Source organism: Dendropsophus ebraccatus, chromosome 9 (assembly GCF_027789765.1).
Source record: "Dendropsophus ebraccatus isolate aDenEbr1 chromosome 9, aDenEbr1.pat, whole genome shotgun sequence".
Taxonomy (NCBI): domain Eukaryota; kingdom Metazoa; phylum Chordata; class Amphibia; order Anura; family Hylidae; genus Dendropsophus; species Dendropsophus ebraccatus.
The window spans coordinates 24,412,000-24,556,178 of NC_091462.1; the positions used below are offsets into that span (position 1 = coordinate 24,412,000).

A 144,179-nucleotide genomic window follows, 5' to 3' on the forward strand; every position below is an offset into this window, starting at 1 on the left:
GGAAGTTGGGCTAGTGAGAACAGAGCGGACAGTTTACAAAACTAATAATGACTTGCCCAACAAAAGGAGTCCGGCCACCTTAAACTTTTCACATGTTGCTGCCCATGGGGATAAAAAAAACAAAAAACAAAACAATAATCTTACCTTTTCACGTTCCCCCCCCCCCCCCCCCCCTATGTCGTTGTACATGATCCTCAAAATCCTGGCTGAAAGACCCCGCCTTCAGGGACAGACTGGTCTGGGGATGACAGCCCACTCAGCTAATCACTGGCCATGGCACTGCCCTGTTTCAGCCAGTGATTGGCCACGCAGGCTGTCACTGCCAGACGAGTCCATCTCAGAAGTGACGGAAACTCTCAGCCCAAGACCCAAAGATGACGTAGGATGACACGAAGGGTAAGGTAAGAATATGCTGTTCATTATGCCACATTTAGTTTTATTTGGAATGACTCTTTAAAAAGGTCATGGCTTAAGATGCCCCACCATGTGCCCAAAAAACACTAGCCTTTTCACCAGAAACTTCTGACACAAATCAAGTTAAAGTGGTATTCTGCTCAAACATGTTTCTGACCACATTGAGACTAAATTCATTCCATAATTATCTATTCAGTCTCCTTCCCTCAGTTCTGATCCTACTGTTTTGAGCCAAAGACAAAGAAATCTGTCCGAGCTGTTCTTTACATCTCTGAATCCACACCCCCCCCCCCCCCCCCCCCGAGACAGCTGATGTAAACAAGTCCCTTTAACTTAGTTATGAACTCTGTTATTAACCCTATGCACATTACAGACTTATAAGAAACTTGACCTCTGACCCTCTTGGCATTACAAAGTTGCAAATACTTGTTTCCATAAGCCCTCTCAGAAGGAAGAGGGTAGGAGGGGGTTCTGAGCCAAGACAAAGAGAACAGCTCAGACACAGATTTATTTGTCTTCAGCACAAAGCAGCAGGATCAGAACCGTGGGAAGGACACTGAACAGATAAGTATGAAATAATTAGTCTCACCATGGGCCGAAACATATGAAAAAGTTATATTTAACCAGAATACCTCTTTGACTAATAGTTGGTTTAAACCAAAGATCCTTTCACATGGGCCAATCGAGAGGATTACTCACTGCTAATAATCCATGAAAAGGGGCCAGTAATCAGCCTGAAGGAGAATTCTTTAGTTTTGTCAACTGAAAACGAGTGCCCATAACCGATTGGCACTCGTTATTACGGCTGTGTCTAGTCTAAATATTTATAATGTACAAATTATAGTTTCAGAAAATTCTATCCAATTTTATTAATTCTTAAAAGGCACTGTTTCGGCTGTACTTTTTTTATAATAATAATAATAATAATAGAGATAATAATAATAATAGAGATAATAATAATAATAATAATAATAGAGATAATAATAATAATGATAATAATAATAATAATAATAGAGATAATAATAATAATAATAATAATAATAATAATAATAATAGAGATAATAATAATAATAATAATAATAATAATAATAGAGATAATAATAATAATAATAATAATAATAATAATAATAGAGATAATAATAATAATAATAATAATAATAGAGATAATAATAATAATAATAATAATAGAGATAATAATAATAATAATAATAATAATAATAATAATAGAGATAATAATAATAATAATAGAGATAATAATAATAATAATAGAGATAATAATAATAATAATAATAGAGATAATAATAATAATAATAATAGAAATAATAATAATAATAATAATAGAAATAATAATAATAGAAATAATAATAATAGAAATAATAATAATAGAAATAATAATAATAGAAATAATAATAATAGAAATAATAATAAATAAAAATATTAAAAATAATATTAATAATAATAATAATATAGTTCTAACTATGTAAGTATCAGGAGATACAGCTGGGAAGTGGATCACGTAGCTGCCTCACTCACCTGATCATAATGGGGCTCAACAGTGAGACCCGCTGTGATCAAAGACTTTTGACATGACTGATGTCAAATTATTATTATTTTTTTAAAGACCGTGATTTTTTTAAGAGGCTCTGCTAATATGAACCTAAACTAAACTTTTCAGAAACTGCAAAATGTGAAAAAAAAAAAAAAACCACAACACATAACTTACACTGCAGTGACACAAAGCAGAAAAAGGATTTATAATAATCTTATTTAATACAGCAAATAAAAAAAAAAAAAAAAAAAAATTTAGTCTTCAAAACATTCTATTTAATTTATACAAATAACTACTAAATACAAAAAGTAGATTAAAACAAAATAGTTATTTTCTGGCAGAGTTTACAATGCAACATATTATATCGCTTAAAAGAAAGGCATCTCCCCACACTCCTCCCTCCCCTCATTCCCACCTCCAGAATTGCGCTATGGAAATTTAAACTATGTTGCTGAATTTCCTATGTCAGTAAAATACGAGCGGGAAGGAGGAGTGTAACAGCAGATTACGAATAGAGTTCTAAACTCAAGACCACACACACTTCTCAGGATGGAGAAGAAATAATAACGTGAAATTGCAATGTGATCATACAGAAAACAGTCTATTCCTCATCATCATGTGATAGAAAATGAGTTGTGAAGAGATGGAAGAAAACAAAACAAAAAAAAAGTAAAAAGTAAAAAATATATATATAGCGGTAGCCATTCGCACTGTTTGTTTGGAAACTTAAGTGCACCAATAATAAATAAATTTGAATTTTAGTTTTTTATAGATTACAAAAACAACAAAAAAAATTCTTATGTTCAGCATTATTGTAAACATCAGTACACGTGTAAAATCCAGCCAATGCTGACGACTTGTATTTCAGGCTTATTTAGATCATTCCCCCTAACTGAATTGGTGTAAATTCCTAACACAGATCCATACACGGCCGACCATATATTTGGCATCTGTCGTAAAATAAACCATTACAGTGCAAGCAAGGAATGCAAAGGATTTCTAGTGCAATAGAAAGACGACGCACAGGAAATATTGCTAATTAAAATCCGCTAAGATCCATGTGAATTCCAAGGGAGGGGGGGGGGGGGGGGTGTCACGATGAAAACCGTTTCTTCTTCCAAATACTCAACTTAATGCCCGGAGGTGTCTAACAACATTCACCCCCTTCATACTCGGCCGTATGGGTCTAAATCTTTGTGATCCGTAACTGTTGTAGTAGCCAAAAACTGGAAAGCCAAGATCCTATTCAGACATCGCTACAGGGAATTGTAGGCCATCGGTGAGGTCCTATAGCAAGATTGTCCTCGGGAGGCGGGTATGTATTAAGAAGTTCAGCTTTTTCAATAACAGTTTGGAAGAAAAAAGAAAAAAAAAAAGTCTACACCTCGGCAAGCAAGCACTGTATCTGAATCCATTGTCTTTCCTTTATGTAATATTCATGGATGTTCACGTTTAAGAAAATCCACCAAACTCAACGTGCAGCAACATGCAACTGTATTCCGACAAAGTGGAAATGGACTGAAAGCAGCGATCGATTTGATAGACGAAGGATCTTTATTAATAGATTCTGCAGATGACGCGAGTATGCTGGCGGACTAATATACAAGACAGAGCAGCTCCATGTACAAGTCTATCGGACAGTATGTAGTGTGTGTGTATTTACATGTACAGTGGGGGTGCACTATGCAGTCACAAATATAGAAATCGAGTAAAGGAGATCATACAAGTGGCAACAGTGTCAATTCAATAAAAGACCATTAGATAAACAAGAATAACAAACATGAAACAGAATGGCAACTACACGAAAGGAACCTGTGTGCGCATGTTGAAGACGTGGATCCAACGTGCCTCTCTTCCTCCATCCATCAAAGAGAGGACAACTGAACTCGCCTACTAATTGAAAGGTATATTGGATCTACATCTTGCCGACAATGGAATCGGTTGGGTTAAACCATGACTGTAAAGTTGTTCTATCACCATCACTTCTCCGAAACCAAACGCTCCTCATTTAACTCCGTGTCTGGAGAAAGTGGAGGCAGTAGAAGACTGCCTGGAAAACATGGATATAGCCTGGGGCTGTATCCAGGCTTCCCGAGACTCCCTAGAGCGATATCCTCCTTCTCCTGATACAGGGAGCTAGATGGCGAGTGTTCAGGTTCGGAGAAGTTGCCTTACCGGACACTTTCATGAAGTTCACAACACTACTCAAGGATATTAGAGACAGGCCAAGTATGACTCCTACACCAGTCTCTGATCCAGGACTATATTGGGGCCCATATTGGCAATAGGTTTTGATTAGCGTGCATGAGTATTACTACTGCCCCGGTTCAACTCTAGTCATCATGTAGCAACAAAGACGTTGATACCATTAAACTCTACAAACACCAATGATTTCATTACTGACACAGGTAGATAGAGGCAGAGTTGGACATAGGTTCACAATTGCTTCCTTGTCATTGCCATTTTGTTTCTTGTTTGTTATGCTTTGTGTCTTTACGACTTGTATATTGAGCGGCACGGTCTTGTATATATTGATGCTGTCTTTTGTGATGGCTTTTTTCTAGAATATATTCAGTCGCTTCATGTCTGATCTGTAGATCGTTTTGATAAAAGATCTGTTGTTGACCGAAACATTGACCGCTATTTTCTATCCACGTCCATCTTGTCGGAATAAATCTGCAGGTCGCAGCATTAGTTCTCCTAGCTGGATGCAGCAGATTTTCTTGAGCGTGTATTGGGGTTGTTGTCCCTTCCACGTAGCACTAACAATATTGCAGTTGTGCAGACTTGGTAGAAACAGGATACGCTGATGTTCAGCAGTCCGATTTCAATTTATCTAAGGAATTGTCAATTTTGGTTAAAGTCTTTTTGATGCGCAAGGCTGTGAGTCTTGCCGACGGGTTTTGATACCAGCATTCCTTCATCAGTTTAGCGAGTGATGTTAGCGTCTGATGGGGGAGAAACAAAAAACAAACAATGAGAATGCTGAAAACCATTAATATTCAAATGATGATATAACATTGAGGTTTCATATAAAGGTTAACATATAACACATATAACATGTATAAGGTTAACATATAAAATATGTTAACATAACATATAAGGTTTCAGGTGGTGGGACCAGAGCTGAAGGAACTCTTTTCCCTTCTCTGACCAATCAAAGCACACACACTACTCAGACCATGACCAGTCCCCTCCCGGCTCTGTGTCACGTGAAGAAAAGGCTGTCAAATGGAAGTCTATGGGGCATGTCTACTAAATACAGAGTGGGGGAGGATCTTGCGGCAGGGTCTGAACACTCAAGCCTTGACTGATAAAAACTTTTGACATGTCAAAAGTTTGTTTTCCTTGAAAGGTACACTTATTATATGAATATGGTAGCAATGACACTGTAGTTACCTAAAACAGTGACCAAAGTTGCAATATACTCAATTCTTTTGTTTTCTATGTTTAACCGCTTAACGACCGTGGGCGTACATTTACACCGCCACTGCCTGTGTCTTAACGCAGGAGGGCCGGGGTCCCGGGCTATAGAGCGGGCTAACGAGCTGACCTCGCTCCATAGCTGGTGAGAACCGGCTGCTATCTGCAGCCAGGCCCTCACCCTCAATGGCGGGCCGCCGCGATCGCCTGCCATTAACTCCTTAAACGCTGTGATCGCTGCGTCTAAGTATAAGTGACTGGAGCATCTCCAGTCACTTAGCGACTGGAAACCCCGCAGCGTATCTGCGGGGGTCCCGATCGCACTGTATGACTGCCGGGGAGGTCTGCTGCTTACCTCCGTGCAGTCCGATCTTCTTGTGGAGTCTGCCACAGGCAGGCTCTATCAAAAGATCGCCGATAACACTGATCCCCGCTATGCTATGGCATAGCAATGATGAGTGTTAGCAATCTAATTTGTAATAATGTTAAAGTGTAAAAAAAAAAATAATATTAAAAGTTTTAAAAATGCCCTATAGCCTCTCCCCTAATAGAAGTGAAAATCACCCCCCTTCCCATTTCATACATAAAAGACATAAAAATAATAAAGCTAGTTGACATATAATATACCGTAGCACGCGTAATCGTCCGATCTATTAAAATAATTATTCCCGCACGGTGAACCGTGTGAACAAAAACGGTGAAAAAAACCCTCCGCAGAGATTGCGCTTTAAGTCATATATTAATATATTTATTATATATATATATATATATATATATATATATATATATATATATATATATATTGATCAATATGTTTAATCTAGAAAAAATTACTAATAAAAACTAGAGATCATGACGCAAAAAATAATGCCCCCTATGACCCTGTAGGTGAAAAAATAAATTTGCTATAGAATTTACAATAGGGCCAGTTTAAATATGCCTATTTGCAAGAAAAAGTTTTACTGCTAATAATCGCTGTGTTCAGATTGACCTAGAATAAAGAGAAAATGTCAGTTTTTCCATAGAAGGACATTACTTAAACATGGAAGCCCCCCAAAAATTTGCGGAATCTAATTTTTTTGACCCAAGTTCACCCCATAAATGGTATTTTAGGAGTTCCGTCATTCCTTTTATGGCAGATTGAAAGAGGTCATTACACCTGCTCCTCAAAATAACAAGCCCTCACATGGTCCTGTAGGTGAAAAAATTAAAGTTGTGTCTTAGAAGGTGAGGAGGAAAAAACAAAAACGCAAAATTGACAATTGGCCCGGTGCTTAAGGGGTTAAATCAACGTTACACACATCGCCACTGGGGGGACATTTACTATGGAGTCTAAAACGTGCCATACCTCGTTTTCTTACCCAGTGTTTCACCCGAACAGGACGAATTCCCCGAACTTTTCATAAACTTGTGAATAGAATATGCACAAAAAATTGTGAATATTGTAATCTGTCAGCATTATGCTAGCAGCCAAACTGCCAAGCCCCTACTATACACATTGGGTGATGTGGTATTCATCCATACTGGAGCGCTTGCTTCTGGTGTAGATACTTACTGGGTCTGAAAACCATCTATTGGGAATGTTTGGTCTTTGTTGATCCACACAGACAACCTTCTTCATATCCTCAAAACTAGGATCATTGGGAACAACGTCATAAAACGGAGGTTTGTAGTCTTCAACGATACCTGAAAATAAAGGAGAAATTTCTGATAAGTCAAAGTCATTACAGGTTGAATAAAACACACGCCAAGCTGGCCTTCATGTTCTGGCACCAATATATTGGGTCATTAAATAAAGTTACAGTAACAGGACTCTTCACTTTCGAGGCTTCATGACTTGGTCTACCTAGAATATGTACCAGATACAACCATAGCTTATCATGTTGGGAGCATTGCGCCAATCACTTTGCACACAAGTCATGTCCAGGTCATACATTGTTTACTTCACCTGTCACAGTAAACGTCTCCTTTAACTCTAATGTTAAATATAACCTTCCCAAGGACATCCATAATGTGAGGCAGATAAGTCAGGGCTATTATCTAGTGGTATGGATGATTCTCATGTATTATATAGGTTTGGGATTGCACAGTGTGGACTTACTGTTACTTATTAGCCGAAGTTCTTTGAAGTGGCAAAAAAAAAAAAACACTTAAAACTGTACACTACTAGATAAAATCCCCCCAAAGTGTAGCCCCCCCCCCCCCAATCTACATACAGAGGCCTCATGCGGGAGCCATGAGCTGTATGACTGGGTTGTTTTCACCTAGAAGCAATGGTTATGGAGGTACACTACAGCTATACACGTGTATGAGGCCTATTGAATAGGGAGACCTTTGCAGGTCAATTGCTATACGGAAACGTGTCACACACATTAGTGCCATATAGTAAAATCTGTTTTCTCTAACATGCTTCTATTTTCTGACTTTAAAATTTGTTTTAGGTCATAATTTTTTTTTCATTACTATGGAGGCAGCTGTGTTACTCGAGTTTCTTCTCTGCTCTGACAACAGTATTAGAAAAAACATTTTAAAGTACGTTTACACGTACAGGATCTGCAGCAGATTTGATGGCGCTGATTCGAAGCTGCAGATTTGCTTTGAATCTGAAGCTCCAAATCTGCTGCAGATCCTGTACGTGTGAACGCACTCTTATAGCAGATACACGGACCCAGCAAACAATAGTCTGATTGAGTTCTATAGGAGAGGTTTCTAGGCATGCTCTGAGACCTCTGCAGACATCAGGAAGGGTATATTTGACCATCACCTATTATAAATGGCTGATCCTATGTAATAAATATACTGGTGTCACCTTTAATAGTAACCCTCTGGCATTATAAGAAAGAATCTCTCTACAGAACAGGAAATGTCCCATTACTATCAAGTTTAGTGGCCAGACTGAAATCTGCAAGATTTAAAGGGAATGTGTCAGTACGCGACACGAGCTAGAACAAATGGGGAGATGACCAAGTTCCAGCACACTCCTTTTCCTGCTCTGTCTCTACGAAATCTGGACAGCCCAATAGACTTGCAGTGAGAGTCGGTCCAGGTCACGACACAATACGCTAGACGTAAGCTTATTCCAGCTTGTTCTGATCGGTTGCAGTCTGAACACTCAGACCCTAACCCGTCAGACCTTTTGATGTATTTATTAGAGACTAACGAGACTCGAGCATGCTCAAGTTGGATTGTTTGGCAATTGAATACCGGAGGCTGAAGAAGTTGGATGCAGCCCTAGTTAGTTTGGGAAAACATAAATATGCCTATGGCTGTATCCATGTTTTCGTCAGCCACTGGTATTCAAATGCAGAACGATTGGACTCTAGCATGCTTATCTCCAGCCCCTATATGACATTTGTGTAGTGGTATTGGGAGAGAATGGGAGACTTTTTTTTTCTCTCTCTTTTTTTGCTCTGCACCTAGATGCAGTGACCCATGGTAGTCTCAGAGATGACAGACCTCTGTTCTGGAAACAGATACAGGTCTTGTCAATATTTCCTGTGAATTTAAAGCCTACAATGGATTTCTTTTTAATACTTTAGAGGTGTGTTACTGCAAACTTATTTAAATAAGGTTTTTAATTTATTTTTATATAATCTTTAATTTTATATAGCCATTTTAAAATTAACCAGAAATTTGCCAGTTTTTGATCTGAGCACTAAATCGAATAAGCAGACGCTTCCTGCATTCTCCTTTTCATACAGTAAAGGGTGACAGCAGTATATAAACTGGGATCAGGCCATTCACAATAGGTCACAGCTCTCCCTTTTTATATAATAAGCTCTGCACAGGACATCCCTAGAAATCTATATAGCATGGGGAAGATTTATCAAACATGGTGTAAAGTGAAACTGGCTCAGTTGCCCCTAGCAACCAATCAGATTCCACCTTTCATTCCTCACAGACTATTTGGAAAATGAAAGATGGAATCTGATTGGTTGCTAGGGGCAACTGAGCCAGTTTCACTTTACACCATGTTTGATAAATCTCCCCCATGATGATTTTCTCCACTAAACGGTGCATGTCGGATTTATGGACACTAATAATTTAGTGCCAACGTCTACAAGTTGGCAGAACTGACGCGGCAGACAAACACAGCAAAACAAAAACAGTAACACAATCCTTAAAACTGGGTGATAGTTCGACCCTGAATAAAACACAAGGAAAATTTAAAAGTTCAAAATAGCTGTGTGAGCCAACGCTTCTGAGAATGTCTGAGCCAGCAGAGGGAGGGAAGAGAAAAAAAAAGTGTTAACACGTGGTCTGAGGCTGGAAACACAAACAGCTTACCGTTGCTAACCATGCGTCTGGCAACCTCCCAGAGGACCAGGCCAAAAGCATAAATATCAACTCTTTTGTAAGAGTCAAAGCAATCCACTTGGATCGTCTCATCTAGGACTTCAGGAGCCATGTATCGCTTGGTTCCTACACGGGGGTTATTCCCGACATCGAGCTGGTTGGTTGATTGTGAGTGCATCACAGCCAATCCTGAAGAAGGAGAAGAGTCTGTAGTTAGGGATAGAATATTAAGAAAAAACAACAAACATACTCATATTATGTAGTTGAAGGAGGAGGAAAGAAAGGAGGGAACTAAGGGCCCTATTACATGGAGCGATAATCGTCTGAATCAGGCCAATTATCGCTCCGTGTAATAGAGAGCACAAGCAGGGAATGACAACGATCTGCTGATCGTCTCTTTTTAACCTGACCTAAAATCATTTGCACCGACCACACATCACTGTGTGGCTGATTGTGTTAAAAAAAAAAAAAAAAAAAAAAAATTGCATATATTACCTATCCATGGTCCCAGTGTTCTTCCGCCCCCTGCAGCTTCGGAGTCGGTCTATGAACCAACGGGCCGCACAGCCAATCACTGGCCCCTGTGGTCCCATCCAGTGACTGGCTGAGTGGCCTGTCAGTTCAGACACCCACTCCGAAGCTACAGCTGTGGCACTGGAAGTGAGCAGAGGACAGAACACCACCGGGAGCATGGAGCATCCACATAACCCTTGCTAAAAACTATTATACAGCCGTGTAATAGGCTCGGAAAGTGAGCGCCGATCTAGCATACAGCTCAGTATGGTGTAGCTGTGCTAGGACCCAGGGAATTATAGGTCCCACGCCATGTTAACAAAATAAAAGCATTTTCATGAAAATAAGTTTAAAAAAATAAATAAAATACAAGTAGGTAACAAAAAGGTATGTCCTGAATGCTCTTACTGAGACCTACGCAGCGGTGCCATCAGCTCACTTTAAGGTGGCCATACATATTAGACATCAGAATGCCAAATATTTGTTTGTCCAACAACCTTAAGGTCTTGATCCAAAGAACGGCATTATCAGGCATGTTAAAAAAAAAAAAACACAGCATGCTAGACCTTACTCTTCCGTGATGATTGATGAGTAAGATGGATAGATAATATTATAAATATATATATTATAAATATATAATTATATATTATAATATATATATATATACACATACACACACACATATACATACACACACACACACACACACACACACACCTTCATGACATTACAAAAAACAACTTTGCATTTCTTAGTCTTTTGTATACCAAAAAGCTAACTAAACAACATCATAAGAACAAGCACTGCCATCTGGTGGCCATTTTATGTATTACAAAGAAAATTACAAAAAATAAATAAAATACTTGTTCCTGTTACTTGAGGTAACATAATATAGCAAAATGCATAGTACCCATTCCAAATACATCTGGAATGTCTATTTTAACCCAGATTCCTGAACTGGCACATATGACTGACAACGTTACCTAGATCAGCTATGCAGCACTGTCCATTCTTCTTAACTAGAATGTTCTTGCTCTTTAAATCCCGGTGAGCAATTGCAGGTTTTCCCTGTGTACCGAATATCTCGACATGTAAATGCGCCAATCCACTGGCTATGGAGAGGACGATTCTGAGGCAGGTCACAGTGTCCAGCGTGGTTACTTGTAAGTAATCGTAGAGCGATCCCATTTCATGGTAGTGCGTGATTAACCACAACTGCGTGCTGGAGTTTCTGGAAGTCATATCGGAGGCAATGAAACCTGGTAAAGACAGAGAAATCTGATCTGAGCAGTGAGAAGACGAATAGATCATATATAACAGTTGCATATGCATCAAGGCTTCACTTCCTGGATAACATGGTGATATCACTTCCTGGATAACATGTTGATGTCACTTCCTGGATAACATGGTGATGTCACGCCCCAACTCCCAAAGCTGTGCAGCCTGTGGCTGCTGGAGAGGATGATGGCAGAGGGACGCTCAGTGTCCCCCTGCCTCACCATGTTATCCAGGAAGTGACATCACCATGTTATCCAGGAAGTGAAGCCTTGATGCAGTAGTAAGTGCAGGAAAAAAAAGCACTTTATGTGCATTTCCCATAATAAGTGTATATTGGGGATTTGTATAACTTTTGGGGGGCAATACAATACTTTAAAGGGGAACTCCGGATAAGAAAAACTTGTTTTCTATTAACCTCTTAAGGACGGAGCCAATTTTCATTTTTGCATTTTTGTTTTTTCCTCCTTGTGTTTAAAAGGCCACAGCAGTTGCATTTTTCCACCTAGAGACCCACATGAGCCCTTATTTATTGCGTCACTAATTGTACCTTGCAATGACAGGCTGAATTTGTGCATAAAGTACACTGCAAAAGCAGAAAAAAATTCAATGTGTGGTGAAATTGAACAAAAAAAACGCATTTTGTTTATTTGGGGGTTATTTGTTTTTACGCCATTACGCCATGGCCTGTAAAAAATTCAAACAAAAAACAAAAGGTGCAACAGCAACCCACAGGTGCAAGGGCTTACCGTATATACTCCTCCCAGCGTACACACGCTGCACCTGCTCTGTAGATATTAAAAATTTAAATATAAAAAAATATATTTATTTTTTTGTTGAAAAGTGAGGATCTTAGCAAACTATTTGATCAAACAGGGTGTACCGTGTTGCCACGTTAAGGCGTCCTCAGAGACATGGTCCCTACTCTAGCATTTTCACACTAGCAATGGCCTCTCCTGGGCTGAATAAGCCTACAACTGGGCAGATTGGCTCAGGAGCCAAATGATCTCTTTTATAGCAGCCTTGGGACATGGGTGGAGTGCAAGCCAACAGGAGGTAGCCACACCCCCCACATTCAACAGAAAAGGGAAATTTTGGCAGCACATCTACGACTCTGTTCACACTGCAGGCTGCACGCTATATTTTTTTTCCAGCCCAGGAGAGGCCATTGCTAGTGTGAAAATGCTAGAGTAGGGACAGTGTCTCTGAGGACGCCTTAATGTGGCGACATGGTACACCGTTTGATCAAATAGTTTGCTAAGATCCTCACTTTACAACAAAAATATATATATATTTTTATATTTTAATTTTTAATATCTACAGAGCAGGTGTTAGCTGTGTGTACGCTGGGAGGAGTATATACGGTAAGCCCTTGCACCTGCGGGTTGCAGTTGCACCTTTTGTTTTTTGTCTGTACTAAACCCACAAGCAGCGTGCAACCTGCAGAGTCATAGATGTGCTGCCAAAATTTCCCTTTCTTTCAGTAAAAAATTCAAACCATTGTTAACAAATATAAGTTCCTTAAAAATCGCTCCATTACCATGCTTATAGCGCTTTTATCCTTTGGTCTATGAGGCTGTGTCAGGCGTCATTTTTTGCACAATGATGTTTACTTTCTATCGGTACCTTGATTGCGCATATACAACTTTTAGATCGCTTTTTATTAAAAAAATTTCTGCGCAAAAATGCGCAATTTTGCACTTTGGGATTTCTTTGGCGCTTACGCCATTTACCGTGCGAGATCAGGAATGTGATTAATTAATTCATAGTTCGGGCGATTATGCACGCGGCGATACCAAATATGTTTATTTATAAATTTTTTATTTATAACATGGGGAAAGGGAGGCGATTCAAACTTTTATTACGGGAGGGGGCTTTTTATTAATACCACCTTTTCTTTTTTTACACATATACTAGAAGCCCCCCTGGGGTTAGGGATATTCCCCCTGGGGGACTTCTAGTATATGCACTCTGATCTCTCATTGATCTATGCTGTATATAGTTAAACAGCATAGATCGATGAGATAGGCACTTGATTGCTTTCGGCTACTGCAGCCGAAAGCAACCAAGTGCCGAGCCGGGATCAGCGCCATTTTTGCGGATACCCCGGCAGGTAATAGACACGGAGATCTCTCCTCCGGGACAACGTCCCGGGGTGGGCGCTCTGCCACTAGACACCAGGGACGGCTGCATACAAGTGATTGGATGCAGGTCAACTTTGACAGCCACCTCCGATTACTTAATTAGCGGGCACGGCGATCAGATCGTGCCCGCTAATAGCCGCAGTCCCGGGCTACACGCGGCACCCGGGATCGCGGCGGTTCAGAGCGGGGTCGCCGCTCTCAACACCTCTTGTGGACGCATGACAAAAGTACATTAAAAGTTATATAGATGTGTCTATACAATCTATTACCGTATCTGTGCGGTTCTGCCACAATGGTAGCTGATAGAAATCCAGGAAGTGAAAAAAATGGCCTCTGTGCCAATCCACATTGTCTCCTGCTCCTGCTGCTATCCCCCTTAGGAGACAAATCTTCCATGCCTCTGTCTTACATTGTGTGTGTTTGCTGAGATCAGGCTGATGATGCAGACAGGGGGCAGGGCGGGATTCAGAATCTCAGACTGGCCAGAAGCAGGTGTTCAGCTTCACTGATTGTGCGAAAGTCTACAGAGAAATTAGGGCTGTGTTCACACATGTTGGAGTGTCATTGCAGTACTGCAGCATCTGCACAAAAATGATGCAGTAACACAAATAGATAATGCTAAACAGCAGAGAGGATAAGAGCCGACACTGCCAATCCCACCTGCACAAAAAACAAGGCATAAACAGTATATCCCATGTAAGATAATAATCGGATAAAGTCCTTTTTGTGGGAATCAACTTCAAAGATAAAAGATGCTTGATCATAATATGTACGTGGAGACGGAAAAAAAAATTTACTTAAAAAAGTTCTTTGCTTTATTCCAATATCAGCGTTACAGGTAGAGAATACAGCGTGCTGTGTGGTGTTACAGGTAGAGAATACAGCGTGCTGTGTGGTGTTACAGGTAGAGAATACAGCGCTGTGTGGTGTTACAGGTAGAGAATACAGTGTGCTGTGTGGTGTTACAGGTAGAGAATACAGTGTGCTGTGTGGTGTTACAGGTGGAGAATACAGTGTGCTGTGTGGTGTTACAGGTGGAGAATACAGTGTGCTGTGTGGTGTTACAGGTAGAGAATACAGTGTGCTGGGTGGTGTTACAGGTAGAGAATACAGCGTGCTGTGTGGCGTTACAGGTAGAGAATACAGCGTGCTGTGCGGCGTTACAGGTAGAGAATACAGCGTGCTGTGCGGGTGGGACCACAATTAAATTATAAATTACTGCAAATAATTCCGTAACACAATGAAACTGCAATCTGTGAACACAGCCTAGATGTTCTGCAACAGATTTGGGCGGGGAATAGGCAGGGTGGGGGACTGTGATGAACAGCTGAGGGAAAGCATTGCATTCTGGAACATGTAGTACTGAGTACATTTGCTCAACCAGAAAATACAGAAACACAAAACAGAACAAAAACCCCCAAAACAAATGGATTTTTGGTAGTTTCAAAACTGGAATAGATGGGTAAGTATTGTTATATGCTTCTGCAGAAGCTTCATTTTTTTTTACCTCTACCCGGATTTCCCCTTTAATAAAACTTTTTGCCTGACTTCTCCTTTAAATACAATATACAATAGCAAGCAAAATGTTAGGGTCCAGTAATCCACAAAACAGAGGGAGCCAGGTTAGAGGCCCTGTATACAGATACTCAGACTGCTTCCACTATATGTACTATATGGGCCAATATGTGCATATAAAAAAACTCGTGGGCCTAAACAGAACACACAATACCCAAAAAAGCAAAAGTAATAAAAATAAGGGGGACAATTTTTTTTTTTTTTTACAAAAAACAAAGCACAGAAAGCATTATATTCTACAGACAGCTAATCCAAGGACTAATCCCTATAACAGAGTGTGACACATTTCAGAGACTTGTGTGATGTATCTCAAGTAGAGACTCATTCTGCACCTCACCTTCTGTTTACTGGTATGTGCAGTGTTAAATCTTAATCCCGCTATTTAAAAAAGTGAGAACCAGCAGCAATGAGGAGCCTGCCCAGACAGTACGAACCTGCTTGTAAAACAGGCCAACAAAGTGGAGCCGAGGTTATACGAAATGCTAGAACTAAGCCCAGGGCGCTGGAGGATGCACACACACACACAATTGAACATATTTTCCAAAATGGGAAGAGCAGGGGGGGGGGGGGGGGCGTCTGCGTCTCCAGGACCTAAGTCCAGGCAACAATTTCTTGCTTTGCTGCACTGCTGTCTGAACATGCATGGATATTTATGAAGGAAAGGCAAATCTAATGAGAAGGCAAAGAAAACAAAATGTCTGGAATGCAGGGTCTTTAAAACAGAACGGTGATTGGAAACAGTGGGAGCGAGGCTGTTCAGCAAGCAGCCAGGAGAGGGCGCGGAGAGCACAGGGGCACCAACGGCAAGCGGAGAGGGCGCAGGGGGGCGCCAACCGGAGAGAGTGCAAGGGGGCGCCAACAGCAAGCGGAGAGAGCGCAGAGGGGGGGGGGCAACGTCAAGCGGAGAGGGCGCAGGGGGGGCGCCAACCGGAGAGAGTGCAAGGGGGCGCCAACAGCAAGCAGAGAGAGCGCAGGGGGGGGCAACGTCAAGCGGAGAGCAGAGCCGGCAACAGCAATTGAACTCTTAAGGAGGAGGCAATGCATGGAGGAAACTGGTTTTGCCTTCTCCTTGAACTGGAGCTATGTTTTATTAGGCTTATAAATGTAATCGTAATAACTAATATTATAGGATTCAAATCCTTTTATTGTTCCAATACATGTTATATGAAAAATTAAGCAATGTTGCTCGATTAACCCCTTAAGGAGGCAGCCAAATCTTGTTACATTCTTTTTTTTCCTTTTCCTAGTTGAATGTTTTAACAAACAGTTGTACAGTGGATTAGCAAATGAGGCGGCAAATGAGGTTTTTTGTTGAGTTTAAATTTTATGGTATTAGTTTTCGTTTTAATACTTTTAGGCTGTTTACACAACTTTTTTTGTCCATTTCGCTGCCATTTTTTTGGACAGCCTTCATTTTGGCACCAAAACGTGTCCCGTTTATGCAATTAATGTCCCTCATTTGCATAAAATGGCCACATTTTGGCGCCAAAGTGACAGCTGTCAAAAAAAAAACCGGCCGGAAAAAAATTAAGTTGTGTAAACATAGCCTTAAAGAGAAACCCATGACCTTCCTTATGGGGAGTAAACTGAATCCAGTACCTGCCTGACAGCCTCTGTCAATTACAAAAAAAAAAAAAATCATCTTCAATGCTTGGACCCACCTCATAGTAACTAGGCATGAGGACAAGCCACAGTAGCACACAGACTGCCTCTGCCCTCTTCCCAGCCGCTCACACTTAAAGGGGTTATCCAGAGCTAGAAAAACATGGCCACTTACTTTCAGAGACAGCACCACTTGTCTCCAGTCCAAGTGTGGTTTGCTATTAAGCTCCATTCACTTCAATGGAACTGAGCTGTAATACCATACCCAAACTGGACACAAGAGTGGTGTTGTTTCCAGACGAAAGCGGCCATGTTTTTTCAAGCCTATATAACCCTATTAGAGTACCAGCGCCACTCCAGCTCCAAATAGCTACAGACTTTTAGTGCATGAGTTCGTTTTAAGAACGGTGGCTCCTATGAAGACCTATAGTTTTTTGGATTAGGTTTGCATATTCTCCTTCCCAGAATTCCCACAGGAGCATAAATAGCCTATAGGTCTCCACTCATCTCCTCAAGCAGAAGCCATACCCCTTTAGTTCCTGGACCTCAAACCACCACAGGAGAAGTGTGTGGTCTCAGCCCAGACCTAAGTCCAACAATCTCTTAGATTACATCGATTTTACTCTCGTCAGAAATCTATTTAAAGAAATGCGAGTTGTACAGTTGGCAGCGGCCATGCATATCAATTATAAAGAAGTGTTACGCACACCAGATTGACACCGGCAAGACCCGGGGAACTGTAGATTGGTACTTTTCCATTGACAGTAGTTGCTATTAAACAGTTACTAAAACAAGTAGCTGTCTCGCATTCCCATCAGCTATAACCATCTGGTGAGAAGGCAGGACAGGCTTCTGCTAATTAAATCCTCACTCTCCCAAACCCGGCGCTCGTCTCTGCTGTTCCCAAAAGGCAGGCCAAGAATTCTGCAACACTCGCAATAGCCCAGGCCCCGTTCCATCTACAGTCAGCGGTGGGATACGGCCATCATTCCGGATGTCAGACTTAATGCAGCAAAGCCTTTATAGTCTGCAGCCGACGAGGAACTTGTATACAGGCCATCGTGTTTCCTGTAATTGCTCACCTAGAATGTTTTCATGTCTTAACAGCACCGTGTTGTATAATTCAGTCTCCCTGAACCAGGACTTCTCATCTCGTGACGAAAAGATCTTTACAGCAACGCTCTCTCCCTGCCAGTGACCACGCCATACTTCTCCATAGCGGCCCTTACCTAGAAAAAAAAAACAAAAAAAACAAATATAAACATTAAATTTAAGTTGTTAGAATAGTAAAGAAACCCATCCCAATGAATTCAGATTTTATAAATAAAACTTTATGTACAGTATCTTTTTTGCATTTATAACATTTTTTACCATCTACCCTTTCAAGGGGTAATTATAGCACATACAAATTATTATCTGCTGAAACAGATGGTAATCGGCCAAGTACAACTGATAATCGTTCGGTATAATAGGGCCCTTAAAGCAACCATATATCTTGGTTATTAGCTATTTCGCACATTCCCATACACTTAGTTTGGCCAAGCGGGTTTATTTTCCTCTTCCCATTGGAAGTACAAACAACTACCATACACCTCTAGTGGCAGCTTGCCTCCCTGAAATGGTTACCCCATTGACAGTTTTCCACTAGAGAGGGGATAAGTATATGATCAGAGGGGTTGAACCACAATCTCAAATGGAGGCCCAAGTCTCCCTTTGTAATGGAGTGGTGGTCACCCTTGCTTATTGCCATTCTAATGTCTATGGGAGCAGCTGAAGATAGGCAAGTAAATCACTTGCATCCTTACGATCAGACACTAACGCCCTGTCCTGTGCACAAAGAATAATTGTTAATGCCTGGAATACCCAATACCTGTTTAGGGTGCGTTCACACCTACAGGATCTGCAGCAGATTTGATGCTGTGTTCAGTTATTTAAATGAAATCTGCTGCAGAAAATCAGCTGCAGATCCTGTAGGTGTGAACGCACCATTAAGAAAGAAATGGGCATTGAAAGTCTACATTCCGAATGCTTCTTTCCACCATGAAAACATACAGGTCCTTCTCAAAAAATTAGCATATAGTGCTACAGTTCATTATTTTCCATAATGTAATGATAAAAATTAAACTTACATATAGTTTAGAATCATTGCACACCAACTGAAATATTTCAGGTCTTTTATTGTTTTAATACTGATGATTTTGGCATACAGCTCATGAAAACTCAAAATCTCAAACAATTAGCATATTTCATCCGACCAATAAAAGAAAAGTGTTTTTAATAATAAAAAAAAAAAGTCAACCTTCAAATAATTAATGTTCAGTTATGCACTTAATACTTGGTCGGGAACCCTTTTGCAGAAATGACTGCTTTAATGCGGCGTGGCATGGAGGCAATCAGCCTGTGGCACTGCTCAGGTGTTATGGAGGCCCAGGATGCTTTGATAGCGGCCTTAAGCTTATCCAGAGTGTTGGGTCTTGCGTCTCTCAACTTTCTCTTCACAATATCCCACAGATTCTCTATGGGGTTTAGGTCAGGAGAGTTGGCAGGCCAATTGAGCACCCTAACACCATGGTCAGTAAACCATTTACCAGTGGTTTTGGCACTGTGAGCAGGTGCCAGGTCATGCTGAAAAAATGAAATCATCTCCATAAAGTTTTTCAGCCGATGGAAGCATGAAGTTCTCCAAAATCTCCTGATAGCTAGCTGCATTGACCCTGCCCTTGATAAAACACAGTGGACCAACACCTGCAGCTGACATGGCACCCCAGACCATCACTGACTGTGGGTACTTGACACTGGACTTCAGGCATTTTGGCATTTCCTTCTCCCCAGTCTTCCTCCAGACTCTGGCACCTTGATTTCCGAATGACATGCAAAATTTGCTTTCATCAGAAAAAAGTACTTGGGACCACTGAGCAACAGTCCAGTGCTGCTTCTGTAGCCCAGATCAGGCGCTTCTGCCGCTGTTTCTGGTTCAAAAGTGGCTTGACCTGGGGAATGCGGCACCTGTAGCCCATTTCCTGCACACGCCTGTGCACAGTGGCTCTGGAGGTTTCTACTCCAGACTCAGTCCACTGCTTCCGCAGGTCCATCAAGGTCTGGAATCGGTCCTTCTCCACAATCTTCCTCAGGGTCCGGTCACCTCTTCTCGTTGTGCAGCTTTTTCTGCCCCATTTTTTCCTTCCCACAGACTTCCCGTTGAGGTGCCTTGATACAGCACTCTGGGAACAGCCTATTTGTTCAGAAATTTATTTCTGGGTCTTACCCTCTTGCTTGAAGGTGTCAATGATGGCCTTCTGGACAGCAGTCAGGTCGGCAGTCTTACCCATGATGGCTGTTTGGAGTAATGAACCAGGCTGGACGTTTTTAAAAGCCTCAGGTATCTTTTGCAGGTGTTTAGAGTTAATTAGTTGATCCAGATGATTAGGTTAATAGCTCGTTTAGGGAACCTTTTCATGATATCCTAATTTTTTGAGATAGGATTTTTGGGTTTTCATGAGCTGTATGTCAAAATCATCAGGATTAAAACAATAAAAGACCTGAAATACTTCAGTTGGTGTGCAATGATTCTAAAATATATGAAAGTTTAATTTTTATCATAACATTATGGAAAATAATGAACATGAACTTTAGCACTATATGCAAATTTTTTGAGAAGGACCTGTATCTAGGAACAGCAGTCTCAACCCCGTCCATAGAATAGCCCACCAGTCATTGGCAGACTGGGTTTACTCTATCCGTAAAGGGGTTTCCCAACCTATTACGCTCAGACTAAAGTAACTTATCAAGCTAAACTAATTGTGTATCATTGTATCAAGTATTTTGGCAGTAAAGAAAAGTTTATTTATTTTAACGGGACTCTGTGATTCTTATCCAAGCACCTTTTTCTGTGGGTGGCAGTACCAATAGTCCGGGTGGGTCGCAGCTCCACTCTGGACCACCGTGATAAGTACCCAAGGGACCCCTAAACAGCCTGGCAGGGTACTGACCACAGGGGAAAGGGTATAACCAGCCCACTTAAAATAAAAGCAGGTGTGCCATCATACATGTGTGCCCAACCGGCACTGGCCTCACGACAGCATAACACATGGCTGGGATATATCTCGACCGCCCACTACACTAGTGGCAAGTGACCGGTTGTGCCACCCAGCAGAGCTGGGGCACCACACCATTCTTGGTGGCCTATTATCAGGAATAAGTATAATGTAACAGTCTATATTTCAAAGGGGCTGTCTGTGAAGCAGAGAAGGTCCTACCTCGTTTGGTCCCTGGTCCACCTCAGTATACCTTCCAAAACAAGAGGCGGTAGGGAACAAGTCGTGATCCTGTCCAGGAGAAACCACTCCAGCACACAATGCCCAATAGCTGCATGACATCAATCCCCACCTTCAGCTTGGTACCCAACCCCCTCTTGTCTTGGATAGTAAACAAAGGTGGAAGTGGAGAGCAGGGAAGCAGAAAAGAACCTACCTGGACAACCCCTTTAAAACAACTCCCCCATAAACATGCACACTCAAGTAGGGATTTTGAATTTATTGGGGAAAGAAATGTAAACAGAGGATTGGGCATATTGAAATGAGAAATCCCTGATCCTTCTTCCCCGACATCTGGAGAGGATGGTGTTAAGGATAGATCGCTGTATGGCTCTACAGTGGCAAGGCTGGAGGATAGAATTAAGGGCCCAGCCATTTAGTCTCCTTTTCGTGAAATATGTGATACTACAACAAAGCGTATATCTGCCATGATCCACAGAGGACGCATGAAATAAAACCTCAGCTTAATATGAACTGTTGAAACCCAATCTCCACTAATGGGGCTCCAGCATTGTAATCCGAGTCTCCTGGCACTGCCCCACATTTCTAAAGACACTGAACGGTAATACGTCTTACATTATCACTCCATGTCCGTAAACCCTGAACCCCTTTGCCAAGAATTTTATAAACCGACACTCATTAAAACGTTGGGACTTTGCACAATAGGAAAATCCTTGCAGGTATACAGTAGTGAAAGAAATCGGGACCATGCCAGTGCTTTGTTCCAGGACTTGGCTGCTCAGCGTGCCCTTCACAAGGCGGTGGAATATAATGCAGCTTTTGTCAGCGGTTCTGACTTTAACAGTCTAGCAGATATATCCTCTCCAGATAGGCTAAATTTATCTGCTTAAAACTAGGACCTGCGTCATGAATTTTTAGGTGTTGCTGCAGAAATCCAGAAAGCAAGTGAAGTTCTCCTATTAACATTTACTGTTACTGAAAGTTTTTTTTACCCTAAGTAGTTTATATAATATTTCAATAAATCCCATTCCCCACTATTTAGAAAGACTCGAGGCACCAGTCCAATGGCGCCATCTACGTGCAACAATGGAAATGTGTGGTAGCCCTGCAGTTCCTTTAAATCACTAAGAAACTGTACTCCCACTGGAAGTAAATGAAGCAACGACAAGCATATACTACCAATGCTCCATTAACACTGGGGAACAAAGGACCCCCAATTCTTGCGGTTCGTGAGGGCTCCAGCAGTCAGACCCCCACTGATCAAATAAAATCACTTATCCAGTGGAATTACTCCTTTAAAGGGGTTATCCAGCGCTACAGAAACATGACCACTTTCTTCCAGAAACAGCACCAATCTTGTCTCCAGTTGCAGTGGGGGTTGCAGCTTGGTTCCATTGAAGTTAATGGAGCTTAATTGCGAATTGCACCTGCAGACAAGAGTGGTGCTGTCACTGGAAGAAAGTGGCCATGTTTTTGTAGCGTTGGATAACTCCTTTAATAACTGCAAGCAAAAAACTAGAATAATAAAATAAAAAAAATTATATTATATATATTATATATATATTATATATATATATATATATATATATATATATATATATATATATATATATATATATATATATGCGAAGAAAACATGCATCAGTACAAACCAACACATTCAGCAAGGGTAATCTGGCGAGCCACTGTTCTCTGCACCAGGAAAGGAAGCCCTGAGCCGCTGCCAGATGTACACGAGTGATCCAACAGATCCTGAATAAATATGGAGGAAAGACAACATTTTACTTTCTACATTTGATAAGTTTTGAAAGTGCAATAAAGGCAGCAGAAAATTAAACAGACGCTTTAGGAAACTGAACTACACCCATCTAGCGGATTGAAATAAAATCAGTGTTATCACCAGGTGGCACAACTGCACATTCTAACATTTTACCAAAAAAAGAAAAAAAACAAAAAAAAAACAGAAAAAGGTTTAAACTGCGTAGATATGTACACCAATGGAAAGGGTGATGAATTAAACGGATACCATCTCTTTATTACATTACGGTAGTATCGATCATCAATCGACATCAGGTGTAGTGACCCCCTTGCTCACTGGCACATTCTCCATACGCCCTAATTGACTGACAGATGCATTGCAGTGTATGATGGGTGCTAAAGTAGAGTATGGAGCTTCACACTCTAAGGATAGGGCAAAAATGTGTTAGAGTCTCTAAGTTGCGATCGCTGCGTGACACTGAGAAGCTGCTAGTCATCGCATGAGTGAATTTAACCCACACGTGATGAGCGCAGGTTAGACCCACCTCTTCACGACTTGGGATAAGATGTGGAATCTCAGGAAGGGAGCAGAACACTTTAGCAGTGTTCTGCTCCACGGCCAACCCGTTTAAAGGGATAACCAATATAGTTGCAAATTCCCTTCCCGTTGTTGACAGCTCATCATCTACGCTACCAACTCTAAATGCAATGAGAAGCCCTATCTATATTAGTTTCGTTGGGGATGTCCCTTGAAAATAGGTTTGTCATGATAAGTGCCTTTTTAACATTGTGCAGTGCCCACTACGGGGACAAAAAAAAAAGAAAAAACACATACTTTGCTTCAATGAAGCTCCCCTTGTGATGTCTTCCAGTTCCCTCATCTCAGTGGAGACAGCCCGCTCAGCCAATCCCTGACCGTGGCGGGACACCGCTGCAGTCAGATTGGCTGAGCAAGCTCTCACACAAGTAGGAAGAAAAGCTACGTGTGGGGAGCCCAAAGGAGTGAGGTAGGGGAGTATTTTCTCTCCATCCTTTCAGTTTTACAATTCCAGCACAATATAACGAGAGACATGTGGAATAACTAACAAAATTAAAAATATTAGACAGTCAACAGGCACGGGTAACAGGGTTGGGCAAAGTGACAACCACAACCAGGAAACTGTACCCTGCACAAGCGCCTTACACGGTGATGAAAATAAACTTTGCGCTTCACCTTGACGGTTAAAATACAGAATTTAGGCAAAACAAAAAATAAAAATTACTTACTGCAAGTGTGCTGTCCCCCACATTGGATGCTATTAGCCCGTCTATAGTCCCATACTCTGCATCTCGCGTGCTCAGTCGTTCCATGTGACGTTGCTGAATTTTTCGGAAGACCAGCAGGGCCACAACAGAAAGCACAATGAGTACAATCACTGGAGCCAGGACAAATATTGCTAGGGTTTCCACACTGTAATTTAACGCCTCGCCATGCGGCGACTTCCCTAGATGAAAAAAAGAACAGAATACTCAATAACCATTGCATAACAGAGCCATGTGGAGGAGAACACTATCACTTATTACACGTGTCTATATGGAAGCAAAGAGTCCTTGAAAGAACGCGCTTTCACCTCGGCTACATTACTGCAATTATCCAGTAAATTGCTGTGTCGAAGGATTTTTACGGCTAAATCAAATATTTAATGGCTCGGCAATGCTAATCCTACAGAGAAACAAGGATCACACAGCCACACATCAGGGCATCTACCTCAGAAAAAGCAAAAAGCTTGAAAAGGAAACACTATCATGCTGCCTGAACAATGTCATTGGAGCAGACCCGGCGGTTTCTTCCCACCCCACAAGCCTTGACAGATACAACTTTCATTTAGTTTGGGTATAAGGAAACATCTATTAATCAAGGCAACTGGGGTGGGGAAAAGCCACTGGGAACCACCCTTATGACTCCTGGTTTCTTTAAAGGAGTCTTAGCAATCCTCTCTAATTTAATGGATGTTAACATTATAAAGTGGGACAACTCCTATGAGCCAGAGTGGAGAGACACTATTAAGTAGCTGCAATCTCTCTGGAACACTTGGGAAAATTTATCATGTCGGTGGTCACATGTACTATATTTGCCCAGTAGTGGCCACTGTGGGGTACATAAGCAATAAATGGATTCTACCTCCCGCGATATCAGCTCTTTTTTTGCACTGGGTCGATACTTTGAAGGAGTCGCCCACTTGTGCAAGAGAGACGTGATCTCAGTGCTGAGCTGGTAATTGTTAGGCTCTTTAATAAAAATTCAAACACCCAGTATTGAGTAACTGCAAGAATAGCAATTCCATACTAGGTTATTAAAGTCGCCCTTTGTTATGACAACAGTTAAATAACAGAGATTTCCACTTCTTTTGGTTTAAACTGGAGACTAGAGATGAATGAACCTCAACCTCATTTGATTACCGATGGCGGAAGTTGGATGCAGCGCGGAAAACATTGACACAGCCATAACCTGTACCCATTATTTCCAGGATTCCCTTAGGCTGCATTCAACTTTTTCAGCCACTGCTAATCAAATGCAGAGCATTTTGGTTAGGACAAACCCAAGCGTTCACTCATCTCTATTGGAGACCCATAAGGGTATTCCCCGGTCCTGATTTTGCAATTACCCCTTCCGTAGGACTAAAGATAGACATCCACTTTCAGTAAAGGTCAGCCTGTAAATTCCCTCCCCCATACACACGCCCAAATGTTCAAGTGTTCTCAATTGGCAAGGGTAAGGGTAAGGGTATACTGCAGCCAGACAGCTCTTCCACCTGCTTATTGTTCCCTGGATTGGTGGGGATCTACGCCCCCCTAAAGAACAAAAAAAAAAATGGACACGAGCTATTGGAGCTGTAATGGAAACCATATTGTTAGTCATCCATTGCCAACCAAAAATGTTACAAAATGCACCAATTCGGGAATGGGTGGTGTAACACTCCATATCTGAGCAGCCCAAAGATGTGTAAGGTCTAACTCACTGCGTATAAATCTAGTAAAAGGTGGTTAATGGTGATGGCCATACTGGTGGTAACCCAGTCTTCCCAGAACAGATTCGCATCACGAGAGTAGTATCTAGTCTATCCAAACCTTTCTGAAGATAAAGGACTTGTTCACTGGTGATTAATTATGCCATTTTAGATCAGAGAAGACAGGCCCCTTTAAGGCTTTCTTTGTGGATGTTTTTGAAGCGGCAATTTACGAACAGAACTAATACTCAACAGCTACAAATCTAAGTTATTGGCTTATTATAGGATTTTTCCCACTTTGTCGCACAGTATAATCTACGTAACAAGAACTGACAGTTTTATATTGAAGAGTAATTGAAGAATGTTTTATTCTTCGGAGTAGATTATATATTTGTGCTACCTCCCGGGCTGACAAGTCAGACAGCGAATTATGGAAATATTTTAGCGCTGAAGAATGCAAATAACTATAATCAGATTACTAACAAAAATATATAGACATCAGAAACCGGAGGATTGTAATAGATCAGCGACCAATTGAATGGTTAACGCAAAAATGTCGCCATGTGTAGAAAATCACCACTTGCGACATGGCTTAGCAGGCTTTAGCCCTATGCCAAGATTTCTATTACACGAAAAATCGTTATATGGTTCGAATGATAATCGAAGTGATAATCTTATTGTGTGTGTATGCAGGCAATGATCAAACGACTAACGAAAATGTGTTCGTAAGTTGTTGATCACATCTTTTGAGTAGACAATAAAATATTTTTTTTGTATGTACACAGTTTGTTCGTAATTACTAACATTTATATACTAAAGTAAGTAACGACTATCGTTTTCTGTGTTACGGGGAGTTTGCAATCATTTATCGGAGAAAACTAAAGATCGCTTAGGACCCCAAGACTAGACTGGAGCTGACTTCTACAGTCTACTCAAATCATGAAACTCAAATCATGAAACACAAACTAAGGTTCCCTTTACCACCCAACAACCCTAAAGCAGCATACAGCCTACCGTTAAAGAATCTGCCATTTTTAAGATCTGGCAGTTGGAATTTGATCAGGAGTACGAACTTACCTCTCCCTGTGCCCGTGGTGATCGGCTGAACCGGCCTCGGGACCCCCGCCGGAAGGCATTTTTCCCCCCAAGTTGTGATGATGTCACGACTTTGAGAAAAATGCATGTCCTGGCTGATGACTGGTCGCTCAGTCAATCACTGACTGGCTCAGCGGCCAGGCCATCAGCCAGGTTGTGACGTGTCAGCGCTGGAGCTCCCGGAGGCCAGCAGGGGTCCCGATACCAGTCCTGCTACTCACAGCGGGCATGGGGAGTGGTGAGATCATACTCCTGATCAAATTACCCCAGCTGCAAGTCTTAAAAAATGCGGACTTCTCCTTTAAACATAAGCACCATCTTAGGACCTATCAATATGGGCCAAGCGGGTCCCAATAACAAAGTATGATCTTGTTGATTGGTGCTTTTTTTATTCTTTACACGGCTCGATTATGTAGACTGTATGCAAACTGATATTTATCAAAGAAACATTTCCTTTGTTGGCCTCTGTTATTACACATGTATATATGTAGGTTGTATTGCACTCTGTAAATAAGGTCATATTTATTGGAATACATTGGCACACCTGCAGAACAGTATGCCAAAGTAGCCACAGACCATTTGTCACCAGTTTGTTTACTGGGTGTAATACGTTGGGTGGAATGGTGTCGGCCAAGACGCTCAATGACGGTAGAGAGGCAGCCATATTACTACACAGGAGGAAAAATGGTGGACGGATATAAGGCTGGGTTCTTGGCAACACTGGGGTGTATAGTTTACCTGTGTGGGTGGGCCTAAGAACAATGTACTATAAGTAGGCCTCAGTCTCTGCACTCTGAGATTAGAGTGGCAAAGTTGTAATAAAGACATTGAGGGAGATTTATCAAACTGGTGTAAAGTGAAACTGGCTCAGTTGCCTCTAGCAACCAATCAGATTCCACCTTTCTTTCCTCACAGACTCTTTGGGAAATGAAAGGTGGAATCTGATTGGTTGCTATGGGCAACTGAGCCAGTTTCCCTTTACACCAGTTTGATAAACTAGTAATATATATAGTAATGAGAGGAAATATAACCTTTACTTGGCAAGTACGCTGTAATGTTCATGTTGCAGAGATCACTCTGACAGCACTCCACGGCCTGGTCAGGAGATGGCGGAGTCTTGCAGGTCATTCTGCCTTGCTCGTAGACTTGAAAGCAGCCTTTCTGAGAAACCAAGAGGCCATCGTTTATACTGAGGGAGGCGAAGCACTGCTGTCCGTAACAGTGGTCTCCGCTGCCGCATGACATCCCCTCGCACACACATTTATATTGGCCGGAATTCACTTTGACCTCCTCATCTGTAGGCAGAGAACAATAGTATTAGTGTCGCCATGCATTATACAGAAAACATACAGCAATACACCTACAGTCTATTACTAAAGTCTGCTAAAATGGCCAAGAACAGAATATATTCTGCTAGAGAGGCAATAGCCATGTAATGTCCCTTTAAGATGTTAAAACTGTATATAGTCCCTGCTGTGCCATAGCGGACATCGCGGAGATCCAGAGCCGGGATTGGGCAGAAGATAAGAGGAATACTATCAGATTTTGAATTTCCCATTTCTAAGCTGTCAGCAATATTTTATTTCCCATGTTATTGGCAGCGCGGCGTTGTGATGCACAGAACAGCAGGAGACCACATCCATCTGAAGAATATTTACAAGGAGTTAGAAATCATGATTCATCCACGCGTTCCCAGTTTGCAGCGATAATATTAGCAGTCCATAATTGTATTCCCTCCTTCCATTTGAAGTGGGATCTCTATAGCACATTGACTACACATTGACTACAGTTCTATAAAACACTCGCCATTATATGCAATTTACACCGCTTTTTTGTGCAGCTATAACAATGGACAGATAGGTTCCAAGAACTGGTTAGAAAAATGCCCATGAAGTGAGGGGAATCTGGGGAATGTGCGGCAGGACAAGTTTAAGGGGAGGGGGGGGGGGTACCACTACTAGTAAATTGGATATGCCCCATCTGTTGTTTAGCGGTGTTTAGCTTTCTAGTTTAGCCCCCATTCACTTGAATAGTAATGACATGCAGAAGCCGACCTAGCCTATAGTCAGATGTGGCATGATTCTGGAAGACGCTTAAAAACAGGAGTCCTCATCTCAGGAAATTATCCTGTAGATAGTGGATGACAAGCTGACCACTGGGGGGCTAACCGCTTAGCAGTCTTCAGAGACCCATAAAGAATTGTTGTGCAAGTGTTGCATTTCGGATAATTTTGTCCCTGCTCTTGAGATTGGAGGTGGTCCAATTAATAAATAAACAAAATTTATTAAATATATATTAAATGATCTATACTTACCCATACCCGTGCCCCACAGCACAGCCCACAGTCTCTCCGACAGCCACCGGTCTCCTGTTTGTCGCTTCTTCCTTGTCATGTCTCGTAGGAAGGTACCCGCTTAGCCAGTCAGTGACTGAATAAACAGACATTTCTTAGCCGGGACATAGCAGGAGCTTCAGGAGGCCGGCAGCTTTCAGAGCTGGTGAGGTGTGCTGTGGGGCATGGGGATGGGCAAGTATAGATTATTATGTTCCCCTGACCAGCTGCCTGTGATGGATTTTTAGATTTGTCTGGCGTTCTCTTTTAAATGATCATATCTGTATACAATTTGGGGGGGGCTAAAGTCAGAAGGGGTCATTTGGAGATTGTAGGGGCATCTACAGATGCCCTAATCTAAGGGAACCTAAAAAAACAACACATTTGCCCTTCATTATATATTGTTCAATAAACCCTTTTTATATATTTATATATTATCTCTCATTATCCATAAAGTCTGTTCTCACCGCTACTTTATGTGAGAAAAAGCTTTCCATAAACCTCAGCAGAGTATTTCCATCAGTTTAAAAGGCCCTTATTTTGTGCAGGCAGGCTAGGCCAGACACAACAGTGCCAGCAGAGCGAGCGGTGCGTAACATGCCTCAGGGGAAGGCGGCAGCGGCGGGCGGAGGAGATCTCACGCTGCAGATTCCTCGCCTTATTATCAAGCCTTATTTATAAAAACACCAGCGCACTCCGCCGTCTTGTGCGCAGCATTAAAAACCTTTACAACCTGGAATGTAAAATATGCAAGGCTCCGAGAAGAGGCCCCGGCGTTTACAAGGCTGTCAGCCGCTGTCTGTGAGGGGAGTTTGTAAAAAGACAAACTCTTTCAGATGTGCGCTTTTACGAGCTGCGGACGTGTACTGGGGTTGGCTAAAAGCTGTCGTAGAACAAGGGTGTGTGGAGTCTTCAGATGTTCAGACTAGTTTCTGAACAGACAGATGAATTATGTATTATTCTCCATTTAGAATGCTGACTGCCAAATACGTATTAGTGAGCGGACAGTGTGTAAGACAAGGTGACACACATGGCTGGCAGGGCTGCCATCCCAGTCTCAATGTCAAGGTTATCACCTAGGTTCTTTTTTGTCCCCCCCCCCCCCCCTCCGTAAAGGGTTATAAGTCGTTAAAAAACCAATAATCTATCCTGACAACGTCTTTTTTTTTTTTTTTTTTTTTTGGTAACAGTGGGGGTACAACTGATCACCTAACTGATCGGTCAAAAAAATGTAAAGGGGTACTCAGATGAAAAGAAATTGCTTTTAACCCTTAGGGGACACAGCCAGTTTTCATTTTTGCGTTTTCGTTTTTCCCTCCTCGTGTATATAAGGCCATAGCGCCTGCATTTTTCCACCTAGAGACCCAAATGAGCCCTTATTTTTTGCGCAACTAATTGTACTTTGCTAAGGCAGATGTAATTTTTGCCTAAAATGTGCCGGGAAACCAGAAAAAAATTATATGTGTGGTGAAATTGAAAAAAAAAACGCATTTCTTTTATTTGGGGGAAATGTGTTTTTACGCCATTCGCCCTGGGGTAAAACTGACTTGTTATGCATGTTCCTCAAGTCGTTACGATTAAAACGATATGTAACATGTATAACTTATATTGTATCTGATGGCCTGTATAAAATTCAAACCGTTGTTAACCAATATACGTTCCTTAAAATCGCTCCATTCCCGGGCTTATAGCGCTTTTATCCTTTGGTCTATGGGTCTGTGTGAGGTGTCATTTTTTGCGCCATGATGTGATCTTTCTATCGGTACCTTGATTGCGCATATATGACTTTTTGATCGCTTTTTATTACAATTATTCTGGATTTGATGCGACCAAAAATGCGCAATTTTGCACTTTGGGATTTTTTTGCGCTGACGCCGTTTACCGTGTGAGATCAGGAATGTGATTAATTAATAGTTCGGGCGATTACGCACGCGGCGATAGCAAACATGTTTGTTTATTAATTAATTTATTTATTTTTATTTATAAAATGGGGAAAGGGGGGTGATTCAGACTTTTATTAGGGGAGGGGATTTTGTGTTATTAAAAATACTTTTTTCTTTTACTTTAGACATATACTAGAAGCCCCCCTGGGGGGCTTCTAGTATATGCACTCTGATCTCTCATAGAGATCCATGCAGTATAGTTATACTGCATGAATCCATGAGATCGGTGTTCTATTACTTTTGGCTGCTGCAGCCAAAAGCAATAGAATGCCGAGCCGGGATCAGCGCCATTACGGAGCAGACCCCGGCCCGGTATGGATGCAGGGATCGCCCCCCCGCAATCGCGCCGCAGGGGGGCGATCCCCCCACTAGACCACCAGGGATGTATAACCGCAAGTATTTAGAAGCAGCTGTCAACTTTGACAGCTGCTTCTAAGTACTTAATTAGCGGGCACGGCGATCGGACCGTGCCCGCTAATAGCCGCGAGCCCGGGCTACACGCGGCACCCGGGATCGCGGCAGTTCAGAGGGTGGTCGCCGCGCGACCCCCCTCTGAACTCCCATAGCGGCACGAGGACGTTAAATAACGTCCTGGTGCAGCTATGGGTTAAATAACTTGGTGTATAAAAAGATTATACAGATTAGCAAATGACTTCTATTTAAAAGTCTCTAGTCTTCCAGTATTTATCAGCAGCTGTATGTCCTGCAGGAAGCGGAGTACTCTTTCCAGTCTGACACAGTGCTCTCTGCTGCCACCTCTGTCCATAACAGGAACTGTCCAGAGCAGGAGAGGTTTTCTATGGGGATTTGTTACTGTTCTGTTCCTGTCATGCACAGAGGTGGCAGCAGAGAGCACTGTGTCAGACTGGAGTGAAACCCTCCACTTCCTGCAGGACATCCAGCAGCTGATAAGTACTGAAGACTAGAGATTTTTAAGAAGTGATTTACAAAACTGTATAAAAACTTTCTGCCTAGGACTTGTATATGTATAGCACCAGGCCAAGACAAAATGTACAGAGCTGTGCCTAGTAACAAAGAGCCCCATAAGCTTACTGACATCAATAGTGACCCCCACTGACCCAACAGTGATTGTCTAAGATAGGCCATCAGTGATAAACGCTTAAAAATGCAGAAATGTTTTTTTTTTTTTTCCTTTTATACATTGACCCCACCTAACCTCCTAGATTATTTGGCACACGTAGCTCCTGAACCTGTGCCATACATTATTTCCAATCTTCCAATTTATTGCTGGCTACCTGTAGATGCCACTACAAGAACATAGCTGCTTTCTTTAAAAAAAAAAAAAAAATTGTAATATAATTAATATATTTCCATTTAAGGGTGCGTGCACACTACAGAATATGATACGGGCAGAGATGCGCTCACCCGAATCAGTCTGCCGGCGGGGGCAAGCTGCAGAATGCACAAGGGGTTTTCCGTCGCCATTCCGTAGTGTGCACGCACCCTAAGTGAATGGAGCTGAACTGCAATACCACATATAACCTGATAATAGGTGTGGTGCCATTTTTCACAAAAAAGTTGCAGTCTTTTTCTCTAATCCTGAATAGGAGATAACTTTTGTTTAGATAAGAGTACCCCTTTAAGACAGTAGCATAGAAATTAGATTCTAAACTTTTTTTTTTGCACTAACACTCCTGGATAGTAGAGCTCTGCGTAACAAATTTTAATTGTGTTAAAGTACAGAAAAGCTATTAAGATACAATAGCAGTTTTTACACTCACCTTCCATGCTAGGAGATGAAAAGGCTACCATTATGAGAATGGGAATAATTACACCACCATCCACCATTGTACAGCCCTAGGGAAAACAATATTAATACATGTAAGGAACTGTGTGAACTCACTTTACAGCTGCAAGAAACACAAAAAAGAAAAAAACCTTCAACATTCAAGTACATTCATTTCTGCAGACATAATGAAGCATAACTTGAGGCGTCTAGCGACTCACAAAAGCTGATTCGCTCGGAAACAAAAATCACGAATTACAAAAATCTATACAAAAAACTGATTTTTTTCTTCATTAGAAAAACAAACATTTTAAAATTCAAAAATAAAAAACAGTGTTGCAGTCAGATTTCCAGCTTTCTATAGAATTCGGTGCCCAATTGTTACAATAGTTTTTATATCAATGCCTGTATAATAATTACCCTTCCCACTCTCGAAGGTTATTACACCCCATATGTTGTATACTGTTATTGTAACCGATGCATCAGCAAACAGGGAAGAGCAGGGGCCCCGTCCTTCGCGTTACAGTACATAGCGCCACAGCCAAGATTCTTGGAGACTGAACAAGCATTCATGCAATAGCTCAGGAATTTTGAATAATAGTCGAAGAAGAACATAAAAGATCTCATATGCAGATTTCCACGTTTCCAATAGTTCAAAACACCTACTGAGCAGCATCTGCCAAGGAACAAAAAAAATTGAAAAAAATAAAAAAGTCCTTGAGTTGTTAATTGTAATAAAGGGTTTACCCACTACAAAGAAAATAAAAAAATTAAAAAAAAAAGTCCCCTAAATTTGGAGACGATCACAGGTTGAGTTTCTCTGCAGCGCCGCCACAGGACAAATGAGGCACAACATGGCAACGAGTTGACAGGTTGGATTCTCCGGAGAGAAAAATGCTCTTTGTAGCCGATGTACATGTTCTTACCACCAGAAAGCTTTTCTAACTAGTGTTTCTACCCACTACCCTTAAAAAACCCTTATCCTTTGTGTCAGTCCTTCTGACATATATCAATAAATCACATCACAGACACAAAGCACTAATATAGCATCAGTTATGCAAGACCGGATGAGTGCCGCTATTGTTTTCTTCCTATTATGTGATCTATCAATAAAATGTACTGTACTGTATGTACCGCATTTCCATTCCTCTTCTCGATAGGAACACAGTGCAAGTCTGACACTGGATTGGATAGAGTAAGGGTCCATTTACACAGAATGATTATCTGACAAAGATTTGAAGCCAAAGCCAGGAATGGATTTAAAAAGGAGAAATCTCAGTCTTTCCTTTATGACCTGTTCCCTGTTTATAGTCTGTTTCTGTGTAAATGGACCCTTAGGCAATGTTAACACAGCGTATAGGACCGGCCGGGTCACGGAACGGCCGGTCTCTGCAAAGATCATCCCGGCCAGTACTTAAGTACCTGCCGGATGATCTTTCCGGCCGCAGTGTTCTGATGCAGGCGTATCAGCGTGCGCCCGCATCAGAACTCCTCATAGCACACTATGAAGCAAGTGGCAGGAGCCGCTCGCTTCATTGTGTAAACGGACAGTTTCCTACAGCCGCAGAAAACTGACATGTCAGTTGTTTGTGGCGCCGTGCGGGATCTGCGAATTTTTAGCAAACTATGAACGACGATTTGAATACATGTTGAAAGATCAAAATGAACGATTTTTCGATCATCGCTTGCTCTGTTTACACGGAACGATTATCGCTCAAATGCAATCGTTATTGTGAAAATTCAAACGATAATCGTTCCGTGTAAACGCAGCATTCCACCGAACTAATAGTGAATGAAAGCAGAACTACAGTGATGAATGTGGAATCATAGCGGAAATCAACAGAACAGGACACAGATATCTTTCTGCCAATATAGGCTACTTATCTCACCCTTTACAGGGGTACAACACTTTGGTGGTATATTAGGCCACTAATATTCTAGCATAGAGAAGACATTTTAGATTGAGCCCAATTTACTGAAATCTGTTACATAGCACAGAGCTTCCATCTTTGACTTATTCTATCCTCCTTGTTATCTCCTCTAGATACAATACATGACAGACTCATTCTTCCCACTTTACCAGCTGTGTCTTTAATTGCAAGCTCCGCTGCCCACAGATACTTCCCCCCCCCCCCGCCTCTATGGGGCACATAACTTTCCTCATCAGTCTGTACAATTTCCAGACATCTCCCTCCCCTGCCTGTAACTCCCTCACAACGTTTGCCTATCTCACTTTAAAAAACACACGATAAGCCAAGCGCCGACATCCTTCCCCTATAGATCCTCCAATAAAGATGACATTGCTAAGTAACCCTCCGACACAGACTGAATCATGAAAACTCATCAGAGTAAGAGCTCAATAAAAACACACTAGGCGCTCAGCAATCCAGCAACAAAAACAACCACACAAAGCAATGCCAAAAGAGAGCAACACCACAAGAATACGTGCAGAAGACAGACTGTATTTTGGATAATGGCAACCTCTATGCCAACCCAGTAGACCGATATAGATAGAGAAATATAATATATATATATAGATATATATATATATATATATATATATATATATATATATATATATATATATATATATATATAAATAATACACATAGCCACCAATTGTAATAGGGGTGTTTGGTGCCGGTAATTCATTAATGTATATTTTACATCAAAGTGGTGGAGGGAAAAAATAAATAAATAAATAGCGCTGTACGCAATGGGCCAGACTATAAAATGTTACGGCACAAAGACCTCTGTGCTCCAAGACTGCATGGGGTTAAAAGGGGTTATCCAGCATTATACAACTTAATATATTACTCCTATCAAATATAAAACAAAAAAGAGATCCTATACTTACCTGTCTATGCTTTCCTGGTGTCCCCCGCTAACTGCAGCACTTCCACTCCAGGGATGAACTTGTCAATGGAGTAACAGCCAGTACTTAGCCAATCACTGATTGATGGAAGAGCGCCACTGCCAGTGATTGGCTGAGTGGGCTGTTACTCCCGGAGGTGGAGACTCTGCAGACAGTGGGGCAACACCAGGTAGGTAGGTTGGTATTTATTGTTTTCTATATGGCCACAGCAATATACTAAAAGTTGTGAAAGAAAACCCTTTAATATAGGTCCCACGTATGAAGATTAAAAGAACAAACGACACTCAGCTTTGATCTTGACAGGAAATTTTGGAAAATAAAACTCAAGATTTAGTTGGTTACTATGGTCAGACACATGGTGTCTGGTTGCTATGGGCCCATAGAAACACGTGTTCGGCTTTAGACCCTTATTACACATCTGTTAAATCTGTCTGGACTTGCAAGTGGGGACATAATACGGACCCATTCATTTTTATGGCTCCGTACGCAAACCTGTTAGAGTAATGCGTTCGTGTTGGGGCAAGAATCCCCTTTTCTGAATGAAGGGGTCAGTGACATTGCAGACTGCGAGTGTACGGCTATGTCAGATATGTGAACCTGACCTTTGAAAGCTGCATTGTTAAAATCAATGGCAAGTCCCAATTGATATGATGCCTTGTTGCCCATGCCTGAACTAGGAACTAAAGGTTAAATGCGGCTTTGCACTTCCTTACTGCGCATCGCAACCACCAGAGTCCGCGAGCGGGTGCAAGCTGCAGATTCCGCTACATTTTTCATCGCGATTCCGTAGTGTGCACGTACCTTAAAAATGTGACAAAGACCACCTTTTTTCACTATTTTTTTTTTTACACATGGTCTGCAATTGTGTTTTTGTTCACTAGATTTTTGCATTCATCGTGATTAACTTTAGTAAACCTTTCCTGCCTGCGATTACACTGCTATCAGAGGCTCCTCCATCAGTCCTGACATTGACAGGAAGAACAGTGACGCATGTCACAGCTATTCATGCCAAAAAAACGGGAGCCCGACAGACTTCACGGTATGCCAGATGCTGGTGGGCTCCAGCAACGTCCTACAAATTCCGTTACGAATGGAAACCACAATGCGAGTGTGAACAGAGCCCAAATTGTGGGCTTATAATACTGCCGCTGCAAAGAGGTCCGCAAGATCCAAAAAGGGAGTGAATGCCAAGGTTAAAAAAAATTTAAAAAATCTGCCACGGCAAAGACCGTAAATAGGTGTCAAGCAAAACACGAAAATATTATTTCCCCAATGTTCGTGTCATGCTCATATCCTGCCCTTCTCATTCACGAATCAGCTAACCTGGTCGGAGACACTGAATAAATGAACCGATTGTTTGTGGTTTCCCTTTGAAGGAAGCTTGGCACACGTTACAAAGAGGCCCTTTTTTTGTGCAGCAGACGCAAACACTCACAGACAGACCACACTTCCAGTGAAGATGACAAAGGCTCAGGCTGTACTTAATCTCATGGCACTAAAGTATGCTCCATAGACAAAACATAACATCCCTCGTCTGCATAATATAAAGGAGCTCTCTCTCCTGCGCTGTCCTGCCGGCTTCTCCAGTTACAAAAGCGTCCAACGGGTCTTGGCTTTCATAAATAGAGAAATACCATCCTCGCAGTATATTGTATATTAGGACTTGCATCTCTGCTTCCAGTGAAAAAAATATTATAATAAATCTAGCTTGAAAACCAGTTCAAGCCTAATGCCAGCCAAAGATAACAGATTTCGCTATTTAGTTAATCGAAAAGCTGGGTCCACTACCTCAAATGTTGCACTTTGGTGTATATGGTCAACTTAGTCAAATACATATTGGCTGACCCTACCAACTTTGACAGGACCTTTAGGGTGCGTTCACACCTACAGGATTCGCAGCAAATCCGATGGTGCAGATTTGATGCGGTGTTCAGTTATTTAAATGAAATCTGCTGCAGATCCGGTAAGTGTAAACGTACCCTAAGGGTGCCTTCACACCTACCGTATCCTCAGCGGATTTTCATGCTGAGAGTTTGCAGCGAAATCAGCTGCGGATCCTGTACTGTGAAGGGTCCCATACTCGCTGCCTGCATGGGACCCGGCCCCTTTAACCCCTGCGCCGCCTGCAGCTTACAGCCCCGGCCCCCTTAAAACCACGCACCGCCCGCATGCCTGATCGCGCCCCCCCCCCCCTTAACCCACACACCGCCCGCATGCCCGAAGAAAAACTCCAATGAAGTCTCCACTGATGCCCCCCAAAATTTAAATATGCAAAACAAGAGTCCGTGGAGTCTCGGTTGCGAGTCTCAAAACACGGGATAGCCAGATATCTCTAGCCTGTTGCCATGGGGTACCTCCTTTTTTGTCAATGTCTAACTCAAGGTACGAGTATAGCGATCATGACAAGAGCTTGCCAAGGCAGGCCTCCATCCACAGAAAGCCGTTTCAGGGTATTTGCCCCTCGTCAGTGTGGAGTAGGATTCTGGCTAGTTGGGGCAATAACAAATCAAGCAACAAAACACAGTAATCACTGAACTAAAGGACAACAGTGGAAAAAAAACTCCAATGAAGTACTTAAGAGTCTCCACTGATGACCCCAAAAATTTAAATATGCAAAACAAGAGTCCGTGGAGTCTCAAAACACGGGATAGCCAGATATCATGATCGCAATAGTCATACCTTGAGTTAGACATTGGCTCCTCGTTCCCCGCTTGCTGCTGGCGCTATTACACTTGTCGAGCCGGTAAGTGCGGAGGAGAATCAACGGCAGAAGATTGTTGCTATCCAAGTCATTTGTTTCTCAACATGTTGAAAGACAACGATCAGTCAACATCGCGCATGTCCGCTGATTGTTGGCTTTTAGTGCACAAATCGCTTGGTGTAATAGGACATCATTGGGTTTTGGAATTTGAATTGATCAAAATGTTATTCATTTAAAAAAAAAAAAAAAAAAGTCTAGTCTACAGTAACGTAACAGACGCAAACACACACACTAAAAAAAAATTAATTATATCTAAGCCCAAATGTCAGACACTGCTCCATTCAACCAGGGTGACTATAGGACCTCCATTCTCGTGAACAATGGGGGTTCCAGAATCCGGATCCCCACCAAGTGACACTCGTGCTCTATCATGCGGATAATTGAAAAACCTTCAAGAAGTCTATGTAATTCAGAAACACCGGTCATTAATGAGAATATCCAACCCATGTTTCCAGACACCTTATTTGTAATCCAGGACGGAGTCTCAGAATAGCTACGATTCATAGGTTTATGTAGGTACATGACATCTTATATCTGCTGAAGACGATAAAAACTATTTCTATTTTCTCGTTTCGAGATCCACAGCTTTTTCCCACCGACTCAAACTACAAAGACATAAGAGACGTGTAGCCAAACTACTGCTCCATTCCGAGCCCCATTATCCAGTGAGGTTAAACGCCACCTAACCACTTCATAACACTCGCACTCACGGCATCTCTATAAAACACAGGGAACATACAATCGTGGAGAGAGATGTGTTGGGGCCTGTAGGCTTCTTTGGATGCGATCTGCTAATAATTACATGGTTTCAAAAGCTAAAAGGTAGTCAAACATAAATCAAGATAAATATACATTAATAGCACAAAAAATAAATAAATACATACTTTGAAAGGTGCATGAGTGTGTGAACATTATACAAGATACAATACTGTAAACCTGAAGAACCACCATTTCAAGTGCAGAAAAATCCTAACAGTCCATATTGTCAACTTTTCAATAAAATTCAATGCCTTATTGTACACTGGGTTCCCAAATTCTGGAATCTTACAAAAAAAAGGTTGTGAATAAATGTATTACACTACTGTACCCGACCCCTTCACAAAGTCAAACTTTTTTTGCCACAGATAGAAGACACTATTGTGCCAAACACGTTGTATAGAAGTAAACGCATAGCATAAAGCATACAACAGCTCAGGGATGGGGAACCTTCGGCACTCCAGCTGTTGCAAAACTACGATTCCTATCATGCCTGGACAGCCGAAGCTCCGCAAGCACATATGGGGTACTGTCACATTGTTCATCAAATTTGAGCTTCAATTGATCAAAGATTTCTAGTGCCCAAATGTTTTAGTCTCCTGTACAGTTGCCACCCTTGTGTGACTATTTCTTTAAGGAAGTCCTTAAATCCTGTCGACTAGAGGTGCAAAATATTGCTTGAGACGATAAAATGGCTGCCTCCGGCGTGCAAAAAAAAAAAAAAAAAAAAAAAAAAAAAAGTCTAGTCTCAACGGCCCATCATTTACAGCTATGCTGTCATCCAAAGACGGCTTGGCCAGATATGTAGTCTGGGAAGAATCCAGACACAGGTACTTTGGCTCGTAATAAATTATGTATACCGACAATCAAAAAGCATTAAAATAGAATTCACAATGACTTTAAAAAAATTCTAACTAATATAAATTAAAAAAAAAATTATCACACACACACAAAAATAGCTAAAGAGGGTACAAGTCTAGAGCAATTTTATCCACCAGATTGTAGAAATATGATCAACCGGACTTTGAGATCGGTCACCAAAAAAAAAAAATTATATAATTTTGTAGAGTTTCATCGGATTTAAAAACGATAGCTCAGCATTCATATCTTTGTTCTGCCATAAAGAACGAAACGAGAATACAAAATCAATTTTTCCCTCCAGCTCTGCTATTCTAGGCGTATACCAAATGGCTCAGATCTCTGAATCCCTGCCAAGAAAGCTCTAAGTGATGTCTGCCACTGCAGACGGACTCCATTTTCCTCAAGCCCTGCTGTAATTCACAGAGGTAAAAATAAACCTTAATCATTTTAATGTGCAAATAACGATAGTCCACAATAACCGGCATCCCTGGTAACAGTTCACTACTGGCCTGACAGCTAAGCAGAGCAGTTTAAATAGTTTTTTTTAATTTCAGAAGTCTGATTAATCAAGTTATTTTGAATAAATATAAAAAAACTTATCTATTTTGCAGGCTGGTGCAATGGCATTGTGTTACTGGATGAAAAATACTGTACTATACCAGACTGGTGAATTGCAGTCTTCGAGTGTATGTCTGATGTTCTCTATTGTGTCCTTAGGGGAAATTTTATATATTTCATAATTTTTTTTCTTCAATATTCTTGTGCTGGAGTCACATACTAAGCGTATTACTAGTGCCTAGTATTGGACAATATAGATAGCAAATTGCTAAATTGGACCCATAGGAAACATTATGCTAACAAATTACTGAAAGGACAAGCAGTGTGCACAGTCCCTGTAAATCAGCAGTCTTATGGTGCGTTTAGACAGATTATCTGACAGATTTTTGAAGACAAAGCCAGGAATGGATTTGAAAAGGAGAAATCTCAGTGTTTTCTACATAACCTGTTCTCTGTTTATAGTCTGTCCCTGGCTTGTTCGTTCCGGGGTGACAGGCTCCCGACCCCCAGTTAGATCCCCTTATACGTACCTCATCCCGCCGAGTCCCGCTGCCGAAGGCCGGTCCCAGGACAGAGATATCCCGGTCAGAAGCCGGCGCGCACGCTCTGGAGAGAGGTCCGGCGTCCATAGAGAGTGAATGGAGCCGTGCGCGCGCAGAGATTAGTCTGGCTCCATTCATTCTCTATGGACGCCAGACCCCTCTCCAGAGCACGCTCGGCGGCTTCTGACCGGGATATCTCCTTCCCGGCGCTAGCTCCAGCAGCGGGACTCAGCAGGATGAGGTACGTATAAGGGGATCTAACTGGGGGTCGGGAGCCTGTCACGGGGAGTGACAGATCCTCTTTAAACTTCAAAAATCTGTCAGATTATAACAGGTGAGTATTCGCCTATGTTCACACAATTTTGTCAGTCTTTTTTTACCAAAACTAGATGTGTGTTGAACACACAAAAGCTGTGCAAATTTCTCCATTATAAAAGGTACATTTACACAGGAGAATGCAGGCGGAAAGATCAAGTGGACTCCACTGGGCGGCTTCCGCTTTAAATCTCGCCCGTTCCATAGATTCCATGATATTTGCCAGCGGATTCCGCCACCCCACTGCCAAAGAATTGACATGTCAATTCTTTAGGCAGATGGCAGAATCCGTTGGCAAATATCATTGAGTCTATGGTACGAGCGGGACTTCAAGCGGAAGCTGCCCTGCAGATTGCGCAGTGTGTACACACTCTGATTTTGGTTGAATAAAAAATACGGACAAAAAGACTGATGGAAATACTATGTGTGGACATAGCCTTAGTGCGTACACGGCCTATAAGCCATATGAAGTATACTTGTGTGATATATACCTGTGCCAAAGATTTGAGCACACGTTTATAGTACTAGATAAAAGAATTAAATAAAAATAAGGGGGGGGGGGGGCTAAGAGAGAAAGGAAAAAAAAAAAAAAAAAAAGTTGTGTACACGGTCTAAGGCTGGTTTAATGTATCATGGGCTCAAGTCCAGGCCTGAAGGTCCAAACTGACAGATGTAATGCTACGTTTACACAGAACGATAATGGATGGAATGGAACGATATATCGTACGGAAAATTCGTTTTGCGAACATTTTATCGCGTTTTGCGATCGCTTAAGCCTATCTCGCACATAGGTAAAATCGGTGAACAACTGTTTACACGGAACGATCTGCGAATTTTTTGTGAACGATTTAAGAACATGTTCAAAGATCAAAATGATTCGATTGTTCGCTGCGTTTACACGTACGATTATCGTTCAAATTCGATCGTTATCGTGCAAATTCGCACGATAATCATTGCATGTAAACACAGCATAAGTTCTGGTAATCACAGGGGGAATTGTGTCCATGAGATGGATGGAAAAAAGGTGCATGTAACATTTGAAATGGACTGAAGACTACAAGGAGTCAACCGCCATCTTGTCCTTTTAACTGCTGGCCAAAGCAAAAATGTATATATTTCTTTCAAAATTTGTTCATTACAAAAAAGAAAAATCAGGTTGCAAAACCTTGGCACGCAGTAATTCCTTAACCAGCTGGAGGACACGTGCAGGCAGGTCTATGAGGGACAGGTGCTAGACTAGCATAACAGTAGACAAGTCATAATAGCTATAATTGTCTAAATCTATTAATACAAGGTTGAGCGCTGAAGGTTTAGCCTGGAAATTTTGTTTTTCCATTTGGCTTAACAGTTCATTTTTCAGGAAGCAAGAAACAAAATTAGTTTGAGCTGGCAAGAAATTAGGGCACTTCAATGAGACACAAAAAAAAACAAAAAAAACCTCTACATTACCCTTTGCTGCTCCCACCTCAGCATTAAAATGATGGCTGCTTTTATTGGACACTATCATTTTGACAGTGTTAGAACATGCAATTTACCACCAACCATTTTTTTTTAATAAGATGAATACTTTATCCAATAGTCATTACACTTAAAGGCTAGGTTCGCCTAACCCATTCTGAAAATTTTCACAATTTTTTTTGCCTTCTTCCTGCACATAGACATGTTCCCATCATGGATTTTGGCTATATTTGTAGCCATTTTCTGAGCCACAGCAATAACCCAAACAAAAGGGACTATTTTATTATGGGATACATTTTGGGCAATTTAAGGCCATAAATATAAGGCAAGATATGTTCATATTCCAGAATGTAATTGACCCAGAACAAGGGCTCGACATTTTATGGCAGTAAAGTTTACGCATACCCATGAGTTAAAAAAAATGTTTTTTGCTATCTCACTGGGACATGTTAAAAGTTTTGATCAGGAGAAAATGAGGGGGAGTAGTAAATGTCCCACTGTCAACCTCTATCTGGGCAGCCCTAGAATCTGTACTGGCATGTAGCCATTCTGTAACCGCCGTTACCCCATTTTACAGGTCCCCACACCGTGACCGACTCTGGGGTTGTCCTTTCTCCAGTATATTAGAAAAAGTAGTTTTGTTTCTGCAGCAAGGCGGGAGTCAATGTGAGGGGGCCTACAGCATTCTTGCTCTAGGTCTGCAGTGCCCCCACACACCCCCACCACACTTCTCTTCATTTTCAGCACGCCCCTGGAGGCAGGGAGAGAGGTGCTGCTGACCTAGAGCATAGATGTTGTAGGCCACAAAACACTGACTCCCCGCACAAATAAAAAAAAATTTCTCCAAAATACTGGCACCAGAAAGGCCAATCCCCGGACTCAGCGCGAGGACCTGTACTACGTGGTATCAGTGGTTTGGGGGTGGCTACATGCCGGTGCAAATTTACTTTAAATAAATTTAACTGCCTAGACAGAGATCCCTGCAATCGGGGAGTGAGATGCACTACCATGTACTGCTCCTAATCGATGGGGATCTATTGGCCCCAGTGCATAACCAGTAATGCATGTTCTTCTCAACTATTACGTGCCATAATACTGGTGTGCGATGTTGCAGAAGGCTTTACACACTAGGGTATGAATAAATGAATACATTATATCCACATGTACTCTGTAAAGGCCCCGCTATACATTAGTTGTCTAGTTTAGCCGAAGAAAATATGTATATATAAAAAGGCCTTGCATGACAAACATAATCGCTGCACTTAAAACTTTATGCATTATCTAAGTAGCCCGTAAAGTCTTCCATGGAAATAGTCCTCCCCCCCTCCCATGATGGTGGTGGTGGGGAATTGTAAATGCCTGACATTCTGTCCAGGGATGGAGACCTTCGTGTAAACATTTTAGATGGCCCCAGTCTTTTCATCTGCTAACAACTTGTAGTTTATAGTGTAATTTCCTGTCTTCAAATGCAGAGACGACCCCTTGGTTACATACATGACTGAGGAATTTCAGAACATGCTTTGAACATTCCTAGGATTTCTTCTCCATACAATACAGAGATAACCACTGTGAGAAAGTACAAGTGTTGTTCAGAGACGGGACAGGTTACAGGTCAGATGTGGACACCACAGGCCCTTGCCAAGCTTTAAGGAACCACAAGTCCCATCGTATCGTTCTAGACATGACGGCTCCACCGTAGCTTGCTGTATAGATTGGCTTACTAGTTGAGAGCAGCGAAGGGCACGGTTCCAAAAATGAGGCCCAGTAAAAGTTAGCCCCTTGTGACTTTCCACTGAAATTATCTCCGACGTCAGGCCCATCGACTGATAAGGACTCTCACAGGTCGCCTTCTGTTCTTCAATAACTTAAGTTTCCAAGTGACGTCTTTGTTCCGATGATTACACGTTTGCCTGCTGCTAGATAGCCGTCACAAAAGCACCGCTTGTTTAACGTTAGCGAGACTTTGGCACCGCAAGAAGGAAAGATCACGGGGAGGAGGGGGGGAGAAGCGGAGGCACTTTAGTTTTCTCACCTGGAAGGATTAGACATTTTTGTGGTTTAACTCCACATCTGCGGTTCTAGCTAACAAAACTGCGCCCTCCATCAGAATGAATCAGAGCTCACTCCCACGGCCGTACATCTGCAAAGGGATTACATGTCAGCCCATTGTCTCTTTTTTGTTGTATGTACAGTAAACACAAACAGGGGACCATTTCAAACATGTCTGGGATGTGGTGTCAAAGAGGCCTGGGCGTCGCATGGCGGTGCACTTGTTAAAAAGGAAAAACTACTGCCACAAGCTGAAAAGGTACAGATTGAGCTAAAAATACACCTACAACGAGTAGGTGGCTCCACTCTGAGAACTGCATATAAAAGAGAACAATTTTTTATGGGAATACAGTATACCCACTCTTAAAGCGAATGTACCATCTGGTACATGCGCTTTAAGTTTTGCATATCAATAGAACGGCACGGGGAAGCCAGGGCTGCTGCCCTTTTTTTTTTGAACCGCGGCCCGGTTCCCACACATGGCACCAGTCTATAACCGGCGCAGAAGGAGGAGAAGGAGGACTTCTCTAAGCACCTATAGACTTCTAATGTCCCTCCTGACTTCAATTTTATAGGGAGACATGCATAGCCTTCCCCCTCCATATTGGATTTTGAGGGTGCTTTCATATATTATGTGTGTGCCCTCTGTGGCACTAACACATCAGAAAAATGGAATGCCGATCAGCGCAAAGATTTTTGCCCAAACATAGTTCACTAGTGACAACTATCAGGTGATTTTCCGAGCACATACATAGCATAGTGGTTCTGAGTCCAAGACAGAACTTGTAAACTGTTTACAGAATGAACTGAATATAGTCACGTTGACTATGTTTGGGCAACTGAAAGTAAAGGGCCCCCGCTTCCCTGTGTATGTATACGTCAGCTCACCAATTTCACATTTTTTCTGATGCACTCCCAACTGTGCACAGAGGGCACAAACAGGGTGTGACTACACACTTGGACTGCTTACCTTATAACATTTTCCCCTTTATGTATGGGATTAAAAAAGCCACCCTACTTTCTTCCAGAAACAACGCCATACCAGTCCAAGAGCCAAGTCCGGTATCGCCTCTCCAATCCACTGGAGTGAACAGGGCTAAGATACAATACTACCCACAACCCATGAACAGGTGTGGCAGTATAAAAGAAAGCATTTTTTTTTCCCAAAACTTTGAAAATCAAACTTAGGTTCACAACTTTACACAGCACACTTGGCTATACATATGGCTCATCTACAGAACTGAACCAAGCAAGTAGGACACAGTACAAAAACTATACAATTTATCTCACATCATTGACACCTACAAACACTGAACACACTATTGACAAAGGGTAAAAAAGTAACATAGTAAGGTTGAAAGACGACAAGAGTCCATCAGGTCCAACCTACATAAAACCCTACTGTGTTGATCCAGAGTCACAATGCTAGCAAGTTGCGCAATTTGGCAACAAAAACTTGTAACAGCCAGGCGGGTTTTGGTGGCTTGTAATAAGATGGAAATTCTCCTCCAGAGTGGGTGTGTTGGGGCACACATGCCTGGCAGCGGCAAAAATCTATTATCCTTTTAATTACATGTAGAACATTATTATTAGCACTAGTGTAAATCATTCCACATGTTTAGGCTATGAACGTTCATCAACTTTAGACAAGCGCACAAGAGTCAAGTCAAGAGGCAATTCCCATCACTGAACTAAGGGCACTATTACACAAAGCGATTTTTTTGACATCAACGATAAACTCAAACGACCGCTATGGCGAACGACATGAAATCATTCACCCAATTACTCGGAACGATGATCGTTACTTATGATCGTTATTGCGTTCGTCCTGTGATTTTAATATTGGCCAGTTTGGGCACAAAAATTTTTCCAGCTCCATCATTTTATTAAAATTGTGTTAATGTTTCAAATCCTATTTAAAATGTATGGCACCAGAACAAGCAGCAATAGGGAACTTCAAAGGTGGGGGGGGGGTTTACAATGGGTTACTAGCATTTTAACCCATAGTCACTTTAATATTTTATAGGGAAAGAAAACCTCTAAAACAGAATTGGGTAAATTATCCTTTCAGGTTTTTCTGTCTATCGAAAGAAGAAACAGCCATCTCTTAACTTACAGCAACGTAATTTACTGTTGAATTTCAGGATAATTTTCGCCTCTTAAGATCTTTCAAGACAAGTATAAGTTATCATGGGGTGTACATCTGCTAGTGGGAGTTAGAACTGCCTTGGCGCAAAAAAAAAAAAAGTTTATAAAAAAAAAGTTCTAGTGTTAGTCATCTAAAATGTGCAGATAAAACAAGGACATGAAAGTAACCGTACAATTTCCATTCCATTGTTTTCATAGCTGCAGGGCTCAAGAACGGATGGCCTGAACAGATAATATTTTTGCAACCTTAAGAGGCAATTCTGTCCTGCGCAATAATATTCCCAATGATTGGGTATTTCTTCTTTACGTTAGTCCATTTTGACGAATGTAGAATTAATGCTTTTGTCCAGGTGTATTTAGCATATTTCTAGCCGACTACTTAAAAACCATCCTCTGGCTTGGGAATCGATATTTTAGCTTCCTCCTGGCATAAATAGGCTGTCTTTAAAACCAACGGAAGAGAAATGAAGAGGAATTTGCATCATTCTTATTTATATTCAGACCCATAGAGGATAGAGGTTTAAGTCTAAAAATACCAGTTATTTATATGCATTATACTCAACCTTAGTTGACATACCGTACAGTACTCGGCAAGGTAGCCATCATGAAGTAGAGGACTTAAGTCTGCTGAACAGCAAAAAATTTATTCCACCCAAATGTGTAGGATTTTGTCATGGTAGTTTAGTAGGCCATGTGCACACACAGTTTTTCATTCATTTTTGGTATGTTAAAAAAAAGTCCCAAAAATGGTTGTTAATGGTTAAAAATAAAGTCTAGTTTTGGTGGTCATAAAGTTCCATTGAAATGACCTTTAGTTCACATAATTCTTAAATTTTATATCCAACACAAATACGGACATAAAATTAAGTGCCACACCAATGATGTGCCAAAAAATGTCGCCAATTTGGGACATAAACAAGTCCATGTCTTGTCAGCAAGGATCGCAAGGCGAGTAGATCCATCTCTATCTAGTCTCCATGGAGTTTAGGCATAAAAAGATATGCAAACATAGTCAATCTGATGGACCTGCTAACTCATTTGAGAAGATACTTGAGATTGAGAGAATCCATTGGGATCTGGATACAAATCTACTCTATTCAAGCTAAGCGTGAGATGGACAGGGCGGTCATTATGACCCGCCTCTCAAATGGCCAACATACACCTAAAGCAAGGATGGGGAATCTTCGGCCCTCCAGCTGTTGCAAAACTACAATTCCCATCATAGCTTAAGCTTTGGCTGTCCAGGCATGATGGGAATTGTAGTTTTGCAACAGCTGGAGAGCCTAAGGTTCCCCATCTATGACCTTAAGACTTTATTACACTTGTGGAAGGTTGGTAAGCAGAGATGAGCGAACCTGGAGCATGCTCGAGTCAAGCCGAACCCGAACTTTCGGCATTTGATTAGCGGGGGCTGCTGAAGTTGGATAAAGCCCTAAGGCTATGTGGTAATCATGGATATAGTCATTGGCTGTATCCATGTTTTCCAGACAACCTTAGAGCTTTATCCAAGTTTAGCAGCCCCAACTAATCAAATACCGAACCTTCGGGTTCGGATCGACTCGAACCCGGTTCGCTCATCTCGATTCGTAAGTTATTGGGCAAGGTGAGCAGAGACATTCGGTTATTCTTTGTATCAGAAAGAAAATAAATAAATAGTTTACAAGTAGCGTCCATTCACCTTTAAATGTAAAAGCTATTAAGAATGTGTCAACTGATAATCCGTTCCATATCAAGCCTGACTGTACTTGGAGCCTCTCGTCTTTTACTCCCGGTGTTTGACACAAGCTCGGATCAATGCGTCTAGTCATGCATAGCACCTGAGTTGTCATGAAACTATTTCCTAGCGACTAGATATGTGTTGTCCTGTTTCACAATCTGCAGACACACCAGCGAGAACACAAGAGTTATGGTCAGGTCTAAATTAGAAGATGTTGCTGTCTATTTATAGAAGGGAAGATATCCAGCTTGCACGTTGCAGTCATAGAACGAGGGTGACGGCAAGAAGTATGAATGTCTCCTCAGACATAGTGTTACCCTCACAGCCCGGGGCTTTAGGGTTACACTGCGGAAATGTAGGACAAGGAAGAAATTGCCGATATTAGAGTGCAGTTTTTAAAGTAATTTTTTCGTGTTCTTCATAGAAATACATCTAGATAAAAACGGGAAAAAAAAAAATTCTAACTTTTGTTGTAGAGGAATGTCCTATTAAACAATACCAAGACATTAGGGGTGTTACTCAAAACGGCGATATGGCAATGTGTACAAGTTTGCTTACTGTGTGTGTGTGGGGGGGGGGGGCTTAGGGGGATTTACACATTTAAGCATATTGGGATAAAAATGGCCGCAAGTGATCACTGGATAGTTGATGTGATCGTTCACTTCTCTAGTCGGCAGCAAATATCCCTGTGGTGATCTGTAGGTTAGCACAATTCTTGTGATCAGCTATCGACTCTTTTTAAGCGTTTTATTTGTATAAAAGGCATAAACTGTTTTGATTTAGAAAAGTATTCTAATGGGCAACTTATTTGGATGGAAGAAAATGAAAGTTTACTCTTATCGAAGGGTAAAACTATTCAACTGGACAGGCTAAAATTTAAGCGGTATATAGGGACCATTGACTTGTCTTAAAGACATTAGCCCGTCCATATATCCTGCTCGAATCGAAGGGATTTGCCAAGGAAAAATCTGATGTCTACCGCTAACTTAATCCCTCCCTATCTGTATAATCCTAGCGAATTAGAAAGCAGGAACCCAAAGGATTTATGAGATTGACCTGTACTAAAAACTACTTGATTTTAAAATTTCCTGTAAAAATTGCCATTACCCATTTTACCCTTTGCCAATAAAAAAAAAAAAAATTGCAATAAGATAGATTTATGATGAAGGAAGAATGGTCAGAAAAGATCAAAAATATCTGAACCCCAACTTTTCTTCTAGAAAATTACTACATTTAATTCTATTGCCAGGAATTGCGAGTGCCTCTCTCCCCAAGATATCTGGAAGCCATTTAATGGAGAGAACTATTACTCAGCTTAAAACATGTTTTTCTTGTGCGTTTTGTTGAAGCAGAATCAAAAAGTAATCACGCCTTGGCGAGTGAACAAATGCACAGCTGCTCATTTAAACACATCGGGCCAAAAAACATTGATACAAGAGGCTGAGGCACCCGGCACCAGAAGCCGCTGCAATTCTAAGAGTCTAAAAATGGGGATATTTGTAGCAACACACAAACGTTTGAGACATAGATAGCTTGGTACCCTCTGTGGTTTATATACTCTGAATATTAACTTTCCAATTCCTGCGGACAGCTGTGCTGGACTTCAAAATAGGAACTTGTTCGGATACTACATTCAACAATTCAAGACAGGAAAAGAAATCTTAATATGGCAACAAATATTATTTTGAGTCGGGAAGATTTAAGTTCGGTCACAAATAAAACGGTGTTTGTTTGTTTGTTACCATTGCACCAGTTAAATGCTGAAAGTTGAAAGTGATATTCCTGTACCAGATACTTATGAGACTAGCTACCTCTGGGAGCTACACTTGTGCCCCCCGAGACGACCCGAATGGGGTCATGGAAATGACCCGTATTGTACCTCCGATTTTTTCTCTTTTTCTTCTATTGTCTGTCTACTAGAACAAACGGCAAACGACTATGACGGAATATGACTCTCGATGCCTGAAGAAGATGGATGCACCGAGTCAAATACCAAACGTTGAAAAATTTTCAAAATCATTGGCCGCAAATCATCAAGTTCATAAAGCGATGCCCGGCCCATGATTTTTTTAACTGGTTGACAGTTGATTAAAGGGGTACTCCAGAGTCAGTAAACAGAATATAAAGGTTATGCTTACTAGAGATAAGCATGGGGCAAGCATGCTCTAGTCTGAACACACAGCATTTGACTACAGCAGGCAGTATCCATTTTCCAGGACTCTCCAAGGGCTGCATCCAACTTAGTCAGCCATTGCTATTCAAATGCCAAGCGATCTGACTTGAGTTTGCTTGAGACATGCTCACTTCTCCTTGCTTCCCTGCTGTACTCCTCCCTTGTCTCTGGTTCCTCCATTTACTGTCACCTTATCTTTATTCTAAACCTGAAACTCCACCCAAACAACGTTAACATACAAGATGACGACCACGATCCCGACAATGGAGTACTTTGATTTTTTTCAGTGACATTTACAACAGTAGTGCAGTGGCTTGAAGTTTTTTGTTTTTTTTTTGGTCCCTTAGGAAATTGTTGAAGTTGTATGATCGTTTCCTCAGCAGGAAACAGTTAAAAAAAAAATATATATATATTTAATGATGATTGTACGGCAGCACTTCCCATAGCAAGGTGTAAGAGGAACCTTAATAAAAATTAAAAAAAAAAAAAAAAAAAAAACTGAATTTTAAAAAAGACAGTTAAAAAAAAAGAATTTAGAGAGAAATCTTTAAACAAATATTATTGAAGTCTTGAAAAAGATTAGAATTGAGGAAGAAGGGAAGGAGGAGAGTAGGGGGGGAGAAGGATCCCGGCGCCATTAACCAGGCACAGATATGTTCTGGTGAGATAGACAGCTGTCTCTGGTGTCACTTAAGTACGCTTTTTATCATACGCCACATGATCAGGAGAATCAATAGGAGGAAAAGCTCACCCAGACATAGCCAGATAAAGACAAGCTGAAAAACATGGCTTTCTGATAGTCCACCTCCCATGTGAGCAAATAATTACACTGTAAAATTCACCTGAACAAACACTGCGTGCGCTTAATCACTGACGGCTACTTCTGTCTAGACGACTCCATCCGTGGCCATCATCCTGAATGCCATGCAAATTAATAAAACTATTTCATATTGGCCGGCCATGCGAACAAACACAGGCTGGAACACACTTCAGCCCAAACCACATTAAACAATCATTGCAGGAAAATAAAATAATGCAGAAAAGTTTTCCTTTTACTTCTAAATGGTTATTTTGTAAAGAACATTGCAAAGTAAAAAAAATAATGAAATTGTGCAGGGACCAACCACCACCTATAAAGTCGTAGGCCTGGACAACTCCTATCAGTAAAAGCACACAAGTATTTCAAAGAAAGAACGTTTTTGACGAGGTATGATTTTTTTTTTCTTTTTTTAATGCAGTTACATATAATACAGACAGAATACACAAAAATAGATAACTTACACCTGTGAAGATTACAGAATATGACTGGAAGATATAATGTGAAAGCTATTGAGGGTACATGGGCGCTTTTACTCCCCAAGGGGTACTCGGGAAGAAAAAAAAATGCTTTCGTATCAACTGTTGTCAGAAAGTTATACAGATCTGTATATTACTTCTACTTAAAAAGTGCAAACCTTCCAGTACTTATCAGCTGCTGTATGTCCTGCAGGAAGTGGTATATTCTTTCTAGTCTGACAGTGCTCTCTGCTGCCACCTCTGTCCATGTCAGGAACTGTCCAGAGCAGAAGCAAATCCCCATAGAAAACCTTTCCTGCCCTGGACAGTGGTGGCAGCAGCGAGCACTGTGTCAGGCTGAAAAGAATACACCACTTCCTGCAGCTGATGGTGCTAGTAGACATGATTTACGTAACTTTCTGGCACCATTTAAAAAAAAAATAAAAGTTTCCCCTCTGGGGCACCACTTTATAAAGATCACAAGCATATACCAATGTACAGCAAGCTGAATAAATACCAAATACCCTGTGTGCCTCTACATTTCTGGCGGATCTAATGGTGCATTTACACAGAGAGAATTATCCGACAGATTTTTGAAGCCAAAACCAGGAACCAGGCTATAAACAGAACAGGTCATAAGAGACTAAGACTTCTCCTCTTTTCAAATGCATTCCTAGCTTTGGCTACGTGTAAAACGTGTACATGTAAACGCGGCGAACGAGCGAAAAATCGTTCATTTTGATCTTTTAACATGTTCATAAATCGCCGTTCGCAAAAAATTCGCCAATCGTTCCGTGTAAACAGTCGTCGCGCGATAGTCCATCCGGCCGCCCGCTCATCCGCAGCCCCCTGCGCCGGCTCGATCACCCACCTCCCCACCCCCCCGCGGCCAAGAACATACGTTACCTGCTCCGCGCAGCAGGTCTTCGGACATCCCAGGCTCCCCTCTTCAGCGCACTGATTGATTGGCTGAAGAGATGAGCCGGGAATTTCAATGCGCTGAAGATGCCGGGGATGTCGGAAGACCTGCTGTGCGGAGCAGGTAACGTATGTTCTTGGCCGCAGCGGTGGGGGCGATCGGAGCGGCGCAGGGGGCGGGTGTACAATCGCAAACCGATTTTTCCTTATGATATATCGTACCGTCTAAACGCTTATCGTTATAAAAAAAAAATCAATACTTCGAAATCGTTAATCGTACAATCGGGCCAATAATCGCCTCGTGTAAACTTAGCATAAGAATTGACAATCAAATTCTGAAAAGAAAAATGTGAAAAGTTAATCTAGGTAAAAATAAGGCGAGTCCCCTTCGCCCTTGCACCAAATACAAAAAAACAAACCGCATTTCTTTTAATCAGCCTAACCTGCCCTTTGATTGGGAATCTATTTTCACATCATGAGACAATCCAGACATGCTAGGAAACCACTGAAGACATTATAGCATCTAATTCCACTTTCCAGTCGGAGATTTCTTGCTGTCCAGGCATCATATGAGAGCAATTATCCCCGACCACCCCCCTCCTTGCAACGGTTCAGGGGGGGGGGGGGGGGACCATAAAATAAATATTTGTGTAAAGCAATTTTGATACAGATCAACATTTGACCTCAATGTAGCACAAGCCAGGAATTCTGCAATCACTGAAATTGATCGGCCCCGGATAGTTCCAGCATCCCAGGAAATTTCATTTTGCATTTTGTTACGGACTACATTACTGGGAGTAATTTCTATTCTTCCTCCTGCTTCAGCAGTGGTTGTATGCACAAGAATACAGAATCCAGAGGCAGCCATATACACCGAGTATACGGAATCCCACCGCCAATTCCTGATATTAAAGAAGATGCCTCCTAGTCGCAGTTTGGTGTCAACTTGGGTCTTTAAGGTGTGTGTGTGGGGGGGGGGGGGGGGGGGTGAATGATCTTCCCAGACTAGACTATGAACAAAGAGGGTACGTCGAATGTGTCATTCTGGGCTTTTGCCCATAAGAGAGTTAAAAAAATTACTCAGTTACAGGTTTAAATTTTTTTTTAACTTTTTTAATCAAACATAAAACAGCTGGTTATTCCAATTTATTAAATATTTATGGATATAAAAAGTACGTACAATGTCGTTTTTATCAGCTAAAAAAAAAAAAAAAAAAAAAAAAAAGTGTGTTTCGGAACTAGTTTCAGTCATAATAGCATTTGCTGTAGCAAAATAAGAAAAAAAAGGGGGGGGGGGAATTGTTAAAAAAAAAAAAACACTCACAAACTGAAACAAATAGCGGGGGAGGACCCACAACGACAACAACTTTTGAAACTTCCAGGTTTTTTTTTTGTTGGATGTGTCTGACAGGCTTTAATTTACAGGTGAAACTATGCGACTTACATCTCAATGTAAATCTGCTCGGGGCTGTTTTTCGGCTTGATAAAAGGTGCGACATTCCATTACGCTTTGTTTAGACTTTATTCTTATCATCAAGATAACCTCAGAAGTTTTTTAAATTTCCCTACGACAAAAGCCAAAAACCGCTCAGTCTGCCTGATAGGAAGACCGGGTGAAGAATCAGTCTGCCCTATAGAGGGCTGCTCCCCTTTTTTTCGCATACAGAAATTGCGGTTGACTGTTTTTCTGTAGATTAAACCAATTGAAATGGAAATGGTGAAACAGACAGAAACACGCATTGTGAACCTGGCCTAAGGGAACTTTTACAAGGGCAGATTATTGGCAAGGAGCCTTGCTAAAAGAGCTCCTTTGGCCGACAGGCCGCCCATGTTAAAGAGTCAGTGATCAGCCAAGGTGCGGGAAAATGTCTGATCCTCCACTGAGAACATCTTTCGGGCCACATTCTCTAAGGCATCTCCTTGTATAATTAGGGGATGTGCTGCAAACAGCAACATATATAAATGGCCACATAAACAATATCATGATTGGGCGTGTGACCTGGCAGTGCGATTAATTTTGCCTTCGAAATGATGATAATGATAACGATAATATTATATATTTCACTGCACCATTGGTTGTTCGTCATGGTGGCACAAAACAACGATTCCCCACAAATCTGTGATGTCTAGTTTAGAAAATGTTTTTTGTACATTGTTATGGGGGCTTTCATATTGCCTGGGCTTTTTTTTTTTTAACAGCATTTAGTGATATGCTTTACAGCAAGACTCATGGCTATAGGTGATAGACTCTGATCCCTTGAGATAAATATGAACCATTACTTTGTAAAATGTCATTCCACAGGGAGCGGCTATAGTCTCCTCTATCTACTGGTGTCACAAGTTGCTGAAATTCTGTACAGATCACTTTACAGCAGCCTCTTCTTATCATCACAGACACAACAGAAAGTCTCAGCTTAGTTTAAAGTGCTGGTACCACCAGGCCCAGGCTGAAGCACTGGAGGTGGGCCGACCCACCCTTAGTTGGAGGAAACCCCTGCCCCTCTATGATAGGGTTCCATTGGTTCCATTGATTCTAATGGAGTCACGTCATGGAGGGGCTGGAGTTTCTTCCCACTAAGGGTGGGTCTGCCCGCCTCCAGTGCTTCAGCCTGGGCCTGGTGGTACAGTCACTTTAAGCCCCAGTGGTGAGAATGAGAACTGCAAGATCTCAGGATTATTTTATAACAAATAGAATAATGGAAACAGTCGGCACAAAAATACTTTGCTGTATGTACACATCGTCCATTTGCTGGGATCAAAAGGAGTATAGCATAAATAACCGACCATAATAACTATTATTCTGATTATTCTGGGGAGTTCTAAAGAGCTTGTTTATCGTTAATCAGGGGGAAAAAAAAAAAAAAAAAAAAAAAAAAAAAAAAAATCGCTTAGTCTATTAGGACCCTAATGCTACATCCCCCCCCCCCCCCCAAAGCTCCCCACGGCCCCTCCCCCACTCACTGCCACCGCGTATGTGTAATAGCGGTGGCAGCGAGCAGGGAACGGGGAGCAAACGAGTGCTGACAGTGCTTGTTGGCTCCTCACAATCGGCCCGTGGAATAGGGCTTTAAGAGCACACGTCCAGGCAAAGAAACCGGACCTTGACCTCATTCCATACTAGGAATCCTTCATCCACTTTATTGTCATGTAACAAGTTAACTTTAATATCTTGGCCAAGAAAAAGGATTGAAAACTCATCCATCGCTCCTCCTCGTACACTCGCCCATCTAAGCCAACACATTAGAGCAGGAATGTTGCACTTCAAACACCTTCAGCTCCTCTCCTACCTTATAAATGGAGGAGAAGGGGGACACAAGACTCCATTTGTAATACTTTCCAGGCACTTTTCCAAAACGCTGACATGTCCTGATGTAGAAATCCTGGAGCTTTCTATGTACTTTTATGAGCTGAGAGGGTTCACACATCTTTTCCTGTTGTGGAATGAATCCATTTTTACTGCCTTTTTTCCCCCCAGAGTGCTAAAAGGTATTTCGGAGATGAAGTGCCACAAAAGGATGGTTAATGGAGAAACCATACCATCAGCCCAACCAGGACTTGTGAATGAAGTGTTCAGATGAAGCTGGCCAGGAACATGCCGCAGCCACATTGACACAAATTGATGGAAAATGCCAAGGGCATTACTACTCATCCATGGGCGGGCGGCAGGCTGTTGCCAGTTAAAGGGGTCCTGCCTCAGCCTCTGAGGGGCTGAGCGCCCCCAACACATCCCAATCCAGGTCCCCTCTGTAACCAGGAAGTGTCTGGGGACCCGAGCGGTGGTACACGGCATTGGTGCTGGAGCAGGGCAGGTGGGGACATGTTCATTCTTTCAGCCTACCCCTCCATGACACCTTTACAAAAAAAAAATAAAATCAGCCTGCCCTGAATTGTCCTTTAAAGCCTAGAGTTCAATGACTGACTGCAGGGGAACCAAAAAACACCTTGAAGTCAATCATTAGGGTACCAATATACATTAGATCAGGGGTAGGGAACCTTGGCTCTCCAGCTGTTGCAAAACTACAAATTATATATAAAAAAATATATATTATATATACACACACACTTTTTTTTTTTACACGACCATCAGCACACTATTTTGTTCCTTTATGCGTCAGCTTATGGCTATGCTTCTCAATATGCTTAAAAGCAGACAAATAGTTAACATACAAATTGCCCATCTTTTGAGAAAACCATAGGGGGTTACAGTGGGGGTCTGGATGCCTTTGCACTAGTCGTGCCAATTCTTAAAGGGGTTGTCCGGCGATAAAAAATTATTCACAGAATAACACACATTACAAAGTTATACAACTTTGTAATGTATGTTATGTCTGTGAATGGCCCCCTTCCCCGTGTCCCACCACCCCCACCCGTGTACCCGGAAGTGTGGTGCGCTATACATTACCTGTCGCGTGCCGACCACGGTCTCCGATCGTCAGCAGTGACGTCTTCTTCGGGAGGCCAGAGGATCTTCCCGAGTGCCGGCCGCCCTCTGCAGCGTCATCCGAAGCTCAGCCGCGATTGGCTGAGCACAGTTATGCTCAGCCAATCGCGGCTGAGCTTCGGATGACGCTGCAGAGGGTGGCCGGCACTCGGGAAGATCCGCCAAGCTCCCGAAGAAGACGTCACTGCTGAGGATCGGAGACCGTGGACGACACGATATGCGGTGAGTATAATGCACCACACTTCCGGGTCTAGCGTGGGTGGGGGGAAACACGGGGAAGGGGGCCATTCACAGACATAACATACATTACAAAGTTGTATAACTTTGTAATGTGTGTTATTCTGTGAATAATTTTTTATCGCCGGACAACCCCTTTAAGGTCTATTTTCCATTATCTCAGCCTTCCTCACCAACAGTTTGCCATACACTGCACTCCAATAATTTAACACTTGTAGATGGGACTGAATTTACAATTGATTAAAACCCTTCATCATTTGTTTGCAGACCCATTAGTAGCATGTACCTGTGCGTTAGGGCATGTTCACACTTAGGTGTAGTTAGGTGACATGTCCGGGCCTAACCCCCGGGCTAGGAACAACTGGGGTATTCATACGTTCCATAATTCCAGTCCGTACATGGATGATGTGCTACAGACCAGAATACGGAATTATGAACAATGATGTAGGGAGCTCTGAAGCTGCACATGGTGTCAATAAAGAATCGCAAAGATTTCAACAGTTTTGGACCATTCATGAAACATATGAATGCCCCCTAAATGAGTTCGGTATACAGTATGTGCTGCTCCAGATGATTTAAAAAAAAAAAAAAATATAACGCACATGTTCGCGTCCATTTCAAACAGACCCCTCGCATGTATGTTGGGAGTGCTCACAACACTAAACATAGGGGAACCCAATGGGTTATTGGACCAAAGATAATACTACAATACTACTATAATGAAAAGTTTGAAAAATTTATAATAATTCTCAACCTACATTTATTTCTCAACCTCCTTTCCCTCTGCATGTTAAGAAGTAGAGCAAACAGGGGGAGCCAAAGCTGACCAGAACGTTTATTCACTAAAAATAAATGTAACGTCTTGTAAAACAACCACCACTAAAGCCACTATGCAGGCCGCCATTACACCAGCAGATCCAGAACGTGGCCTATATACTTTTGGGCAGTGGCATAAGGTAAAGCTCATGGGTCCTGATGCTAAATGTGTCATCGAGTCCCAAATAACCATGCTGGGATGGAAGGGTCTTTTGGTCCCTCTCAGGATCCAAGCTGTCTGACCCTTCTTGCACTCAATATGTAAGGTCATTGCTCATGTACATAGAGGTTCTGTGTGTCCTTAATCTGTAGTCACCATATGCAGTCCCTATAGGTTTGTTATGGACCCCTGTGCCCTTGGGTTCATATGGATCCATGCCAAAGCCCGGTAGGGGTTTTCTATGGGGATTTGCTACTGCTCTGAACAGTTCCTGTCTCGGCCAGAGGTGGCAGCAGAGAGCACTGTGTCAGACTGGGAAGAAAACATTTCCTGCAGGACATCCAGCAGCTGATAAGTATGTGCAGACATGAGATTTTTAAATAGAAGTAAATTACAAATCTATATAAAAACCTTTCTGAAACCAGTTGGATTTAAAGAAAGATTTTCGCTGGCTAAGCCCTTTAAATGTCATAGAATCGGACTCAAGCCTGCTTCAGTTAGTTTAATTTCTATGGATGTTCAGCTGACAGAGGCTTCCTCTAACCCTAAGGGCCCTATTACACCAGCAGATTATCTGACAGATTTTTTAAGCCAAAGCCAGGAATGTATTTGAAAAGAGGAGAAATCTCAGTCTCTCCTTTATTACCAGTTTTCTGTTTATAGTCCATTCCTGGCTTTGGCTCGATCTGTCAGATAATCTGCTGGTGTAATAGGGCCCTACGGCTGCGTCCATACACCGTCCATAGATTCTCCACATTGAAACAAAGTTTCCCGCAAATATGGCAAGACAACCCCAGGATACAGATGGAAAAACTCCACCCATAAGTGAAGTGGTCTAAAATTTTGAGACTTTCTAACTTTATCAATGCATTGTGATATTTTTAGGGTGCCTTCACACCTACCGGATCCGCAGCGGATTTCTCTTCCCATTCATCCCTATAAAGCACATACTCGCAGTGGGATTGAGATCCCGCTGTATGTGCGTTAACCCCCCCACCGCACAGAAGCACTGATTGGCTGAGCGGGACTGGAGCCACACATGCAGCCGTGATGCTGGTAATGTATGCTCTCGGCGGCGGGCGGTTAACGCATACACTCACAGCGGGATATCAATCCCGCTGCGAGTATGTGGACCATAGGGATGAATGGGACTGGATTCGCAGCAGATTTCAATGCGAACCCGCAGCATGAAATCCGCTGCGGATGCGGTAGGTGTGAAGGCACCCTTAAAGGGGTTATCCAGCGGAAATCTTTTACTTTTAAATCAACTGGTTTCAAAACGTTATATAGATTTGTAATTTGCTTATATTTAAAAATCTCAAGCTTTCCGGTACTTATCAGCTGCCGTATGTCCTGTAGGAAATGTTTTCTTTTCAGTCTAACACAGTGCTCTCTGCTGCCACCTCTCAGAGCACTAACAAATCCCCATAGAAAACCTTACCTGCTCTAGACAATTCCTGTCGCGGACAGGGAGGCAGCAGAGAGCGCTGTGTCAGACAGAAAAGAATACACCACATCCTGCAGGATATGCAGCAGCTGATAAGTATGGGCAGAGTTGAGATTTTTTAACAGAATTACACATCTATATAACTTTCTGACACCAGTTGATTTGAAAAAAAGATTTTCGCTGGATAACCCCTTTAAAGGGGTTATCCAGCGTTACAAAAACATGGCCACTTTTCCCCCTACTGTTGTCTCCAGTTCAGGTGCAGTTTGCAATTAAGCTCCATTTACTTCAATGGAACTGAGTTTCAAAACCCCAGCCAAACTGGAGACAACAGTAGGGGGAAAGTGGCCATGTTTTTCTAGTGCTGGATAACCCCCTTTAATGTACAGGGTGGTCGGTATGTGTAATAGGGAGATTTATCAAACTTGGTGTAAAGTGAAACTGGCTCAGTTGCCCCTAGCAACCAATCAGATTCCACCTTTCATTCCTCATAGACTCTTTGGAAAATGAAAGGTGGAATCTGATTGGTTGCTAGGGGCAACTGAGCCAGTTTCACTTTACACCATGTTTAAAAATTTCCCCCTAAATTTTTTATTTTTTTTTTCTATAATATTAAAGCAGGAGGAGACGGCGACGCAAACTGAATACATGTCTGTAAAAACAAAAGGTTGTCTGCGCTGTGACCTTCCAATGATGGTTGCGTTCTCAACTTCACAATGCACAGCATGAGCCAAAACTTTATCTGAAATCAATTAATGCCCTGGTTTCAGAGCCAGTTAGCGGTGGGTTACTTCAAAGGAGAAGTGAAGAGACCCAGACACACTGTCTATTGTGCCGCGCTTATCTCCAAGCATGTCTGAGCTCAAATCAACAGGAAAGTGCAAGTCACGTTCACAGCCCATTCTGCATGACAAAGGGAGATGTTTAGCACAATGATCACCTCTGCGCTCAGCGCCCCCCTCACACACAGACACCTTCCATTGGAAACCAACCTGCTTCCAAAAGGGATAGAGGGACAGGCTTACCCACATGAAATGGCTGCAAGAGTAATTAAAATGTAAATGTCTATGCAACTCATCATCAGGGATATGGTCTTCCCTCCTCTATTGGTACGTATATTCATGGGTTTAACCCCTTTGTGTCCTCAGGATGACAAATCTGCAAGGTAAATGCATCTTTGCCTAAATTTGCCTCAGGGATGGGGTACCTTCGGCCCTCCAGCTGTTGCAAAACTACAATTCCCATCATGCCTGGACAGCCAAAGCGAAGCTTTGGCTGTCCAGGCATGATGGGAATTGTAGTTTTGCAACAGCTGGGGGGCCGAAGGTGTCCCATCCCTGCTCTAAAGCGTTCATAATACAGCCCCAGTGACATAAAGAATAAAGGCGGCCATACATCAATTGTCGGTCAGGCCCCATAGACATTGCAGAGGATCCAGACGATTTTAGATGAGCGTAATAGAGGCGCTTTTATCCATCTGTATTACAAGTCGCAACTAAGGGCCCTATTACACGGGATGGTTATCGTGCGAAAAATCGTTAAATCGTTCGAATTTAAACGATAATCGTTCTGTGTAATTGCAGGCAGCGATCGAAAAATCGTTCGTACGTCGTTGATTTAGATCTGAACCTAAAATTATCGTTAATCGTTCGCTGTAATTCCACGTTCGTTCGCTTAAGTTCCACATTTTTTCACTTATCGTTCAGTGTAATTGCACACTGCCCATTGTTTTGCTGGGATCAGAAGGAATAAACGATCATAGTAACGATCGCAATAACGATCATAGTAACGATCGTATCTAACGACCATCGCTCTGTGTAATATGGTGAACGATTTCAGGTTAACGATAAACAATCTCGTTTGCGATCGTTTATCGTTAGTTGTTAAAAATCGCTTCTAATAGGACCCTAAAGGTCTATGGGTCCAAACTAAGATCACCATGCAGACCTATGATGCCTTCTGTTCAGGTCATGTGACTGATATTCTGACCATATGACAGTCGGCCTTAGCTCAATTTTTTTTTTTTTTTTTTTTAACTCATTGCACTAATAAATTTACCCCTTTTGCATATAGAGAATTTCATTACAGCCTATGGGACGCATACAGCCATGGCTCAGCTGAGTACTGCATTACTTTAAAGGGAAGCTGTCATGACTTTCATGCTGCCCGAAACACTCATTGGGGTGGTCCTCAGCAGCTTCTACCCTGTCAAGCTTGACTGATAGATCTTTTCTTATACCCAAACAGGGACAGCCTTATCAATCAAAGCCAGCATGGGGACCCCCCCCCCCAATGACTTACGGTTCAGGCAGCATGAAAGTGATGACATGTTCCCTAGGACTTTAACACTGATGACATCTTCAGGATCGGTCATCAATATCTTGACTGTTGGGGTGCCAACCCATGTTATACAGCCGATCAGCCCCAGCATATAAGTTACACAGTAAACATAATTGGAAGCACATTGCTCCATACACAGTATAGTGGCCATGCTATGTTACTGCAGCCCAGCTCGCATTGGGATGAATTACAGTAACCCAGCATGGCTACTACAAAACTTACAGAGCGGTCTACTTCTGGCTCTGTACACTGAGTCTGTTAGAGCTGGGAATCTGCTAGATACTTGATAGGCAGGCTACAGGCTGAGGAAAGGCCATGAGTGTTAAAGTGCTACAACAATCCCTTTAAGCTTTTAGTTGTAACCTATAGGCGCATGTAGAATGCTACTTTAGATGCAGACTAGAGACGAGCGAACCTCAAGCATGCTCGAGTCCATCTGAGCCCAAACTTTCGGCATTTGATTAGCTGGGGCTGCTGAAGTTGGATAAAGCCCTACGGTTGTCTGGAAAACATGGATACAACCAATGACTATTTCCATGTTTTCCACATAGCCTTAGGGCTTTATCCAACTTCAGCAGCCACCGCTAATCAAATGCCGAAAGTTCGGGCTCGGATGGACTTGAGCATGCTCCAGGTTCGCTCATCTCTAGTGCAGACCCCAATATAGAGCCTGTGCTATACAGCACCTCCATGATGTACTATATGCCTATATAGAACAATGAGTCTAGTGCAAAATACCTATAATACACTCCAATATTTGTAAGCCAAAACCATAAACTCAACCTACAGTGAAAACATAAAAAGGACATATTACAATGGAGCTTTTTCAAGCATATTTTGCAAAAGCCCATTGTTTTTAATATGAATACGCTACCAAGTTCACAGCGGAGTGCTGCGTTGTGTGCATTCTGCATGGAAACACATTGGGAATGCCCCACTGGGGATAATCCACAGCCAGGCCCAGCATAACTATGGTTAAAAAATAAAAATATATGTCATGTGAACCAACATTAATGGTTTTCACCCCTTCAGTTTTTTGGACCCACTCCTGGTTTTGGCTTACAAACACCGCCACATGAAAGTGACCTAATACTAAGTGTGAACCTGTGGTTTCTGCCAAGTAACCACAAATCCCAGCAGGCCATGATAGAATTTGTAGCTGCACAAATGGGACCCTGGCAGTTCCCGGTGTCTGCTGGGGACAGGCCTAGTGCCCTGTAAAGATGAAAGTCACATTCCTGTCTTATTGGAGTAGACTGACATTAGAGGAGTATAATATATGAGGTCTGGGAAGCATCAGATTTCATGGATGTTTGTCTCCACTGTTCCCACCCTCCATCGCATCTCCCCAGCTCTTTAAATAAAAAAAGACAGCAACAGAAATATATTTGCCTAGTAGTTCATAGACCTCCATCCACCCACACAGATAAACATAGCAAGCAGCAGACGAAGAAGAAATTCCCGGGAGGAACGCTGGCTCCCTTCCCACAATATGTTTGTATAGTATTCCAGCTAGCTGGGGCTTTTGCTGTGCTGCAAGATACCATGTGCAGAGTGTCTACCCCAAGCACATATGTGCCTGAGAGCCCCCAACACCAGCACAGGAGACCACTAGGAAATTACTTTGTCCAGATAAGAAACACATTGCGTTCCAACCCCAAGATGTCAGAGGAGGCCAATGGGATCCAGTATACTGCAAGAGACTGTGCACCCCAGGCCGCCAGACGTCATGACACCACCACCACCCGGGGGGCTCACATTATGTGATATATACCTAGCAATAAATCAATTTATTCTGTTATTATATCACAGAATACTAAGTGCAATAATGTTATAGGACACAGACGTGTATGTAAACATAGGAGTCTGCTATGTGTGTGTATAGAAATGTACAGGATACATAGTATCCACATTCAATAATATTTACATAGAGACTCACTGGTGGCCCAGAGCAGACTACTACAGGGAGGGGGAAAACTACCTTCAATAGAAGCTTTGACCCAATCCCATAAGCCCCCTGACCACCTAGGGTCTGCCATGGCATTGCCTCTACCCTCTAAAAAAGCCAAAGACCACTCAACTTTAAATAAATCATGAAAAAAAGTGCAATGTGCCATCAGAAAACCGTCAAAAACAAGGGAAATCAACTTGGGAACATCCTATAAAGTAGTTAGAGTCCCTACTATCCAGTGTTTATAATGCAATAAGTCAGACTTAATGCAATGAAGTGACTATATAATACCAATAAAGACCCTTTAAAAAGCCCCTTTAAGGTGCATCGTGTGTACACTGCAATGCCTGCCTGAGCTGCTGCAGAACCTCAGTGCTCGGCTCTGCAGCTGACCCCCCAGCAGGGCAGGACTCTCGGCTATTGTGCACTGGATAGAATGTTGCAGCCGGTTGGGCACTCTCTTACCTCTGCTGGGAACCTCTGCTGCTCGCTGGTGTCGGTGCCGGTTGTGCAGGCGGCTCAGGCGCTCTGTCCTCCTAGCAATCCCATAGACCGGCCATGGATGGGGCTGAGCAATCACGGCGGATGGGAAGGAGGTTTTCCCCTGCAGCAATCCTCATCTTCCAGGCAGGACACCTCCCCCTGCACCCAGGACAAGGAGAAGACCTCCCGCCCAGCCCCCCTGCCCCGGCACTCACCGGGGAACAACACCGGCAAACCGACCGCGAGCACCGGGCAAAAGTTGTGAGCAGAGAGCCGGAGCCCGGGACACGGTGTCTGGGAGAGGAGGAAGTGGCCGGCTGCTCCAATGGGTGTCTGGAGCTGTAATTAACCAGGCATTACACATCATTTCCTCCACAGAGGAGAGGGGAGGGCCGGGGAGGAGGGACCAGCCAGACGGGAAGGGAATGGGCTCCATGGATGAGGCGGGAGGGAGGGCTGGGGGAGGGCAGGTGAGGGGGAGGGAGGGCAGGAGGAACGGGCAAGGGAGGGGGAGGGAGGGCAGGAGGAACGGGGGAGGGGGGGCAGGTGAGGGGGAGGGAGGGAGGGCAGGAGGAACGGGGCAGGTGAGGGAGGAGGAACGGGGCAGGTGAGGGGGAGGGGGGAAGAACGGGGCAGGTGAGGGGGAGGGAGGGCAGGAGGAACGGGGAGGGAGGGAGGGCAGGAGGAACGGGGGAGGGAGGGCAGGAGGAATGGGGCGGGGGAGGAGGGAGGAGAAACGGGGCAGGTGAGGGGGAGGGGGGCAGGAGGAACGGGGCAGGTGAGGGGGAGGGGGGAAGAACGGGGCAGGTGAGGGGGAGGGAAGGCAGGAGGAACGGGGAGGGGGGGCAGGAGGAACGGGGCAGGTGAGGGGGAGGGAGGGCAGGAGGAACGGGGAGGGGGGAGGAACGGGGCGGGGGAGGAACGGGGCAGGTGAGGGGGAGGGAGGGCAGGAGGAACGAGGCAGGTGAGGGGGAGGAACGGGGCAGGTGAGGGGGGAGGGAGGGCAGGAGGAACGGGGCAGGTGAGGGGGAGGGAGGGCAGGAGGAACGGGGCAGGTGAGGGGTAGGGAGGGCAGGAGGAACGGGGCAGGTGAGGGGGAGGGAGGGCAGGAGGAACGGGGCAGGTGAGGTAGGGAGGGCAGGAGGAACGGGGCAGGTGAGGGGGAGGAACGGGGCAGGTGAAGGGGAGGAACGGGGCAGGTGGGGGAGGAGAAGGGAGGGCAGGAGGAACGGGGCAGGTGAGGGGGGGCAGGAGGAACGGGGCGGGGGAGGGAGGGAGGGAGGGAGGGCAGGAGGAACGGGACAGGTGAGAGGGAGGAACGGGGCAGGTGAGGGGGGGCAGGAGGAACGGGGCAGGTGAGGGGGGAGGAGGAGAGGGGCAGGTGAGGGAGGGCAGGAAGAAGGGGGCAGGTGAGGGGGGAGGAGGAGAGGGGCAGGTGAGGGATAGCAGGATGAGGGGGGCAGGTGAGGGGAGGGAGGGCAGGAGGAACGGGGGTGAGGGAGGGGGGGCAGGTGAGGGGGGGAGGAGGAATGGGGCAGGGAAGGGGGGCAGGTGAGGGGGAGGGAGGGCAGGAGGAACGGGGCAGGTGAGGGGAAGGGAAGGCAGGAGGAACAGGGCAGGTGAGGGGGGGCAGGAGGAACGGAGCAGGTTAGGGGGGAGGAGGAGAGGGGCAGGTGACGGAGTGCAGGAGGAACAGGGCAGGTGGGGGAGGGAGGGCAGGTGAGGAGGAGAGGGGAGGAGGAGAGGGGAAGGATGGGCAGGAGGAAGGGGCCAGGTGAGGGAGGAAGAGGGCAGGTAAGACAGGAGGGCAGGAGGAACGGGGCAGGTGAGGGAGGAGGAGATGAGGGAAGAGGGCAGTTGAGGCAGGAGGAAAGCAGGTGAGGGAGGGCAAGAGGGGAGGAGAGAGACAGGTGAGGGGTAGGAAGGGCAGGTGAGGGAGGAGAGGGGCAGGGGAGGAGGACAGGGGCAGGTGAAGGGGGGAAGAGGGCAGGTGAGGAAGGGAAGAGGGCAGGTGAGGGGGAGGGAGGGCAGAAGGAACGGGGCATATGAGGGGGAGGGAGGAGAGGGACAGGTAAGGGAGGAGTTAGGAGAAGGAGGGCAGGTGAGGCAGTTAGGGTAGGAGGGCAGGTGAGGGAGGAGGGGAGCATGTAAGGCAGGAGGGAGGGCTAGGGGAAGAGGGGCAGGAGGAGTAGGAGGGCAGGTGAGGCAGGAGAAAGGTCTGGGGGAGGAGGAGGGCAGGTGAGGGGGGAGTAGGAAGAAGGCAGTTGAGGCAAATAGGGGGGGAAAGGGCAGGTGAGGCAGCAGGGAGGAGGGGGAGGGTAGGTGAGGAAGCAGGGAGGAAAAAGAGGGCATGTGAGGGGGGGAGAGGGCAGGTTCGGGTTCCGATCGATTTGAGCATGCTCGAGGTTTGCTCATCTCTAGTCATTAGCCATAGTGGTGACCCAGCTCAGCCTAAGATATCATCAGAGTGATAAGTATATAGTAACAGATTCCAAACAATGCTGCATTTTTCTGCAAATGTTCCTTTCTGGACTCTGAGAAAGCTGGATGACGGCCACAGCAGGTGTACCTAAAATCTCCAGGTATTTAGTGCAACCTCCATAATAGGAGTCCTAACCTACTGCTGGTGTCTTATGTGGCCCCTCGGGAACTAGGGCCCAGGTGCAACCACAACCTCTGCACTCCTATGGCTACATCCCTGGCAACTGTTGTGTCTGCCATGACTGTTCTCACAGGAATTGTCTCCTAGATCTATAACAATATATTCACACGTATAGTACTTAACTAGACAAATGTTCCTCTCGGGACTCTTGGAAAGCTGGGTGAGTTGTGAGATGGATTATGTTGGTTCAGACATAACTTTATAAGGCCGCCATCACACATAGGGGGGAGTAATCACTGCGCTTGTATGATTTTTATGATGAATTAGCGCCATTTTTGGAGACGTTTGCGCCACGTTCACCAGTTTTGCTTTCTGACAGATGTTGGAGTGAGGCTTTAGCTGGAGTAAGGTTTCTAGACATATTTATTATTTATGACTTTTTAAAAATGAATGTGGAGAAACCAGTTATGTGTAGTTTTGTTGTTTTTTTTACTTTAATAAAGTATTTTGTAGAGGTAAAATAGGTTGTTTTTTGAATATGCTTTTTTATTGAGCTTTTTAAACATCTTTTTTAAGCCTCTCTGTTGCAGCATTCAATCCCCTGATTGCTTTTATAAAACTTTGCAATACTCCTGCATTGCACTGTATTGTGTATTGTGTTAAAGGGGTACTCCGGAGGGGAAAAAAATATTTAAAATCAATTGATGTCAGAAAGTTATAAAGATTTGTAAATTACCTCTGTTTAAAAATCTGAAGTCTTTCAGTACATATCAGCTGCCGTATGTCCTGCAGGAAGTGGTGTATTCTTTCCAGTCTGCCACCTCTGTCCATGTTAGGAACTGTCCAGAGCAGTAACAAATCCCCTCTCTTGCTCTGGACAATTCCTGTCCAAGACAGAGGTGGCAGCAGAGAGCACTGTGTCAAACTGTAAAGAATACACCACTTCCTGCAGGACATTCAACAGCTGATAAGTACTGGAAGACTTGAGAATTTTAAATACAAGTAATTTACCAATCTTTATAGCTTTCTGATACCAGTCGATCTGAAAATAAAAATAAAATTATAATAATTAAAATTCTCTGAAGTACCCCTGTAAGGGGATTATTGGCCAAAGGAGCATTCATTGGAATGCTCATTCCTGTCAATCGGCCTTTGTAAAAGAAGAGGGTCGTTTGTCAGCTAATTGGTCCTTTTGTCTGGCCAATAAGATTATTGTTATCGGTCGCACATTGTGTGGGCGATAATGTAAATGGTGAGTTTAAATGGCTGCACAAATGATCAATAAAGCTGTCTAAAGGCTCTGTACACTGTTACCTGGAGCCCATAGGGCCATGTAAAAGGGCCCTTACATGTACAGGCAACCTATTAGATTTCTGGCAGGGCCTAATAGGCTCTTGTACATGGCAAACCTAGGGCCATTGTAAGGCTGTGGGTTGCCATGGCAACCCATCAGTACTTCATAATCACATAGCAGTGGGGCAGATGGGCTTATAAAAGAATATCTCCATAAAAAACACTAAGGTGCCACTGTCAGTATTTACTATGGTACCTTTGGGGGCAAATGCCCAGGTTCAGAGTTATCTCCAATCCCATGGGGGGCTATATCAAATGACATGTCTGTAGTTTTAATTGGTCAAATCCTGGTACTGAGATGGGTGCTGGGAATTGTGAGCCCAGCCCTCTCATCCAGCATACTTTGTTTTGTGTGTATATATATATATATATATATATATATATATATATATATATATATAGTGGTACCTTGGATTACTGGATTACGAGCATAATTCGTTTCAGGACCGTGCTTGTAATCCAAATCCACTCTTAAACCAAAGCAAATTTTCCCATAAGAAATTCCCCTTGAATTGTATTAGCATGTTTAACTGAATAGACAAATGCTGGCAGGAGCAAGGAAGGCCTGTGCTCCCTGTCCTGCCACTGCTATTTCCTGTGTAATGCAAAGCAGTACGATTAGCTCGGCCTGCACTACACAGCATCCAGACCTGACCAGAAGAGGCCAGAGCACTGGAGCAGGGCAGGAGCCAAGAGAGGTAAGCATTACCAGGGGGACAGATTAATATGGACTGTGGTCCCCAACTTCTGGCTCTAAAAATTGCAGAACTACAACCCTCATCATGTTCTGTTAACAGTTAATGATGGAATTTGGATGGAGCTGAAGAGCCACAGATTAGGAAATGATTAGAGAGGACAGTGGCACAGTACATTAGAGGGGACATTGGCACAGTACATTAGAGGTTACAGTAGTCCTCTATGCCACCATTGTTTACTTCCTTGCAGATATTACCTGCCCAATCACTTGTTTCAGAGGTGTTGTGACATCTACTGCAGAGGCCAGTGAATGACTACAAGGTATACAGGCACATCATCTCTGCAGGGAAGTAAACGTAGGTGGCAGGGAGGACGGGAACAGCAGCACTGGACACAGCGGAGATAAAACAGGTTGGTGTACCATTTTTTTTTCTTTCTGACAATAACAGACCGCTTTTCTTTTCGTAGATAATTCAGAAAATTCAGTTTAGGTGTGATATTGGATTCATTATTCCATTCAGGGATCACATTTGTGGCATTGTGTGGCAATACTAGGAGAAAGTATAGAGAGTAAGGATTCAAAGTCTAAATTCTGTAACATATTTGCATATAGAGATCCCCTCTTCTCTCCACCCTCCCAAGGGAAAACAACCATTGAGTCAGAGTACCAGAGTAGCACAGAGAGTGTGGGTCTGATACAGGGATGTGTAATATGCTGGGAGCCCCAAACTGGGGTCTGTAATACACTGGGGGCCCGATACTGGGGTCTGTAATATGCTGGGGGCCCGATACTGGGGTCTGTAATGTGCTGGGGGCCCGATACTGGGGTCTGTAATATGCTGGGGGCCTGATACCGCGTCTATAATACACTGGGGGCCCGATACTGGGGTCTGTAATATGCTGGGGGCCTGATACTGGGGTCTGTAATATGCTGAGGGTCTGATACTTGGGTATGTAATATACTGGGGGCCTAATACTGGGCGTGTAATATGCTGGGGGCCTGATTCTGGGGTCTGTAATATGCTGGGGGCCTGATACTGGGGTATTTATATGCTGAGGGCCTAACACTGGGTGTGTAATATGCTGGGGGCCTAATACTGGGTGTGTAATATGCTGAGGGCCTGATACTGGGGTCTGTAATATGCTGAGAACCTGATATTGGGGTCTGTAATGCCCCTCTGTATTGTACTAACTGTAAAGTTGTTACAATGAGGGCAATATAGAGAAAAATAAACAACCACACAGGGGACCAGTCTCACCCCTTCAAACCACACCCACAATAGACCACACCCCTTATTGTCAAAGCTAAGGTGTCCCTGGAAAAAAATTTTCAAATGCAACGATGTTTATGTAACGTTAAGAAGCCTATGATCGTTATATGTTTCTATAGCGAGAAGTCTCTTAATATATATAGAAGGATAAAAAAAACACCCTGTCAGTTGATTGAACATAAGTCATAAATCACAGATAAATTCCTCCGCGACTGCTTGATAGGTTATTAAATGATATCTGATGAACATTGTCGTATTTTAGTCGTCTGACATTTGAAACGTCTGACAATCTAAACCAATGATCTGCAGACGATGGCTTTCCCTGACCAGCCTATAAATAACCCACAATGACCAAAAACCTTCAGCGCAGAAGATTCTCCACTGTCCCCAATGTTTTATTAGGACTGGCTTTCTGTTGGTTGAGGGTTACCAGGAACGTTTCTAATAAAGAATAATGATCCTTTGTGTTTTATCTACAGATCAGAATGCTGCTCTCTCTCCTGTGTAGGTGCCACACAGACAGGATCTCACATAAGGTTCCTGTTCCAAAGTCACAAGAAGTTCTGTGAAAGGCTCATAAACTATTAAATAACACAGAGTTATTTATACAGGAGACTCCCTCACCTCCTACAAAAAGTCATTTCCTCTATTGCCAGACAAGGAAAGACAGCAAAGGTATGAATGCTGAAAATGGGAGGTGAATTCTGCTGTAATTACGACCTATATGGGGCGTTCTTCCATACATGGTGAGATAGTTCTTGGTCATAGCAACTCTGTCCCCACAATCTTCCCCCCTAAACCACTTGTACCTTTGGATAGCTGCTTTTAATCCAAGATCTGTCCTGGGGTCTGTTCAGCAGGTGATGCAGTTATTGTCCTAAAAAACAACTTTTAAACTTGCAGCCCTGTGTCAAACTGGTGTGGCTTAGAGTATGTGCCCTAAACCTGTGACACCTCTCTGCAGGCCCAAACTGACCATAGGACATCTCTGGCAAACGACCCCCTACATGGCCGCCCGGACCCCATGTGATGTCTGCACCTTCCTCCCTCAGGGGTCCTCAACTGGCGGACAGCGGTCTGAACGTGGACCACGGAGGACAGCCGTGCAGACCCCTGTGCTGCTCCCCTCTGCACAGTAACTACGAGCGCTTGTAACGAGAGCTCATAGTTACCGTTCAGCAGCACTGACAGAGAGGGAGCCATTGGCTCCGTCAGTCACTTTTGTGGCCGCAGTGGTCACAAGAGGCCGCTCTCTGTCTCTGGTGCCGGGGTTCAAGTGACGTCACTGGAGCCCCAACGCCAGGACAGGGGAGAGCGAGCTCTTGTGACTGCTGCAGTACGGCCACAAGAGCGAAGAGAAGAGGAGACGCCCGGACCCAGTTGCTTTTGTTTGTTGCTTTTATGTAATATGCTATATAGGAGGGGGAGCACAGAGGGGCTATATACTACTGGGGAGCACACAGCGGGAGTCTATATACTACTGGAGAGCACAAAGCGGGGGTCTATATGCTACTGGGGAGCGCAGGGGGGCTATATACTACTGGGGGAGCTCACAGGGCGCTATATACTACTGGGGGAGTGCACAGGGGGGCTATATACTACTGGGGGAGTGCACAGAGGGGCTATATACTACTGGGGGAGCGCACAGGGGTCTATATACTACTGGGGAGCGCTCAGGGGGACTATATACTACTGGGGGAGCAACAGGGGGCTATATACTACTGGGGGAACACACAGGGGTCTATATACTACTAAGGGAGCAACAGGGGGGCTATATACTACTTGGGGAGTGCACAGGGGTCTATTACTATATGGGGACACAGCAGGAGAAATTATTACTATATGTAGTTCCCAATCTATGGGGTTGCTTTGAAGAAGCAGTGCACTTTTTTCCCCCCTCCCCTGCTGCAGGCTGATTTTCCATTAAAAATCAGTTTCCAGGTGAGGACGTCACCGCTCTTCTGACCCTCTTCTTTACCCATTGATTTTGAAGACCGGAAGTCAGGGTCTCCAATGCATCTCTATGAGAGCGCTCTCAGAGAGATGCATTCAAAAGTCTGACTCCTGGCCGCCAGCTGGCCCGCAGCTCATGAGCAGAGGTCATGTGGGCATCAGTGCCGTACCACCGGAATAAATTCTTACCTTTGCTATGATTTCTATTGGGTGTCTTTTTAAGGGCAATTTCACACATATCGTATCGCAGCTGTGAGTTCCGCAGCAGTGTTCAGGCAGATGTTACTGAGACCTGCAGCATCTTATCTCTAATTATAGTGGTCTAGTGACCTGAACTAATAGCATTACAGACATCTAGCATATTGTTTAGGCCCTTAGCACATGGTGTTTTTGATGCACTTTATTATGTAAAAAAATATATGAAAAACACATTACAAAAGCCATGTGTGAATAAAGCCCAAAACTGGGAGGGAGGTGTGTGCTTAGAAAAACATTTCTACTTGCTTATAAGAAAAACAGCACCACCCCTGCCCTCAGTTTGTGTGTGGTATTGCAGCTTAGTCCTATTAAAGTGAACGTAGATGAATTGTAATATCACACACAACCTGAGGACAGGGGTGGGACTGTTTTTGCAAGAAAGTAGCTGTGTTTTTTTCTAATCCTGCCTAACCCCTTTAAAATTAAAAGTACCTCATTGCATAGTAACTATCCCCTCACAGTTCACTCTGTACCAGCACACCATCTGCATGGAGTCTGCAGGTTCTTCCTGTGGTCGTGAGGAGGTTCTCCATGTTCTCCAGTTTCTTCTCACACTTTAAAACACCTGTATTTTATTTTTTTTTCCTATAAAATTGACCCTAGAGTATGAAATAGGGAAATAAGATTGTGACATGTGAGGGATGACAGTCCATACAGCTGCAGAGTGCGGTGGTCTTCAGCAACAGGAAATATATATTAAACATTTACTAGGGTCTTCCCAAGAGTTCTGAGGTCGCCCCCCCCCCCCCCCCCCCTTGATCTCTTACTTGTCCCTTATCCCATGGATTCAGTGAAGGGTGGTGGTGGCTTATCTTACCAAGAACAACAAGGATAGGGAAGTTGAAATCCAACATGCAGAGTTCTCTCCCCCAACATCTGCCATAAGAGTAAACTCAGGATGGTGCCATACACATTGGGTAGTCAACTGGTCCTGCCCAAATCAGTGGGTTCACCAGACCTTTACCTAATGTGTATGCCTAGCGTTTGAGTTTATTTTACACAATATACCGCCATATCGCCTTGCTCACATTGAAGTAGAAAAGCCAAAAATTTGCACTTTGTAAATGAGACCCTCCGTCTTTGGCTGCTTTAGCGCAGACATGTAATCAGCGGCAGCAAGAGATGGTAATCCTGTCAGTCCGTCTCCTAAAATACAACCGCATCGTGAAAAGCTGCATATATAAATTGCATTTGCATAAAAAGCAATGATTCATGTTTCAGCGGCAAACACCAAATGAAGTGCAGTAAAAGCGGAATTTATATGACGCCTAATGGATTAAAGTTTCGGGGTAATAAGTCGATGGAGTTTGCTCTCACAACGAGGATGCGAATTCGCTTTATGGGTCACAAACTATTGTTATTGCCAGGAAAGGGTTAATTAACGTTCAGGGATTTTTTTTTTGTGTGTTCTGTTTTCTTTTATGTATCTGTGGGGAATCGGGGGCAGGAAGTTAAAGTAACAGACTAAAGTCAGTTAAACCAAGCCAACAATTCGAGCCGCTGCCAGAGCAAACAAATAACATCCTTTATATACAACGCTGGTGTGCATAAGAATAAAATAAAAAGGCTCCAAGGGAGCCAGGATCCTGTAAACCCGAGTCAATCTGCTGCTATGTATCCGCATGTACAATGCATCGGATACTGAGCTCCAAATTTGGTAATTCAATATCAATCTACATTTTCGTTCTTACAGGGACCGTGGCATGGAGTTAGTTATTCCAGATTTAAATTGTTATTCTCGTTGTACAAGGCCACATCAGGTGTAAAATTAGTCCAGTTAATTTCCAGACCCAAATTTATTGTCTCCATCTTTAATTTAATTCAAACAACTTTCATCCACTGAATAGCTTACATGATTTCTAACATATTTATACACACTGCTCAAAATAAAAATAAAGGGAACACTCAAATAACACATCCTAGATCTGAATAAATAAAACATTCCCATTGAATACTTTGTTCTGTATAAAGTTGAATGTGCTGACAACAAAATCACACAAAAATCACCAATGAAAACCAAATTTATTAACCAATGGAGGCCTGGATTTGGAGTCACACACATAATTAGGCTATGTTCACACAACGTAAAAGCACGGCAGTTGTTGCCATCGGCAACAACGGCCGTACTTTGTACACCTAGGCACCTGCATATTCTTCTATGGGATCCCGGCCAGAGCGTATACACATAGTATACGCTCTGGCCGGAAACCCAAGCGGCACCGCAAAGAACTGACATGTCGGTTTTCTGCGGCCACAATTCAGTGAATTTCAGCCGCAGAATGCTCTGTCAGTTCACACAATGAAGCGAGTGGCTCCGGCCGCTTGCTTTATTGTGTGCTGTGAGGAGTGCGCGCTGATGTGCCCGGCTCAGAACACTGCGGCCAGAAAGATCATCCGGCCGTTACTGCAGTACCAGCCAGGTTGCTCTTTTTTAGAGACCGGCCGTTCCGTGCCCAGGCCGGGTCACGGAACGGCCGGTCTCATACGCCATGTGAACATGGCCTTAAAGTGGAAAAACACACTCCAGGCTGATCCAACTTTGATGTAATGTCCTTAAAACAAGTCAAAATGAGGCTGAGTATTGTGTGTGGCCTCCACGTGCCTGTATGACAACCCTAAGCCTGGGCATGCTCCTGATGAGGTGGTGGATGGTCTCCTGAGGGATCTTCTCCCAGACCTGGACTAAAGCCTCTGCCAACTCCTGGACATTCTGTTTGTGGATGAAGCGAGACGTCATGTCCCAGATGTGCTCAATTGGATTTAGGTCTGGGGAACAGGTGGGCCAGTCCATAGCTTCAATGCCTTCATCTTGCAGGAACTGCTGACACACTCCAGCCACATAAGGCCTAGCTTTGTCCTGCATTAGTAGGAACCCAGGGCCAACCGCACCAGCATATGGTCTCATAAGGGGTCTGAGGATCTCATCTCAGTACCTAGTGGCAGTCAGGCTACTGTGGTATCCCACCACGGGTGTTCCTTATCAGGCACCTGTCGCAAAAGCCTTATACTTCAAAGTAAGGTGCTGATGAAGATGTGTGAGTTTCGCCACCAAATGTCAGTGTTTTATGTATAACCTTGATCATATGTGTTGCACAGCTGTAGACAATATAGGGTTAGCGTTTCTTTGTATTATGTGATTTTGTAGACCAGTGGAGATACTTCTCTCTTCTTCTTCTCTATGCTTTTTTCTTTTTTTCTTTTTTTCCCTGTAGGAAGTCGTCACTTGTAGCGTCAGTTTCCCTCTGATCTAAGGAGTAGGAAACACACAGAACAGGCATCCCTGCTGAACTTAGCCAGGGCCTGGCTCTGACAAGTATCCTGTCCGGGACAGACCAGCTGTTTTAGTGGTCAGAGACACACATGTATGGAGAACCCAGAGACTTTCCTTTCTGAAGCTATAAGTACAGACGCTATGCAGTGTTTGACCTCTACTGGAGGACAGAGATGTCAGAGATCACCCCAGTCTACACCCTGAACCTCTTTGAAAAGTGCACAGCAAACCTTCTTGCCACAGCTTGCACTGATGTCCCATCCTGGATGAGCTGCACTACCTGAGCCACTTGTATGGGTTGTAGAGTCCATCTCATGCTACCACTAGTGTTAAAGCACCACCGACAATTAAAAGTGACCAAAACATCAGCCAGAAAGCATAGGTACTGAGAAGTGGTCTGTGGTACCAACCTGCAGAACCCTTCATTATTGAGTGTGTCTTGCTAATTGCCAATAATTTCCATCATTTGTCTATTCCATTTGCACAACAGCATGTTAAATTGATTGTCAATCAGTGTTACTTCCTAAGTGGATGGTTTGATTTCACAAAAGTTTGATTTACTTGGAGTTATATTGTGTTGTTTAAGTGTTCCCTTTATTTCTTTGAGCAATATAAATCAGTTTAGTTACCTAGGGCACGTTCACACTATGGATTCCGCACATTTTGACGCTTGCCACCGCGCGCTCCCGCTTGACTATCCACCCATGCCATAGATTGCATTCTGCTGTATGTTCGGGCAGATTCCGCCATCCACCCAAAGAATTGATATGTGAACTCGCCCTAAAATGAATCTTTAACCTAAAAGAAAAACACCCTTAACTCACAGCCACTAGGGATCTCACTTTGTTGCAAACTGCTGTCCACTGCCTGTTGTTAGAGCAATTCTGTCTCTAGCCGCAGAGAGACAAGACAGAACAAAAAGTTTTGGAAGGACATAGCTAGTATTCTACAGGGGAGAAAGCCTGGATTAAGCAAGCTAAGATAGTGTTCCTCCTGCAGATTATCCACTCTGTGCCTATAAGGTAAATCAAGACTTCTGTCCGTTTCCTGACCATCCATAAATTTCTAAGCAGCTGTCTCTTGTGTAAGTACTTACTACATGATGCCACCTCATTGTATATACTCAGGATGTTTTTATGAAGAAACCCCTTCTTTTCTGTTTTCCTTTTTGCCAACATTTCACATTGCAAAGCCAGTGCATTAACAACCCCTTCTTCCCCAACACACCATATATATATATATATATATATATATATATATTACTATACCACAAATCATTCCCATGCTGTCTCAGCCTGTTGCACTGGCATGGCAGGGAGGAGGAGAGTCGAAAAGTAGGCGCTGTCTTGTGATTGGCCAGAAAAGGAATGGACAGTATGTCTAGGTGTTAGTACTGCCAGCAAACAGCCTGGCTCCTGTCCCACTGCCTGAAATTGAGAGAAGTAGCTATGCACTATGGAGAGGACTGTCAGAAACTTAATAACACTGATGTCACCAATGTGACAGTGTAGACTTTTAAAGTAGTTACAGGAACACTCTAAGGGCAATAAGGAAAAATATTTACGGACCGGGAGAAAAAGGAGCGTTGCACCTCACACCTATGGCCCCCCCCCCCCCCCATTACCCAGCAGGCACTGCCGGCGGAGAAGGCTGCCGCCAAACAACACAAGTGTTGCCAGGGGCACTGTCCTGCCAGGCATTATTTTAAATAACGTTAATCCAATAGGTGACGGCTTATACTAACTACTTTCTTCTCCTCACTTCCTACTCTGCAGTCCATGCTCCTCTTTGGCTTTGGTTGATGCCGCACGTGTTGTGACAACGTCTGAAAATGAAGAAGAGCGCCCCAGGATAAGTAGGTTCTTTCTTGTATTATTGTGATTTGACTACATAGGGTAAAACCTCTATAGGTTGAACCCTATACTGTATCTTTATGATCATAGGTGGGCTCATACTATATTATGTTCTTAAATAGACCTTATATTGAGAGTGCTTTTTTATTACATGTGACTTTATGGAAGGTTCCTCTAGAATTTATGGCTGCAGAAATGCTGTAAATAATTAAATGACTAAAAATCAATGTGATTTATGGAAATTCAGTAGGGAATGAAAGGTCTATTTTACTGGCATGGGATACAATGTAAGTTCTCCTAGGCCTGTGCATTATGGAATTGCGCAAAACAGCATTTCCTTGATAAATTTCTATTTTTGGAAGGAGAGTAAACTCTGAAGCATCCCATATTATTAAATCTTTCCTGCTTGTGAATAATGGAGCGACATAACATATGGACAAAACTTTAGGAACCAAGTGGATTTTTCCTTGACCCGATTAATATGGTCACCATCAGTTCAAACAATTTCCCATTGTTTCATAGTGAATGCAATTTCAAATATATTTGTAAATTACTTCATTAAAGGGGTACTCCATAGAATTTTTTTTGAATCAACTTTCAGAAAGTTATACAGTTTTGTAAATTACTTCTCTTTAAAAATCTTAAGTCTTCCAATACTAGGGATGGTCCGAACCTGCAGAGGTTCGGGTTCGTACGACCCCGGACTCTCGGCAATGATTCCCGCTGTCTTAAACCTCCGTGGAGAGGGTGGATACAGTGGGAGGACCGCCTGGAAAACCGGGATACAGCCACAGCCATAGGCTGTATCCCAGTTTTCCAGGCGGTCCTCCCGCTTTATCCACCCTCTCCACGGAGGTTTAAGACAGTGGGAATCATTGCCGAGAGTCCGGGTTCGTACAAACCCGAACCTCGGCAGGTTCGGACCATCCCTATCCAGTACTTATCATTTGCTGTATGTCCTGCAGGAAGTGGTGTATTTTTCCAGTCTGACACAGTGCTCTCTGCTGCCACCTCTGTCCATGTCAGGAACTGTCCAGAGCAGAGGATTTGCTACTGCTCTGGACAGTTCCTGTAACAGACAGAACCCACCACTTCCTGCAGGAAATACAGCAGATGATAAGTACTGGAATATTAGTTGCCTTTTGTTTTTTAAATAGGAGTACCTCTTTAATAAAAAAAATGACACTTTATTCAGTCGTGTTCACTAGGTGTCCCCTTTTCTGCCATTTGCTGTCCACTGCCTGTTGTCGTGGAAATTCTGTCTCTAGTAACAGAGAGACTCAGGTCCAAACACAGGAAGCAGGGACTATGTACTGTGATATGTACAGGAGAGAGTCTGAAGAGCCTGGGCTGTGTACCTGCAAGCTAGGCCAGTCTGCCTAGCCTGATATATGAAAGCTTCTCTTCCATCTCTCACCACCCATAAAGCTCAGGGCAGCTGTCACCTCTGTGTATCTTCAGTGCTACTTTGGAATCTACTCCTCCCCATCCCTTTAGCTGCTCAGCAACAACACAAGCTGTCCAGTGCTTTCCTTGCTGTGGCCTTGCTGCTGCTGTTTCTTTCCTTTTTTCTCATGTATAACCTTTTTTCCCCACATCTAGTAATATTCTGTATAAATCATCTGTGCTGCACAGTGTAGGTTGTCCAGCACTATGTCATGCCATAGGCTATATCCATGTTTTCCCAACTTCTTCAGCCACTGGTAATCAAATGCCCATTGATCAGACTGGAGCATCTCTAGTCCCTATTCATCGCCTAGTGTACACCCGCTGGGACGATACTGATAGTATACCCGATGTGTTGGGGTCTTGCTAGCAATGGCCATTAGTTGTGACATTCACATTAATTTCATCCACTACGTATAGATTTGTGCAAGAAGGAAATAAAGATAACATAGACATTCAGAGAAATAAAATGTTTCCATATGAAGATAAGGAAAATATGAGATGGCTGGGGTTAGCCACAACATAAAGCTTCTTCCTCAGCTGAAGACACAACTAAGAAAAGATGGAAAATATTAAAGAGTTTTATCAGAACCAGAAGAAAGATGTCGTAATGCAGTTGGGTGAGAACATGGGAAAGTAATAAAGCTCCTCTTCCAAGTAGGCGTCTGGTTGGTTGGAGTCGACGTCTCCAACCTGTAGCTGTTTAGCTGCAGGGAAACTACAAATCCCAGTATGTCAAACATTCCCTGTGATGAGTCCTGTGAATACTCACTCTCTTTCTCTGTAGATGATATTTCACGGTGACTGTCACTTCTGGCAGCTTTTCCATTACAAATGTGTCGATTTAAACTTGCAGATTATAAAAACAATACTCACTTGCCCTGATCTCCTTGCACAAGTCTCTGCTGCTCCCTCAGGAGCTACAGGAAATGTCCATTCAGCCAGTCACTGGTTGAGGCGGGTCAATGCTTTGGCCCATGATTGGCTGAGCAGGGTTTCCTTCAGGAATGACACATCAGAAGAACTGGGGAGCAGCGGAGACCTGGCGCCATTGGACTGGCCACTGCAGTGGGAGGATTGGGGCAGGTGAGTATGGTTTCTATTTTACTTAATATGGACACCAAATCTAATACAGTGGTACCTTCATTTAAGAGTAACTTGGTTTAAGAGCGTTTTGGTTTAAGAGCTCCCTGTGCTGGGTGGGAGAGGGAGTGGGGGAGGGGCATGGTCTGCATAGCGGGGTCTACAGCACTGTACTCTGAACCAGGAAGTCTCCCTCACCTTCCAAATCATAGCAGATACACTTCAGGCTGGGGCTTACATCAGGGGACAGGACTGTGGAGGTAATCTCTCCATAGCTGTAACCCCTCTCTCCCCGGACAGAGAGTGCTGCATGTATGTGCCCACATCTGTCCTGCTCATTCCTTCCTGCTCCCTGCAGTCTCTGTCAGTCCTTGTGTTTCCTATCCTCTCCATTACTGTACAGTAACTTATAATATCACATATTCTGCTGTTTCTAAAAGTTTGTTTCATTTTTTTTTTTACGTTATTCAGAATAATAAATCGATATTTTTGGGGTGTGGAACCAATTGTCTGCATTTCAGTGATTTCTTATGAGAAAATTTGCTTTGGTATAAGAGTGGATTTGGATTACAAGCGCCGTCCCGGAACGAATTATGCTCGTAATCCAAGGCACCACTATATTTCAAAAATGATGTCCGGATTAACCTTTTAACCTCTGCTACATTAAAACTTTGCAATGAAAATTTCCAACAGAAATTTCTAAAAAATGTCTAAAACATTTTATAGCATGTGGATAATATTCCAACAACTGGTTCTCCATCTTCTCCAGCATGTGGATAACACTTCACCTACATGTCTGATACTATAATCAACCGTGCATGTTACTTGCACAAATGTGCAAATAAATTGTGCAATTTTTCCACCCCATGCAAGCGGCCATAGCCTCAGCCGATCCGGCATCCCTATAAAAAAACAATTCAATAATCTAATATTTCTATTTATATCAGTGTTCCTTCCTTGTTTTGGGCGTATTTACACTCTAAGGAAACATGTCTGGCATGTAGTTGGAATAATCATATTTTATGTAGGCAACTACTGTACGCCTTAACATGAAAGGAAAATTTGGTGACAACAAGTTTTTGCATGTCTCAGCAAAGTTCCGTAACACTATGATTTGGAGACATTAAGCGCTCATAAAAACATTAACATAAAATACCAGAGGTTGCAGGATTGCACAACATCGCTGAATGTGTGAGAAAACCAAGTAAAAATCCAATAACTCGTACTTAAATTGTGGCTCTCAGCACAATTCCGATGCTTTACGTCAACAAGTTACCTCTTAGAATTGCATTGCAATCTTTTAATTAAAAAGTTACATCAGGTTGTCCAACCAATATGGCAGCATTGCTTTGTGAAGATTATCATATCTGTTGAAAAAGATAATTAAAAAAAGGGGAGGACCTTTTACTGTTCATCCAGATCTTTTTGGTTCACTAATGTTATAGTCTACCCAAACTAAATGGGCATAACCAAGATGTTATACCTTATCCGTAGGATACGGGATAACAAGCTAATCGGTGGGGGTCTGACCGCTGGAATCCTCTCCTATCCTGAGAACAGGGACAAAATTGCCCTTAGAATGAACGACAGACATAACCAGTGCCCCATTCATTCTCTATGGGGCTTCAAAGCATTGCCAAGCCCCAATGTTTGTAAGCCCTACAAAGAATGAATGAAGCGCTGGCGGTGCATGGGTGGTGCCGTCCACTAATAGCTTGGTTATCTTGATCGGTGTGGACCCTAGCGGTAAGAACCCCACTGATCATCTTTTTATCTCCTATCTTGTGGATACTGTGTCTCCAAAAATAAGGCCTACCTCAAAAATATTCTCTAGCTCCATTTTCTAGTGTTTCAAAGCTAGCTATTCTAAGTGAAGAGTTGAGTGACACTATAATGGTGATCAAGTACCTGGCAACTCATGAGCACTATAATGGTGATCAATAAAGATGAGCGAACCTGGAGCATGCTCGAGTCCATCCGAACACGATCGTTCGGCATTTGATTAGCGGTGGCTGCTGAACTTGGATAAAGCCCTAAGGCTATGTGGAAGTCATGGATATAGTCATTGGCTGTATCCATGTTTTCAGACAACCTTAGAGCTTTATCCAACTTCAGCAGCCCCAGCTAATCAAATGCCGAAAGTTCGGGTTCGGATCGACTCGAGCATGCTCGGGGTTCGCTCATCTCTAGTGATCAAGTATCTGAGCTCTATAATAGTGAACACCAGTAGCTGACAATTCATAAGCACTATAATAGTGAACATCAGTATGTGACAAATCATGATCAGTTTAAGGCTATGTTCACACTATGTACGATTCCGTACGTAGTGCGAACCGGGAATATACGCACGTAGTTTTGAGGTTGATGCGTTCGCTTGAAAGTATACGATATACGCCCGCAAAGTGCACACTACGTATGAGCTTACGGCCGGATCGTATACGGCGCCGTGAAAAATGAACAAGACCATTGTTTGAGGACGGAAATGTTCCAACTCACGGCCGTGGATTTCCATGCGGTCCCGTACGAAGTACTTATTTCAGCCAAATTGAACTTGATTTTTCGATCCAAAAGGTTCTGTGTGTTTTATTGGGCTGGGCGAAGATTTCCATGTAAATGACCTGTTTCAGATCGCTTCGAAACAAGCTAGGGAACCATAACTCTACTACGGGCGTATGTTCGCGGTGCGTACGCATCCGGCCGCATGTCTATTTTTCCCACGCCCTTAGTTTTAGCTGCACATGTACGGCGGCGTACGAAATGCGCCCGGAATCGTACGTAGTGTGAACATAGCCTTATAGTGAACATCAGTATGTGACAAATCATGATCAGTTTAATAGTGAACATCAGTAGCTGACAACTTATGAGCCTTATAATAATGAACATGAGTAGCTGACAACTCATGAGCACTATAATGTTGACCATCAGCAGCTGACAACTCATGAGCACTACAGTGGTGACCATCAGTCGCTGACAACTCATGAGCACTACAGTGGTGACCATCAGTAGCTGACAACTCATGAGTGCTATAATAATAAACATGAGTTGCTGACAACTCGTGATTAGAGATGACTGAACCTGGAGCATGCTCGAGTCGATCCGAACCCGAACTTTCGGCATTTGCTTAGCGGTGGCTGCTGAGGTTGGATAAAGCCCTAAGGCTATGTGGAAAACATGGATATAGTCATTGGCTGTATCCATGTTTTCCAGACAACCTTAGAGCTTTATCCAAGTTCAGCAGCCCCAGCTAATCAAATACCAAACGTTCGGGTTCAGATGGACTCGAACCCGAACCCGGTTCGCTCATCTCTACTCGTGAGCACTATAATGGTGTATATTAGCAGCAAAGCACAATAATAGTAAAAGTCACATTCTGACAACTCATGAGCACTATAAGGCTGGGTTCACACTACGTATATTTGAGGCTGTATGTTTGAGGCTGTATAGCAACCAAAACCAGGAGTGGATTAAAAACACAGAAAGGCTATGTTCACATAATGTTGTAATTGAGTGGATGGCCGTCATTTAATTGCAAATATTTGCTGTTATTTTAAAACAATGGCTGTTATATTGAAATAATGGAAGTTATTTACCGTTATATGGCGGCCATCCACTCAATTTCAACATTGTGTGAACATATCCTTTCTGGGTTTTCAATCCACTCCTGGTTTTGGTTGCTATGAGGACCTGACATGAGGACCAAATACAGCCTGAAATATACATAGTGTGAACCCAGCCTAATAGTGAACACCAGCAGCTGACAACTCATGAGCACTATAATAGTGAACGTCACATTCTGACAACTCATGAGCACTATAATGGGGAACATCAATAGCTGACAACTCATGAGCCCTACAATAGTGAACGTCAGTAGCTGACAACTCATGAGCCCTACAATAGTGAACGTCAGTAGCTGACAACTCATGAGCACTATAATGGGGAACATCAGTAGCTGACAACTCATGAGCCCTACTATAGTGCACATCAATAGCTTATAAGACTATGCTACTACTCCGTTTTTGACCCATATTTTTTCAGGTTTTTTTTTATTTTTTGCATGATCTTATGTTCCCATGCAGGTTTTCTTTAAGCTGATTTTACTTTTAGTTAATTTTTCAGCAGTTCACCTGGGAAAATGGCCTAATGGTTATCATCAGAGGCTTACGGTTCTTATGGGTTAGTGAACCTACCATTGAAAATCGAACGTCTAATAGTCCAAAATAACTCTTTACATGTTCCATCCTATGTTTTTCCCAGGTAACCAGCACCATATGCTTGGCAGACACTTATTGCAGCACTGGTGGTCTGATCCTGCTGGCACACTGTGCTTCCCTGTGGGCACAGCTGCTGGGCTACTTCTACTGCTATCTTGTTACTGCCATCGCTGCAGCTGTTTCTGATCCTGCCCAATAGCCTAGTGCTTGCATCCTAATCCTTTCTCCTCCTCAGCTTGTACCACCAGGTGAGAGGTAAAGCGTATAAGCAAAGTTTCACCAGGCTGTGCCCATGTTAACATCCAGCAAATTCTGCATAGATGCTTTGTAGGAGAGGTTTATTGTATTGTATAATTGCATTGGTTGTTGGAACTTTCAATAATAGAGTCAACTGGGAGTGACAGTGGAGTTGGGGTTGAACAAGTGTAAGAGACAGCAGATGTGGACCCAGTGTTTTACTGAACTGGTTTGACTTTGTGCCACACCAGGGATCAGAGTTTAAGGGCCCTATTACACGGAGTGTAATAGAGACAATGATCAGCCAATGACAACAATCGTTGGGTGCCGACCACGCATTGCTACATGTAATAGCGATGTGCGGCTGACAGCTTATGATTGCCCAAGCACCTAATACCTTAACTTTTCCCGCTCCCGGTCTTCTCTCCTGTGCTTCCTAGTCCCGGCAGCTGCAGCGTCTGAGCGACCCTCAGCCACTCAGAAGCCGTGACCTGTGGGACCGGGAAGCTGCGGAGTACAGGAGAGAAGACCGGGAGCGGGGAGAGGTAAGGTGTCAGATGTTTGGACAAGGGCTGCATGGACATTGCTAACGATGTCCGTGCAGCCCTTACTGCCTGATTATTGGGTCATCTGATAGGTCCCGTAAACAAGCATGGATCTAGCAGATCGGCGCTCGTTTACTAAAATGATCGGCCCATGTAGTAGGACCCTAAGTATCCTCTAGGTTTTCACCGATTAGGGTCCAGATGTGTGGTCCCAGTGTTTATAGTGGCTGATTCCGAAGACCAGACTGTGCCGATGAAGGGCACCAGGAAAAGTCAGAAGGCAGTGGTATAATCAAAACAAAGTAAGGGTCAGGGCAGGTGGCTCAGGTGCAGGTTAAAGGAGAAGTCCGACCGAAATTAATTTTTGATATGTTGTTACTTATGAAAAGTTATACAAATTTCTAATGTACATTAATTATGGGAAATGCACATATAGGGCTATTTCCCTTAATTTAGTAGATCAGGAAGTGTTGAATTCTCTCAGATCCAGTGACGTCACGACGAAAGGTGTAATTCCTATGGAGTGTCCAGCAGGGGGCGCTCTCTATATAGAAGTCTATGGGACTTTATTGTTTCTATGGATTTCTATGTAATGTAATGTAGTGTAGTGTACAGTGCTTTATTGAATGAATACATCTATGGAATACTTTGGGGAGCAAGTGTCCTTGCTCCCCAAAGTATTGCATAAATGTATTCATTCAATACATTAGGATATCACAGTAAGCCCGCCGATCCGCCGCATTCCTGCCGCACGCCGATCCGCCGCATTGCTTTGATGCATCGGGAGCCGGTATATGAGAGCGGACAGCGGCGGCCAGGCGGGGAGTCAGCAGTGCTATAGGGGGAAGGTTCCCGGAAGGAGGAGGAGGGGGGAGCGCTTCTGTGTACTGAGCGGCTCCCCCCTGCGCCCCGGCATCAGCGGCAAGTGATATCCATTACCCAGCTACAGCTCTCATCACCTGTTCATACTATAAGCAGATGATGGGAGCTGTAGTTCAGTGGGAATGCAACGGGAATGCGGCAGATCGGCGTGCGGCGGGAATGCGGTGGATCGGCGGGCTTACTGTGATATCCTAATGTATTGAATGAATACATTTATGCAATACTTTGGGGAGCAAGGATACTTGCTCCCCAAAGTATTCCATAGATGTATTCATTCAATAAAGCACTGTACACTACACTACATTACATTACATTACATAGAAATCCATAGAAACAATAAAGTCCCATAGACTTCTATATAGAGAGCGCCCCCTGCTGGACACTCCATAGGAATTACACCTTTCGTCGTGACGTCACTGGATCTGAGAGAATTCTAACACTTCCTGATCTACTAAATTAATGTACATTAGAAATTTGTATAACAGTACATATCAAAAATTTATTTTGGCCGGACTTCTCCTTTAAATTAAAAGGCTTATGCTGCGTTTACACGGAATGATTATCGTGCGAATTTGCACGATAACGATCGAATTCGAACGATAATCGTACGTGTAAACGCAGCGAACGATCGAACGACGAGCAAGAAATCGTTTATTTTGATCTTACAACATGTTCTAAAATCACCGTTCATCGTTCGCAAGAAATTCGCAGATCATTCCGTGTAAACAGTCGTTCACCGATTATTGCTATGTGCGAGATAGGCTTAAGCGATCGCAACGAATTTTCTGTACGATATATCGTTCCATCTAAACGCTGATCGTTATTAAAAAAAATCGTTACTTCGAAATCGTTAATCGTACGATCGGGCGAATTATCTTCCGTGTAAACGCAGCATTAAACAGGTAGGTGTAGTCCAAGAATTAGGCCCAAGTCAGGATCCAATGAATGAATGACACAGGAACAACACCTTCACTCAGTAACAAAAGAAACTAACAACACTCAGGAAAGAATGGGTGGAGCAGTCTTATATGTGTTGGAGAATCAAGAGGAAGGAATAATACAGTGAACACTGGCCCTTTAAATCTGAGAAAGTAAGAGAGTGCCCTAGAGGACAACGGAGAAACTGCAGCGGTGGCTAAGAAGCACGTACCACAGGCCGGGAGGAGAGAGGATGCTGGCAGGCGCCCACCCCCATGGACCACCATGGAAGAGCGGCCAGGACCGGGACTACACCTCTGATGATGAGTGAAGGAACTCCTCCCAGAGGCACCCTGAAACGTTAGAATGACAATGAAATAAAAGCCAGTTTCCTTCCAAAAAAGCCGCCACCTTTGTCCACAAGATCTGTTTTTTACAGCGTCAATACTAGACCCAATCCAAGAACAGATGTTTCCTAATTCTGTATGACCCCTTTAAGAGCAAAGGATGCTTCACGAGTGCACTTACATTTTATTATCGTACCGAGATGAGCTTTCCTATCTGAAAATAAATCGAGACGGATTGTTCTTTTTCCAACCTCATTATATCAAGAGATCTATTTTTATTGTCTTGTCTGGCGGATCCTGTGATGTTGAAGAACACTGCGCCCGTCCAGGACGTTCCCCTTTGTTCCCCTCATTACAGATCTTGGCCCATTCAGCGTTATTCCCACACAAAGTTAATTAAATGGCTGCTTTCTTTGGACAGTGAGTCCATCACCTGGCATTTCATAAAACAGAATTCCTCAATAGGGGTATTTATAATAGGGGAAAAGCTTTGATGTGGAGGCCATTGACTTAATCTATCATTCAGCTACGGCTAAGCTGCTGTGACAGATTCACTCGTGTTCCATTTGTGTAGAAGATCTTGTCAGCGGAAACTCGCCCCACCTAATACTCCCCGCCAGAGTCCCCTCTGCATTCTTCTATGCGTATTTAGAAAATAATGGAAGATTTTGGGTGTGTTCAAAATGCGGTCAATCATCTCTGTTGTGAAGATGGGGATTTACAGCGTTAACCAGAACTACAAACACGGCCGAGTGGAGCGCTTCCAGCCAACCACTAAATAGACACGTCATTTCTGTAGCTCAGTCCATTTATTCATCGGGAAACAATGTCTACTTTCAGGAGCACTTGTGTCTCTTATTATACACTGTATATAGAAAGGATTAAAGGGAATACCACGTTTTTACTCTTAAAGGAAACCTATCATCAATATAATTACTGTGTGTACTTTACGTATATTGCGGCGGGGTAATGTATTTCATCCATAGATGGCATTTAGCTTGATTTATACTAAAAGTTAATCTGTGTCTTTAAGTATTTTTTTTTTATTTCTGGTTCAACTGGTTTAAACTATACAGTACATTAGTTTTATTTAGAATTTTTCAGTTTTTTATTTTTACATTTGATCTCGAAGCTAACTTAAAGGGGTTATCCGGCGAATATCTTTTTCTTTCAAATCAACTGATTTCAGAAAGTTATATAGATTAGTAATTTACTTCTATTTAAAAATCTCCAGTCTTTCAGTACTTATGAGCTGCTGTATGTCCTGCAGGAAGTGGTGTATTCTTTCCAGTCTGAGGCTATGTTCACACTACGTATGAGTCCGGTCGTAGTTCGTACGCAGCCGTACATGTGCGGCTGAAAGTACGGCCGTGGGAAATATAGACATGCGGGCGAACCGCGAACATACGCCCGCAGTACTGTTATGCTTCCCTAGCTTGTTTCGAAGCGATCTGAAACAGGTCATTTACATGGAAATCTTCGCCCAGCCCCGTAAACCACACAGAACCTTTTGGATCGAAAAATCAAGTTCAATTTGGCTGAAATAAGTACTCCGTACGGGACCGCATGGAAATCCACGGCCATGAGTTTCAACATTTCCGTCCTCAAACAATGGTCTTGTTCATTTTTTACGGCGCCGTATACGATCCGGCCGTAAGCTCATATGTAGTTTGCATTGTGCGGCCGTATATCGTATACTTTCAAGCGAACGCATCAACCTCAAAACTACTTGCGTATATTCGCGGTTCGCACTGGGGCCGGAAAGATACGTAGTGTGAACATAGCCTGACACAGTGCTCTCTGCTGCCGCCTCTGTCAATGTCAGGAACTGTCCAGAGTAGTTGCAAATTCCCATAGAAAACCTGTCCTGCTCTGGACAGTTCCTGACATGGACAGAGGTGGCAGCAAAGAGCACTGTGTCAGATTGGAAAGAAAACATTTCTTGCAGGACATACAGCAGCTGATAAGTATGGGAAGACTTTAAGTTTTTAAATAGAAGTAAATTACAAATCTATATAACTTTCTGAAACCAGTTGATACGAAAGAAAAAAAATTTCCGCTGGATAAAGATACTGTGTGCGAACATAGCCTAAAGGTGTAGTTACACCTCAACTAATCTAGTTAAAATTGTAGGATACTTCAAATATATTTGCAGATACAGTGGTACCTTGGTTTAAGAGTAACTTTGATTAAGAGCGTTTTGCAAGAAAAGCTCACAGTTTTTCAAAATTGTAACTTGGTTTAAGAGCATTGCTTTGGTTTAAGATCTCCCTGTACTGGGTGGGAGCAGGGATGGGGGAGGGGCATGGTCTGCATTGCGGGTCTATAGCACTATACTCTGACCCAGGAAGTCTCCCTCACCTTCCCAATCATAGCAGATCTGTCAGCCCTTGTGTTTCCCATCCTCTCCATTCCTGCTATACACACTGCTGCTATAATGTGCCTGCACTTACACGCAGCCATTCACACTGCTGTATAATAAGTTACTGTCACTGTCCTCCTGCACAGCTCTGTGATTCTCACTTCCTGATTGGTCCATGCTAAACACACCCTTTCCCCATTGCCGTCATGTGACCACACAGACCTCTGGCAGCAGCCCTGCTTCTCTATTCTAGCCTGTTGTACTACATTACTGCATTATGGGGATCTGCAGTTCCATCCTGTATCTACAAACTGCTGCTGTGTTATCAGGTTTATGCAGTTACTGTACATTATACTTCACATGCTGATTGTTATTATGTACAGTAACTTATAATATTACATATTCAGCTGTTTCTCATTGTTTGTTTCATCTAGTCTACATGTTATTCAGAATAATAAATCATTATATTTGGGTGTGGAACCAATTGTCTGCATTTCTATGATTTCTTATGGGATAATTTGCTTTGGTTTAAGAGTGGATTTGGATTACAAGCGCGGTACTGGAACAAATTATACTTGTAATACAGGGCACTACTGTATATCCACTTAGCAAACTATCCCCTTTTCCTGATCTGCTGCTCTTTCCCTTCCACTATTAACTGTAAGGTTAACAACCACCACTCTGCTCTAAAAGCAGTAATGTGGCTGGTGTGTATATATAGCTCCAGTATATATATTTATGTATACAATACAGTATATATACACTATGGGGGAGATTTATCAAACATGGTGTAAAGTGAAACTGGCTCAGTTGCCCCTAGCAACCAATCAGATTCCACCTTTCATTTTCCAAAGAGTCTGTGAGGAATGAAAGATGGAATCTGATTGGTTGCTAGGGGCAACTGAGCCAGTTTCACTTTACACCATGTTTGATAAATCTCCTCCTATATCTTGATACATCTACATTACAGCTACATACACACCAGCCAGATCACTGCTTTTAGAGCATAGTGGTGGTCGATAAACTAGACAATGAGCTGTCAACAATGAGAAGGAAACAGTAGAGTATCAGAGGGGGGGGGGGGGGGGGGGGGGGGCTGTGTCTCTCCTTACTGCTGCCACTCAATGTGAAAATGTAAAAAAAAAGATATATATATTGTGGACATGTCACTGGTAAAGTGCTCGAGGGGATGTACATCTCACCCAGGTTGATACATAGTGTGAGATGGTGAGTCCAGGAGGCATCTGTGCTCAGCAGTGTTATGCTGCTGAGCTATTATTTATTATTGCCGGGCCTGGACTTACATGGAATGGCAGGTAGGTTTTGGTAGTGGGACTTGCCATTCCCTCCCCCTCGATCCAGTGTGGGTTTTGGGATCAGGTGAGCTCTGATCCCAATCAGCCTGAGAAGGCAAAAGGTGGGCTCAGTGTACAGGTCCTAGCTCTCAGACAGGAGTGAACAGCCTGCATGCTGTTTGGTGAGAGCTGGGAAGACAGCCGCTGCTGGGGCCTGTTCACACCCCGCAATACTGCCGACTGAAGTGTCAGAGAGGTAACCTGCTGTGTTAGTTAGCGCCCAGATGGGCAAGACCTTTTTGTTTTGTTCTTAAAGCACAGTGTTGCTATATTTCTGTTATGGACTGTTTATGCTGCAAATAAACGCCAAGCTGTTATTTTACAAGTCCAAGTCTGCCGTGAACTGTGTCCAAACACACCATCCCCCGGGAAGATCCCTACAATTGGTGCTGCGGAGCGGGCAAAACGGTTGCTAGGGGCAACGGTGTGCATCAACTTGGCTACAGCGGCATATGTCCTGGGTGAAGGCTGCTGCTTCACTCCAAAAACAGACAAGCAACATGGAGGAGATGATGAAGCAGTTAATGCAAGTGAGTTTGCAACAACAACAGGCTCAGGCAGCCGCTAAACAGGATCAGGCGGCCGCTAACCTTCGCCATGAGCAGGCTAATCGGCAGCAACAACAGGCTCTAACAGACGCTAACCTGCGCCATGAACAGGCTCTGAGAGACGCTAATCTGCGCCATGAACAGGCAATGGCTGCACATCAGCAAGCGATGGCTCAACAACAGAAACTTATTGAGCACCTGATAGCAAAGCAAGAGGCGTCTGCAGGTGCTAATCCCCAGCTGGTGGCAGCAGCCGCGCCAGAGACTTTGTCTGTGAGAAGAGCTGTGCAGCGTGCGCTGCAAAAGATGACTGCTGATGACGATGTTGAGGCCTACTTAACGGTCTTTGAGCGTGTGGCTGAGCGAGAAAAGTTACCCTCCACTGAGTGGGCGGAGGTCATTGCTCCCTATTTAACAGGCGAACCTCAAAAGGCCTACTATGACCTCAGTGAGCAAGAGGTCAAGGACTATCCTCGGCTAAGAGCAGAGATACTCGCCCGACTAGGAGTTACTGCTGCTGTCCGTGCCCGGAGGGTTCGTAACTGGAGCTACAGTCTGGACAAGTCAGCGAGGTCCCAGATGTACGACCTGATTCATCTGGCAAGAAAATGGTTGGAGCCAGACACTTCTACTCCTGCACAGATCCTAGAGAGGGTCGTGATGGATCGCTACCTCCGCGCACTTCCTGCTGATCTGCAACGCTTGGTGGGACAAGGCGACCCTAAGAGTGCTGACGAACTTGTCAACCTTGTGGAGAGGTTCCAGGCGACCGAGGACTACCTCCGTGATGTTCCTGCAGCACCGTCACCTCCCCGGAGTGCCAGATCTGTGCCATCAGCTGGTAAGAGACTTCCATCTATTGGGGGAGTGTGGAGGGGTGCTGATAGAGGGAAGAGCGCTCAGGAGGTGTCTCAGGGGCAAAAGACTGGTGATGGTCCCCGGTGGCTAAGTGGCCCTAAAAAGGACTCCCTGCCAAGGAGACCAGGCCCTATCCAGTGCTGGAGATGCCATGAGACGGGTCATATGTCTGCCCATTGCCCTCTTACCACTGAGCCCATGGAGTGTGACGCTAGCCGGCGTCAGTCGCTATTTGCAGAGCCGTCTTTTGTTGCAGTCACTGGACTAGAGACTGAACCACAAGTCTGCAACATTACTGTAAATGACTTCCCTGTTAAGGCGTTGCTGGACTCAGGAAGCCTTGTCACCCTGGTGCATGCCAGCCTGGTGACTGGGGACTTTGTGCCAAAAAGACATATGAGTGTGGTATGCATACATGGCAATACAAAGGTTTACCCTATAGTACTGGCTAATGTCGGGACTGAACTAGGCACTGTACAATATGAAGTGGGTGTGGTTAAAAACCTTATGCATAATGTGATATTGGGGCGTGATTTTCCTTTGTTCTGGGCTCTATGGGGAAAACAACAATCCCCTGAAAGGAGTGAGGAGACCCCTAAGTCTATTGCATTACCCACGGTAAATGCTAAAAATGTACAGGATGAAAATGATGCTTTTCCTTTGCAGGTCCTGGCTGGTGAGGAAGAGGCTCCTCCCACTGCGCAGAATGTTCCAGACTTAGAGGTGTCTAGGGATAATTTTGGTACTGCACAATTACAGGACCCCACTCTCAAAAATGCGAGAGAGCAGGTCACTGTTATGAATGGGGTACCTCAGGAACCAGAAGCTGAGAGAAAATTTCCATATTTTTCTATGACTAATGATCTCTACTATAGAGTCACTAAGATTAATGATGAGGTGGTGGAACAGCTTCTGGTGCCTAAGTCGTACCGGCGTCAGGTACTCGACATGGCCCATAATCATGTTCTTGGGGGCCACTTGGGGACAGATAAAACACAGGAGAGAGTCCTCCAGAGGTTTTATTGGCCTGCGATTTATGCTGACATAAAAAAATACTGTGAGTCGTGCCCCACATGTCAGCTTAGCGCTCCAGTGTCGCATTTCCGCAGTCCTTTGGTCCCACTCCCCATCATAGAGGTACCTTTTGACCGGATCGCAATGGACTTGGTGGGTCCCATTGTAAAGTCAGCTAGGGGTCACCAGTACATTCTAGTTGTGTTAGACTATGCGACCCGCTATCCTGAGGCTGTACCCCTAAGAAACACTGCATCTAAAACAATTGCACGGGAATTGTTTTATATGTTTTCCAGGGTGGGGATCCCCAAGGAAATCTTGACCGACCAAGGTACCCCATTTGTGTCAAAGGTAATGAAAGAGCTATGCAAACTGTTTAAAATCTCACACCTACGTACCTCTGTATATCACCCACAGACAGACGGGTTAGTGGAGAGGTTTAATAAAACCCTGAAACATATGTTAAAAAAAGTGGTGGAAAAGGATGGTTGTGATTGGGATCACTTACTACCCTACCTGATGTTTTCTATTAGGGAAGTACCCCAAGCGTCCACAGGGTTCTCTCCCTTCGAATTAGTCTATGGTCGTCACCCCAGGGGTTTATTGGATATAGCGAAAGAGACATGGGAAAGTGAGTCCACCCCATACAAGAGTGTTATAGAGCATGTAGCACAAATGCAGGACCGTATAGCCACTGTAATGCCCCTAGTAAGGGAACACCTCCAGAGGGCGCAAGAGGGCCAAAGCAGAATTTACAATCGTTCTGCAAGAATCAGGACATTTAGCCCAGGTGACCGGGTACTCATTCTTGTTCCCACGGTAGAAAGCAAATTCTTAGCAAAGTGGCAGGGTCCCTATGAAATTGTAGAGAAGATCAGTGAGGTCAACTACAAGGTACACCAACCAGGTAGAAGGAAGCCTTTCCAAGTTTATCACATAAACTTGATCAAGCCCTGGAAAGACAGGGAATCCTTGGTGGCGACAAAGCCTGTTGGTCATCTGTCACCACCAATCCCTCCGGTCAGGATTGGTGACACTCTATCGGTGTCCCAGAAGCAGGAAGCTAAGGAGTTCCTGCAGAGAAATAAAGACAAGTTTTCTGACCTCCCAGGGCGTACGCATCTAATTAGTCATCATATTGAAACTGAGCCTAGAAGCAGAGTAAACCTGAAGCCCTATAGGATACCAGAAGCACGGAGGGAGGCGGTATCATCCGAGGTAAAACGTATGCTTGACCTAGGAGTCATTGAGATATCCCAGAGCGAGTGGTCCAGCCCGATTGTGTTAATCCCAAAGCCCAATGGAACTTGGAGGTTCTGTAATGACTTTAGAAAGTTAAATGAGATCTCCAAGTTCGATGCCTACCCCATGCCCAGGGTAGATGAGTTGATAGAAAGGATGGGTAATGCCAGGTACATAACTACCCTCGATCTCACTAAGGGCTACTGGCAGATCCCACTCACTCCTAAGGCTAGAGAAAAGACTGCATTCTCCACCCCTGATGGGCTCTTCCAATACGTAGTGATGCCATTCGGGTTACATGGAGCCCCTGCCACTTTTCAGAGGTTGATGGACTTGATTCTGCGACCACATCGTGATTACTCCGCTGCCTACCTCGATGATGTGGTCATTTTTAGCCCGGATTGGGAAAGTCACCTCTGTAAGGTCCAGGCGGTGTTAGATGCCATAAGTGATGCGGGGTTAACCATCAATGCAGAGAAGTGTGCACTAGCCTTAGAGGAGGCCAAATACTTGGGCTACATTATTGGGAGGGGGTTAGTGAAACCACAACTAAATAAAATTGAGGCAATACAGAATTGGCCTCAACCCCTCACAAAGAAACAGGTCAGAGCTTTCCTGGGTATTACGGGCTATTACCGAAGGTTTGTGCCGAATTTTGCTTCAGTTGCAGCTCCACTAACTGACCTGACAAAGGGTGCGAAGTCCGCAATGGTGACATGGACTCCAGAGGCTGAGAAAGCTTTTCAAAGCCTTAAGTCTGCCTTGTGCCAACAGCCTGTGCTAGTTACCCCTGACTTTAGGCGAGAATTTCTAGTACAGACAGACGCCTCTAACACAGGGTTAGGTGCCGTCCTCTCACAGGTCGTGAATGGCGAGGAGCACCCGGTGATGTACTTAAGCAGGAAGCTATCCCCGTCCGAGAAAAACTACGCCATAGTTGAGCGAGAATGTCTGGCAGTGAAGTGGGCCCTAGAGTCCCTGAAGTATTACTTGCTAGGCAGGAGGTTTAAGTTAGTGACAGACCATGCCCCCCTAACATGGATGAAATTAAACAAGGAGAAGAATGCAAGGGTGACTAGGTGGTTTCTTTCCCTCCAAAACTTTAATTTCATGGTGGAACACCGGCCAGGGAAATTACAGGCGAATGCTGACGCCCTATCTAGGGTACACTGTCTGTGGGGACAAAATGCTCAGCCCTCCGGTCTGAAGAAGAGGGGGGGGATATGTGGACATGTCACTGGTAAAGTGCTCGAGGGGATGTACATCTCACCCAGGTTGATACATAGTGTGAGATGGTGAGTCCAGGAGGCATCTGTGCTCAGCAGTGTTATGCTGCTGAGCTATTATTTATTATTGCCGGGCCTGGACTTACATGGAATGGCAGGTAGGTTTTGGTAGTGGGACTTGCCATTCCCTCCCCCTCGATCCAGTGTGGGTTTTGGGATCAGGTGAGCTCTGATCCCAATCAGCCTGAGAAGGCAAAAGGTGGGCTCAGTGTACAGGTCCTAGCTCTCAGACAGGAGTGAACAGCCTGCATGCTGTTTGGTGAGAGCTGGGAAGACAGCCGCTGCTGGGGCCTGTTCACACCCCGCAATACTGCCGACTGAAGTGTCAGAGAGGTAACTGTGCTGTGTTAGTTAGCGCCCAGACGGGCAAGACCTTTTTGTTTTGTTCTTAAAGCACGGTGTTGCTATATTTCTGTTATGGACTGTTTATGCTGAAAATAAACGCCAAGCTGTTATTTTACAAGTCCAAGTCTGCCGTGAACTGTGTCCAAACACACCATCCCCCGGGAAGATCCCTACAATATATATATATATATATATATATATATATATATATATATATATATATATATATATATATAATGAATATTTCTTTATATTATGATGTAAATGAAAAAAGTGACTTTATTCTGATGGGAAGAATATTCATACACCCATGGGCGTCCTCTTACCATTGATCGTACTGAGACCTTAGCCTGGCACCAAGAAGATGGAATGGAATATAGTTTATTTGTACAGTCATGTTTCAAAGGTCAAATATAGCTTCTTCATCAGGTCATCAAAACATAGTTTTACCTTCTTTGTATGTTTTTTATGCAAACTTACAACTGTAGCAACATTACTGACATGGAAAGGTCATAAGGGCTCAATGTCCACATTAGAAAGCCTAGGCCGCATGTTGATTTCTCATTGTAAATCTGGAAAAGCTTATAGTACAATGGGGTTACAAAATCTTTTCCACATGTAACAAATAAAATACAGTATGCGCTTCATCTATAGCATGCCATGGGTCTCCATCGCAAATTGAAGCTAATAGCAAACTCCACATATGAAGACATTTGGAGTTCTCTATACCATAATCACTGGTAAAATCAAGAGTACATCTTCCTCCTGAGTCAAGGTTTACCAGTTATGGCTCCTTTCAGTTGGTTAATGTTAGTATCAAACTGCGTTCTTACAGTCATCCAGATTGTGGAGCCCATTTGGTTGGTAGTTCTTAATGTTGAAATATCAGCAACAGCTACAGACTTATTCATTACTTGAAGATGTATATTTAGCTGATAGCAATGTCTATCAATGTCTAATTCCATAATAATTGTAAATACTGACGCTTCTTCTACAGTTGATCCAATTGGAGCTTTTATACAACAAACAAGAATTTCCCTAGAAACAAATGCAAATGAATGACAATTTCAACAATGGTAAGCAGGAGGTTACACAGAAATTACCTGGACGTGTTTCCCTATGAGGGTACGTGCACACTACGGAATGGCGACGGATAACCCGTCGCTCATTCTGCAGCTCGCACACGCTCACGGACTGAATCGGGCGCACACGTCTCCGCCAGTGTCATAGACTCCATTCTAAACACAGGCGGATTCCGTCGTCCGTCCAAGGAGTAACACAGAAAGATTCTATGTGTTCACCTAACAATATAGACAGAACAGACAAATTTTGTAGTACATAACAAACCCTACCTAAGCCCCCTGCACATGGATGTTTTAAATTATTCATAAAGAATGGAATAAGTCACAGCAAATTTACATGAAAGGATTTACAACTCCTTAATAAGTTCCATAATATTTATATTCTGATTTTTTTTTAAATCTGTTTTGTTTGAAGTTTTTCTTTTTTTTTTAATTGGAAGTTACACTGCAGCTACAGTTGCTGTCCATGCAAAGTATGGGGAATTCAGGAGAATCTGATGCATTTCAGTCAACCTATGAAATATCTGTATTTGCTTGAAAACATGTTGTAGTTTTAGTTATGCACCAGTAGGTGTCAGTCTCTCAGTAGTTGTCAGTCTTTTAAATGTCAAGTCTTCAACTATCACAGCAGTATCTAGAAAGCCACAATACAGTAGATTGCACATTGCTTTACATAGTCTTAAGAGAAACAACTACATGGACGCCTAAAGCCTGAATTTTTATCAGGTATACTCTCTTACCTAGGGCGGACACAGAAATTATAGTGTCCCATAACAAAAATTATCATGGTACTGGTCTGTACCCCACTCTCCATGCTGCAGTTTCCTCCTCCACTGCAATTCCTGCTCAGGGTAGGGTGTATTGCCTTGTTTTAATATTTAAAGGGACAGTATGCACATGCAGATCCTACCCCATAACAATAGTGTGGTAGATGTGTCCATAGCAAAGGTGTGATATCCGGGAATAACCTGTTGCTGATCCTCCTTACTCTGCTTCTATCAGATCCCTGTGGACCCTGCTGACTCTCCTGAGTCTGACCCTAAATCATGTGCTCAACCCTGTGGCAATCACCATGACTCTTTGCCCGATCCTGATAATTCTTTCTTGACACCTGCCCACAACTTATGCTTGGACGCTATTTGCTTCATACTAGCATCTTCTGCTGGGTCAGCCATTACCCCCACCAGAACCATAATTTGGAAAGAAGTAAAGAATCCCTGTCTGTGATAATGGTGAATCTTTCCAGACATAAAGAAGATTTTGCCTGACTGTTCTGATGGTGCCCAGTCCCTGCTGTTCAGCACTTTTCAGTCGCTTTCTAGATCCAAGGACATGCTGCTCAGCCAATCGGTAATCACCACTACAATGATTGGCTTAGCAACATTCCCTGTGTGTCAAGATGGGGACCAAGAAGAGGGATCATCCGGGACTTGTGGTGGTGATGGCGGGGGGTGAAGGTGAGTATCTGTACAACCCCATGAAGGTGTAGACAGTGTCAGGGTAGTCAAATAAATTGCTAATGTTTGGAAATTTAACTCTGCCTCTAAGATAGGTACTCCACTGCCAGAATCCTCCCCCTCCGCTGCCAGAATCCTCCCCCTCCGCTGCCAGAATCATCCTCCTCCACTGCCAGAATCCTCCCCCTCCGCTGCCAGAATCCTCCTCCTCCACTGCCTGACTCCTCCTCCACTGCCTGAATCCTCCTCCTCCACTGCCAGAATCCTCCTCCTATTATTTGCTGTTAAAGGGGTTGGCCACTTTATAGTAAAATTACTCAGTGTACAGTATTAGTAAGTGTACTCTCTGCCCTTACTGACAGCAGCTCCCTGTGTACCTAAAATCAGACTCCCCTCCTCCAGGCTGTGCTGTCCTGCTCTGTGGTAAATCTGTCCATAAGATGGCCAAGCATGGAGGAGCATGTGACCATGCTCTGTCCCCCAGAGTCCACCACTGAGCCTGTATATGTCGACGGAGGACACTGAGGACGGGGCATTGTCACATGCTCCTCCATGTCAGCCATCTTATGGACAGAATCACCACAGAGCAGGACAGCACAGCCTGGAGGAGGGGAATCTGATTTTAGCTCTATGAGGTACAGAGGGAGGTGCTGTCAGTATATACAGTGAGTACACTAATACTGTACACTGAGCAATTTTACTAATAAGTGGCCAACCCCTTCAAGTAGGGGGCTACAGGTTTGTTCCTATTATCAGTTTTAGAGTATTCTTGATATTCAAGAAATATAAAGATGAACTGTACAGCTGAAAAACACTCTTTAAGGCAAGACAGTGACTATTTTCGGGCCCGAAGTGTGATGTATGATATTGACAATGATGGTTGCAGCTAAAGTAATCAGACTGGTACCCCGGGGAATGATAGCGGATGTCATTTCTCCACAATTCTGTTATTCTTTTGTAATGTCAGCAAGTGTGATTCATCTTATAACTGCGCAGTCACATTGTATTTCGATAGAAATTCTGACAAGAGACAATTAAGATTATTGGTTGTGGACTTTTATATAGAATGCCGCTATATTGGCTACAGGAGGCTTTATATGTTTAGCTGGGAACAGCAGATATAGGTCCATTAATAATATTTAGTGTCAAGCAATATATGGATGATGATAAGACATGTATATACCATCATACAGTGGGCTTATGGAGCCTGTCAAGTCTTTTTACCAGTGATTTGACCTGAAAGGTCAGTCATTTGACTTGTAGAGCTGAAATCACAATTCTGCAAACTTCAGGGCTGAAATCTACAAATATTCTTTGTTGGATCAATGTCTACATAGAGCTCACATAGTACATTTGTATTCTGCAAAGCATCAGGTGTACACCAGACACTGTATCGTAAATGATATATAGGAAAAACTAATTGCCACTGTAGATATGTCCTCCAGGGGTATATATATATATATATATATATATATATATATATATATATATATATATATTATAGAATTTTTTTGTAATATATGAATCAAAGTATATGTACAATGTAAAGGATACATACATATCTGAGTATCACAAATAATACAGAAAAATAGCAAATATAAGTATTATCTCTATGGAAAAGGAAAACAAAAAAAATAAAATAAAGTCTCCAGGGGTCTTATGTGGGAACTACCTAGTTGACTGTTTCCAATGAGAAACAGTAAGTACTACATGAGTACTAGACCCTGGATTTGAAGTCTTATTGCCCATACCTTATTATCTTCTTCGGCAGACCTTTTCTTTATGTGTATGGAGAATGTATGTTGTGTCCCACATAGTCTGATATTGACTTCACTTAATAGACAGAGTCAGACAGTGGTGTAGCTATATGGGGTCATAAATCAGAAGGGCCCAGAGACCCCCTCATCTTGTTAAGGTTGACTGCTTATGCCTGACCTGCTAAAATTCAGCTCCACAACTCAGCAGAAGTGTTGAATAGAGAGCAATGTTCTCCAAAATTGAACGCTCAGCATTTATCTGGGGCTGTATCCATGTTTTGCAGGACTCCCTAGGGCTGCATCCAACTTCTGCAAATGCCAAGAGTTCAGGTTCGGCATCGTTCGGCAACAGTTTCACTTCTCCACTTAACACTACTCAGTATATCAGTAGTATATGAAGGTCTGTGCAGCAGCACTGACAGAAGCAGAGGTGTCATACAGGTTAGAGGTCAGAGGAGTAAAGTAAAAAAAAAATTAACAAGAGGTTGTACTGACAACATAAGTCTACACAGACCTGCACTTAGCTTCCCACTGATTCTGCTTGAGCCTATACCTCTTTTAGTAGCTTATTGCACCATGAACAAAAGGATATGTGTGTTTTTATTGGAGACAGCATATCTATAAGACAGGGAAGAGCCTAAGCCAAGCATTTGCATCTGGGCCTGTGAACCTTAAAGGGGCATTCTATGAAGTAAAGGATTATTCAGCTCACCACACCCGCAGCAGTTCACCCACCCGGTGCACGGCAGTGCAAGCTTCACCAACGAACAATAAGATAAAAGCCGACAATCCTGGGATAAGTCCAAAATTCGGTCTTTATTGAAACTTTACATACAACAATAACAAACTCAGCAACAGAAGCTGACATGTTTCGGTCTGGGCTATGAGTAAGATCTAGAGACTGAAACACGTCAGCTTCTGTTGCTGTTTGTTACGGCTTTTATCCTATTAAAGGAGCATTCCACTTAAACATTACTTATCATATGTAGCTGACCATGGTGAGACTAACAATTCCTTTTATACTTGTTATTATTTATTCAGTCTCCTTCCCCCAGTTCCGAGCTACTGCTTTCTGCTGAAGAGACAAAAAACTGTGTTTGAACCTTTCTCTTTGTCTCCCCCTCCACCCTCCCTTCTGAGACAGCTGATATATCATGTATATGTATTCTTATCTGCAACTTTGGAATGTTGGGAGGGATAATCACAGTGAGTTCATCAGCAACTTGACCTTAGAATAACCCTCCCTGCATTATAAACAATCTACAAAGTTGCAGATAAAGCCTGCAAGGTACTTGTTTACATTAGCCGTCTCGGAAAGGGGAGGGGAAGACAGAGAGAACAGCTTACGTACAGTTTTTTATGTCTTCAGCAGAAATGGGGTTAGTCTCACCATGGGCAGCAATATATCAAAAATTCTGCTTTAGTGGAATAAAAATAAAAAAAATTCCCATTTAACCTACGCCCCTGGTGGCAGAGCTTTAGGCGTCACACATTTTGTCAAGGAGGAAGGTAACGATTAGTATTTCCCAGAGGAATAACAGAGGGACGACGCAAAGTTGTGAGAAAAGATGCTACGGTGTTATGACTTCATGGGCGATGCGCAGAGCAGATGCCGGCACTTTGCTATGGGAAACGCTCTGCATTTTCTCTGTTCGTGCTTTATCTGTGCTTAGTGGTTAGGGAATGTAAATAGCCACAGGCTCCATACTGTGACTGTGATAACATTGAACATCCATCGCAGACATCTTAAAGTGAGTGATTTCTAGATGCTGCCTCTCTTTGTTCACCAATACAGAAATAGACTTGAGGTTTTCTGAAGACGGCTGAGACGAAGCATTTGTTTCCTGTGTCCTTTTAGAGCAATCTTCTTCTTCAGTTTTTAGGAGTCATTATGTGTACCGATTCAGGAGAAGAAAACATATTAAAGCTCATTTACCGTAATGCAAAGAAACTTTTATTTCCCGTGGGGGTTATGAAATTTGCTCAACAGCTCCTGTAGTTTTTGGAAAGTGCGTGAGCGGTTTGACAATTATAGTGGCATTTCCAGGTGGCGGAATGATTCCGCATCTTGTAATAGGAAATTTCGGGCAATTCAGTTTTCCCTATTTCCTTCGGATAGCGCAGCTATCAGGTATGTAAGTAAATACATTTGTGGAATAAGGACAGCCATCAATTTTTTTTTTTCATAAATTGAATGCAGGATCACAGAGCAGAGACGGTGCAAGCAATTCCCCGGGGTCTTGTGACATTTATAGATGGAGTAGGGTGTCCTGGCCTATCGTTCTATCAATCCTATTCAGGTTTAGAGTTGGATGTTCATGTGATAAGTGGCTTTACTTTAACTCCTTAAGGACCAAATCTATTTAGTCTGAATCACCTAGATTTTTTTTTTCTTTTACCGATAAGATATTTAGTCATATATTTTATGGCGAGTCACATAGATAGCATGAACATCTCCAGACTGTATACTTTGCATAAAACACATGTGTAAGCATGATCTGTGACCTCTTTGACCAGTGCAAAAGTCATTCTAAGGGTGCTTCACACATACAGGATCCGCAGCGGATTTCACGCCGCGAGTTTGCAGTAAAATCCATTGCGGATCCATGTAGTGTGAAGGTCTATGAGTTACATTTCCGCAGCAGAATTTTCATTCCACTCCGGATATGTGACCTGGCCCCTTTAACCCCCTGCCGCCCACAGTACGCAGCTCCCGGGGGCTGCGTGCTGCGGGCGACGGGGGGTTAAAGGGGCCGGGTCTCTTATCCACAGCGATATGTTGATAAAGAGCTCGATACTTATTTTAGCCAATACCCCTGACCATATCTTGGAAAAAGTAAATGTGACCCTCAGGTCAGTCCCAGTTTTTCCCTACAGATCTTGAAATCCCTGCATGTGATCACAGCATCCATAGGAATAGAGGTTTGAGTACAGATGAGCGGACTTTTCGAAAGTTTGGTTCGGAAGTTTGAAACAATGTTTGGGTTCGTCTTAACTGAACCTTAAACAAACCGCACTAAAACAGCTCAACAACTGCAGTGCGTCCGCCATCTTTAAGAATACTTTACAAACTTTCCAAAAAATTCAGTTCCATACTTAACCAAACTTCTTCAAAGTTTGTAACGAATCTTGGTTCGTAAGATTCCATTTGTTTATCGTCCTCCTCAGGAACCACGCACCAACCACACAGGCTGACGTCTTCACACCCTTGACTATTTTTCCATAAAAACTTAGAAAACTGCCAGATCCAAGCGTAAGCTCAGCCCATCCAATTAGATGATATAATGACAGATTGGTAGCTATTAGAGATTGTACCTGTCCCTCTGAAAGAATATCATTAAAGCTTGATTTGTTGCTGACTTGCATAGACTTGATCTCCTACAAGGGTGGGTGATGGGTGCATGCGCTGTGCTACACTCTGAATTCATGTTCCCCTCCTGTATTTAACATGCTGGCTGCCTCCCAAGTATCTTTCATTTACCTTGTAATCCTTTGTTAGGTCTTTCCTGATGAGGAAGAAAAGAAGAAGAAGAAGGAGTCTTGAAAATCCACGTAGCAGAGCTGTGAAAATGCATCCCGACAATTCAGAGTCTAAATTACTCATTATATTGCGTATCGCTGAGTGACGGTAATTTCTGAGTAAGCTATTACAATTCAAACGATGCAGAAATAATACTTATTATGCATCCGACAAGCTTGAATGTTTATGTATTTAATAGAGGAAGAAAACACTCATAAAAGAGGATTAAAACCCTTTCGGAGTCGCTAAGAACTCCCTGGTGGAGGAGGAACGTGCAAACATCGAAAGGCACGGAGACTGGCACCATGCCAGCACACGCCAAATGGAGCAGCGAAAACTTAGATCTATATAGATAATAAAGCAGTTATTGATGTTGACTTACATAAAAGGAAGACAATCCTGTGGGTTTTGGGGGCAATTAAAGTCCCTTGGTGGTAACTGCGAAAGATTTGGGATTTCAGCAGTCGTTTGCTCCCATGAGATATAAGCGTCTATCAGTATCGGTATCTAAAGGTACCCATACACCTTACTGTAAAGTTGTATATTCAGTGGAACCTGCTGCTGGGTTCGGACAACAGTATAAGATGTATGGTGGCCTCCCGACTCTTCACCCGGCACTCAAGAATTCTCAATTTTTGCCACCCGACTCTTTTGCCAGTGCTCCACTAATGCCATAGAAAACACAGGAACGTTTACCCTTGCCGAATGTTCATGTATATGGGGAGGTCAGGAGAGATATCTGCCGGCCACCAGATATTAAAGATGTATGGCCAACTTTAGGGTTTTTTTCACACAGCTACCCAATGAATGCCCATGGGTATGTTCACACTGAGCAAATGTGGCGAAATTCCCGCTGCAGAATCCTGCCTGCCTCAGTGTGACACTGCTTCTCTATGGGATGCCTCACGCGCCTCCGCTCAAAGAATTGACATGTCAATTCTTTAAGCAGAGAGCGACGCACGTGGAGAAGTGCAAGCCCTCCCATAGAGAAGCAGTGTCACACTGAGGCAGGCAGGATTTGCTACATTTGCTCAGTGTGAACATACCCTAAAAGTGAATTGGTCCCTTTATTTAGGCCAATTATTAGCACTAAACAGCTGTGCCAATGATCTCTGGATTGTTCATGTCGTACACTTCCATAATTGTCAGCAACACATCTATTTACCCAGAGAGATTTGCTACCGACAAACATTGACTAGGTCTTAGCGATCCTAGTGATCAGCCAACCAATGGGAATGTCAGTTGATCACTGGGCCTGTAACATGGAGCCCTCTGCAAAGTCCTTTAACACGGGACACTTATTGGCTGAATGGCGTTACTTTTTCCCGATAATGTTAAAAAGCGAGAAATTAGCCGATGCACAAGACAAAGCTCATTCATTTGCTCAAGCAACAAAATTATCGTTATCAGCTGCACTCCAGCGACAATGATGAAACTAAAGCGCTGCATGCGATTGTTCATGCGGCCCAGCCTGCAATTGACTAAACCTGCTCAGCATTAAGTGTATAGGATTGTCCCAACTGGCCATCAACAGATGGAGATAAAGGTTAGGCATGATGGAAATCACTATACGGTCCTCCTTGTTCTGAGAAAGATAAGCCGCAGGTACCCCCCCCCTTCCCCATCCGCCCCCTAAAAGATAACACAGGATCTCTTGGCCATGCAGAATGTTCCTGTTTAGCATTAATTTGTGATATTTTGATGCAAATTGCACATTGTTGATAAAATATAGACTTTTGTCGATTTTTAAAATTGCTGCAAAAATATGGCTATTTTACAGCAACTAGTAGTACTAATTACCGCTAATTAAGGCTATGTTCACACAATGTATGGACAAAGGCCGTTGTAGTTAGTGCTAAACAACAGCCGTTGTTGCACTGAAGACTGCATTGATTTCGGAAATATGTCAATTATTTATATGGCTGTACCAAACAACGGCCGTTGTTCAAAACATTGTGTGAACAATGTTTGCATTGACTTCAATGCAACACATTTTTCCATGACAAGAACAGCCGTTGTTTTAATTGCAAACAATGGCCGTTCTTGTCATAAAAAATATGTTGTGTGAATATAGCCTAAACATGCATTAAACTCTATGTGTAAATATAGCCTCAGCCAGATGGTAGATTGTTGTGACGCCAGTGCCAGTGGGGCAGACAGGTATGGAGGCACACCTGCTTTTAGTTTAAGAGGGCTGGCTCTGTCCTTTCCCCTGTGGTCGGTGACCCTTGGATACTTATCACGGTGGTCTGGAGTGGAGCTGTGACCCACCCGGACTATCAGCACCACCACCCATAGAAATGGGAGATGACCCAAGGATGAAGTAGTGACTGTGTAGTGCCGGAGAAATAATCACTAAATCCAGTTGTCATAAATAAAATCATCTTTACTGTGAGAATGCTTTGTACAATAGCTGATAACAGACTGTAAACGTCACAGAACATAATCTGTGCTAAGAGCTTTAGAATAGAAGAGTTGAGCTGACTTGGTTGCATGCTGAGAAGTAGAGTAAGCTGAGTACAGTAGAGAGGAGTTTGTGCTGCAAGTTCAGAGTAGTGGAGAGGAGTTTGTGCCGAGAGTCCCAACCCAGGGTAGAAGTGTGCTCTGCCGGAACTTTAGAAGAATAAGAAGCAGAATACTAAAGAATACTTGAAAGTAGAAGTATATTTGTGCCTGTATTTCAACCTTTGCTGTCATGATACGACCTGTTGCCCTACAGTGTTGGGTGACCCGTCCTATTAGGGTGACACAAGCCCCAGACCTTGTTACCAGTACCTGGTTACACCTGCGCTGCGAGATAGAGTACTTAGGCTTGTAGCAACTTTGCCCTATCACTTCCTCCTGTTTCAGGATACTGTCCTGCCCTTTTAGAAGTGTTCACGGCGTGGGTTGGGGTGTTCTCTGACTTGTTCTCTCCTGAGTGGCTTAGCACTGCATACTAGGAATAGGTGTAGCTTTTGAAGAAAAAGTCTGTGTGTCTCCAATGTGCGTCTATCCATTACCACACACTAGACTAGACTGACCGGAAAGGGGACCTGGCAAAGCCAGGGCCCAGCTGGACTACAGCAGGGATCGTCTTGTCTTGCGTCCTCTCTATACCAAGACTTAGATAAGACTCACTAAATGTAGGTATGCACTTCCTCTCCCCATGTGACAACTTACAGGAGGTGTAATGTCCCCTGTGAGTGGTGGAGAAGAAAGTGTAAAGAGAAAAGGAGAACAGAGAAACAGTAGGTGAAGAAGAGAAGACAGCTCTCATTGGTGCGCAATAACCCCTTGTTCACTACAGCTGGTTTGAGTTTGTTCTCCAAACCCCCAAACCCCCTTTACTCAAGCATGATAGTAAATTATCACATAAGTGAAGCGCCAATTGGGTCTTCTTTACTCTGCCCCACCCTGTTCTATTGCATTATGGTATTATTTAGGTACTGTATTGTGATGCTACTTAGTTCACCAGAGTATTAATTCACTATAGTATATTCTTTAACCCCCCCCCCCCACACACACACACACACACACACAGACACACACACACCTGACCTCTGTTGATCTAAACATAGGGTTATAGTAATCCTGAAATTTGTTGTTTTATGCAACAGCAATAAAGTATAATATGGCTTTAAAACCTTGGATACCATATTGACCCCATGCACCCAAAATATTGTATATTTATCATTGGAATCAGTCATTTCTTATACCCTGTGAGGTCAGCAAGGGCCTAAGAATAGGAGCAAGAATCCGAGCATCCATGTCTATGGAGGGACCAGGAGAAATAACCGAATAAGTGTATGGGCGACAGCAATCTGGTATGAATGGCCCCCTTTAACAAGCTCAGCTAAAATGTACAAGCCCCTCTTTAATATCCCATCATAGTATGAGACAGGTTGTTATGGAGGCTGCCTGGGGCTTTTGTACTAACATCCTCGCAGACACATGTGTCACACTCAGTGTCACGGTGACATGAGTCATCTGCATTATAAAAGCTCTTCTTGTATAACTAGAGAAGAGGCAGACAAGTGACATTAGTCAGGTTTATATCCTTCTCCTTGCAGCATTTTCCCCTCTGGATGAATGCAGCTACAGCGTGACTAATACCGACGGGCCCTAGAAAGTTTTAAGAGAAGCTCCATCTTTAATCCCTACATTCACATAAAGGAATTGCATGGATAAGAGTTTAAAATACTAAGGCTCGGTTCACACTGCGTTTTTTTCAATCCGTTTTCTCATCTGTTTTATGCAAAAAACGGATGCATTTGTGTGCATTCGTTTTGATCCGTTTTTCCATTGACTTCCATTGTAAAAAAAAAAAGGATCCTTTTTTTTTAACGGCCACAAAAGCAGTGGCAGCTACGTTTTTGTGTCCGTAAAAAAAAAACGGATCCATTTTGATCTGTTTCTTTTACAATAGAAGTCAATGGAAAAACGGAGGCACACTAATGCGTCCGTTTTTTGCAAAAAATCGGATGAAAAAAACTATTGCAAAAATGCAGTGTGAACCCAGCCTAAGGGAGGGATTTATCAAACATGGTGTAAACTGAAACTGGCTCAGTTGCCCCTAGCAACCAATCAGATTCCACCTTCCATTTTCCAAATGGGTCTGTGAGGAATGAAAGGTGGAATCTGATTGGTTGCTAGGGGCAACTGAGCCAGTTTCACTTTACACCATGTTTGATAAATCTCCCTCTAAGGGTCGTTTTACACATCACAATCCTCGGCCGCCCGTGGCCGCTAACAATCGCAGATGAGCGAGAACTACACGGCACAATTACTCGAGCGTCCTGGCCGCACAAAGTATCCCTGTATTGTTCGTGCAGCCATTTAATACAGGGAAATTGACATCGCTTGTGCTGCCAGTTTCTAGATGCCGATCACTCAAGCATCACAAACATACCGTCTGCTCTGCTGTGTGATCCGGCATCTTCACTTTCTTTATCCCAGGCTGTCTGACCATGTCACAGAGTAGAGCTCCTGTCCTGTTCTTTGGTGTACAGCAGTGGCCGGAGATCAGGACGGGTGGGCTGCAGAGCGGGATGCCGGATCACACAGCAGCACTACACTATATGCCTATCTGTACTGTCAGTTTCCCAGTTTACACAGGGAGATGTGCGGCCAATAGTGATAAATTTTAAAGCAGGCTCAAAAGATTTGATCAGCTGAGGATTGCTGTCACTTTTACATAGGCCGATTATCGGCCGAAGGAGGGTTTCTAGGAACATTCTTGGCTGATAATCGGCCAGTGTAAAAGGCCCTTAAAGGGATATTCCACTCAAACATACAATTTCATATGTTGCTGCCCATGGTGAGACTAACAATCCATTCCATACTTATTATCTATTCAGTCTCCTTACCCCAGTTCTGAGCTGCTTCTTTCTGCTGAAAACACAAAAATTTGTGTGTGAGTTGTTCTCTCCGTCTCCCCCTCCTCTTCCTCCCTTCTGAGACAGCTGATGTTAGCAAGTCCTTATCTGCAACATTGTAGCTTCTTTGTAATGCCTGGAGGATTAATCACAGTGAGTTCATCAGCAAGTGGACCTCAGAATAACCCTCCCAGCATGACAAAGAAGCTACAATATTGCAGATAAAGCAGGGACTTGTTGACATCAACCATCTCAGAAGGGAGGGGGAAGGAGGGGGAGACAGATTTTTGTGTCTTTAGCAGAAAGCAGCAGCTCAGAACTGGGGGAAGGAGACTGAATAGATAATAACAAGTATGGAATCAAATGTTAGTTTTACCATGGGCAGCAATATATGAAAAGTTAGGTGTGAGTTGAATACCCCTTTAAGTTTTGATTCTTAGTCTGTATGTGTTTATTTCCTACTCTTGACCTGTGGGTAAGAGCTTCAATAGGGCACAATAGGGGCAGGGAGGTTGTGGTTGCCCTCACCAGGGTAGTTCTCCGATTAGGTAGGATACAAATATGATACTAGTAGAAAATACAGTAAAATTTTTAGTGGTATGAAGAAAAGTATATGTTTTAAGCCAAGTTTTTTTTATCCTGTGTGATTCAGTTATTGACTTGAAACCAATACACTTTGATGTCTCGTTGTTTCCAAGAATTGTTTACTTGGTTCTATGTAAATGACTAATTTGAAGGGGTTATCCAGGGATAGAAAAAAAACACAGCAATTTTCTTTAAAAAAAACAGCACCACACCTGTCCTCAGGTTGTGTGTGGTATTACACGGGCCAATTGTCAAGCTTTCCTAGGAGCGCTCATTTGCTGACACAGGCCGCCCTGAAGCTGGAGGAGAGCGCGGGCCCTGGGAAGAAGCAGGAGAAGAGGAGCCCTGCACCATGAATAGGTATGTATACTAGTTAAGCAAGAGCTGCAAGAACATCGGTAACTATGTCCTTGCAGCCCTTGTTTAATCGGGGCCGTGGAATAGGCCCAGTAAACGAGCACCAATCTAGCAGATCGGCGCTCGTTTATCGGGCCCTATCGGCCTGTGGAATACCACCCTAACTGCAGTTCAGCTCCATTTAGCTCGGATTTTGCACCAGCCACTGATTAGCCCTGTTGAATAAGGGCCCTATTCCACCGGACGATTATCGTTCAGATTATCGTTAAATCGTTCGAATCTAAACGATAATCGTTCGGTTGAAATGCAGTTAACGATTAACGACCGAACGAGAAATCGTTGATCGCTTTATAAGACCTGGACCTATTTTTATCGTTGCTCATTCGCAAAACGTTCGCAAATCGTTCGCATTGAATAAGACATCGTTCGGTCGTTCGCAATAGATACGAATGCAAAAGCGAATAAATAGCGAAGAAAAACTATCGCAATTACGATCGTAAGTAACGATTATCGTTCCATGGAAATGAGTGAGCGTTTTCAGGTCTTTCGCAATAGCGGTCGTTTGAGATCGTTAATCGTTAATGATTATGCAAACGATAATCGTCCGGTGGAATAGGGCCCTAAGACTGTATCCATGCCAGAATATGTGACAGAAATCTGAGACTGCCAAAGGAATTATTGTCATGTTTTGCACAGGAAATTTTCCCCGACTTAGGAGAGGAAAGGATATACCTATAGAAGGAAAGAAACAAATGCCATGTAGCAGGTTTTTTACTTGGACGTCATTTTTATAAATACCTTAAAGTGTCACTGTCGTTTGGAAAAACTTTTGACATGTCATAGAGACATGTCAAAAGTTTTTATCGGTCCGAGTCCGAGTGTCCAGACCTGTACCAATCGGGAGAACTAACGGGGAGAGGACCGCTCTCCTTTTCAGTGAAAGTGGTGAACTCTAGACTTAGGGCCCTATTCCACCGGACGATTATCGTTCAGATTATCGTTAAATCGTTTAAATCTAAATGATAATCGTTCGGTTGAAATGTAGTTAACGACTGAACGAGAAATCGTTGATCGCTTTATAAAACCTGGACCTATTTTTATCGTTGCTCGTTCGCAAAACGTTCGCATTGAATAAGACATCGTTCGGTCGTTCGCAGTAGATACAAATGCAATAGTGAATAAATAGCGAAGAAAAAACGATTGCAATTACGATCATAAGTAACGATTATCGTTCCATGGAAATGAGTGAACGTTTTCAGGTCTTTCGCAATAGCGGTCGTTTGAGATCGTTAATCATTAACGATTATACAAACAATAATCATCCGGTGGAATAGGGCCCTTACAGTACTATTACATGAAGCCATTTTTCGACGATCAACGTTTAACGATAAACGAACTTGAAGACCAATTGTTTATCCAATTACACGGAACAATGATCGTCACCACTGCGTTTGCTGCTACGGCGAACGACGTCTTATTACATGCGAACGATTTGCAAACGATCAGCGATAAAAATAGGTTGAAATCCTATTAAACGACCAACGATTTCACGTTGGTCGTTTAATCGTTGTCTGCTATAACACTAAACGATTATCGTTTAAATCCGAACAATTTAATGATTTTTCAAACAATAATCGTTCTGTGTAATACCAGCCTTACATTAGGAGCTCATCATGTGACACAGATCCAGGAGAGGACTGTGCCAGTGTGGTCTTCTCCCCACTTGTTCTCACGGTCGATATGGGTCTGAACACTCAGACCTGAACCAATCAAAACTTTTGACACGTCCTTATGATATTTCAAAAGTTTTTCCAAAAGGCTGGTACACTTTAATTCACACTGGAAATATATAGTTTACAATTATTAAATGACCAGGTTTTATAACAGATGAAGAAATAACCTATAGGAGAAGTGTCATATAAGAAGTAGCTCCCAGGTTTTGTTGCTCTCTCCTTCCCCTTGCAGTGGGGATAAGTAGCAGAGTGCGCCCTCTGGTGGCTCATCCATATATTACTAGCTTGCAGTATTCTTTTTATAGGCACCCTCCCAGTGTTTCTGCTGGCCCCATGCCCACCAGAATGAATAAATCAGGGTTCATACAGCCATGGAGAATTGCTCATCTACTTAAATTGGTTTTATTGTTGCATCTACAGATCATCTTGTCAGGAAAAATGAAAAGGTTATTTGTGACAGTGGGAAGGAAACAAACTGCTGCTCCATTAGACGGTGAAGCCTGCTGCCAGACCTTAGCTGCCCGCTTATACATTGTCTCATTCATTTGCAGGTTTAGGGTTCCAATAAACTGCAAATTTCGCCCTATACTTTTGTAAGCTTAATGTGCTGCAGGACGTACATACATACATATATGGATACATATAAACTCCAGAGGCCAAAGGTGAACCCACATATGTGCAGTATATTAGCTACAGAGCAGCATAGTACTGATTACCAAGCAGCATAGGTAATATCATGCCACATTATGACTATTACCATTAACTCCACATTGCGACTGGCTAAGGATAATACCACCATACTGATACTGAATAAAAACAACCCATGTATTAAAGAATAAGAGATTACAGTGCAGTTACATCCAATGACTCACAGGGGGCATGTTCTTGGAGTTGTTCACTTTTCTTTCCTTTTCTTCTCTGTCTGGCTCTGACCACCATGAAGATTTCTTTTAACCATAACTCATCTAAAACCTGCAAGACGTCATGTTAGGCTCTGCATTTTTTCAGCACATTCCTTACTTTTAAGGTAAGCGGGTTGGGAGATAAGGTAGGAAGACTTGATGGGGGCAGGGTGGTAGAGAGCTAGGTAATTTCCTCTATTAGGTGGATGCCCCAGTAGGTAGGTAATCTCTATTACATAGATGCCCCAGTAGGAACGTAGTTCCCCTTTAATTAGGTAGCTGCTCTCGGTAGGATATTTATCCCCAGGTAGACATTTAGTCCCCAGTAGGTAGATATTTACTCCCCCCCCCCCAATAAGTTAGATGTCCCAGTAAGTAGTAGGTAGATGTCTCCATTTGGTAGATAATCCTTCCCATAAGGTAGATGCCCATGTAGGTAATCCCCCATTGGATGGTAGATACCCCAGATGGTATATAATTGATCCATGTAAAATTGATACCAATCAGCTGAGGAGCAGAAACTGCCCGATCCTCAGCTGATTGGGTCTTTTGAGCAGGCTTTAAAATTTATGGTCATTAGCTGCTCAGACACCCAGGTCTCCAGTCCAATGGCCACCGCTGTATCTTTAGGTTGCGCCTCCTCCAGAATGATTGACAGCCAGAGGAGGCATTTGTCGTGCTGTGTAAAGGCAGTGCAAACAAGCGATGATCTCGCTGATCGGTGCTCATTTGCTTCCGCCTGTGGCCAAAAAATTGTAAAAGGACCCTTAGGAGCAAAAAATCTTGGACCCCCTAAGAGTCTTGAGCATAGGTCACCAAAATAACCACACAGAATTTTTCAGGAACCGTTTTGCCGATTTTTGCCAAATGTAAAACTTCCTTTACTCACCTCTCCGATCCCTGTTGTGGGTTATGTGTTATGGTTGTCATTCTGATATTGACTGGATCCCCAATGATAAGGGTAACTTTTGTTTTGTCTTACTTTATATCGTGGTAAATACTTGTGATCAAAGTATTTTAGGAGTGATACCTTTATTGGCCAACAAAAGATTGTTAGAGCTTTTTTTGTTGGCCAATAAAGGTATCACTCCTTAAATACTTTGATCACAAGTATTTACCACAATATGGATTTTTCTGGCTAACACGGTACCGTACTATACGTCTGACTTTATGAAGTCAGACTCTTCTCAGGATAGGATGGTGCCTAATTGAGAGTTAGCAGCTGCAGTTCTGCTTACAACTTAAAATCACAGACACAGACAACTGATGTACGTATCAGTAACATATGTTGGGGAAGGCCCCCCCCCCTTTATTGATTTGTGTTAGCTTTTATAGGCAAAATATGGGGCGGTGTTACTCATGCGCAGTGTATTCAAGTATTGCAAATTTAACATATGCGTCAGAGTTCCTGGAAATTATCGATGTGAGCGAGAGTTCACATTCCTTTCTTCCTTCCAGACCATCTTTCTGTCACGCTCTGATCACGTTCTGATAATCTTCTAATTCAGAGAGCTGTATATATATATGTAGTCCCACAGGTCAGGTGGCAGCAGGTAAAATCACATCACCTAGCCTTATCACCAATGATCCTTATCTACTCTGAGACATGTCACCACTGCAGTCAGTGATTGGCTGGCGGGGCATTTCCTAAGTGTCATAAAGGGACCAGGAATTGGAGATCAGCATGGACCTGGTCAACATTGGAATTGCAAGGATTTAAGCAGGTGAGTAACAATTTTTTCCTTTTTTTTGTCCCTTTTTAAGAACAAATCAGACTACTTCTTAAAATTTCACTTCTGAATTGCAAATCTACCTAGCTGTGCAATAAAACATCTTTTTCATGTAGGGGTGGCAGCAGTGCCCAGGGAGGGCCCAAAAGCCATTGTGCCCTATAGGAAGACACCAGTCTAATGAATTGCACATGGCTAGTGGGGGCTCTGTTAGAATACTTCTGTTTTTATGCATATTGTAGGGAAAAGCTGACTGAATACCCCTTTTGGCCATGTTCACACGTTGTATGAGACCGGCCGTTCCTTGACCCAGCCGGGTCACGGAACGGCCGGTCTCTGCCCGGATCATCCCAGCTGGTACTTCAGTACCGGCCGGGTGATCTTTCCAGCTGCAGTGTTCTGATGCGGTCGCATCAGCGCGCCCGCTTGCTTCATTGTGTGAACTGACATGGGTTTCCTACGGCCGTATTTCATTGAATTGCGGCCGCAGAAAACTGGCATGTCAGTTATTTGCGGCGCCGCACAGGATCCCAGCCGGAGCGTAAACGGTGTGTATACGCTCCGCCCGGGATCCCATAGAAATGTAGGCAATGTTTCACACTGCATAAAGTACGGCCGTTGTTGCCGATGGCAACAACGGCCATACTTTGACGTAGTGTGAACATAGCCTTTAGCTGTAAGAACATATTAACTTTGGTTCCCAGTCTTCCCGAGAAAAATATATAAGAATACAAAACAGGCTGAATGGAAATTTCACCAACTTTTCAAATTTCATTATTATTTATAAGTAAAAAAAAAAAGCTTTTTCCGTCAGTTATTATAGGACCCAAGCAATGTTGCCGTTCGCAGAGCGTATTACATTACAGCTAGGCACTTTGAAGTTTGGCGTCTTCGTTTTTTAAGAGAATTGCTCCCTCTCAAGACGGCTCATGACAGCCCCCATTGTAGAGATGCCAAAAGCCCTTGGAGTTAAAATAGCCCATTGCACTCACTCAGGCGGAATCACTGACACTTGGCATATGCATCCATATAGCATTGATCATAAAAAAAAACACCATCACATAAAACACAGCGCTGCTGTTTTGCTGTACTGAGATAGAAAGACTGCCAAATTCTGCAGACAACAACCCTTTACCCTTGCTGCATCTCACTGACAAGGAGAGAGAAAAATCTGACAAGTTCCAAGAAATAACACGAACGTAAATTGAATAGAATATATTTTAACCTTCAAATTAGGAAACTTCTCCGGGTAATGGAGGCATAATTAGGGGGATCGGCTATACTGCGAGGCTGTAATGAGGAGAGATCCCTCAGAGACTTGGCAACTGTGCAGTATTCAATTATTCCATGCGAAATAGCAAAATTCAAGAGGAGGAATGGTAATTTAATGACTTTTCATACAGGCGCCTATTCAGCACTGCAGTGTCTGCAAATAGAGTCACCAGTGGTAGTTTTTGTACTGTGAAGCAAAAATGTAGAGAACTCTTTTGATGTTATATGGTAACATTGCAGGATGCAATGGAGAACCTTATTGGTGGTACAAGCTGGGCTTTGTGGTGTGCCACTGCGGGGTAGCTACAGTGGTAAGGGGGGGTCCATAGATGGTGGTAAATGTAAAATACTCCAGTGCATGACTAATAGGATGCCCTTAATGGTGTGGTAGAGAAATGCCAAGACACTGGGAGTCCAGGATAGATGTAACTTAACAAAAAAATAAATAAATCATCAATTCTTTCTTCTTTAGGTCGTTGGTGGTGTAGTGTCCCAGCAAAGGTGTGCCACTAAGTTTTATACACCTGGGTAAAGTAACTCTCTCAGGTTCACACATAAGGGGATGAAGGAGATTATATTGTGTGTTTTTCCCAAGTAGATGTCGCTGTGTTTATTATATGTACTATACTATGCACAACTGTAGGTCAAATGGGTTAACTGTTTTTTGTCACTTGCTATGATTTGTCAGGTGCAGGCTTGTTTTTCTCACTTTTCGGCCTTTCCTCTTTCTTCTCTCTTGCACATACACAGCCCCACCAATCACACACTAAAAGCCCTATTTCACGGAACGATTATCGTTCATAGACTCGCTCCAACGACCGCTCGTTAACGAGCACTTAACGATTTTTTTAAGCGAACGATAACACATAATACGTGTGGGAACATGAACGATATCTGTAGTGTAACGATTTTTTTTGCGGTCGTTACATCGTTACATGGTCATTTAAAACGTGGGGAAATGTAGGTAGACATTTCAAGAACGACTGAAAGATTTTTTATTCAACGAAAAGATTAGCGAATTATTGTTGAAAGACCAACGATTTTTTTTCGACATGTTGAAGAAAAATAGTGAACGACTCAACAACAATTTCGCTGTTGTCGTTCGCTCGTTTACAGCTATTCTACAGAAAGAATATCGTTAACAAGCGGTCGTTTGAACGATTTTATGAACGATAATCGTTTGAAAAAGTTCCGTGGAATAGGGCCTTAAGCTAAGTTGTCCTTATAAAAAGGATCTAGTTCCTATTGTGAAAGGTTATTTTCTTTAATCAGTAGAGGTAAAGAGAGACAATACATAGAGTAGTTTCTGCTGCAGTGAAGTCAGGGCCTGGCTCAGGCCAGGACCCTTGTCAGGGACCAAAAGACTTATTATACTTTTATGCAAGTAACTATCGCTAGCATGCAGTGCTAGACCCTCAGGAGGGAGTGACTTCCTCTAAGGAAAACCTACACCAGGGATACCTTTGGCAACACACAGGGCAGTATACCTGTGGCTAGACACCAGTAGGACAAAGCAGCGTGTAAGCCTACTTATCCTACTGTAATGCACAGATATTGTGGGAAGTCTTGGAAAGTCTGCTCAACCCAGCACAGGGACCTGTGACATCGTACTACCCTAGCAGGACAGGTAACCCGACACTATAGGGCAAAAGGCGGTCAGATCCAAATATCTATATGTGAATACTAGTATCTTCTTCTTCTGTTACTTCTATCCTCAGCTACGCTATCCCGGCAGAGTACACTACTACATTGGATAGCTATCCCCTCAAAACGTCTCTCTACTCTACTCTTGTGATGTCCCAGCACAGGGTGCTTTTCTATTGCAAGTATTGCGAGTAAATACCTCCCTCAGGTTCACACAAGTGGGAGATGGTGCAACTGTACTATTGTATTTTCCCCACTAGGTGTCACTACTTGTATTTTCTATGTATATTGTGTATGTGGAGAGCTAGCTGAAGGTACAAAGGGTTAAGTATTTTATGTCATATGTTATGTATTGTCCATTCACAGGTGCAGGTGCTTTTCCCTCTGATTCTGTCCTATTCTATCCTCTTTTTTTCCACACACACACACTGCCCGATCACTCACATGAGGGTTTTGGTTAGCCCCTGTAGGAGGAATTCGTTCTTGGTGGGAGGAAGTGGTCTTAGTCTAGTTTTCAGTGTGAGAGGAAGCAAACAGACGAGTCTCTGCTGAAGTTAAGCCAGGGCCTGGCTTTGGCCAGGTCCCCTGTCAGAGACACAGGACAGCAACTTAAGACTTTCTTTCTTATGCAAGCAGCCACCTAACTATGCAGTGTTAAGCTTCAACAAAGGGGAGAGAAGCCACACCAGGATCACCACTTCAGGCTACCGTGACAAGTGCCCAAGTGACCCTAGACTCACACAGCTACCACACCACCGTATCAGCTGACTCGGCGGGGAGACCAACCAACACCCAAAAACTCACTCCCCTGCCTTACCGGGCATCGCACTCTCAATTCACAAAGTCTACTAAGTCTTTGGACTCTGGTCTATTCTTTATTGCAACTTCATCTACGCACCAGGTTACACTTGAGCTATCCTCAACCTTGCGCGCAGTGTCTGTGTGTCCAGGGGTGGGTTCTAACACCACTACTGCCCACCGTGACAAGTGCCCAAGTGATCCTACACCCACAGAGCTGCCACAACACAAGCTACCCCAGCATATGGCAGTGGTCAAAGGGTTACCCAATTGCATGGTGAAGTCTAACTTCTACTGTAGTCCCTGTTGTTTCTCCCCCTGAAGGGGGCAATAATCCAGGCCCGGATTGGTAATCTGGCAGGTCTGGCAAATGCCCGGTGGGCTGCCGCAATTGCCAGCCTGCGGGCCGCCTGGTCTGCATTTTTTAACTAAAGGAATTAATGTAAAGCTACAGCACAGCGGCTGGCCGTCACTGTGCTGCTTATAAATCTTACAAAGAGGGCCGCTGCCAGACACTATAAGGGACGCTTGCAGCCACTGACTGACACTGAGGGCTGCTCGCAGATGCTGACTCTGTCACCATCATCACAGGGAGACATACATGCTGCCGGTCTGGATGCAGCAGACAGAGCTGGGCTGGCCTGTTACCTGCTCTGACTGATGCCCTGGGGTCCTCCTGTGGACGGTGGCCTGGCTGGCTCCTCCTACTGACACTTCAGGTCTGCAGGTCAGTCAGTGTTGTGGAGGTGAAAAAGACCACAGGCGAAGTGTATGCAAGAACTTGTCCCTGCTCCCCGTTTTTCTTACACTGCTCCCTCTGCTCCTCACAATTCCCCTTCTCCTTACACTGCTCCACCTGCTCCAGGAACTGCTTATGGCACCTGGCATGTGTGTGTGTTTTTTTTTAAGGTAAATGGTATTTGCAGCCTCTTGCTTTCTGTGATGTGAAACCTTTGTGTATTGGCGTCTGTTTATCAGAGGGTCCTCCATATTGGCAAAAATCTACATGAGGTAAAAAGGGGGGGGCAGTATACATAGCACAAACCCTCATACGAATATATATTTATATATATATATATATATATATATATATATATATATATATATATATATATACACACACACACATATATATGTGTAGTGTTAGAGACACATTGTGTAATATACTAAATTATAATAAATTTTAGGGCGTCATAGTGTATTTTACTGGATTTTAGTGGTAATAATGGACTTCATAATTAATATCACAGATCACAGGCCATGGTGTGTGTTATAATGAATATCAAGAGCCCATTGTGTAGTACAATAAAGGGGACATAGAACAGTACATGGCGGTATATAATGGACAGTGTGTGGCACTGTTGTGGCGCTAGTCTCTACATACAGGATAAGGATCCGCAGCAAAATTGAGCAGCCAAAGATACCAGCAGGGTAAAATACTGAATTAATTCCTGAACTGGTGAAACAAATGCCCCCTGACATGGATCATTAACATTCTCTGATGTCTTCAACCATCCTATGGACTTGAGGAGTGTTAACAATGCACAGTTTAGGGGACACAGATTTTTGCCTTGCCTGGTGCTGACAGCCTACGCTACGCCACTGATCTGCAGGGTGATAATACTCTTCGGCATCTGTTTAGACCTGGTAATTGTTCTGCGCTGCACAGTTGATACAGTGGTTGGGGGAGATTTGTATGTGGGCTGATGGGGTTTGTGTGCCAGGGCTGCATTTCAGTCCCAGTCTGGCCCTGCAATAATCACACTGGTGGGCTCCCAGTGGCGTCCCACAAGTTGTATCCTCACAATGTAATGAAGTTCCCTCTGCAGCGCACAGGTCTTGATGGTAGATTGTTACTAAAAGATAAAGACAATGGTGCAGCTCTCCAACAGCAATGGATCAAAGACATAGGGAAACGCTCACCTTCAGTGGTTGTGCAAATGACTAGGCACAACTCTCCATAGCATGTCGATTTGAAAAAGGACAGCAGCCTCTCCTATGGTATCTTTGACGGAATCAGACCAGGTACAGCACTCCATTCCAAAACACAACATAGGTTCAATAAGGCGCAGGTCACACAAGTAGTAGGGTAGAATCGCCTTGCATTGACATATGACGTTTTAAAACCGATACGGTTTCTTTTTGTAATCACACTTTAAAAAGAAACTGGCCCGGTTTCTAAATGCGTTGTGTGTCTAAATAAATAAGGATTCTAAACTACCGCTTGTGAGACCTGTGTCTTATTGAACCTATGTTGTGCTTTGGAGTGGAGTGTCGTCCTCGATGGTAGATACTTCTTTGGAGAAAAAATTGACATAGTTGCACATCCATATACTTATCACTGATTGCTCTGTTTCTCAGCACTATATACTACTAACATCAGGAGTTAGAAACATTTTAATCAAAGTGCATAGGCCCACACACCAGATCGAGGTTCCTGATACATGTGGGTTCCTAACTAAAAAATGGTGCAGCCCCATGTGGCGCCACCACTACAGTCCCGGGTGGTGGTGGGGGAGCGACCCAATGACCCAGCAGCCCCAATGCTGCTGGACATAGCTCCCCTAGGCTCTGGGCCACACCACCCACCGAAACCACGCTGCCATAGTAATGAACCACACCACGCAGAGCAAAAACAGAAAGGGAAATACCCTGTGCTTTCCGGTGTGCAATCAGAATGCTCATCCGTCTATCCATGGCTACCCATGGAAGTGACTGTGGCCACGGTGTGATCTGCGTACAGTTTGCAGTAGTACCAAATACTGAAATGGAAACATCGGCTTTGGGTTGGTCAGTAGATGGTGTATAAACACAAGACTGCAACACTGCAGAAAAATCCAGAAGAATAGGAGTAGGTAGTAGCTGCCATTATATAATTTTAGAATCTCCTAAGGGCAGTTTCTGTAGAGCATTACGTGTGGAGACAAGGCATTTTCCCTTTAAGCAGAATGGAGTTAAGGCCCTATAACATGAAGCGATTATCGGCCATATGTGGCCAATTATCGGCCATTACGGACAATAATTGCTTTGTGTAATGAAAGGCTATGATCAGCCAATGTTGGCCGATCGTTGTCTTTTAGGAGCATAGCAACAATCTGCTGCCATGGCTTGATGTAATAGGAGCAGCAGCAGACCGCCGCTATCTCTTATGGGTTCCCCGGACAATCTAATGATCGTCAGCTCCCCCCGCCTATACCCCCCCCCCACACACCTACCCACTTACCTGCCCACTGAGGACATGTGAAATAGCAATGGCAGCGATTGGGGAATAAAGAGCAAGCGATCACTTACCTGACAGGTCGGCGCTCGCTTGCTCCCAGAGATCACCCCATGCAATAAGGGCTTTAGAATGGAGACCTTCCTAGCAGGAATGGACTTCCCATAGTGGGTTGTCCCTTTAATAATCCACAAACAAGCTAATTTTTCATCTTACAATATATAAATCACATCCATACTGTAAAGGCACCGGCTTGTACTTCCAGACATAAATAGTTTTTCATCCTTCCCTCTAAAAATTGATGTGAATTACGGGTCAGTCAGATCATTTTCCAGATCCCCTCAATAATGTCTCCGGCCGGGTTGTTGGAAAGAGCACAGTCTGGTTTCGCCCTGTAATCCAGCAAACAGCGGCTCCGAAGCGTCTGCTGGTTCTTCTAAGATGATTGCAGATAGGGATTACTTAATTACAATGTTGAGCAGTATTAAAGTCACAGTGCAGTCAGTCTGGTTTCAGATGACCAGAGAAGAAATAGACCTCACAGAGACAATCAGTAATCCTGCCCTTATTTTTTTTTTTTTTTATTGTATTCCATTTACATATGTTTTTAATGCATCTGCTACATAACCTATTTTTATGACAATGGTTATATTACTATGTTTGAGGCAGATATCAGGATTTAGATACGAGAAACTCTATAAGGGAATAAACCCACACACTGTATACGCAGCGTATTTACTGCTGCGATACGCAGCAAATACGCAGCAGATAAGCAGCAGATTAGATCTAAATAACTGAACACAGCATCAAATCTGCACCATCAAATCTACTGCGTATTTGTTGCGTATCTGCTGCGTATACGGTGTGTGGGTTTGTACCCTAAAGGTTTTTTTGTTTTTTTTTTATTTGATTTATAACTGCCAAAATGGATCACTCCCCAATGTTAACATCAAAGAAATTTACAAACTATCGATCAACTAAATATAAGTGGTCCAAACAATTGAAACTGCAGGTCAGTGTTTCCAAATGTAAAATAATGCACTTGGGGAGGAGAAATCCTCTATCCAAGTATCATACTGGCAGTTCTTTGTCGGAAAAGACTTCAGAGGAGAAGGATTTAGGGGTAGTGCTTTCTGACAGCCTTAAAATCAGTCACCAGTGCAACCAGGCAGTGGGGAAAGCAAATCGTATGCTGGGCTGTATAGCTATAGGTATAACCAGTGGGAAGAGGGATATTGTGATCTCGCTGTATAGAGCTCTGGTGACATCACATCTGAAATACTGTGTCCAGTTCTGGAGACCTCACCTCCATAAAGATATTGATAAAATAGAACAGGTCCAAAAACGAATTACAAAAATGGTGGAGGGTGCCAGGCATAAAACATATTAGGGAAGACTTAAGGATTTAAATTTTGAATAGTCTAAACTCTAGAGAAAAGAAGGGAAAGGGGGGACATGGCGGACATGAACAAAACCTTTAAGTATGTTAAAGAACTAAATAAGGCTCAGGAGGGAATTGTTTTTCGGGAAAAAAACTCAACTCAAGAACAAGAGGACAGAATAAGAGGTTAATTGGGGGTGTCAAACTCAAATACACAGTGGGTCAAAATAAAAAAATTGGACAAAGTCACGGGCCAACCTTGATAATTATTGAAGAGCGCATGTGGTGGTCCTGGCACTGTCAGTGGTGTGCGTCTCCCAGCGCTGTGCACTATGATAAATTACATGATATATTGTTATGATATGATTAAACCCCGACCCATGTAATAGCCAACCCCCCCAATTTTGCCCCATGTAGTAGCCAACCCAAACAAAATTGCCCCACATATTAACCATCCCTCCCAATAGTGCCCAAATAGTAGCCAGCCCTCCCCAATAGTCCCATATAGTAGCCAGCTCTCCCCCAGTCTTTTTTTTTATAGTAGCCAGCCATCTCCTGTAGTCTCATATAATAGCCATCCCTCCCCCATAGTTTTATATAGTAGCCAGCCCTCCCCCATAGTTTTATTTAGTAGCCAGCCCTCCCCCATAGTTTATATAGTAGCCAGCCCTCTCCTGTAGTCTCTTATGTAGTAGCCAGCCCTCCCTCATAGTCTCTTATACATTAGCCAGCCCTCCCCCGTAGTTTTATATAGTAGCCAGCCCTCTCCTGTAGTCTCTTATGTAGTAGCCAGCCCTCCACCATAGTCTCTTATATAGTAGCCAGTCCCCCCATAGTCCCATATAGTAGCCAGCCCATAGTCTCTTATATAGCAGCCATCACTCCCCCATAGTATTTTTTTATAGTAGCCAGCCCTCTCCTGTAGTCTCATATAGTAGCCAGACCTCCCCCGTAGTCTCTTATATAGTAGCCAGCCCTCCCCAATAGTCTCATATAGTATCCAGCCCTCCCCCTAGTCTCATATAGTAGCCAGTCCTCCCCCATAGTCTCTTATATATTAGCCAGCCCTCCCCAATAGACTCTTATATAGTAGCCAGCCCCTAGAACAGTTGTGAAAGGGAACCTGTCACCCGTGGTCGGCCCCACCTAACCCACCCTACCCCTGCATACAGCCCCCTCTAACCCACCCTACCCCTGCATACAGCCCCCAATACTTACCCTATACTTCTGGTCCCGCTCCTGATAAAATCAGCATTGTTTTACCAATGATAGCCACTTCCCATTTAAATTTATAGAACAAAGTTGTCATGTAGATGTCAATACGTAATTCCAAGTCAAATTCCACCCAACATGATATGTGATGTAGGACAAATACAGAAGAATATGTAGGTGCAGCTCACAATTATACTGCTGATTATGTCGAGGTTAGACTAAAAAAGAGCCCTTACCTAGAAGCGGGCCAAGAATTAAATACAGTAATAAAAGGTTATTTTTAGTCCTCAAGACCTCACCAGCCCTATCTTCTAAATACTGGTATACTGACTACAGCTGTAACAATTTAATCTGGTTAAAATATATTAACAAATCATACATTAATCAAAGAAATATTATCATAAAACATTAAGCAATACACATGTGGATTAAAAATAGTGAAGTTAGGTAAAATCACAAAGTCTCTCTATGATGTATTGTATCACTGGATGCCGGCCGATAGCGATACTGCGTTAGTGGTTCACTGTTTCCAATGTACTCCTTACCCAAGCAGTTTTAGATTATGCCTCGGGCTTGTGGACTTATAGAGCAGAAAAAGCTGAGCAGATTGATAAATAATATCTTTGTGGGAAAAGATTCAGTAGATTTTTGTAATTTCTTGATTTAAAAATCAGATTTTTCCTTAAAGGGGTACTGGAGAGATTTTTTTTTAAAGCAACTGGTATCAACAAGTTATACAGATTTGTAATTTACTTCTATTTCCACCTCTGTCCATGTCAGGAACTGTCCAGAGCAGTAGCAAGTCCCCTAGAAAACCGCTTCTGCTCTGGACAGTTCCTGACATGGACAGAGGTGGCAGCAGAGAACAACTAAGACAATTCTACTTTCCACCAGTGTGTCTTTAGTTTCAAGCCAAGCCGTCTGGATTTTTATTGTTTACCCCCTTCACGTCAGCAATCTGTATATATACGTTCCTATTTCACATGCCCCGTGCAGTAGGAATGTATATATACATTCCTGCTCTGACGGGGCTTTATGATGAGAGCGGGATCGCTGCAGAGATAGCGATCCCGCTCTCATCTGACTGCAGCACCGGAGATAATGAGAATCAGCTGTGATCCCGCAGCTGACCCCCATTAACCCCTTAGTGACCGCCGAAACGACGGTCACTAATGGGCCGGTGCCGCCGCTGTATTTCATCTCCCCGCACCGTGAATCCACGGTGGGAGGAGATGAAATAAGTAAAATCAGACCCCAGATCAGCCCCCCTAGTGCCCCGATCACTAACCCCCCCTCCCCGCGGCAGCCATCAGATCCAAGATGGCCGCCGCCATCACTGTGAACAGACTAATGTCTGTTCACAGTGATTTAAAGTAAAAATGAATAAAGGCCCCATGCTCTGGGGCAGTGGTCGGGGACCCCCCTGTGGGGTCCCGGTAAAAGCGATCAGCGGTATATACTATATACCGCTGATCGCTTGTGCCATGTGCTCCCCAGCACTTTTTATCCCCTTTTATCCCCTGCCAGTGACCCCCTCCAGATTGCCCGTAACCACGCCAGATTACAGGTACCCACCTCAGATTACTTATTAGCACTTCAGTTTATCCGTAACCACAGCAGGTTGCCTGTAACCACCCCAGATTGTCCGTAACCACCCCAGATTGTCTGTAACCACCCCAGATTGTCCGTAACCACCCCAGATTGTCCGTAACCACCCCAGATTGTCTGTAACCACCCCACGTTGCCCGTAACCACAGCATGTTGCCTGTAACCACCCTATATTGTCTGTAACCACAGCAGGTTGTCCGTATTCACCCCACGTTGCCCGTAACCACTCCAGGTTGCCGTAACCACAGCAGGTTGCCTGTAACCACCCCAGATTGTCTGTAAACACCCCAGATTGTCCGTAACCACCCCAGATTGTCCGTAACCACAGCAGGTTGTCCGTATCCACCCCAGGTTGCCTGTAACCACCCCAGGTTGCCGTAACCACAGCAGGTTGCTCGTGACCACCCCATGTTGACCGTATCCACTCCAGATTACTCTTAACCACCCCAGAATACCCGTAACCACCCCAGATTACTGTGGTTTATGCCCACATATAGGGTACCTTTGTACTCAGGAGAAACTGCGTTACAGATTTTGGGGTACATTTTTTCTCCTGTTCCTTGTGAAATTTAGAAATTTCAAACTAAACCAACATATTATTGGAAAAATTCAAGTTTTTCATTTTTACTGGACAATTTTGAATACTTTCCTCTAATACCTGTGGGGCGAAAATGCTCATCCTACCCCAAGATGAATTCTTTGAGGGGTGTACTTTCTGAAATGGGGTGACTTTTGGGGGGGTTCTATTCTGTAGACACTACAGGGGCTCTGCAAACGCACCTGGCGCTCAGAAACTTCTTCATAAAAATTCTGCACGGAAAATGCTAATTGGCGCTCCTTCCCTTCTGAGCCCCGCTGTGTGCCCATACAATAGTTTATGCCCACATATGGGGTACCGTTCTACTCAGGAGAACCTTTGTTACAGATTTTGGGGTGAATTTTCTCTCCTGTTCCTCGTGAAATTGAGAAATTTCAAACTAAAGGAACATATTATTGGAAAAATTCGAGTTTTTCATTTTTACTGTCTACTTTTGAATACTTTCCTCTAATACCTGTGGGGTCAAAATGCTCACCACACCCCAAAATGAATTCTTTGAGGGGTGCACTTTCCAAAATGGGGTGACTTATGGCGAGATTTTACTCCGCTGGCACTACAGGGGCACTGCAAACACACCTGGCGCTCAGAAACTTCTTCAGCAAGATCTGCATTGAAAAAGCTAATTGGCGCTCCTTTCCTTCTGAGCCCTCCTGTGTGCCCATGCAGTGGTTTATGCCCACATATGAGGTACCTTTTTACTCAGGAGAACCTGCGTTACAAATTTTGGGGTACTTTTTTTCTTTTGTTCCTCGTGAAATTGAGAAATTTCAAACTAAACGAACATATTATTGGAAAAATTTTAGTTTTTAATTTTTACTTTCTAATTTTGAATACTTTCCTCTAATACCTGTGGGGTCAAAATGCTCATCCTATCCCAAGATGAATTGAGAGTTTGAGAGGTGTACTTTCCAAAATGGGGTGACTTATGGGGGTTTCTCTCTCTGCTGACACTACAGGGGCTCTGCAAATGCACCTGGCGCTCGGAAACTTCTTCAGCAAAATCTGCAATGGAAAAGCTAATTGGCGCTCCCTTCCTTCTGAGCCCTGCTGTGTGCCCATGCAGTGGTTTACGCCCACATATGGGGTACCGTAGTACTCAAGAGAACCTGCGTTACAAATTCTGGGGTGCTTTTTCTCTCATGTTCCTTTTGAAAATGAGAAACTTTAGTCTAAACGTATATATTATTGGAAAATTTTAATTTTTCATTTTTTTACCGCCTAATGGTGAAGACTTTCCTCCAGCCCCTGTAGGGTTAAAATGCTCATTATACCCCTAGATTAATTCTTTAAGGTGTGTTGTTTCCAAAATGAGGTCACTTATGGGGTTTTCCAGTATACAAACCTCCTAAATCAACTTAAAAAAAGAACTGGTCCCTAAAAAAATCAGTTTTGGAAACATTCACAAAAATGTGGTAATTTGCTGATAAATTTCTGAGCCCCGTAACACCCTAAAAAAGTAAAATATGCTTATGAAATGAAGCCAGAATAAAGAGGACATATCGGTAATGTGACTTAGTAACTAATTTATGTGATACGACTTTCTTTTTTTAGAAGCAGAGAATTTCAAAGTTCATAAAACGCAAATTTTTTTAATTTTTCATGATATATTGATGTTTTCACAAAAAACACACAAAGTAGTGACCAAATTTAGCCACTAACATAAAGTGCCATATGTGACGAAAAAACTATCGCAGAATCGCTAGCATACGTTAAAGCATCACTGAGCTATAAGCGCATAAAGTGAGACAGGTCAGATTTTGAAAAATGAGCCTGGTCTTTTAGGTGCAAATAGGCTTGGTCTTGAAGGGGTTAAGAACAGCAAGTAATAAGAATTGGCATGTGTTAGAGGCTGATTCGGTTTTAACAGAATATACGCAGGAACGCCCGCTTACCTACTGGTTCCTTTTAATCTATAGAAAATGCCAGCTCTATATAAATGAATAAAAGAAATAATTCTGGAAAAACCAAATTAGAGGTGGAGGAAGGATTCTGCTACAATAGGCTGCCTCCCATATACAGATGGGTCTGATCGGAGGGTTGTGTGAATGAGGGAAGACAAAATGAATGCCTCAAGGGACTATTGTTTTATACTTTTTTTTTTTTTACAGTTTGAATGGGATCATGTAACAACATGAGGACAAGGTATGAGGATGTATATCGGATCAACATGTTTGCTGCAAGAGGGGTCTAGTATTGTATGCATTCCTAATGGATAGCTTATTATGTAACACAGAGGGGTTGCCAGGGTAAGTGACCCTCTCTTTCAATGATTGGATGGAGAATCATGATATCTGAACTTTAATAGTTGTCTAAATTTTTGTAAATAAAGGCACTAATGGGTCAACGTTTCTCCTTGAGGAAAGCGCTAAACAAACAGGTGGAAACTTAAAGGGGCATTCTGAAGGGGAAAAAAATGTTTCTAAATCAACTGGGGTCAGAAAGTTATATATGTTTGTAAATTACATCTATTTAAAAATCTGAAGTCTTTCAGTACTTATCAGCTGCTGTATGTCCTGCAGGAAGTGGTGTATTTTCTCCAGTCTGACACAGTGCTCTCTGCTGCCACCTCTGTCCAGAGCAGGAGAGGTTTGCTGCATGGATTTGCTATTGCTCTGGACAGTTCCTGACACGGACAGCAGAGAGCACTGTGTCAGACTGGAAATAATAAACCACTTCCTGCAGGACATACAGCAGCTGATAAATAATGGAAATATGATGATGATGATGTTGATGATAATAATAATAATAATCCTTAGTCATGTTTCAAGGCTCCTTAATCATTGACTAGCAGGCATGCTTCTTCCTCTAGGTGTCACCAGAGTGTAGGAAATTCTCTTCCTTCTGGAGGAGAGCTATTTTGCATATATTTTTCTAGTGAAACTGTATGACTCCAAACCAGTTTTGTGCTCTTCTCAACTCTATCTCAAACCGAATCACTTTAGTCCTATAAACAGCCGACCAGCACCCTACTCTGTATTGAGACCCCAAAACAGATGTCTCCAGATCTTCCTTAAGGAGGGGTTTCAGGCTTTGGTAATAATCCTCAGTCATGTTCCTTCTACAGTAGAACTACTTTGTATACTTTTTTTTTCAGTAAGTAAAGGCTCGGTAAGGTGGATGGGTAAGTATTAGTTTTTTCCCCAGAGGGTGCATGGTCAAGAGTAGAGTTGAGCAAACTTCGAGCACGCTCAGGTTCATTGAAGTCCGAGTGTGTGCCATTTAATTAGCGGTGGCTGCTGAAGTTGGATGGAGGGGAGTCCTTGAAAACATGGATACAGTTTATGGCCTATGGATTTATGCATGGTTTCCTGCACTCTCTAGGGCTACATGCAACTTCAGCAGCCACCGCTAATCAAGTTTGCTCAAAGTTTGCTCTACTCTAGTCAAAAGTACTAAGGGGGGATTTATCAAACATGGTGTAAAGTGAAACTGGCTCAGTTGCCCCTAGCAACCAATCAGATTCCATCTTTCATTCCTCAGAGACTCTTTGGAAAATGAAAGGTGGAATCTGATTGGTTGCTAGGGGCAACTGAGCCAGTTTCACTTTACGCCATGTTTGATAAATCTTCCCCTATGTTTCTAAAGATGGAGCTTTACTTAATAGTATTAGATGCCTTATCTGTGTAATAGAGAAACATGAGTGTCTACACATAGAAATGCCACTAGCGGCAGAAACTACAGACCACGGCCAAGCGGTTATTATCAAGGTGGGATGTAGTCTCCGATTGTAATGAGGCTGTTACGTTTATGAGACGAGTACGTTCTCTGGCCAAGCTCACACCAGACTAGGTCTAATTGTCATATCCTGAACAGCAGTTAATGGTCAGCCGACAGATATCTCATTACCCAAACTGCGGCTGAATCCTCACGAGTTGGCCGAGTTTATACTGAGCGGTGCTTCAGATATATTACTGGATTTTATTGTCCCTTTTATGCGTTCGGAGAAAAGATTACGGCTGACAGGTCCTTTTTTTTTTATTGTTGCTAGGAAATAAATATTGTACAAAATAGAAATGTTTTCACCTGCAGATATAGAACATGACACACATTGGAGAGAGCCTAATCTAATAGTGGATACTGAGGACACAGAGGGGATCCAGATAGAAATGGTTTGTTAAAGAAGAAGAAGGATTGTCAGTAGAGATGAGCGCAACTCGAGCATTCTGGAGTCCGTCTAAACCCAAGTGTGCGGCATTTGATTACCGGTGGCTGAAGAAGTTGGAAGCAACCCCAAGGCTGCCGGGACAATATGGATACAGCCATAGGCCATAGGCAGTATTCTTGTTTTACAGGACTTTCCTGTATCTAACTTCTTCAGCCACCGGTAATCATATGCCGCGCACTTGGGTTTGGATGGACCACAGCATGCTTGAGTTGCACTCATTTTTGTTCTATCAAGAAGAGGACTGGTGTGAAAAAAAGACTCTTCTGCCACTATGACGACATCAGTAACATAAATGAAAGGTGTGACAAATTTTTCATTGAATCTCATAGGTCCAAGTTATGCCATGGCACAGATGGGTGTAGGTTTAAGATGTTATGGAGGGGTACTCATGTAGTATCCCAGAACCCTGCTTTCTATGCTTGCTGAATGAGTTAACAGGCCTAGTTGAGTTCTCGTCCCTCGCTTGCTGCCGGCGCTATTACATGTGCTGGCAGTGAGCGGATATGAGTTGGGGGGAGCTGCGGGGGGGCTGCTAAATTGTCCAGGCAGCCCATAGAAGATAGCGGCAGTCTGCTGTTACTGCTGCTCCTATTCCGCAGAGCGTCAGCAGCAGATCACTGCTATCTTAGTTATCTGTCTTTCAACATGTTCATGTCGGCTGATGATTGTCTTCTATTACACAAGACAATTATCAACCGTAATGGCCAATATCGGCCAAATACAGCAAATAATCGTTTTTTGTACCGAACAGTGCCCCTCTATGTTGTCCACCCTGTCACTACTTCCTAAGCTTTTATTCTAAGTAATTCAAATCAAAGACTGTATTCCAGCCAATTACTTAACTCCAAGTACTCTAAATTTTTAGTCTTCATGTGTTTAGTAGAAGTGTTGTCCCTTAAAGGGGAACTACCTAACAGACCCACTTCTAAGCTATTCTCGCCTTCTAAATAAGGACTATAAACTGACAATGGCAACTGTGAACTATTGACTGTTATATTGTATCGCACTTTAAGGGAACCAATCAGCCCAATCGGGCTGATATGGTTCCCTGGAGCAATGTATAAAGCTCCTGCAGCAGCCGCAGCACGTACTGGCCGCGGCTGCAGCAGGAGCTTTATACCAGGGAAAATTGACTTTTATTACCCCGACATGTGACAGACATGGGCGGGGAAGTAGTGATCTGGGCAGCTCCCCACCCGTGTCTAGTCAGCGCGTTTTGTGGGAATGATTGACAGGCAGAGAAGTCCATTACTGGCCTCTCTGTCTGTCAATCATCCTGTCGAGCGGGCTGACAGTCAGAGCGCAGTGACTAGACACAGGCGGGGAGCTGCCCAGATGACTTCCCCGCCCGTGTCTGTCACGAGCCGGGGTAATAAAAGTCATTTTTCCCCGGTATAAAGCTCCTGCTGCAGCCGCGGCCGGTACGCTGCTGCAGGAGCTTTATACATTGCTCCAGGGAACCATATCAGCCCAATTTAGCTGATTGGATACCTTTAAAAGAACTTTTCAAATAAAGTCAAAGTTTGTTTAGTTTTCCTCTGACTTCCTCTGAGCACCTTTCTTGTCATCACAACAACTTTTTCATAGAGTGGGTCTGTCTTCGTGGGAACAGAATAAGACTCCTCGGCATTCTACATTTCTGTACCAGCAGAATAAAGGTTTCAGTCTTTCTTAATAGCTGTTAAGGTTGTGTCCCGCTAAGCTAAAGGGTTAAATCTCTATAGTGGTGGAGAAGAATAAATTCACTCCACTACCTGATAGTTAGTTAACTGTGAGACAACACAGTCCAAGTATTATTTCACTGAAGAAGGGCCCTTCATACAAAGAAGCTGAGTCATGTTTCTGTGCTACAGTTTCTTGTTGCAGGGTGTAGGGTGGTAGTAGTTGTAGAAGTCACGTTGCCTTGGAGGGATACTTAAACCCCTTTTCCACAGGTCAATTATTAGCAATGAGTGTTGCAAGAAACACTCCTTTGGCTCATAATCGGCTTGTGTAAAAGTGTAGGCAATCAGCCTAGGAACCCACTCGTCAGCTGATCACATCTTTTGGGAGTCTTCAAAATTTATTGCTATCAGATGCATATCTCTCTGTTTAAACAAGGGATGTGTGGCTGATAGCAGTATAGTTAAATGCCTGCACAAATGATACAAGGATTGTTTGTGTTGCCCGGCCGAGCAATTAGTCGTGCCTTCTGAGGGCACTGCAAATGAGCACCAATCCGTGCACTTGCACTTCCCTGTATTGAGATGTATAAAAGGACATATAATGTGGAGGTGCACAAGGGGCCTAACTACTATATAAGGGCACAAAGGAATTAACTACTATATGTGCTGGAGCAAAGAGCCTAAAATGTTTCTAATTTGCAGATTCTAGCGACAGGATTCATGACCAGGAAAAGACTTCAAGATAAAGGAAAAAGAAATGTAAACCACTCTGATCAGAGAAGACTCCCCCCTATGAGTCACTGGATGTAACTGCACTCTATTATAGGGTCTGTAGTGGTAGTAATAGTGGGCATAATGTAACGGTATTATTTAGGTATCATTGGTAATATCTCTCTGTCTATCTGTTCTGCTCAGTAGCAGTATAGAGGCAATATTTAATCACTCTATGGTGGTAATATTTATCTGCATTAATGTTATTAGATAACTATGTATGTATTGGGGCAATAGATACTGTGTGGTGCCAAAAGCAAATTCTGTACAGAGCGCCATCTACCCTAAGGCCGACTCGCCACTGAAGTCTATAAGAGCTCAGCTGTTCAGTGCAATGACTATGAATCAGCACTTGTTTTATGGCATATGCCGTGAATACATTTTCAAGATCATATCTTATTATTTTTAATTTTTTGAAAATTAGCCAAAATTAGCCAAGTTTATATTGTTCATAAACAAGGCCCTCTGCTGCTTGTTAACCTTCATAAACCATGGTTACCATATCTGTACAACTAAAAGCAAATATACATTAAAATTCTCTACAAATAGCCTTTGGTGCCATATACAACAATACAAACTGTGGCCTAATTGCTAAAAAAAATTAAATAAAACAAAAACCCTGAGATTCCTTTACAGTATGACGACTTGTTAAACACTTACTACTTTATAGTATATAATAAATACGAGTGAGTCAGTTCTGTTTGTGTGGTTACACAATCACCTGGATACTATTGCTTAGATAAATCACCTACATGACGACATAACTGCTATGAACCTCCACTTGCAATCAAAAAAAGGAAAAGAAAAATGGAATTCAATTTGCGGCAGTCAATATCTAGTTTTCTTAAAGAAAGGAAAAAATATTGTTTTCTTTCTTAGTTATTTCTTCCTCCAGGGGGGGGGGAATTTAGAAAATTGGAAAAATTTACTCACCTGAATTAATTTTTTTTTTGCGACCTAGGTGGCATCAATGGAGATCTGATTACAAAAAGACCACCTTCAAAAACCAGAAAATAATGCAAGAAATGTTTTGTAATAGACAGCGAGTGTGGACTCGCTTTGCTACTCAATCGGTTTGGCTTTCGGCCACTCCAAGAAGCGGAGTCTAAGTGCCCTCTCCAGGATGTGGAAGCTGCACTAGAAGTCTCTCCACAAATGTGGTCTCGGTGTGAGTAGCAGCTAGTCCCTAAGGATAAGAGATGAGCGAGTAGTGAAATATTCGAATTTTCAACTATTAAGTCGAATATATTATATATTCAACTATACGATCGAATATCGAATTCCATTAAAGTCTATGGGAGAAAAATGCTCGCCACTTAGAGATCAAAATTCGACCACTTGGAGGTCACCAAGTCCACAATGACACCTGTGGAAATGATGCCAAAAACTCTGGAATGCATCTGGGACACCAGGGAAAGGTCCAACATAGGAAAATTCCACAGCTCCTTGTAGTGGTAAGAAAAACTTTTATTGGTACATACAAGAATAAAAACTGATTAAAACCGCGCTGACGCGTTGCGGAGGCAACCCTCCTTAATCATGGCAATGAGTATATAGCATAGTGAACCTTTATATAGTTTGTAGGATGTACCTATTCCCACTTACCCCTCCCCCTGAGGGGTAGGAGAGAGAAAAGGAACGCCCCCCTCGAAACATGGCCGAGGAGCTATATATATTGCATGGCAAATACATATATTGTGAATAACAGATAGGTAATAACTGTATAGTAACAATAATGACCGAGCAAATGGAACAAAAGTAAGCAAGGAATAACGGAATAAACTGGATACAGAAAGATACATTACTGAAACTCAAAAAATGTAAAATAAATCTGTCTTGAGATTCATGCCCTGTGGGAAACGTGTGGCCAGGTTGAGTATCCAGTATGCTTCCCTCTTTCTGAGAAGCTTAACCCAATCCCCTCCCCTTGAGGGTTTATTTACTTTTTCTATAGCTATAATTTTAAGGGTACTAGTGTCGCCCTCGTGACATTGGTGAAAATGTCTGGATAAACCTGACATAGATTTGTTCCCAGGGAAACTAGTTATGGAGCGAATGTCCCGCATGTGTTCAGCAAACCGAACCTTAAGTTTCCTCACGGTGTACCCTACATATTGTACGTGACAGGAGGAACATTCCGCCAAGTACACCACGTATGTACTGGCGCAGTTAATGAAACTCTTGATCTTAAAAGAGGTCCCCATGGTGTGAGACACAAAAAGGGCTTGTTTGGCAGTAAAGGTACACGTTTGCATCTCTACTTGGGTGGGGTGAGCTGATCCCCAAGTTTCATGTACCATATTGACCAGGGAAAGGTGCCTGGGTGCATCTAACACGCCAAAGCCTCTCAACAATAAAGCCTCTCAACAGGGGCGTAACTAGAAATGGCTGGGCCCCATAGCAAACTTTTGATTGGGGCCCCCCCTTCCCGACTCAACCGTCAAGTTTAGTCATAACTGCAAGGGCTTGTCAGGGGTGCTTGCAGTTAAAAGGGACACTTGCAGACACTTGGCCACCTGATGCTGAAAATGATGACAGCTCCGGGGGACCAGTGCATTGCAGGAATAGGAAACAGGGCCCCCTGATGCGGTGGGCCCCATAGCAGCTGCTATGGCTGCTACAGTGGTAGTTACGTCACTGCCTCTCAACAATAAACTCCAAACACAATATAACCTCTATGTAAAGTTGAAGAAACACCAGGAAACCTTCTTTCCTCTACATTGGCATGGACAGAAAGACAAATTTTAAGCAAAAGAAACATTTTCATGCACCCCTTTAAATCACGTTGCCTATGACAATTACAGATGGCATAGGCAAGGGGGGAATCAAACAGCACCCACGGCTAACTGTAATTGTGTGTGTGTGTGTGTGTGTGATCAGACACATTCTACACATAAAGGGGTGTGGTTCTCATGGAAACCATGTAATAAATTAAAATTGAGGACCAACGGTGAGGTGAGCCCTCCAAAAATCACGGGAGTTACAGGAGAACTGATAACCCATTCACCCATTAAATCCTTTAAAGAGTAAGAGAAGTCTAATAGAAGGCAAATTTAAATTGAATTTGATGGAAAAACTACCCACACCTACCGCCTCTACCAACCTGTTTGATCTTGCCTGCTGAACAGGGACTTCTTTCACCTAAAAACATATAGAAGGAAAAATTCCCTCAAAAAATTATTTTTTTTATTTAAAAAAAAAAGTTAAATAAAATATTGAATTGAATTCGAGTTCATTTGAAATCGAAGATTAAAAAAACAGCCCCAAAAGTTGCCTTTACTGGCCTGCCAGCTTCTGCCTTTAGAACAGCTACAAAATGAAAGGAATGCAGATGACACCCCCAACAAGTTTTTATCCAGAAATTAACTGGTTTGAAATAGAAAACACGAGGATCCTACTAAAATAGCAAGATGCCAAGTTTTTGCCCTAACAAGGGCTTTTAGGGGTCTCTCCTGCCTAAAATCACCTAATAACTAACTCACTCTGCTACACACTGTCCCCTCTCTAGCTCCAAGTAGCATCTGATAATGAATCTCAAATCCATTATTCTATGCATGGCCCTTGAGATGAGGCCTCTAAAAATTTGATTGAGGCATTTGAGGCGAGCCCTACAAAAATTAGCTTGAGGCACTTGAGGTGAGCCTTTTAAAAGTGGAGTTAGAGGTGTGGCCATTAGTTTAAATAGCAATAGAAAAGTCTCTCTCCATATGCACTTTAGCCAAATATTTTATAAGGCAATGGAAATCCAGCCTGGAATTCGTGGGAGCAGTCATCCCACCCAGCACTTAGACTGCTCCAGTGAAAGACCGGCCTGGATCAACTGTGCATACAGCCATATTATTTTTTTTTAAAGTGTAGGGCTACTGACAAAAGCTACTGGTTCACTTCACAGGCACCAGGCACCTTGGTGACACGTATCTGTTCTATACTATGACACCTTGTACCTTCTCACAAGGCCCTTGTACCTTCTCACAAGAGTTGAGCGAGTTAGAGGCCCTTGAGGTAAGCCTTCCAAAAATTAGCTCGAGGCCCTTGAGGAAAAATTGTATGGATGGCCCTTGAAGTGAGCCCTCTAAAAAATTATATGAAGGTCCTTGAAAGAGCCCCCGAGAAAATTATGAGCATAGCCCTCTAAAAAATTATATGGAGGCCCTTGAAAGAGCCCCGAAAAAATTATGAGCATAGCCCTCAAAAAAATTATATGGAGGCCATTGAAAGAGCTCCTGAAAAAATTATTAGCATGGTCCTTCAGGTGAGCCCCAAGGCTGTTTTTTGTCTACGCTGGTTGAGGAGAAGAAAATGAGCTGGAGCAGACACATGACACTTCACTTTTGGCTGTTTTCCACCGGAAAATCCTCAGGGAGCTCCTGGGATTCTTCAAGTACTTTAATGGAGTCCAATTTGGGAAAAGAACCCAAAAAGAGCTCCTGGAAGTGGGCAAGGGTGGCATGACTCTTTTGGTGACATTGGGCAGGTTGAGAGGAAGAAGTGGACTGGATAGATGATTAGGTGCTAAACAAGTAAGTGGAAGCATTATCGGCTATCCACTTTACCACCTGGTTCCGCTGTTCGGACCTCAGCAACCCAGGGACCCAGGGATGCCAGATGAGCACAATGCTGGCTGCCCCTTACCAACACGCATTGCATCTCCACTCTCTTGACCATGACTTGTGCCCCCACTGGCATTTCCACACCCCTGTCCTCATCCCCGTCCGTTTGTGCTAGCCTTACACATTGTATCCATACAACAGTTTTCAATTGCGCACAGTACTCAAAAGAGTAGTACCACGCTTAGATTTTTTGCCTTGGCACACAAGGAGTATACAGCCGTATACCCTCACTGACGTATTAGAAGAATGCCCTACAGCAGGTGACACATGCAGTATGTAGTGGGTATGTTAGTGGCACACACGGTATGTAGTGGGTATGTTAGTGGGACATGCGGTATATAGTGAGTGTGCACATGCATAGCTGCCAACATTTAAAAAAATTTCCAGGGACACATTAGCCTTAACAATGAGGGGTGTGGCTTATTGAGGATGTGGTCTGTGTGGGGATGTGTCTTATTGCGCATGTGTTCTGTGTGGGGGTGTGGTCTATTGTGGGTGTGGTTTACAAGGGTGTGCCTCATCACTGGTGAGTTTTTCAGAATTTTTCCTATATTGTATGAACCTTACCGTTAGGACAAGGGGGAGCATATTACACACCCCAGTATCAGTCTCTAGTATATTACACACCCCAGTATCAGACCTCCAGCATATTACACACCCCACTATCAGACCCCCAGCATGTTACACACCCCAGTATAAGACCCCCAGCATATTACACACCACAGTATCAGACCCTAAGCATTTATTTGACCCCAGTATCAGACCCCCAGCATATTACTGATCCCACTATCAGACCCCCAACATATTACAGACCCCAGTATCAGACTTCACCATATTACAGACTCCAGTATCAGACCTCCAGCATATTATAGACCCCAGTATCAGTCCCCCAGCATATTACAAACTCCAGTATCAGTCCCCCAGCATATTATAGACTCCAGTACCAGTCTCCAAGCATATTATAGACTCCAGTATCAGGCTCCAGCATGTTACAAACCCAAGTGTCAGGCCTCTAACAAACTACAAATCTCAGTATCATAAATAATGCATAGTTTCTCCTCTCCTGTATATAATGCATAGTATCTCTTCCCCTGTATATAACACATAGGAGGAGATTTATCAAAAATATATGCCATTTTTTTGGAGTGGAAACTAACTATTTTAGTTAGTCGCACAAGATAAGTCATTTCAGTGTAAGCTGAAGTAGGCATGATTGGTGTATCAGCGGGAGAAGTTGCAAACTTTTGCACAGGTATGCAGTTAGCAAAATTTTGCAACTTTTTTCGCAAATACACCAATCATGCCTACTTCAGCTTACGCTGAAAATAGGCTTGATTTATCATGGGTGTGAGGAATATGGACAGCCCTGTCCCTATTCATGAATATGCATAGTGGTATTATGTGTGGTGTGTTTTATATGTATTTGTGCAGTGGATATTTTATAGATTGTAATTGATATTTTATCAATTGAGTGTATTAGCAGTTTGGTGCAGGCCCAAAGCTGATCCCACCTAATCATGTGGACTTATTGATTAGCTTGGAGTCAGGCCGTCTGTTTACCCTGTGTAAAAGACCAAAAGGCTCTCTGCAAGGAACAATAAGCACGGAGCTGTGAAGAAGATGGTGGAGTAGATTGTGGCTAGAGTGTTAACTTCGCACCTCTGAGGCAGGCTCACTGACTCCACGCCAGCAGGGAGTGGATGCTCTTTAAGAAAAGGAATATGAAATCTCCCATAACTTTGTACAAATAAAACATTGAGCCACAGAACCAATTTCCTAGCCTTGGTTATAATGAGGACATCGCAGGGAGTCCAAACATGGCCTGTCTACCTATCCTCATCTCGCCATAAGGGGTATCTCACCTTCTGAGTGTCCGGGGCATAACATGTTTGATATGCCAGGAATCAGAACGGCGAGATATGAATTATGAACAAGGGCTGGGACCCGTACCATTGATATGGCGCCTGGGAAAGTATCTTTTTGATATTCCCAGGTGTGTTCCCTTGATGGCTTGGGGGGCGGCTGAAGCTCTGCCCAGAGGGGCTGAGTTAGAGATGTCAGGTGACGCCCCTCCGGCTAACCCTTTCAGGTCTGACATAAAAGTGAGGCCTAGGGAACATGCCATTGTCACAAAGTTGGGGATCCAATCGAATTGGTTTGTGCACCACTTTCTAAGCCCATATCCCATGGGAAGGAAGAACCTATACGACGCATCCTGTGCTAAATATTAGAACTTTCTTATTTTATCCTTTTTGTTTTCTTTGTTTGCAGTGTCTGTATGTCTTTTTGTAACCATCTTTTTGTAACCAAGTACTGTCCATTTTAATGCATTAAACCTAAAAGTTTGATGGTTTGTCTTTTAGCCTAAAAGTTAACTTCAGGAAGAGTGCATGTGCAGTGTGTGACCGTATAGTGTATGACAGGGTGTCTTACTCTACCGTGTGGGTGTGTCTGCTTGCGAGTGGAACACTCTTGGGGTTCCCTGTCTCCCCAGTAACGTAATAAATAGGGTGGTGGCAGCAAAGTTGTGTATGTATGTTGTGTTTGGATGTCTGGCAGCGGCTGGAAGGTCACGTGTATGACGACAGCCGGTGGGTCCCAACATAGCAAAGTTCTGTGTGCGTGCTTCGTGGATGTGTGTCTGGCAGCGGTCAGTGGGTCACGTGTATGACAGCGACGGGTGGGTCCAGATACAGCAAAGTGTCGTGTTTGTGTTGGCCAGCGAGCAGGCAGTGTTCGTGGCCAAGTGGGTGTCTGGTGTCTGGGTGTGCGGAAGGCGGCAGGTGGCGATTTACGCTCGAGTTACGGCCCGAGAGCAGGGCGTAAAAGCATGAGTGTGTGAGGTGAATCGACCTGTAGGGCTAGCGCAACACAGGGCAATCTAGAGCTCCCGAATTCCTCCCCTCCCCCTTGTCACGGGCTGGCGCAGGTTGACGCGCGTGTTCGTGACAATGGGCGACTAACTAAAATAGTCGCAAATGGGTCTCAGACTGTCTCCACACTAAAGGTGGTGTATTTCACCACATAACGTGTAGCCGGTATGCTCCGTGGGTCGGGTGCAGTGAGCCCTGTCAATGGAGTATAAGGGGTAAGTAGTAATGCAGTAGCATCAAAACTAATCCTCTAGGGCTGTACAGTAAGGAGGGGTGCATAGCGTACCCCTCCTTACAGTACATGAGCAGGGAATCCCCTCATTAAGCCGGGATTCCCTGCCCTACAGGGTTTCCCACCCAGAAGCAGAAAGCCTCTGCTTCTGACCAGGATATTTGAAATCCCGGCAAAGAAGTTGCAGTCTGGCTCCCAGGCGCTTAAGATCGCCATGAGGACTGTGACAAAGCGTTAATGAGTGTGAAACGATTGTTGACTTGTTTTGTTTGTGCACCATTGTAATGTATATGGAATAATAAAGAAAAAGTGGATTGGAGGCGAGTGCTGCAGTCTACATTCTTATGAATACATTACGGATTCTATCTTATGTCGATGCGGAGCACAGCTGATTCCACAATAGGTGTCCAGGTGAGCCAAGTCCACAGAGCTACAAGAGGGTGACAGATGATGCAGTAGCTCCACTGCTTCTTATAAGTTATTTTTCTAGGTGTGTTGTGTTTTCTTTCATTAATTTACAGACTTAGTAGTGGAAGTTGTCTGATAGACAGAATCCATTACTAAGTCAGGTGTTGGTCGGAATAAAATGGCTAACACTAACCCCCCATTATTACCCAGTACCCAGTGCCACCAGGGGTTCTGGGAAGAGCCAGTAGTCCCCGAGCGTCAAAGATTCCTGGACTGGGAGGCAGCAGGCTGGTATTATTAGGCTGGGGACCACTGGCACCTGGCTCTTCTTAGTACCCCTGGTGGCATTGGGTACTGGGCGTAATAATGTGGGTGTTAGTGTTAGCCATTTTATACCAGCTAACACCAAGTCCCGACTTAGTAATGGATCCAACTACTAAGACAGCTTCCACTACTAAGGGCCCTATTCCACCAGACGATTATCGTTCGCATAATCGTTAACGATAAATGATCCAAACGATCGCTATTAAGAAAGACCTGAAATCGTTCGCCCATTTACATGGAAAGATAATTGCTACTTATGATCGTTCTTGCGGTCGTCTTGTCGTCGCTATTGCATTCGTTACTACTGTGAACGACCGAACGAATTCTCATTTAATGCGGACGATTTGTTAAAGAGCAACGATAAAAATAGGTCTTATTAAACGATCAGTGATTTCTCATTCGATCGTTAGTCGTTAACTGCTATTCAACGGAATGATTATCGTTTAGATTCAAATGATTTAAAGATAATCTGAACGATAATCGTCCGGTGGAATAGGGCGCTAAGTCTGTAAATTAATGAAAGAAACACAACACACCCAGAATTTTTTTTATTCAAATAAAACACCCCCACACCACTTGTTGACCATTTTATTGGACATTAAAGTCCGGTGGTCATCAATGTAGTCCAAACGAAGTCCGACGTAATCCTCTGCATGCTGGTATCTGAAAAAGAAAGGGACAAAAAAATGCTTATTACCTTGGAGGCAAACCAGGGCCAATGACACTATTTAGAGACAATTCTGAGACTATTTAAAGACAATTCCAAGACAAACAAATCTGTACCACAGAAAATAGACCAGGCTTATCCCTGATAGTAAACTGCACTTTAAATAGACCAGCCTATTCTTGCCAAAGCAGAAATAGACCACACACAGAAAAATCCCCTGTTGACGAATCTCCCCAAATAACTATATGTAATCCACCACTTTTTTGCCGTCTCTCCGCTCCATACAGGCTCCTCCTCCACCATCATCTGGCAGGCTCTTCCTCCACCACCATCCGGCAGACTCCTCCTCTGCCACCATCTGGCAAAGAACTGCCACATTCTGCCTCTAATCTGTCGCCCTTCTATCCTCTCTTCTGGTTGTAAATAAAATGATACCATGGAGCCAATAGATAGAATAAGTGACATGAGTCTATATGGTGTATATGTATTCTCTGTATGGTCAGGAGATCACTTCTACATCACTTCTACTTACTAGGCTGTCCAAAATAGCCATAACTACCATGTGCATAGTCCTATTTCAGTGTGCCTCTGGGAGAGGCATAGATCCCATTATTAAGGCGCTATCATGGAAGAAACACTTTCAGCAATTTCTTTAGCAATTCAAATTCTTTATTCATTTTTATACAAATGCGGGACATACAAAAAGTTGCCTCACACAAGTGTTTAAGTCCAAGTCAGCATCTACTACTAAGCTGAAAAGTGAGTAAAATAGGCAAAACAATAGACCAGAAAACAAGTATTTATTAAAATAAAAAACCCAATACCCCTGGTTGACCATTTTATTAAAAAATAAAACCTACTCATCATAGACATTGTCCTCAGGATACTGGTATCTGAAAAACAGAGAAATTAAAATACAAAAACTCTTAGTAAATTGACGGCACACGTCTGTTATGGCTAATGTATCAGCTGTTTACTTGGAGGTGGGTCCTGAACTTGAAAGTCGACATCCTTCCTGCAGTTGGCAAGTGCACACATTAACCACACCAGGTAGCACTACAGGAAAGAACATCCACAAAGTGCTGAAAGGCTGTGTTCCCACACTGCATTT

At 43.3% G+C, this 144,179-nt stretch overlaps 1 protein-coding gene and 1 long non-coding RNA gene across 4 annotated transcripts; one reads left to right on the forward strand and one right to left on the reverse strand.

Moving 5' to 3' along the window:
• Positions 1 to 2,709: 2,709 nt before the first annotated feature.
• ACVR1 (activin A receptor type 1) lies at positions 2,710 to 65,566 on the reverse strand. Of its 2 annotated transcripts, none has more exons than XM_069982733.1 (10): positions 65,191 to 65,566; positions 32,923 to 32,998; positions 27,943 to 28,200; positions 24,090 to 24,307; positions 22,718 to 22,817; positions 17,874 to 18,020; positions 11,179 to 11,454; positions 9,674 to 9,871; positions 6,942 to 7,072; positions 2,710 to 4,911 (listed from the first exon to the last, which is right to left on the reverse strand). In XM_069982733.1, the coding sequence occupies exons 2-10, from the start codon at positions 32,987 to 32,989 to the stop codon at positions 4,777 to 4,779; spliced, it is 1,530 nt and encodes a 509-aa protein (XP_069838834.1). In that variant the 5' UTR covers positions 32,990 to 32,998; positions 65,191 to 65,566; the 3' UTR covers positions 2,710 to 4,776. The 2 variants fall into 2 exon arrangements, with proteins under 2 accessions (XP_069838834.1, XP_069838832.1); XM_069982731.1 differs by having other exon boundaries at positions 27,937 to 28,200.
• On the forward strand, positions 61,471 to 105,707 carry LOC138800766 (uncharacterized). 2 transcript variants are annotated; one of them, XR_011364520.1, is made up of 5 exons: positions 61,471 to 61,543; positions 71,610 to 71,805; positions 78,388 to 78,467; positions 104,940 to 105,068; positions 105,160 to 105,707. It is a non-coding gene; the product is annotated as an uncharacterized lncRNA (long non-coding RNA). The 2 variants fall into 2 exon arrangements; XR_011364519.1 differs by having other exon boundaries at positions 104,940 to 105,707.
• Positions 105,708 to 144,179: the final 38,472 nt, after the last annotated feature.

What these genes read in the sequence shown, in the direction of transcription:
- ACVR1 (XM_069982731.1), bottom strand. Translation starts at nt 32,989, where the DNA reads ATGGTGGATGGTGGTGTAATTATTCCCATTCTCATAATGGTAGCCTTT. An exon ending in CAGACGCATGGTTAGCAACG is followed by an intron (nt 7,073 to 9,673) that starts GTAAGCTGTTTG and finishes CTTTATTTTCAG; the next exon opens with GTATCGTTGAAGACTACAAA. An exon ending in ATAGATGGTTTTCAGACCCA is followed by an intron (nt 4,912 to 6,941) that starts GTAAGTATCTAC and finishes CTCCCCCATCAG; the next exon opens with ACGCTAACATCACTCGCTAA.